At 48.3% G+C, this 143,790-nt stretch overlaps 3 protein-coding genes and 1 non-coding gene across 5 annotated transcripts; 2 read left to right on the top strand and 2 right to left on the bottom strand.

Annotated features, from left to right (window-relative positions):
- Positions 1-4,662: 4,662 nt before the first annotated feature.
- Trnak-cuu lies at positions 4,663-4,735 on the top strand. The gene has a single exon. It is a non-coding gene; the product is annotated as a tRNA-Lys (tRNA).
- A 36,309-nt stretch (positions 4,736-41,044) lies between these two features.
- Positions 41,045-65,370, bottom strand: LOC115308191 (myosin regulatory light chain sqh). 2 transcript variants are annotated; one of them, XM_040207192.3, is made up of 4 exons: positions 65,250-65,370; positions 64,076-64,290; positions 56,589-56,818; positions 41,045-41,277 (listed from the first exon to the last, which is right to left on the bottom strand). In XM_040207192.3, the coding sequence occupies exons 1-4, from the start codon at positions 65,270-65,272 to the stop codon at positions 41,170-41,172; spliced, it is 576 nt and encodes a 191-aa protein (XP_040063126.1). In that variant the 5' UTR covers positions 65,273-65,370; the 3' UTR covers positions 41,045-41,169. The 2 variants fall into 2 exon arrangements, with proteins under 2 accessions (XP_040063126.1, XP_040063127.1); XM_040207193.3 differs by lacking the exon at positions 65,250-65,370 and adding an exon at positions 65,110-65,233.
- Positions 48,278-49,028, bottom strand: LOC115311040 (piggyBac transposable element-derived protein 4-like). Its single transcript, XM_029969609.4, has one exon. It carries the CDS (start codon positions 49,013-49,015, stop codon positions 48,548-48,550), a length of 468 nt encoding a protein of 155 aa, XP_029825469.2. The 5' UTR covers positions 49,016-49,028; the 3' UTR covers positions 48,278-48,547.
- A 4,084-nt stretch (positions 65,371-69,454) lies between the features above and the next one.
- On the top strand, positions 69,455-112,931 carry LOC115314892 (ubiquitin thioesterase OTU1). The gene is made up of 4 exons (XM_029974000.4): positions 69,455-69,564; positions 80,877-81,146; positions 90,774-90,983; positions 111,649-112,931. Exons 2-4 carry the CDS (start codon positions 80,901-80,903, stop codon positions 112,141-112,143), a joined length of 951 nt encoding a protein of 316 aa, XP_029829860.1. The 5' UTR covers positions 69,455-69,564; positions 80,877-80,900; the 3' UTR covers positions 112,144-112,931.
- Positions 112,932-143,790: the final 30,859 nt, after the last annotated feature.

The raw sequence follows: 143,790 nt of genomic DNA, 5'->3' as shown, positions 1-143,790 counted from the left end.
GAGCGCCCACCCGCAGTGCAGGTGGCTTGCAGACGGGGTCCAGGCATCGGGACGGGAATCCGCAGGTTGGGGGCAGCAGCAGGATCGCCGTGATGACGAAGTGTGTCGGGGAATGACACTCAAAGCCCATGAATGGCAGCGAAGCCCCGGCTCCAGGTTCCCAGGGTTGGAGACGGAACCAGGCAGCAGGAGGACACGTGACGCCATCTTGATCACAGCGGAAGTGACCAAGTCTTTCGGGCCGGCAGGGGGACAGGCAGCCCCGGCGATGATGACGCCGCCCCGGCAATGATGACGCTGCTCCGGCATTGTTGTCCTCCTTGTGGGCCGCGCCATGACTCACACCCGCCTGGTACTGGAATGCAACCTGCGCATGGGCGTACCAACCGGGGGGGCAAGGGGGGCACTTGCCCCCCCAGTTCTCAGAGTGGGGGGGCAAGGCATGCGTTTTGCCCCCCCCCCCCCCCCCCTGAAACGGCCGCCACTGGGCAGAGCAGACACAGGCCGGCGGCGCCCAAGGAATACCAAGGGCACTGCCCCCCGACCCGCGCGGGCATATTTTTAACGCGCAGGCGATACAAACCCTAGCAACGGTGCTCACGCACGCCGGATTGGCTGGTTTGTGGAGCCTTGCCCCACGAACAAGGCTACACGGTAACCTAACGGAATCCATCCGCGAGACATGGGCCGGACGGGCCGTCCAGACCAGGACGTAGGCCCTTACACAAAATAAAGTTTTGCTTGCTTGCTTGGAGATAGGCGCTGCCGCCGTCAACATAGGCAGCGGATGCAATGCGAGTTTCCGAAGAGGTAGCGTAACTTAGTGGTGAGATGTCTGCCTCATACGTGTCAGACCCGGGTTCTATTTATGGTGTGGGCCGGCTTACTTCTTTTTATTTTTTTTCTCGAACATTTTGTTTTGTCGAGGCATTTGGCGATATTTACATTTCTTTTTTACCATTAACACTAAAAAAACGAATGTTGTTGACGAAACATCGCTAAACTAAATCGTATCGACTCTATTTACGGAAGTGCATGGGGGGCAGCGGGGCTTGGGTTGCCGACCGGACGCCGCAAAGCGGCGTGTACGGGGTGTGGGGGGGCTAGGTGGGTTAATAGATTTGTAATTAGCAGCCGCACACCGTCACCGCGAAGCGGCGTGAACGCAGGCGCGGGGGTGGGTTAACGCGCTTCGAGTGATACACGAGCAGCCCATCCGGCGTGAGCGTCGTTGTTGGGGGTTCTATCGCCTGCACCGTAAAAGGAGCAGTGTGTGCACCTCCTGTAGTGGGCAAGAATTCCTACATTGGAGAGAAGCGGGGACAAGCCCTTTCTTCAAATGAGTCAAGTCTCCTTGAGCTTCGGAATACAAAGAAACGCCACTATTCGGAGCTAATCCCACAGTTACTCGACCTCTCTTGCGTCGTGTCTGTTCGCTCCCCGCGCCTCGTAGCAGTGTTGTTGCAGTGGGGGGGGCTCGTTAAAATTTTGGGGTTTTTTGGACTATCTAAATCACTTTCTTCCTTCCCATCCCCCCCTTTTCTACTCCGCATGCTTCCCCCTCTGCAAATATCAGCTGACCTTCCGACATCTTTTCTGTGTTGATAGGCAAAACAACCAACCAAATTAGAAAGTAATTTGTAATTTGAGTGGAAGTCACTCGGAAAAGTAGTTAAAGTAAACTACGAATTACTAGAATATAAATGTAATTAAAAGTTACTAAACTACCCAGAGAAGTAGTTAAACTACAGTAACTTGAGTAAGGTAGTTGAACTACGTACAAGTCTGGCCCGGCAGGCGCTCTGCGTAAGGGTTTTCACCTATCTGCCTAGCCCCGCACACCATCACATGGGCCAAGAAAGGTGTAGTTTTACTGCAGAGGAGAAATCAGCAGGGTCCAAGATGGTGACAATGGAGGATGGGGGACTGTTCCAGTGGCTGATGGCTTGAGAAAGGAATGACCAATTGAAAGCGTTAGTAGAGTCAGAAATGTGCTTGATGGTGCAGACGTTGTTGAGGCGAGAAGATGTTCGGTCGGGGGGTAATAACAAAGTAGTTTTGAGGTCGGGAATGTGGTAGTAGATTTTGTGAATAAAGCACAGCTGAGAGACATTTCTGCGAAGCTGCAAAGAGGACATGGTTAGTTCAGTTTTTACGCTGAGACACTGAAAAAAAAAGTCATAAGTGGATGAAATGAAGCGAGCAGCTCTGTTCTGAACTGCCTCTACAGGGTATTGATGAGGTACAGTCGATGGGTACTCCAGATGGTTGAAGCATATTCTATTTTTGGTCTGACGTACGTGTCCAAGGTTAGCTTACGAACAAAGGGTGGAGCCCTTTTTAAGTTACGTCTGCTTAGTCCAAGAGTTCCAGATGAATCGGCAGTAATGACTTCAATGTGGTTATTTTAGGGAAGGTCAGATGTTAGTCTTACACCAAGGTATTTATACACAGTAGCGGTCTCAATCAGATCGGAGTACAAGAAGTAATTAAATGACAGTGTTTTTTTTTTCTTGGTGAAGTGGATTAGTTTGCGTTTATACTTGTTTAATGACATAATCCACTCTTTGCACCAATTGTTAATTTTCTCTAGATCTTCCTGAAGCTGGTTATTATGTTGCACACAAGTTACTTTGTTATGGATGACGCAGTCGTCGGCGAAAAAGCGGTTTTTTGAAGAAATCCCAATGGGGATGTCATTAATAAATATTAAAAAGAGTAAGGGCCCAAGTACGAACCCCAGGGGAACACCAGGAGATACATTTATTAGGAAGATTCATGATCATCATGGACGTGACCTGTACACGGGAAAAAAGAAAGTCACGAATCTATGCAAACGGTTATTTGGTCTAGGCAAAAAGATGATAGCTTAGAAAGAAGGCGTTGATAAAAAACACGGCCGAACGCTTTGGAAAAAAAAAAAAAAACTGCGTCAGTTTTTTCATTTTATGGTTCAAGGTTCAAGGTTAGTGTGCAAGTCATCGATAAAGTCGCAGAGTTGTGTTTCGCAGGAAAGTACAGTCTCCGGCGATATGAAAGACCCACTGGGAGCGCGTGGCCGAGGCGGTGGCTGGTGGAGGCGCTGCGAGCGCTCCGGGCAGTTCCATTCTGCTTCGAGGGGAGGACGCTCATTCGGCACTCGGCACAAACTGATAAGCGCGTTTCGCTTTATCTGAGCCCGAGTGAGCGTCCTCCCCTCGAAGCAGAATGGAATTGCCCGGAGGGCTCGCAGCGCCCCCGCCAGCCACCGCCTCGGCCACGCGCTCCCAGTGGGTCTTTCATATTGCCGGAGAGTGTACCTTTTTGAAAACCGTGCTGCTGTTTAAAGAAAAGAAATGGGATGATAGGTGCCTCATGATATTGGAGTAGAGGATATGCTCAAGTAGTTTGCAAGAAATTGAAGTCAATGAATTAGGGCGATAATTAGATGCGGAAGAGCGGCTGCCCTGTTTAAAGACTGGGAATTACCCTTCCCACCTTTTGGTCAGATGGAAGGCACCTTTGAGATAAGGACTGAATAAAGATAAGTTTTAAATACTCACTCGAAATAACACTGGTGTTTCTTTTAAATTTTAGAGTTGATGTTATCGGTTCCAGCGGACTAAGTAAGTTTTAGTTTATCAATCAATGTTATAATACCGGCGGAGTTAACGTTAATAGGATGCATGCGCTCGTAAAGCTCTTCAGGGAGAGTGGGGACGGAGTCCAAGCACTCGTTAGTAAACACTGATGAAAAATATTCGTTAAACACAGAACTATCATGGTCGACGTTGCACATCCGACCATTCCTAACTCTCCCCATCTTCCTAAACGTCCGTGTGTGTCCGAACACCAGAAACCGGAATTTTAAAGGTTAAAAACGGCACGTTGCGAATATGGAACGCGCACTTTCATGCAAAGCTGACGTCAAGTGACTCAAATCGAAAAACATGCATATTTACAATATTGTTATCTCTTCTGGTGAAGGCTCAGCAACCGTTGCATCCGTTTTCGCGCACGAAACGGCGACTACCAGAGAAAGTAAGAACGCAGTGATTGCCTTTATTTTAACAATGTAAACACACTTGCAGGCGTGCGCTGATGAAGCCTCAAAATCAAAGCTCTTGTAGTGTGATTCGTGACTGTGCCGGCTACTACCCAACCTCGTTGTCACGCCACTTTCTGGAAGCATACACCAAAATTACAAGTAAACACACAAAAGCGACATCGATACAATTATCTTCTGGAATATCACCTTATTTAGTCATAACTCTTTCAATAGGCACTACAAGTTGTATTTATTTTAAGAAGAAGAAGCAAAATTTTTTTCGTGAGAAAAAACAAAATATCAATGTTAAGTCTGGTAACGTTGTAATTTTGCCGAATCATTGCCAAATCTTTAGAAAAGTTGGACAAAAGTTGCGCCGAATTTTCGATTTGGGGGGGGGGGAGAGGGTCTGGATTGCCCCCCCACTCAAAAACAATTTGGTACGCCACTGAACCTGCGCTCTGCCCCCTCTCCCGTTTCTTTCCTCAAGAAACCTCGGAAATTCCGAGCAAGGTCGAGCCGTCCAACTGAGGACACTCGACCAATCCCTGGGTGCTCAAGGACCCAGAGATAAAAAAAAGAAAAAGGCAGAGACAAAGGTGTCTTTTCTGCCGTGAGTCACGTGCATCGCACTGGCCCGGCTAGCTCAGTCGGTAGAGCACGAGACTCTTAATCTCGGGGTCGTGGGTTCGAGCCCCACGTTGGGCGCCAAATGTGGGATTCGACTTGCCTTACTGCACCGCGAGGTCGATCCCACTCCGTAGCTCGATGTTGAGGACTGCTACGGCCGGGTCCGTCCGGAGGCTGCCGTGGACTCCGAGGAGAGGAATCACTCCAAAACACAACGATACTGAAGAAGCGGGTTTATTTGGCTGCTGTGCCACCACGCTGTACCCGTCGGCAAAACTAATAAAAGAAAAGAACGGAAAAAGGGTCGGCGCTGTCGCATTAGACAGATTCACCTGGAGGGGGCCCACGCTGCCGCATAAGGCAGATTCGTGGAAAGGGGAAGCTCCAAAAAGAACGAGGCTCCGTGGCCCAGAGCCTTCCCCGGACGAGAGACCGGGCCGCCGTTCGCGGCCGCTTATCTAGCCAGCGGAAAGTGGACGCGCCCGGGGTAGGTAGTGTGGCTTATCCCGCAGATGGGCCGCGTCCACAATCATTTCCGAAGGGTGCGCCGGAGGCACTTTCACCCAAAAGGGCGAGGGAAGACACGCCCTCTTCGAGGAATGCGGCCTTACCCCCGTATCCGGGATGACGTCGCCATAACGCTCCCACGGCCTGCTTGTGCTAGGCCTAGATAGGGAGACGGGGAACACGTGGCTCCCACAAGCTCGGCAGTAAAAATACTGGCAAGAGTGTTCAGACGAGTGACTTTGGAAAAACGAGAAGAGTACACAGCTGCACCAGCAAACGTTGACGACTTTGCACCATCAGTGTAAAAATTATAATTTTTGTATTTTTCCTCCAGTGCAAAGAATTCCTGCTGTAAAATTAAAGGAGAGACTCTTTGCTTCCTGAATTTTGTGAAGCACCATTCACAAAAAATGGGTTTGACATTCCATGGGGCAGTATGGTGTGAACTATCCAAAAGGTTAAAATCACGAGTCAGATTGAGGGAGGAGCGAAGACTCTCGACACGAAGACTCAAAGGCCGCACAACAGTTGGTTTATTGTTAAAGAGGCGAGAAAACCTAGAGTTTTGAATACAACTATAAGTGGGAGAGCTGGGGTCCGATAAAATTTTGTAAGCATAGGTGAGGCTAAGCAGCTGTCGCCTTTTTTCAAGTGACATTTCATGACAGTCAACATACAAGCTAACCACAGGGGAGGTGCGAAAAGCACCAGATGCCAAACGCAGCCCAAGGTGATGTACCGGATCGAGCATTTTTAAAGCAGACGGTCTCGCAGAGGAGTAGACAATTGAGCCATAATCAAGGCGGGATCGAATAAGAGAAGAATATAAACGAAGGAGACATTTTCTATCCGAGCCCCACGACTTGTGCGAAAGAACTTTGAGTATGTTCGATGCCTGCAGAGTTTTTTGCTTGAGCTGTTTGAGATGCGAAACAAAGGTAAGTTTACGGTCGAAAGTAACTCCTAGAAACTTGTGCTCCGTTTTGACAGCAATGTTGTTTCCATTTAAAAGAAGTGTAGGATCTAAACAGAGGCCACGCCTTAAAGAAAAAGGAACACAAACAGTTTTCTCCGGACAGAACCTAAAACCATTCTCATCAGCCCATGTAGACATTTTATTTATGGCCAGTTGTAGCTGCTGCTCACAGCTAGACATATTACATGACGCTACAGCTATCTGAATGTCATCGACATATAGCGAGTAAGATACTGAAGGAGGAATGACTTTAATAAGAGAGTTAATCTTTATTGCAAAGAGTGTGACGCTTAGGACTCCACCCTGAGGAACACCGTTCTCTTGAACAAACCAGTCTGATAAAGTTGTTCCCAACCGAACTCGAAAAGTGCGTTTACATAAAAAAGCTCTTTATACACTGAAGCATTCTACCGCGTATTCCGTACATAGAAAGGTCGTGCAAGATGCCATACTTCCAAGTGGTGTCATAGGCCTTATCCAAATCAAAGAAAACAGATACAAAATACTGCCTGTTGACGAATGCCTCGCGCACAAAGGTCTCCAGCCGCACCAACTGGTCTGTTGTAGAGCGTTCAGGCCGACAGCCACACTGATTAATATCCAAGATATTATGTTGCTCAAGAAAATAAATAAGACGTCTGTTAATTAATCTTTCAAAGGTTTTCCCCAGACAACTTGACAATGCTATTGGTCTGTAACTTGCAGGAAGGCAAGGGTCCTTGCCAGGTTTCAACAGCGGTATAACTTCAGCCCGCTTCCATTCAACAGGGAAGTAGGCATCACACCACAGACCATTGAAGTACGTGAGAAGAGCACTGAGTGACTCTCTAGATAAGTGTCGGATCATGTCGTAGTGAATTCCATCGGGACCGGGGGCAGAATTCTTGCGGGAGTTGAGACCCACTTCGAGCTCAACCATTGTAAATGGCTGATTGTAAGATGCAGACGCTCCCCCTGTGAAGCAGAGCCTCGTCTTTTCCATGCCTGCCTTACGCTTCAGGAATGCTGGAGAGTAATGTGCGGAGCTTGAAACAGCAGCGAAGTGAGAGCCCAACACGTTAGCCTGGTCCGACAATGAGGCTCCAGAAGAAGGAAAAAGGGGGATCGTAAAACAACGGTATTTCCCCTCGACCTTGTGAAGTCGGTCCCACACTTCCTTTGCTGGAACATAGCTGCTGATGGAGGACAAGTAACCTCTCCAAGACTTTCCTTTAGCCTGCTTCCGAGTCCAACGGGCACAAGCTCTGCGCCTCTTGAATTCAATCAAGTTCACAGATGTCGGGTATCTACGAAACGAAAGACGCCCCAAGCCTTATCTTGGTTATTCTTTGTGGTGGAACAATCCTCATTCCACCATGGCTTACATTTCTTGGGGATGTTCGAAGAAGTTTGAGGGATGGAGCAAAGAGCAGCACCAATTATATGCTCTGTGATGTAGGCTGTGGCATCGTCATGAGTTAATGAAGAGAACATAGAGGGAACAAGCTTGGATTTTTGGCTAAAAAGAGCCCAGTCTGCTTTTTCTAGCTTCCAACGCGGAGTCCGTTTCATGAGACTGGGAATAGATTTCACGCTCTCCAGAGCAACCGGAAAGTGGTCGCTTACAAACGGATTATTTAAAACGCTCCATGTGAAACAAGACACCAAGGATGGAGATGAAATAGAAAGATCAATAGATGTAAATGAGTTGTGAGCTGCGCTAAAAAAAGTAGGCTCTCTGCTGTTCAAAAGACAGAGACTTGATGACAGTAAAAACCGTTCAATGACCCCACCATGCGAGTCCATGGCGTGTGCCACCCCACAAGGGGTGGTGGGCATTAAAATCTCCTAAAAGTAAAAATGGGTGAGGGAGCTGAGCAACTAAATCATGGAGATCATGAATATGCAGTGGAGCATTTGGTGGAATATAGATGGAGACAATGGTGATGAAGCGGTCCAAGAGGAGATGTACAGCTACAGCCTCAAGGGGAGTAGAAAGAGGAATCTGAGAACAAGCAACTCCACTTTGGACGATTACTGCTACTCCACCAGATGAGTTTGATGTGGAACGATCTTTTCTAAAAACTTGGTGACGACGTAAAATAGACACATGATGATCATTGAGGTGCGTCTCTTGTAAAGAGAGAGCTATAGGACGGAGGTCGTCCATAAAAAAGTTAACATCGTCAATATTCCGTAAAAGGCCGCGGCAATTCCACTGCATAAAAGTAAATTTAGCCATTATTCTAAAACTAAGTTAAAAATTAGTAAATCAGTAAAAGTAGTAAGGTACAGGTAAAAGTAAAAACGTCAACTCTGCCGCGAAGGGCAATAAAGGATGTACAACATCACGATGGTGGGGTCACCAGTTTTTTGCTTTTGTGCTTACTCTTAGTAGTCTGCCACTCCATGTCGTCTTGGTCAGACGCAGGAGTGGAGACTTCACACTCATTCATGGCCTCAGTTTCCTGAGGCGAGGCTTTTCTGCAGGTTTCTTTGGGTCTGAAGAACGGGGCGCCATGCGCCGTCCGCGACCAGACCCAGCCAAAGGGGCAGAGGAGGTGCTGGGCGAAGCGTCGCCCAAGTCCACCCGTTCCTGTCCCCCAGGCGCTGCAGGTGCAGCACGAGAGCCGTGCCGCTCCTTCAATGATGTTCTCTCCAGGGAGTGTGGGCGAGAGTGTCGACCCTTCTCCCTGGAAGGAGATCGCGGAGGAGGGACGGCTGCGGCAGCCACCGGTCCCTCCTGGGTTTGGGAAACAGCCTGAGAAGACCCGGGCTGTTGCCCTGTTGGAGCGCGAGGATTCGCACTCTGGCTTGGAGGGTCCGTAGACCGCCCAGCCGAGATAGCATGCCCCGGGAGCTGAATCTTCAGCTGGGGCGTTAGGGACTGCCGTGGCTTCCCATAGTCCAGAAAGGACGTTTGGGTCGCCACTGCTACCATCAGTGGTGCAGGTCCCCGCTGCACCACCTGCGAATAGCTGCCCTTGCGCAAGAATGCGAAGCGACGGCGTGCCTCAGGGTACGAGAGATTTTCTTTCACTTTAAGACTAAGTACTTCCTTTTCTTCTTTCCACGTTCTGCAGGATCGAGAGTATGCAGGGTGGGGATCACCGCAGTTTACACAGTGTGGGTCGTTGGTACAGGACTCTGCGGGGTGGTCAGATTTGGCACATTTCGCACACGTGGCTTTTCCACGGCAATGCTGGGAGCCATGGCCAAACCTCTGGCATTTGAAACATCTTCGAGGATTAGGCACATAGGGCCTAACCCTGCAGTGAAGATAGCCAGCCCTAACAGCATCGGGGAGTGTGGTGGAGTCAAAAGTTAGAACTATGTGTTTCGTTTTCCGCTCTTGACCATCCCGACGCAGGGAGATGCGCCTTGCAGCTACAACTCCTTGGTCAGAGAGCCCTTCAAGTATTTTAGTGTCGGAACTATCGATCAGGTCATCCTCAGAAATAACGCCCTGAATCGTATTAAGTGTGCGATGGGATGAAACGGTCACTTTGTGATCAGACACGGAGTTCAACGCCAGGAGTGCTGTACTCTGCTGTCTGGATTCAATTTCCACTAGTAGGTCACCTGAGGGCATCTTTTTGGCTTTAAAGTTCTTACCAACCGCACTTTCTAGCACTTTCGCAACAAGAAAGGGGGACATCTTGGAGAGTGGAGTGTCATCTTCGGAGTGTACAACCAAAAATTTGGGGAACGCAGGAGGAGATGGGGTCGTGTCTTTTCTAGGAACTTCGGTGCGAACCCTTTTCAGGGCCCGATCGGAGAGAGGTTTAGCTTGAGAACCCATAAAGATGGGAGAAAGATTCAGTGCCCGGGTGCACCGCCCACCACGGAGCCCAACAAGGGGGTAGGTAATGTGCCATAGCAAGAAGGGCTTGGCTGACACAATTACGCTACCAGTGCTGCCCGGGCACTATACCCTAGTGTGGTTGCAGGGACAGGACCCGTTTCCACTCAAGGTTGGCCCTTGCCGCCTAAGAAGGTGAAAAAGGAAGAAAGTGAGTGTAGAAGAAAAGGGAAAGAGGTAGGAGGAAAAGTAAAATAAGGAAGAATAGGGTAGAAGAGGCGACTGACTGAATCATCCTGGTCGGGCCAAGCCAGGACACCCGTCTACGAGAAGCAGGGGTCGAAGTGGTGTATTGCCTCGCCCGGGGGGCCCTGAAGGGTCCAAACATACCCCGGGCTTAGCTCAACCACCAGGGTCCCCTTTTCCCAGGACACGGGTTAAGCCACGCACAGCCAGACGTGGGTGGGCGAACCCACATGGCTCGGGGTTCGTAGTGACGCCACTCACCAAGCACCTACTAAAGTAGGTGCCCCCTGCGTGCGGGTATGGTGGCCCACGCGGCTGGGGTCCGTGGTGACGCTACTCACCAAGCGCCTAGCACACTAGAGTGCCTTCATACACACGCGCGCTTTTGCTTGAGTGGTGACATCTCAGCCATTTTTCCGCCCGATCGTTTTTTTATGCATTTGGAAGTGCGCCCAATCCGGTGTCACTCTGCTCGAGCGCCTAGCTTTGGCTAATGCATAGACGCCATTTTACCGCTCAACTCATGCACCGAGTGCGCGAGAGCGTCACGCGCTGGCACATTCAGGGCAACAATAGATGTCTTCACCCTGGGACAGACAGACATGTAGGCACCCTATAGCACACAAGGTGCAGGCGCCCCTGCGGGGCTCGGGGTCCGTGGAGACGCCACTCTCCAAACACCTGCTTTCACAGTTGCCCCCTGCGGGGGCTAGAAAACGTTGAATGCTAAACCGCAAAAACGAAAAGAACTGTGAAGACCCGCGCTGAGCGTGTCTTCACAGTTCAAGAGGGTGGCAGAAGATTTCTAGCTGATAGAGGACGCAACACTCGCACCAGCCGCATCAGCATCAGCAACATGGCGACGGCCTAGGAGCATTTTTGGAGAGGTGCATACCATTTGCTATACCACCCTAAACTAAGAAGTAAATTGTTATAGCACCTAAAACCGAAACCAATGGTGGCCAGCTTTCTTGTGACTTTCTTCACCAAAGCGCTTTGGTACATAGGTTCAGGCCTAAGTACCCTCTGTTAGTGAGTGCACTGCCCGTTGTAGCACAGCTCTTACTAACACGTTGTCGGGACATCCCATCGAAACAAACATCCACAAGCTAATTATTGGTTCAATGAGGTAGAGGGGCTTAGAGCGATAAACCGGGGTTCCGGTCTGCACTCGAAAGTGACTCCCATAAGGCGGCTGCCATTGTACGCAAATTTGACCACTCGTCACATGACCGAACCAAATGCGTGACGTCACAGGAAAGATGGCAGCCCCCACGCAGCGGCTGGCCCCAGCTGGGCCGGAGCTTGTCGGATGCTTTGTTGGTTGTCGTTCGTCTCGGCGAGTTGATTTCAGGCGCAGAAGCCGTCATATGAGGCCGGTCGACAACGACTTCAGAGTTCACGTGGTATCTGACGTAGGTACAAGGTGAAAATACGGAGGAACGGTGTGCATTTCGCTGGTGACCGACGGGGATATTGCCACGGAAGAGACAATCTGCCCTACGTTGCTCGCACCTCGGATTGATTCGGATACCGCTAGGATAAAATTTAAGGCGACGTTTCTGTGCTCTAGTTGACCGTCGGAACCTTCGAGATCTGCAGTAAAGCGTGTGCAATGTATGGATACACTACAGTTTAGCGACGGAAATTGTGCGAGTCGTGCTTGGCAGTGTGCAATCGTGGTGCCGCTTGGTTCAAGTGCCCGAAGGCTCACTTTGGTTGTGCGGTGCACCGCAGAGCTGCCTTGCCGCTTGTAGTTTCCGTGCCGTGCTAAGTGATACTGTGCTGCTTCCCAAATTGTTTCGGCGTAGACGTGCTCTTTTACGGAGCACAGGTGTGCGGCGCGCCGAAGAGCTGCCTTCAAGCTGGTAGTTCCTGTGCCGTGCTTTAGGTGATGCTGTGCTGCCTACTAAATTGTTCTGGCGTAGACGTGCACCTTGCACAGGTGTTGCAGTTGGTATTGAGTCCGCTGGTCTGTCGCACGTTTCGTCGACACCAAAGTTTCAACACTCGTTACGCGAATTGCAAGCTGTGTGGACATTTCATCGCGCGCGTTACCTACCCAGTCCACCCATTCACGCCGCTTTGCGACGGCAGTCTGCAGCGGCTCATTACCAGAAAAGTGGTCTCACATCGATTTCAGTTCAGCTCGTCTACGGCAGTCGCCCGACCCCGAAGGAGAGGATTTATTCGGACAGAATGCCACTAAAGCAGTGCAGCTTTTCTGTCTGTTTTGTTATATTGTCTCGGATGCTTGCTCCAGTCCTATTTTCTATCAATATTTACTATTCTGGAAAGTTCCAGGCCATGCTCAGCTGTCATTGTATGTTCTCGTGCAGGTGCTGCGCACTTTACCCATAGCCCTTCACTCTGTGTCTACCCTGGCGGCTTCTCAGCCGAGTTGCCCGATAACAAGACACGGGTGGCACATTATCCCGAGTCTTAAACCCGCTGAGCCGTAAACCAAGTCCTATCCCGAGCCCGGCAGCAAAATTGCAAGACAAGCGAGTACCACAAGGGCGAAACTCGGAAATACACCACGAAGAACTTGAAATCCAAGCCAGGCGCTGCTACCAGCAAGAACCAACGGAATTAGGTCTTTTGCCAGAAAAACCGAAGCTGACTAAGCCAACAATGACAACCCTGTCGCAGCAAACCACGTTCGCTCCCACCATCGTTTGAATGCCCGTCGCACCTCGCACTCCGATGCCCTTTCACGAAAGGTGCACAAGACGTTGAGGGCTGGATTGAACAATATGACAGTGTCGCCCGCCACAGTGGGTAGATGGACAACCAGCTCCTGCAGAACCTATACTTCTCGTGGAAGAAACTGTGAGGCACTGGTTTGAGAACCACGAATCCTCCTTAACGTCGTGGGAAGTTTGCAAGACCGAGCTGAAGCGCATGTTCATCAGCCAACATTGACAAGAGAGAGCTGAATTCCCGATTCTGTCCAGGACACGGCCCCAACGAGAGCGTCACCACCTTCGTGGAGGATGTTCTGCTTCTGATCGAGCACCCACGCCAACCCTGATGCTACAGAAGACAAGAAGCTAAGAATCCCATGTTCCTCATGTGAGGGACACCTTCAGCAGCCTTGTCCGCAACCCCACGACAACAGTCGAAGGGTTCATATCAATGCAGCTTCCAACATCGAATGCACACTGCAGGCCCGAGCACGTCACTATTAAAAAAACCCAGCGTCGCGACACTCAAGTCGTCCAGCTGCAACTTCGACGCCAGCCCCCCAGGCATCCGTGACATCATCCAGAACGGTGTCCGGGAAGAGATAAGGAAGCTAGTTCCTGCCATCAGTTGCCTGGCTTTAATTTTGATCGCCGAGATTTTTTCAGAAGTTTGACAGGCATTTCAACTGGAGACTTCTTCGAGCGAAGCGGCATCTGACAAAACGAGGGCGACTTATGCCACAAAGTCACAACGACCGCCACCGGCTACCTGTTACTATTCAATGCCAATTCAACGAAATACCCCAATGCCGAAGCGTTCCCGATTTCGAGAAGAACCAGTGTAGGTCCGCGCTGAACAAAGTACACCGAGGAAGACGGAGGTACTGCGAATGGCCAACCGAAAACCACTATGCTACCACTGCATGAGGCCGACGTTGTCTACTGGAGGTTCCCGTACCAATGAATTGGCTTGCAAGGGTTCGTGCCGAACGACCCTCGACCACGTCTTGACGAGCGTCCGGGGAAGATTGAGGATTATCTTCGGCGGTCTTTGTCCGTGGTGGCGAATACCCCGAAGCTCGTGATCTACTTCATCTGGACGGGAGGTAAGCACGACAAAGCAGGTGAGCGGCAATGCAAGGAGAGTTGATCTGGTGCCGGTTGTCGCCCAAGGACAATACCTAATAATTTGCTGACACTAATTATCTGTGTCCACGCCATGAAGCACACAATTTCCAACTTTGAGGGAGAATGCCGCTCAGTGACCTTAAGAAATAGTATGGTTGGTTTCTCTCAAAAGTGGACTACAAGCATCACGAGACTTCACTTTGCCACACAAGGCTTGCACAAGTTGCAGTGGTCGTGGGATGCACAATAAATCTCCATTACGAAATGGAAGTGAAATGGCTTGGATAGCAAACATTGTTGCCAGCTATCAAGTCAACGGTACAGCAAAAGGCACAGCCATATAACCAATACATGCCCGAGCTTGCTGCATTGATGCAGAAAACTACCAGGAAATTTTTGCGGATTAGAAGCCAGTCCTGCAGCTTCAGTGCATCAGATGTCAGTAGGCGCACATGACGTATGATTACAAGACAGCATCAGTCGGTTAAAGTTGCTACTCGACCAAACTGAACACCGACGTGCCAGGAGCGTCATCCCACAACAAGGTCCACAGGTATTACGATTGAACGCCTGACAGAAGACTGTCGCAGAAAGAACTCGTTATAGAACCATTAACTAAGAATCAATAATTATGTAATGCAGTGGAAATAAACATTTGATACACTAACCAGATAAACCTATTTCCGCTTGCCTTTATGCCTTGAGAGTTTATACACCAAGAATTGTGTTCACCACACGCGCAGGTCCTTTTGAGGACACTCGCATCTCTGACCCTTCAATATTAATTGATGGGACATACCAGACTGGCAGACTTGTTGCATTGGGCTGCACTCATTCCACTTTTCCTGAACACACCTCTGAGCATACACTTTAATCGTATCTGTTGATGGATTGTTATATAGCAGGACACTTCCTATACGTAGACCCTTTGCAGAAACCCATCAAGCAACATAACTGTTGCCATTTTTTTTTCGGCGTAAAGCACAGAAATGGGCCCCAGTTCACGTCAAATGCAAATGCAGCATTCGAGTCCAATGGGCGCTGAGCCGAGTTCACAGTGATGGCGGACGTAACATTCTTGTCGAACAAATGACCAAAGTATGAAAGCCTGGGGTAATTAGAGTAGTAGCTACTGTAATTCGTTTCATCCCAATTTGGCAAACAGCAAAGGCTACAGTCTCGGTGAGCCAATATGCACGTCGGAGAGAGGCACATGACAACATGTCATTCAGAGTGCTCGTCTGCACAGATTTGTCACACACCTTCGCTCTGTCTCTCTGATTGGCTCGAGAGGGCTGTGGCGGTTGTCCTTTTGCAGGTTACAATGATACGAAGTATAGACAACCCACACTTTTCAAAAAAAAGGCTATTGAAGAGACCGAAAGGAATGGTCAACATTTTTCAACAAGGCTGCTCTTCAGGCAAGGGATGAACACAAATATGAATCATCTTATCCAGGTAATTAGACCAAGTAAATAATTGACTGACTAATACAATGCAGTTTTGATGAAAAAAAGTATTTCTGCAATAAATCCTACGAAAAAGAAAAAGGTGCAGTTAATATATGCATACACAAAAACAGTTGTTATTGCAAGTCGAATAGCTTTGAAGCAGGTGCCTGCAACGATTTATTCATCCCTACACTCAATAAAACGTCATCCTCGTAGCTGAAAATAAGTGTGCACTTCGCACTCACGAAAAAAGGAAGAAAGGCGATCGAATGTAGAATCGCCGATTAGCACAAAGGGCGCAGGAGCTTCCTCGCTAAAAGTTGCTATGGTTATTCGGTGACGCAGGCCTGAAACAACTTCTCCTGGGCCCTAACGCGACGTATACCTTTCGCGTCGATTCATAGCCATTTCAATGTTCAAACAAAGCTAAGAGAACGCGAAAATTTCATGCTAAAAGCACTCAAAGTTCTATCGATCCTCGAACACATCCCGGAATCCGAGCACCGCTACGGCGATACGGCCGATGCTGTCTCACAGGTTCTTGCGCAAAAAGGGTACAAAGTCTCATTCCTTCATATTTTCACAATATACCTGCGTCAGCGAGCACGAAAAAGCCCGAAATCGTCGGAAAGCCGCTGCACATCACGGCTGCCGCGCACCGAACAAACTCGCATCCGCCAGCTCTGGGCGCTGCCATCTTACCTGCGACGTCACGGCTCTTGTGAGGTCACGTGACGAGTGGTCACATTTGCGTAAAACATGGCGGCAACCGGGGGGGGTGCCACTTCGGAACTTCCGGTTTATCACTCTCAGCCTCTGCTCTAAGCCCCTCTATCTCGTTGTATTGGTTATCGTTTCATCAACGAGGTAGAGGGGCTTAGAGTGATAAACCGGAAGTTCGGAAGTGGCACCCCCCCGGTTGCCGCCATATTTTACGCAAATGTGACCACTCGTCACGTGACCTCCCAAGAGCCGTGACGTCACAGGTAAGATGGCAGCGCCCAGAGCTGGCGGATGCGAGTTTGTTTGGTTCGCGGTAGCCGTGATGCGCAGCTACTTCCCGACGACGTCGGGCTTCTTCGTGCCCGCTGACGCAGGTATTATGTGAAAATATGAAGGAATGAGACTTTATACTCTTTTTGCGCAAGATCGCTCTGCATCATCTGGATATTAACACCTGTGAGACAGCATCAGCCGTATCGCCGTCCCGGTGCTTGTATTCCCGGATGTGTTCGAGGATCTATTTATCTTTGAGTGCTTTTAGCAGGAAATTTTCGCATTCTCTTAGCTTTGTTTGAACTTTGGAATGTCTGGGAATCGACGCGAAATGTATACGTCGCGTTAGGGCCTAAGGGAAGGTGTTTCAGCCCTCCGTCACCGAACAACCATAGCAACTTTTAGCGAGGAAGCTCCTGCGATTTTAACCTTTTGTGCTAATCCACGATTCTACATTCGATCGCTTTTCTTCCTTTTTTTTGTGTGTGTGTGTGTGAGTGCGAAGTGCACCCTTATTTTCAGCTACGAGGTTGGCGTTTTATTGAGTATGGGGAAGAATAAATCGTTGCAGGCACCTGCTTCGAAGCTATTCGACTTGCTATAAGAACAACTGTTTTGGTGCATGCAGAGATTAACTGCGCATTTTTCCTGTTTTATAGGATTTATTGCAGCTATACTCTTTTCCATCAAGAGTGCATTGTATTAGTCGGTCAATTATTTAATTGTTCTAATTACCTGGATAAGATGATTCATATTTGTGTTCATCCCTTGCCTGGAGAGCAGTCTTGTTGAAAAATGTTGACTACCATTCCTTTCGGTCTCTTCAATAGACTCTTCTTAAAAGTGTGGGCTGTCTATACTTCGCATCACCGTAACTTGGAAAAGGCCAACCGCCACAGCCCCCTCGAGCCAATCAGAGAGACGGAGCGAAGGTGTGTGACAAATCTGTGCAGACGAGCACTCTGGTGATATGCTGTCATGTATGCCTCTCTCCAATGTGTGTATTGACTCACCGAGACCGTAGCCTTTGCCGTCTGCCAAATTCTGATGAAACAAATTACAGTAGCTACTACTGTAATTACCCCAGGCTTTCATACTTTGGGTATTTGTTCGACAAGAATGTTATGTCCGCCATCCCTGTGAATTCGGCTCAGCACCTATTGGACTCGAGTGCTGCATTGGCGTTCGACGTGAACTGGGGCCCATTCGTGTGCTTTGCGCCCAAAAAAATGGTGACGGTTGTGTTGCTTGATAAGGTTCTGCAAAGGGTCTATTGTGTCATACATATAGGAAGTGTCATGCTATATAACAATGCATCCACACATACTATTAAACTATATGCTCAGAGATGTGTTTGTTTTTCCAATTAACAAGTTACAGCAGCGTGCTTTAATGCTATTATCATGTGCGTAGTTTTAAGTATCCTCTCTGCAATGCCTACGAAGGCCCCTGGAAGGAATAAATTAATAAATAACATTTTCACATCACTGGAGTTGGTTTTCGGATGCACCACATGTTCAGGAAAGGTTGAACGAGTGCAGCCCCTTGCAAGAAGTCTGCCAGTCTGGTATGACCCCTTAATTAATATTGAAGGGTCAGAGAAGCGAGTGTCCTCGTAAGGTTCAGAGCGTGCAATGGACACAATTCTTGGTGTGTAGACTCTCAAGGCATGAAGGCAAGCGGAAATATGTTTATCTGGTTAGTGTATCAAATATGTTTATTTCCACTTGATTACATAATTATTGATTCTTAGTAAATGGTTCCATAACGAGTTCTTTCTGCGACAGTCTCGTGTCAGGCGTTCAGTCGTAGTACCTGTGGACCTTGTTGTCGGATGACGCTCCTGGCACGTCGGTGTTCAGTTTGGTCGAGTGGCAACTTTGACCGACTGATGCTGTCTTGTAATCATACGTCATGTGCACTGAAGCTGCAGGGCTGGCTTCTAATCCGAAAATTTTCCTGGTAGTTTTCGGCATCAATGTAGCAAGCTCGGGCATGTATTGCTTATGTGGCTGTGCCTTTTGCTGTACCGTTGACTTTAAAGCTGGCAACAATTTTTGTTTGCTATCCAAGTCTGGTGATGCTTGCAGTTCACTTTTGAGAGCAACCAACCATTCTATTCCTTCAAGTCACTCAGGGGCATTCTCCCTCAAAGTTGGAAATTGTGTGCTTCGTGGAGTGGACACAGAAAATTGGTGTCAGCAAATTTTTAGGTATTGTCCTTGGACGACAACCGACACCAAATCCACTGTCACTGCATCGCCGCTCACCTGCTTTGTCGTGCTTACCTCTTGTTGGGGTGATGGACATGAGGAGCTTTGGGGTAATCAGGGATTCAGAATCTTCGATTCAGCACCTTCGGCATCAGGGACAAAGGTCGCCGAAGGTAATCCTTAATCTCCCGTGGTCGCTCCTCGAGACGTAATCGAGGGTCGTTTGGCACGAACCCTCGCCGACCAATTCATTGGGGCTGCTTTGGTAGACATGGTCGGCTTCATGCAGTGGTAGCAAAGTGGTTTTCGGTCGCACATTCGCATCACCTACGTTTTCCTCGGTGTACTTTGTTGAGCACAGTCCTACACACAATGTCGGGAATGCTTCGGCGTTAGAGTGTCTCATTGAATTGGCATTGAATACTAAGGGGCAGCCGGTGGCGGTCGTCGTGCCATTGTGGCATAAGTTGCCCTTGGTTTGTCAGATGCCGCTTCGCTCGCAGAAGTCTCGGTTGAAATACCTGTCAAACTTGTTCCGAAACAATCTCGGCAATCAAAATAAAAGCCGGGCAACTGATGGCAGGAAGTAGCTTCCTGATCTCCTCCCAGACAACGTCACGGGTGATGTCGTGGATGCCTGGGAGGCTGGCGTCGAAGTAGTAGCTGGACAACTCGAGTGTCGAGACGCCGGGAAGTTGTTCATAGTGGCAGGCTCGGGCATGCAGTGCACATTCCATGTTGGAAGCCTCAGTGATATGAACACTTCGACTGTTGTTGGGGGGTTGCGGACAAGGCTGCCGAAGGTGTTGTCCCTCACGTGAGGCGCATGGGATTCTTAGGTTCTTGTCTTCTGTAGCATCAAGGTCGGCGTGGGCGTGGGCGTGGGCGCTCGATCAAGCGCAAAACATCCTCCACGAGTGCGGTGGCGCTCTCATTGGGGCAGTGTCCTGGACAGAATCAAGAATGCGGCTCTCTTTCGTTGATGTTGGCTGACGGATGCGCGCTTCAGCTTGATCTTGCAAACTTCCCATGACGTTAAGGAGGATCCATGGTTCTCAGACCAACGCCGGCAGTTGCTTCCACGAGAAGTATAGGTTCTGCAGGAGCTGGTTGTCTGTCCACCCAATGTGGCGGGCGACACTGTCATATTGTTCAATCCAGTCCTTGACGTCTTCATACAGCTTGCGTGAAAAAGCGTCGGAGTGCGATTTGCGACGGGCATGCAAACAATGGTGGGAGGGGACACGGTTTGCTGCTACAGGTTTGTCATTGTTGGCTTAGTCAGCTTCGGATTTTCTGACAGGAGACCGAATTCCGGTAATTTTTCCTGGTAGCAGCAACTGGCTCGGATTTCAGGTGCTTCGTGGTGTATTTCCGAGGTTACTCCTTGTGGTACTCGGTCGTCTTGCGGTTGTTCTGCCAGGCTCGGGTCAGGACTTTGCCTACGGCTCGACAGGGGTATAAGACGCAGAATAGTCCGCCAGCCGTGTCCCATTATCGGGTAACTCGGCTGAAGAGCCGCCGGGTTCACACAGAGTGAAGGGCTATGGGTGCCCAGCACCTCCACCAGAACATATGATTACAGCTGAGCATGACCTGCAGTGTCCCAGAATAGTGAATATTGATAGAAGATAGGACTGGAACAAGGATCCGTGACAGTATAACAAAACTAGCAGAAGAGAATCTATCCTGACCACTGAAGAAGCTGCATTGCTTTAGTGGCATTCTGTCCGAATAAATCCTCTCCTTCGGGGTTTGGCGACTGCCGTGGACGAACTGAACTGAAATGGATGTGGGACCACTTTTCTGGTAATGAGCCACTGCAGACTGTTGCCACAAAGCGGCGTGAGCTGGGTACGTAACACGCTCGGTGAAATGTCCGGACAGCGCGTAACGAGTGTGGATGAAACGTTTGTGTTGACGAAACGTGCGACAGACCAGCGGGATCAATGCCAACTGCAATACCTGTGCTCCGCGAAAGTGCACGTCTACGCCGGAACAATTTCGGAAGCAGCACAGCATCACCTAAAGCATGGCACAGGAACTACCAGCTTGAAGGCAGCTCTTCGGTGCGCCGCACACCTGTGCTCCGTGAAAGTGCACTTCTACGCCGGTACAATTTGTAAGCAGCACAGCATCATTCAGCACGGCACGGGAACTACCAGCTTCAAGGCAGCCTTCCGGTGCGCCGCACAACCGAAGTGAGCCCTCGGTCATTTGATCGAAGCTGCACCACGATTGCACACCGCCAAGCACGACTCACGCAATTTCCGTCGCTAAACTGTCTATCCAAATATATTGCACACGCTTCACTGCAAACCTCGAAGATTCCGATGGTCAACGAGAGCACAGAAACGTCGCCTTAAATTTTATCCTACCGGTATCCGAATCAATCCGAGGTCCGAGCAACGTAGGTCAGATTGTCTCTTCCGTGGCAATATCCCGGTCGGTCACCAGCGAAATGCACACCGTTTCTCCGCATTAGGGAGTTTTCGTAGATCGTTTCCGCTGTCCCGCAACACTCTCCGCAACCAGCTACGCTAGCCGGAACTCTACAGCCCAGGCTATCGGCGCGCAGGCGCAGTAGCGGCTACTTCGTTGCGGAGGGTCTAGCGGAGGGGGAAACGCGGTCTACGAAAACTCCCTATTTTCACGTTATACCTACGTCAAACACAACGCTGAACTCTGAACTCGCTTTCGACCGGCCTCATATGACGGCTTCCGCGTCTGAAATCAATAGACCGATGTCACCAGGCGAACTGCGCAGGCGCGCGCATTCCGGAAGTGGTGCCGCCGCCATGCTACTTGTAGTCATCCCTTCCTGGCTTCCCGGCTACATACTGCTACGCGTACGTACATTATCATAGATTATCATTTGGCACGCCCCGGTATCACCTTGATTCTCTTGCATGTTTTTACTTCATAGGATTGTGTTGTTTGTGCTGCCTTCCTTTCCTCTGCAAGTGCAGAAAAGCAGTTTCAGTCGTCTTATCGCTTTAGAATCGCTTTGTTGTCTGCTTCGTCGTCGTCTGCTTCTTCGTCTTCGTGAACGCGTAAGCCCACTGCCGTTCACGGGGTAATCCCACTGCGGCCGCGAAAAAAAACAAAACAAAAAACCAACGGCGCCACTACTCGAGCATTCCGACTTCTCAGACGTCTCAATTACCTTGCAAACAAGTGAACATCTAGTGCAATGGCAAAGAACAAGAAAATTCGAGGGACCATCGGCTCGGTGTAGCACCACGGAACAGCATCAAATGTGATGAAAAACTGAGCTTGGTGGTGCTCAGTCTTGTGCATAACGTTTAATCAGCCATCAAGTAAGAGGAGCTAAATATACTTTTTCGGTCAGCGATAGTTTTCTAGAAGTTGTTTCATTCTGGTTGACAGCCTGTGCGACAGAGTACAGATGAACAGCGGCAGAAGCCTGCACACAAAGAACTCATCTACAGAAAGGCCATGCCTGACGCGCCGTAATAATTGGCATCTATCAAAAAGAAGCAACCATGCCAGATACCTGAAAGCTAGGGGTGGAGATGATTTTTCGTGCACAGTTTCTATTCAGTTTTATTTTGTTTGCGCAAGATCCGAACGCTAACAGTCGCCCGACGGGGGAAGCTTTTTTCTGCGGTCTCGACTGGCGCTAATGCAGAATGGATCAGTAACACCAGCCTAATAGACCACCACAAAATGGATGAGGTTCGTTTGTTACATTTTTGGCGGTAAGTACGTGTTGCACTTCTAAATTGCATTATATAATCTTTTCGCGTAGGTATGAAAAAAAAAAAAAACTGAAGGCTGCTTCCGAAAAAAAAAAAAAGTTGTGCATATCAAGTTGTGCATATCAAGTGTGCATATGCACAACATATGCACAGCATATGTTGTGCATATCAATAAAAGTTGTGCATATCAAGTGGTGCATATCGGGAATCGCTGCTCTTTTTTAGTGATTGTCCTTATCTTTTGAAGCACAGTTGTGCTTGAAACATATCGTCGCAATACCAGTTATAACCACCAAAATACACCGAGTAAGAAGTGTATTAAAAACGGCCTCCGCAAAGCAGTGCGGAGGTCCTAGTTGAGGTACAGACCAACGAATAGGCCGCTACGGAGCAAATGGTCAGAGAGATTCCAGCTTACGGAACACTTCGGCACGCAGCACGCTGTATGTCTCGTGCCCTGTAATCTTACATATTTTAGCTGACGTGCAATAATTGGATATAAATTAGGAAGCAATTCGAGAAACAAATCGTAAAACGCTATTTTTCCTGCCGCTCTGTCCGGTTCTGTCGACCTTTCTTTGCCATGCTTCTTTCTTGCGGGAAGACATAATAACCGAGAGCTTTTTGCCTGGTGCTTTTATTATAGCTCCGTGGCATACAACATGTGAAGCCACCGATTGAAAACCATGAGTCAACACCTAGCTAAGAGTCTCGTGCTAACCCGAAAATTTCCAAACGCCGGGCCAATGCGCGCCGACGCGGCCGGAAAGCTCGGGAGAACTACAGGTACCAGAATGCACCGCGGCAGCGGTGGCGTCGCGCAACTCCTCGTGAGATCGGTCTATTCGCCGAGACGAACGACAACCAACAAAGCATCCGACAAGCTCCGGCCCAGCTGGGGCCAGCCGCTGCATGGGCGCTGCCATCTTTCCTGTGACGTCACGTATTTGGTTTGGTCATGTGACGTGTGGTCAAATTTGCGTACAATGGCAGCCTCCTTATGGGGGTCACTTTCGAGTGCAGACCGGAACCCCGGTTTATCGCTCTAAGCCCCTCTACCTCGTTGCGTTTCATCTAGAGCACTATATGCTCCTTCGGAGCAGAGTAGCGCATGGAGTAGCGCAATCGAGAACGCCCTCTCTCGGCGACTAGCGACGAACGCCCGGGGGTTCCAACTCCGATTAGAAATGCATGGGGAACGTGAGAAAATCATTGTTTCTTCAATATTGGGGGGATTTACGGAACGTCAATAGTTTTTGACATAATGAAGGAACATTTTAGAATAGTTTGTGCTAAGTTGCGAGCCATGTAAGGACGTAATTTTTTTTTTTTTTTTAAGTTGCCTGAACGGCATCATGCAGCAGACGACGCGGCGACGTCACAGCGACGTCGCACCGTCCACGTGACCCTCTCCGGCCAACCAAGAAAGCTCCTCTCCGCCGCGCACAAAAATCGTCTGCTTCAAACGCCATTGCCTTGGAAATTGCCTTCTCGCAAGTTTCACACGCTTCCAACATTATTAAAACTTTTATAAAGTGTTTAGGGCTTCACCAACTTCACGATAGACTAGTTTCAAAACGTGTGATCTCGGCGTTTATTTTTTAATCAGCCGTGTTGTGTCGATCTCCATGTATTCTCCCTTAGAGCGGGCCGCCTCTTGGAACCCTGAGTACCACGTGACCCGCGCCGAGGTGCTCTGTCGGCTATGTTGTCGGCGAAACACGCGGATCAAAGGATTGCGCTATTCTGCTCCGTAGGAGCTATATAGTGCTCTAGTTTCATCCAGTTTGAAATATGTTTTCTTAAAGAAACCATGAAGGCAATTTAATTTTTTTTTTTTTTTTTAAAGAAGGTGTTATCGGAAGCATTGGGGTCCTGGCATGCCACACAATTTTTTCTAGAACGTTGTGACTTATTTCTGTACCTGCAAATAAATTCGCGAAACCGAAACAAACATTCAGATTTCTTCCCTTTTTCGCCTCTGGAAAGAGAAGTGACGTCAGAGAGCACTGTCGGCATTAGTAGGATTTAGTGCACACTCAGTGTGGTTCCCGTGGTTCGCTCTAGTGCACGGCGGTCTGTGAAGAAAACCTGGAAGAAATGGACGACAACGCCGCGCTCGCAAACGAGTTTGAGCTCCCGTTCAGCGACCTCACGCCGACTGAATGGGAGATGCTGCTAAGGACGCAGAGCTCTGGATTGGCGCTTTACGAGGGCGCCCCAGACCTACCAACAACTCCTCGGTCGCCGCCTCAGAGCAACTCCCCGCCCAACTTTTACCCAGACTCCGGCTGACGTGAAGGTGCTGCTCAAAGTCTTCTGGTCGGAAATGCAACGAACAAATCCTGACACCGCTGTCCCCAGCTCTACGCAAGACGACGGCGCGCAACCAAATGCTGCGCATTGCTGCATCGGTCGGCAGTTTATGCAAACTAACGTCGCCCGATCGACCGCACGTCTTTAGCCGACCTTTCGAGGAACCTACTACTGCACATAAACGCGGCATGATTGGTGAGACACCAGTTTGCAAAGCGAACACGAAACGACGCACGAAACCAAAACCAAGAGCCCGTTGCCCCCGGCGCTCGTACCTCTTTTTCTTTTTTGTGTCCATGGTTGCTCGATGCTTGTTACGCGCCCGAGATAGCAGTGCGGGATGCGTTCAACCAGTGACAAACGGAGGGATCGCTTCAGATTAGGCTTTTATACACGGTATGAAACCTATTCATTTTCAACTACAACTTCCAAAGATTATCCAACGTTCAAATAAAAATTTTTCAGCACATCTCACCACCAAAATCGAAACCAAGAGCGCGTCTATCGTTTGAACCAATTACCAGAGGAGGAGACCGTTGTCGTCACGCTTCGACGGCGCACTTTAGTTCACCTTTCTGCCGCCGCCTCGGTGGGGTCTCAGGCATCGTTCCCGGCGCTATTATTACCGCGCCTGTTTGCTCGATTGGTGCGGCACCCAAACTTCTGTTCGGGCTAGAACTTGGTCAACAGTATCTGAGACGTGCCTGACATCCATTTCAATCGTCGAATAAAACTTCGAAACTCCCTTCATGGTCCCTTTAAAGCAAGTAGGCTACAGGCGAGCTGGTTAAGGATAGACATAGCAACCCCGAGTTAGGGGACAAAAAGGGACAGAGTTTCGTGTCTGTCCGTCCCCTTTTTGTCCCCTAGCTCCAGGGTAACTATGTCTAAGTTTTCTCGCATTTTGTTTGAAATATTGCTGTTGGTGTAGTGTTGTCCTGCCTTAACCCGCTTCATGTTGATGCAAAAGAGACGAGCTCCATTTGTTGGTTTCTGTAAGCTTTTATAAAGGTTAGTGTTTCCAGCCAATTTCCAATATCAGGCTACTTGTAGCATACATAATATTATTCAGTAGCTTATGTGTTTATTATATCGATGGCAGCACCGCTTCCTTACGTTACACATAGGTCAACAAAATATTTGAATCTCGTATGTTCTGTGCCAGGTTATATCTTTCAACTGGATAATAATTCAAGACTTGTTCGATATTTCGGACCTAAGGGCTGGACCTTGACTTACCCCATAGAAACAGTGTATATTCACGACCAATGTTTCGGACAGCTTGAAGTACGAAAGTTTGATTATTCGGACAAAATCTTCGCGAGCGATCGCGGAAAACACCGTCGAGAAGCGGCCATTCTGATTTCTACGTTGGCTGCAAATGGATTGGCTTGGTTTGGCAGCGCTACTTAAGTACTCCTGAGTCCTACCGCGAGGTGACGTTATGCTAGCCCTTTTTTGCCATTTAGCAGCACGTCATCATCATTATCATTTTGCTTTGTTTTCCCGTTCCTTCGCGTCGCCAGTCGCCATTTTGCGCTCGTGGATTTGCGCTTCTGATCTCGTTCGGACGGCGCTGGCTTGGACGTCATGGCCCCCTTTGTTCTACTGCCACTGCGATGTGTCGTTAAGAAGCACAGAAAGTACTCGACCATAACGCTAGAAAAGTAGGCAGTGATTTTCAAGCTAACAGAAAGTTGCCGAACGGAAACGGAGGCGTGCCTTGTTTGTGGGCAACGCTGCGCAAAGTCGTAGCACGATAGGTTAAGAAATCGAATTTTGCGGTCGATTTAGAGAGCCTGGTGTCTCCTTGTATCACCCTGTATTATTCGGACGTTTCTTTCGGTCCCTGCAAAGTCCGAATAATCGGTCGGCGTTATTTATGCTATTATCTTACAACCTCCATTTCAATTCGCAAGACTGAAAATGAATATGAACACCAAACATTCTCGGCTTGCTGCAGGTTGACGAGATGTTCGAAGAAGCGCCGATGAAGCAAGAATGGCATGTTCAGTTACCTGGAGTTCCAACGCATCCTCATATGTGGGGTTGAAGAAAACTATACGACCAGGGATTAGAATTCCGTCTAGAGCCAGAGCTTGGAACACATTTTTGTACTCTTTAATTATAAAATAAATCTATGTCACTAGGGGATCTAGTGATCCCGAGAACTATTACTGTATTCTTCTGAATCTCAATTTTATGTGATCAACCAGTCATATCATTGCTGCAATCACGAATCAACTTGAATCTCGTCACTCTTGGTGGTGCAAACCGTGCCTTGAGTGGCGTTCAGGAGTATCATGTCACCTGCATGTAGCAACAAAAGATTTGTCCTTTTTTTAGCAATAAACTTCAGCACCCCTCCTGTGAACAGGAAATAACCTTATCCAAAAGAGTGGGTAAAACATAACTACAAGAACTCTAATTGATAAGGTTTTTTTGTCTGTGTGTAAAATGAATATTCAGCTCCGTTTGAAACCTTTTGTTTGCTCTTTAAATACCCTGTAGCAAGTGTAAGCTTGGGATTCACTTGGAATACCTTACACTAGCTCGTTTGCACATTTACTTTTTGGGTCAGACATGATATAGTTTGTCTTATTCATATTCAACGTAAGAGGCCATTTAGTACTGCTTCCTAGGTTATGTCAAGCTTGTGATGCTCATACTGGGATAGTCCAAACAGCATACATACAAAGTGACTTTTTAGGCTTTGCAAAATAAAAAAAAAGCTATGAACACTGAACTAAGGCAACCTGTGCATGTGAGTCATATGGTCAAGGAGGGTGACATAATATGGAGAAATAATTGTCACAATGAGTCAAATAATTAATAGTCTTATTAATAAACTTTTTCAATTGGTGAAAACGAACATATGGTTCTAATAAGAAATATGCTCAGCGTCATCGAAAATCACTAAATCGGTCAGCTGTAAAGATTTGGTGCACATGCTTCATTTTTCTAGGTTCCAAAAATTCACCTAATCTATGCACTCACTCCATCTTAATGTGAAAGCATTGTCTCACAGAGCGAGCCGACGTCATCAGCCGCGCCAAACGGCAGATAAATTTCCGAAGCCCTGATCTGAGGCATTCTGACTTTGAAACAATGCAGAAAGCCAAACAAAACGGCAATGATATGAAGCCACCACGCGTCAGTTTCAATTAGAACCTCCTCCTAGAGCTGTGCGTCCACGAGGCAGCGGGTCCACCGTTTCACGCCCAAAGTCGGTGTAGCGAAGAGCGCGCGCGCGCTCGACCGTGCATGTTTTCTGATTCACAACTCATAAGAAGTGCTTAGCTGTACCTCGAGCCTTTTCTGCTCGTCTTCTGCCTTTCCTAACTATAGACCATAAACTTGTTGAATGAGGCCAATCTAGAGCACCCCCATTTCACACATGCTTCAAGTATTTCTCGAATCGACAGCTTTAGCACTTTTCGATGATGCTTAGCAAGCTGCTAATGAGAACCACATGTTTATTTTCAGTTAACAAGGTTTGGTTACTTGCCACTCTTATTATGACAATTAGTGCCCTATAGTTTGTTCCCCCTGGCCGTTTAACTTGCCTGCACAAAATTTATAGTAAAAGTACTTGTTGTTGGGCTAGTTGATGATGAACGTTTTGAACCATGATTAAAAGTGCTGAAAAGACAAACACAAGAGAGAAGAAAAACACGGACGCTACTCACAACTGTATTTAAAAAAAAGAAGATAGAAGTACATATACACATATACTGAAACACCTCTTGTCACCTAGGCCATGCATGCTTCGAGATACACGCCCTTCAGCTCGTTTACATAAACTTATAACAAAAAACTTATCTCGGCATAATACAATGCAATCGACGCGTCGCTGACGCATTGGGGCCCCCACTTCCAGATAAGGTATGCCTTTTGCAGTTTGTGTGCTGTTTGGTTCGTACTTTTACCTAGAATGTTGGTGTAGGCAAAGCGTGGCTCGCATTTGCAGGCCCTATAGAGTGCGTGGGCAAATGTGCCCCATCATTTGTCTTTAAATTTTATGCATTTTATCAAACAATCATTGGTGCACCTTCCCGTTTTCCCAGCGCAAGATTTTCCACACATTAGGGGGATTTGATACAAGACACCCGTGACGCATTCAATATACGACCGGCGAGCTTCGTTCCTTATGCTCACTCGTTTCTGCTTTCATTAGCCATTCCAGGGCAAAGTTCACCGGGTATCTTTGGTGCTGAAACTACGAGAGGCACTCCATATCTGTTCGCAACCTTCTTGAGGTTATGCAACCTCAGGCCTCATGTTGCTCAGTGCTGACTGCGTCACTTTCCTTTTCATGTGGCCTTTTACTATCCATAGGATGGCCTCTGCCACATTCGTCAAGACCGTATGAGAGGAGGCCGCCAACAATAGTCTAGACAATTTGTTGGTAAAGCTGGCCTGCAAGCAGTGAGCACACGACTTTCTGAGAACTGACTCTAGGCAGAGCGTTGTGATTGCTCTTTTAAGCTAGCACTTTAGAATGCGCAGAGTCATATAGTAGGAGGTCTTCTAAGGCCCATTCACACACTTGTGACCTCTTAGAACCGGGTGCCTTGGAACCTCTTAATAGACCCTTTCCGAAATTCAGTGCCATCTGGAGGCTGAAATGGCGGTTTAACTTTTGCCATACGAATGGCGGCAATGAACCCGTAGCCTGCAGTATTTTATCGGGCACCGTCACTTTTGCATGTCAACGGCAGACGAGAATAAACTTTTTGCTATACAGGTTTTTCTGGATCATCTCTTCCAGTGTCGATTTACACCACGATGCAACCAGTCAGAACGAAGCGCCAAGTCAAGGGGTTTCGAAGTCGATTTTGTGCCACTAACAGGTTCACTGGGCTCGAATTAGAGAAATGAACACTTACGCAGCGCTTGCATTCGACTCCGGTTTCGCAACGTGCTAACGTCTAGAATGTATAGGCCTCGAATCCTCAGCTTAGAAGTATCTTCAACATGTTCCTTCATCAGTAATTAGAAAGCCGCCATTCGTATGGCACATATACCATTTTTCAGATGGTGATGATAGTGATCAAAGTGGCCAGACTGAATTTCGGAAAGGGTCTATAGCTCTTGCAACGAAAGGACACACTGGCACCATCTATAGGGTAGCAGTGTGAACTTAGTGGTCCGGCATATTTTCTATTTCTCTCGTGCATTATCCTTTCTTCCTTGGCTCGAAAAACTTTTGTTAACGTTATAAATGAGCCTTTCTCATAGGTATTACGCACATTTGACCTCGGAAATCCTGCAAAACCTTCGCTCTCATGCAACGCAGTTCCAGGGTCACCGCATATATGGCGCCAGAGTGCCACAGCGTGTTCTCTTTTAAGAGGCTTCAACAGGTCTCGTCTCTCTCGGTCGTACTTGGTTGCAAGAGTGTGACTAGGCCTTTAAAGACCGTGGGGTATACATCCAACATATGTGTCCCTCCATTAACTTCGGATTCAAGTCTAAAAAAAGTAGGTGACCTTAGTTAGGCAGTTTGTGTGTAAAATTCAGGCCTTTACCATGTCGTCCAAAAACATCTAAAACTGAGTTCATGTATCATGATACGTCAAAGGAGGTTGTTTCTTAAAAACAATAAAAAAATTGTCTACATATCTAAAAACTTTAAAAACGTTAAAAGCATTGAGTGTCTGTTCAAGCGTTGTTGCAAAGTATGGGTGCGACTACGACCCACTACAAATACCCCTTTTCTGCAAAAACAAAGCTGATTTTTAAAAGCAATAAACATGCAGTCAAGATACGCTTAAGCAAGTTTAAAAAAAAAATTATCAACAGAAACTCCTGCCACATTCTGGAAAGGTATAAAGCCATTTTTGTATATGCACACCTTTACAGACTCAAACAATTAACGATGCAGAACTGAATAAAACAAATCTTCAATATCAACAGGTTTTTGTAGCTTTCATTACTTTTCATTAAAAAAAATCTGTATACCTAAAACAATCCCCATATATTTCTCCCGTAAATTGGCTTGGGTACTAATGCAATACGCCTCGAAAGTGGGCTCATTTTCGTCTTCTGCGCATGAGAAAGGAAGTAGCGGTGACGTCAGAACGCCGAGCCCTGATTGGCTGATCGCGACCCCCTATCTGAGCGTTGTCTGCTCCTTTGCAATGTCGTCTGCTCGCAACGTCGTCTGCGTCTGTCTAGTGTCCGCAAGTTCCCTCCCAAATACATTTTCCTTCCTTTCGTGTGCGCCGAGACCCCTCATTCTTTAACGGCGTCGGCGGGTTGGTGCAGTTAACGTCGTCTGCTTTACGTCTGCTAGTCAAAGCGATGGCTGCTTTACCTTTCCTGCGTCTGTCGGTGATTCACCGCTTTTTCATCGGCAAGAGTCACCGTTGCCTCGGGAAACAAGGAGATAACAAGAGGAACAAATTGACCTCTTAATCTAAAATTGAGGTCAGCGATCAAAGTATAATACGGGAAGGGTTCACAAGGGTCGCGCGGGCATATTCCATTCAGCACGCCAGCCGGTCGTGGGCAGATGGTCGTCGAGTCGCGGAGTGCCTGCTAGGCCTAACTGCCGTGCTCGCTTGGTCGCGTTCGGTGGAATCGCGGCCGTTGGAGCTTTTCCCGGGTGTTTGTAGATCCATTGTTCTTGTTCGTCGTGGTCTGTTTCAAGTACTTTTTACTTTTTTCTTGCTGCTTGAAGTCGGGACGCGTGAGAAGCGCACGTAGAAAAATAAATGTCCGTGCGTCGTCGCGACCGCGACGCTGTCGGCCATGCTGATTTGATCGTAAGAAGTGCGTAAGACAGCTTCGGAGCTGTCGTAGGATTTCATCGTAACCTGCGGAAAACTTATGAAAATTTCGTTTCGTGAATACGAATTTGTTCTTAAGTTTTGTCTTACGCACATTTTTGGCGTAAGATCGTTTCGTGAACCTGGCCTCCGCACCTCCGAAAGTCGCAGGAAAGGTAAGGCAGACGCAGACGACGTTGCGAGCAGACGACGTTGCAAAGGAGCAGACGACGCCCAGATAGGGGGTCGCGATCAGCCAATCAGGGCTCGGCGTTCTGACGTCACCGCTACCCCCTGCGCAAGAAGCAGACGAACTTGCCCTCCGCATACCACATTTTGTTGCCAGTTATAATTTAAATGAGCAGTCAGCTTGCATGATATCTGCTCATATTGAGTCACAAGGTGTGATCGCATTGCCTTTGATAGGACCCTTTTAAAAGTGGGGTAGAAATTCTGATCCACTGCTCGGTGCTGGAACAACCTACACAACGAAACGGGCAAGTAGTGCGATCGGATAGCCTTGCCCCGTGCACGGATTCCGCAGCTTCCAACAGAGGGCGCATTTTCAAAAGGGGTTCATTCCAGATTCGAAGTTATGGTCATTCCGATCAGAGGGGTAAACGCACAATCCAAAGGCTATGCAATGACCGTGCACATTGATGTGCCCCGCACCATGTCGTCGCAGTGGGATTGGAGTTTGGAAAGACCCACCTGAGGCAAAGATGTCGGTGGCATTCTCGACGCCAATGATGCAGGGCAGGCCGTACTCCCTCGCAATCACCGCACCTTGAAACGTGCAAGCACATCAAATACTGATTTCATATCGCTCAGAAAAAGGGCATGTCGCAAACCAACCGAGGTTCGGGATCAACTTTTTTTTAAGCGCGTTAGCATTTATTGCCCTGGTGCATGCAGCCGTCTTTCGTTTAGACGGTCGTGGTTTGGACTGGACTGGAATGAAATGGTCTGGTTTCGTATAGCAGTGCAGCGGTTCCCACTCGGCTCTTTCCCTTTATTCGTCCACTTTTCCTCTTACGCATAGCAATTGTTTTCTTTTTTGGTGCAAGTTTTTTTATTCCAGTCCAGTCAGCCCGAATGGCATCTGGTGTTTCAGCTGTAGAATAGAGATTTGGCCAGTGCAGTACAACTGTTAGCCTGGGGTCTAAGACGTGCACTTCACAGTAGTGATATATACGAGTGTACGCCGGTGTCATGTGCATAGGCATGTGTAGACTTTTGCATTAGATTAGAGGGGCAAAATGTTGTAACAGCCCCTCCCCCCCACCCTATCCTTATACCAGAAAAATGGTTTTCACTTTATTGACATACACGAGGATTAATAAAAAAGTTAGGCAACAAGAGCTCCAATGGAGAAACTTCATTTCCACTGAGAGGTGTACTGATACACAGTAGTATGTCACTGGTTCAAATTACTTCTCGATAATGTCCCTACGCCTGTCCAAACACTTGGTCTAAAGGTATACTGATGCATCGATGCCGGCATAGAAAGAATCTACGTCCCCAAAGCCTCGTCGTGACGGCTTGCTGAACTTCTATATCGGTTGTGAATCGCCTACCGCCCAGGTACTTCTTTAATGGTCCAAAGAAATGGAAATCATGGGGTGGCAGGTCGGCGTTGTAGGGGGATGATCCAGTACCCCCCACCGGATGCGCCGTAACAGTGCATACGTGCAGTTGGCCAGGCGTAGTCAGCCAACTGCGCATAAAGCAACACGACGCGTGTTCAGAAAAGTTTGGGTCGTTTTCTGCGAATTCTCACCCGCAACTGCCCCACTGTGTCAGAGTAACTGGCAGCATTCAATGTTGCTCCTCTCGTAAGGACCTCAAGCCGAAGCATGCCCTCGTGGTCCTAAGATCATTGCCATAACTTTCTTGGCAGGTGGAGTTGTTCTGAATTTCTTAAAATGTGGGGTTGATCTGTGTTTCCAAGCCACAGCTGCTTGATTCGTCTCTGTTGTCACATAACATACCCACGTTTCATTCCCTGTAATGATACCGTACCGCTAAAGCCTGGGAGCGGGAAAGGAGGAGACTGGGTGGCCACATAAAACAGCATCAGGTGCATGAGAGACAATTCCGTCCTTTGTGGCCTTGTTGAGTTACTTTAGCACCTAGCATGACAACGCTTTTCGGTAGTCCAGTTGCTCATAAACGAATTGTCTACACTGCCCATTGAAATGTTGAGTTTCTTAGCAACATTGCTTAGTCGAGTACGACGATCGTCCCGAATAAGACCTTCAATACGGCACACATTGTAATTTGTGGTGGACATGCTTGGCCGACCAGATTGCTGCTAATCTTGCTCATCTATGCCGCCACTATACAACACAGTGTGTCAAACGCACACCTGTTTCTGTGACATGACGTTAGCACGGTATACCTTGTCAAGATGACAATGAATTTCTGCTGATGAGACGCCCTTTTAACGAGAAAACCTGATTAGATTAAGCACCTCTACATTTGACTTTGATTCCGTGACGCAACTCTCTTGTAACTGACAATGCAAGGGTCTGACGCAATATGTGCGCCGTTTAATGACTGTTTGATAAAGGTGTGGTTTTAGGCTGCGGCCCTGGCGGGAAGTTCAAACAAGAGAAGGAATATGACAACCGTGAGAACTCTTGCTCCCTTACTTTTAGAGCGCAGCTCTTAGGGGCCCGTTTCCGGCTTGAGCGGCGTCGCCGTCGCCGTCGGCGTAACCGCGCGGTGCATCATGGGAAATGTCCCATAATGCACCGCGCGAGCCCCCCACCAAGGTCACGTGACCTCGTGGGGGGTCACGTGACCCCCCGAAGTCACGTGACTCCCCTGAGGTCACGTGGCCCCCTCCTCGAGGTCACGTGACCCCCGCCGATGTCGCGTGACCCCCCGATGACGTCATCGTCACTGATGACGTCACCGGCATCCACATCGTCATCGTCATCATCACTGATGACGTCACCGGCATCCACATCGTCATCATCACTGATGACGTCACCGGCATCCACATCGTCATCGTCATCACTGATGACGTCACCGGCATCCGCATCGTCATCGCCATCACTGATGACGTCACCGGCATCCACATCGTCATCATCACTGATGACGTCACCGGCATCCACACCGTCATCGCCATCATCACTGATGACGTCACCGGCATCCGCATCGTCATCGTCATCATCACTGATGACGTCACCGGCATTCACATCGTCATCGTCATCATCACTGATGACGTCACCGGCATCCACATCGTCATCGTCATCATCACTGATGACGTCACCGGCATCCACATCGTCATCGTCATCATCACTGATGACGTCACCGACATCCGCATTGTCATCGTCATCATCACTGATGACATCATCAGTGACGTCACTGATGTCGTCACCGGCATCCACATCGTTATCGTCATCATCACTGATGACGTCATCAGCGACGTCACTGATGACGTCACCGACATTCGCATCGTCATCGTCATCATCACTGGTGAAGTCATCAGTGACGTCACTAATGACGTCATCGGTACCCGCATCGTCATCGTCACTGATGACGTCATCAGTGACGTCAGTGATGACATCATCGGCATTGGGGGTCACGTGACCCCCAAGGTAACGTGACCCCCCTTGGTTAGTTTAACCCCCCCCCCCAGTGCCGTTCCCTCCTCCTCCTCAAGAGCTGCGCTCTAATTCGGCGTTACAGGGAGTTGTAAGCGGCTTTCATTATTTTACTAACTCTCGTATCTGTCTCATGAAGTGTGTTAGCATTTATTACACCTTATGCATGCAGCTGTTCTTCGTTTGGATGGTTACGGCTTGGAGTGGACTGGACTGGACAGGTTTTGTGATGCTGAGGCACGGTTCCTGCCTTGCTCTTTCATCCTGGTTAACCCCCCCCCCCCCCCCCCTGCTCTTTCGCTCCCCCCTCTCTCACTCCCCGAGATCATAACCAGTAAATTTTTACTCCCCGAGATTGCAAACAGTAAAGTGTGGGGAGGGGGCTTGGCCATCACCGACTTGTTATGCCCGATTCACTTGGTTAGATTCTGCTTGCGATTTTCAGTATCGACGTCGACATCTCAGCTACGGTTCACGCTTTTGCAGTCCGAGCGACGTCGCTACTGAAAAATACGAGCGAAATCACATCACGTGAATCAGGCTTTAGCGTACATTCTGCGGCGTCCACGCGGAATGAATCGCCGCATGTCAGATGATTCACGCGAAGTTTTGCGGCGTAACGAGCTCAGTAATTTCGCTGACGCCGCTCAAGTAGTCAGACATTGTTAGGAGGACGTAGAATCAACAATTCCAACGCAAAAAAGAGCGCGGGGACTCACACCGACGCCGACAACATCGCATTTCAATGGTTTGTTTATGGGCAACGGCGAGCTTTTTGCCCACCCCCCCATCGCGCATGCGCAGCGCCGGTGGCGTCCGCTAGAGGCGCTCCAGGCGCTCCGGTTTGTTTGTGTCGTGAATTTAGTACCGCAAACAAACCTTAGGGGATTGCGGACGCCTAGTAACAACGATGGACGTGACAAAATGCTCCAAAACGGAGTTTTCGACGCAGCAACGGTAACCCCCAACAGCACCCCTAGTCTACAGGTTTTCCCGCTCATTTTAATCCAAGCGACGACCAATTTAATCCCGGGGTCACTCAATTTAATCCAAGCGCCATACAATTTAATCCAAGCGCTGCACAATTTAATTCCGGGGTCAGTCAATTTAATCCACAATATATATATATGCAATTATTGTGTTCAGTGGTCGTGTTTCGCTTACACATTTGGTAACTTAGAACAATTGTTTATACCAGGGTGTCGAACCGGAACCGAACCGAACCGGTATTTTTTTCCGGAACTGAACCCGAACCCGAACCGTTATATTGTTATCGCGATGAACCCGAACCGGAACTGAACCGGAAAAAAATAACGGTTACCGGCTCATGTCAAGACGGTTCGGCCACGCGCTGTTGACAATGGATGTGCTATCAATGCCATTTGTTTTTGAAGTGCCGTCAACTGACACACACCTCGCTTACATATTTTTCTTCTCCACTCAGTCTTAGGAATATAAACGCTGCATCCATGAATCTTGACAAACGCTGCAGTCATGAATCTTGACATAGGAACCAGTATTGCGCTGGTCGCGGCTTGCACGGAAAAAAAAAATGGAAGGCTGTGCAAAAAAAAAAAAAAAATCGCGTCCTGGGATTTCATTTTTTTACAATCTCGTAAATCCTAAATGCTGCTGTGTGCTCATTTCGTACGTTTCTAGAACGCGCGAGTTTTTGAAGCTTGCTTCCATCGGAATGAGAAAAGAAAAGGCTGTGGAGTTTGATAATAATGCATCCGGTTTCGTATAGGCACTTAGAAGATAACATATTTCTGAGACAGCGAACCCTTCTATATTAATATTTATCCTATTACGTCCTTCTGGCGTTGCGTTCGGTGAAGTGTTTTTCATATTCCGTAGGTTGTTTAATGAAAGCTTCTTTAAGGGTCTAATTTGAGTTACCGAAGGCTAGTTCAAATAAAAAAAGCTGTATTTTCTCCCCACTGTTCCTTCAATTGCTTACACGCCGAGGTGGCGGGATAGTTCGCGAGTTCTACTTGTAAGTGGGTTTGTAAGGAGGTCGCGGATTTTACAGCTACTGCGTCGGACCCAATTAGATGCCGAATGCGTAAACGTCGGTGAGGTAACCTTTGAGTGCACATAAAGAAACCATTCCTGGTAGAAATCCCTGAGCCTTACACTACGATGTATCGCGTTTCGTATGTGCTGATTTCAGATGTTTTATCTGTAATTTATTTTGATGTTACAATTTGTCATTTATAATTTCCGAACCGGTTCGCGAACCGGTTCGCGGATCGAATTAATCGAACCGGAACTGAACCGGAACAAAATAAATTTACCTGAACCTGAACCGTAACCGAACCCGTATTTTTTTTTTCGGTTCGACACACTGGTTTATACAATGTGAAATTTTGGGGGGCAATCGAGAATTTGATCACTAATGTGATTACTTTGAGTTACTAGTCCCACTATTGACGAGGCTTAATTAATATGTTGGTTACTCTTTTTAGAGCGCAGCTCTTAGGCACCCGTTTCCGGCTCAAGCGGCGTCGGCGTCGTCGTCGCCGTCGGCGTATCCACACCGGTGAATGATGGGTGAATTCCCCCACTAAATTTAGCGGAAAAATTTCCCAGCTAAATTTAGCGGAAAACTTTCCCTGCTAAATCTAGCGAAAAATTTTCCCAGCTAAATTTAGCGAAAAATTTGCCCCGCAGAGTCTAGCGGGAAATTTTCCCCGCTCATTTTAGTGTAAAAGTTTCCTGCTATATTTAGCGGAATTTTTTTACCGCTAAACCTAGCGGAAAGGTTTCCCCGCTAAATCTAGCGGAATATTTTCCCAGCTAAATTTAGCGAAAAATTTGCCCCGCAAAGCCTAGCGGAAGTTTCCCCGCTATATCTAGTGGAAAATTTTTCCCGCTAAATCCTGCGGAAAATTTTCCCCGCTGAATCTAGCAGAACAAGTTACCAGCTAGATTTAGCGGAAAAGATTCCCCGCTAAGTCTTGCGGAAAATTTTCCCCGCTAAATCTAGCGTAAAATTTTCCCCACTAAATTTAGCGCAAAATTTTTCTCGCTAAATCTAGCGTAAAGTTTTCCCCGCTAAATCTAGCGGAAAATTTTCCCAGCTAGATTTAGCGAAAACTTTGCCCCGCAAAGTCTAGCGGAAAAGTTTCCCGCTAAATCTAGTGGAAAATTTTTCCCGCTACGCCTAGCAGAAAATTTTCCCGCTAAATCTAGCGGAAGAATTTCCCAGCTAGATTTAACGGACAATTTTTCCCGCTAAGTCTAGCGGAAAATTTTCCCCGCTAAATCTAGTGTAAAATTTTTCCACTACATTTAGCGGAAAACTTTTTCCCGGTCTATCTAGCGGAAAGTTTTCCCCGCTAAATCTAGCGGAAAATTTTCCTCGCTAAATCTAGCGGAAAATTTTCCCAGCTAGATTTAGCGAAAATGCCCCGCAAAGTCTAGCGGAAAAGTTTCCCCGCTAAATCTAGCGAAAAATATTCCCCGCTAAATCTAGCGGAAAAATTTCCCAGCTAGATTTAGGAGAAAATTTGCCCCGCAAAGTCTAGCGGAAAAGTTTTCCCGCTTAATCTAGTGGAAAATTTTCTCCGCTAAATTTAGCGGAAAATTTTCCCGCTAAATTCCCCTTCTATTTAGCGGAATATTTTCCCTGTTAAATCTAGCGAAATGTTTTTCTGCCAAGTCTAGTGGAACATTTTCCCCGCTAAATATAGCAGAAAATTTTCCCCGCTAAATTTAGCGGAAATTTTTGTCCCGCTAAATCTAGCGGAAAATTTTCCCTGTTAAATTTAGCGGAAAATTTTCCTCGCTAAATTTAGCGAAAAAATTTCCCGGCTAAATCTAGTGGAAAATTTTTCACGCTAAATCTACCGGAAAAGTTTCCCCGCTAAATTTAGCGGAAAAGTTTTCCCGCTAAATCTAGCGGAAAATTTTCCCCGCTAAATTTAGCGGAAAATTTTTCCTACTAAATTTAGCTTAAAATTTTCCCCACTAAATCTAGAGGAATATTTTCCCCGCTAAATTTAGTGGAAAAATTGTGGGGTTCAGGAAAGACGTCCGTCGATGCAAATTAATAAACTAATCTTTACAACCGCAATAAAACTGAAAAAGATCATCAAAAGGGGGCTCCTCCGAGACCGCCCTGCTGCACCGTCGAACGCTGCCAGTCTCGTGCCGTTCCGTTCGAGCCCGGAGCTCGGTCCCATCGGTGCTGCTCGTGCCGCACGCTTAAAACGTCAATAGGGAGTTTTCGTAGGCCGCGTTTCCCCCTCCGCTAAGCCCTCCAGAACGGAGAAGCCGCTACTACGCCGGCGCGCCGATGGCCTTGACTGTACAGTTCCGGCTAGCGTAGCTGGTTGGGGAGAGCGTTGTGGGACAGCAGAAACGATCTACGAAAGTACCCTATTAGCTCCAGACGTTGCGTGAGCCTCCACAATAAGTGTCGCGCTTGGCACTACAAATTTTCTCCACTAAATCTAGCGTGAACTTTTTCCGCTAAATTTAGCGGGGAAAGTTTTACGCTAGATATAGCGGGGGAAAATTTCCACTAAGCTTAGCGGGGTAAATTTTCCGCTAAATCTAGCTGGGAGGATTTTCCGCTAGATTTAGCGGAGAAAATTTTCCGCTAAATTTAGCGGGACAAATGTTCTGCTAGATTTAGCAGGGAAAACATTCCGCTAGATTTAGCGGGGAAAATTTTCCGCTGAATATAGCGGTGAACATTTTCCGCTATATTTAGGGGGAAAATTTTCCGCTAGGCTTAGCGGGACAAATTTTCCGCTAAATCTAGCTGGGAAGATTTTCCACTAAATTTAGCGGGGGAATTTTCCGCTAAATTTACCGAAGAAAATTTTCCGCTAAATTTAGCGGGGAAAATGTTCCGCTAGATTTAGCAGTAAAAATGTTCCACTAGATTTAGCAGAGAAAATTTTCTGCTAGATTTAGCGGGGAAATTTTCCGCTAGATTTAGCGGGGGAATTTGCCCATCATGCACCGCGTGGTTACGCCGACGGCGTCGGCAACGCTGCTTAAGCCGGAAATGGGTGCCTAAGAGCTGCGCTGTAAAAAGAGTAACCAAGATATCAATTAAGCCTCGTCAATAGTGGCACTAGTAACTCAAAGTAATTACATTAGTGAACAAATTATCAATTGCTCCCCCAAAATTTCAAATTGTATAAACAATTGTAAGTTACCAAATGTGTAAGCAAAACACGACCACTGAACACAATAAGTGCATAAATATATTGTGGATTAAATTGACTGACCCCGGGATTAAATTGAGTGGCGCTTAGATTAAATTGAGTGACCCCGGGATTAAATTGGTCGTCGCTTGGATTAAAATGAGCGGGAAAACCTGTAGTTTCCCTCAGCTGGTTGCTCCAGAATTTTCCTCTTGCTTTTCGCCTTTCCCGCTATTCTTGCACCCACTATCTTCTTTCCCCCGCATACTTGCCTTGGCTGTTTCAGCTTTCAGCCCACAGTGGTTCTTGCAACACGGTGACCTGACCGAACTGACTCTACCACACACCACTGTGTTGCGTTCATGATAACTTGGCTATATATATATATATATATTTATTTATTTATTTATTTGTATACAGAAATAATAGTTTTGTATAAAAAAAACAAAAAAAATGAATATGAGGAGCAATTTCAATCTTCCGAGTAGGCATGGAAACCTTCTGAAATTCTAACAAATAGTGCGAGGCACACGGCTCTCAAAAACAAAGAAAAATACACAGGCAGAAAATTATGCAACATCTACACATTTACTCGACTAAATACAAGAAAAGCATCTTGACAAAAGAGATCAGGTGGAGGTATTCCAAATTGAAATTCTCTAAAAAGTAATTGCTGAACATTCGGGGATACCTTACAAATATTGCAAAATGATCTTTAGTATTTGGACCATTCGTAGACATGCTTTGGATATTCGTGGCTGTCAGGGCTTGTGATTGTGGAAGTAATCCAATTGGCCGATCACATGATGACCAGATTCAAAAGAATGCCGTGATTTCTTTTTGGGATGAACGCATCCCTCGAGTGGCACGGTACGTTTATTTCATAACAAAAGGAAGTACAAAAATCTGTTTCAAGCTCTGGTCCCAAACCGATTTTGTTTCACTGGTCGTCGTTCTCTTTAGCCCCATGCTTGAGGATGCGCGTGAACTCCAGGTAGTTGAACATGCCGTTCTTGTCAATCGGCGCCTCCCGGAACATCTCGTCAACCTGCAGCAAGACAAAAAGGTTTTGAAGTTGATAAAATCAAAATGGAAGGTGCAAAGTCAAATCGTGATGCAACTCAAATAAAGATGGTGTGCACAAAAGGCTGAGAAAAAATGGCATGTGGGGCCATCCCTACACTGAACGCTGCAACGAGGCACACATACTCACTATGCAATTGGTTTAGATGGTAATAGCAAAAGCAAAAAGATAAGGACCATGGCGTCGGCTGAGGACCGACTTAAGGTGGGACTAGGGTACTTAAATATGTTTTTTTTATTTATCGAGATACCTTGCTGAAAGTTGGCATGCATATGTATCACTGGATGTTGATTTCAAATCTGCAGTTGAATTTCAGATATCTCTTTTAGAACAAAAGATATGCAAAATATAAAATTCCAATAAGGTAATTTCTTACGGGTCGTTATGGTAATTTCACATCAAAAAATTTATACTTTAACAATATGCAGTGATTTCCAAGTGTTCACCATATATCCTAAAGCTAATTGAATGCTTATAAAGCCATTTTGTCTACCAAAAATAAATCGTGGAATTTCAAAGCAAAAACTTGTCACTAGATAATCCACGTTTTAGCTAATTACTTTTGATCTATTGATTCTAGACGAAAAAGAAAAGCTTTAGGATACACCTCAGTTGTTACTGCAAACAATGATACCAAGCTTACTGAAATCCGCCCATGCAAACATTATGAAAACTTCCGTAAGGCAACGGCTCTAGACAAAAAAAGACAAAGCTGAGAAAATCACACTCAAGTTTCTCCGATGTTGGCACTTTTATATATCAAGTCTAGAGAAAAAAGAAAAGCTTTAGGGTGCAGTTCAGTTGTTGCTGAAAACAACACCAAATTTATTGCAATCGGCTTACGGAAACATAATCAAAACCTCCGTAGAAAAATGGTACCTGACAAAAAAAACAACATGAAACCACGAAATCAGTTCAGTAGTATCCGATGTGCACACATGGTCATAGCAGACCTGGGCTGTAGTCCTGGGTCCTGGCAGGCTTGTGTCTCTTGGCCATCCTCTTCACCTTTTCACTCTCAGAGTGAGCCTTGCTGGCCTTGCGAAGCCTCCGCCTGTCCTTCTCGAGACTCCTGCGAATCAGGCAGCTACCTGTGCTCTAGCCAAGCTGTGCTGCTACAGCCTTGCTCATCTTGGCCATTCCCTGGTTGAAGCGTGACACGGCTTCAGCGACAGCCCTCTCCACTGACAGCAGAGAGTCATGTGTGTTCTTAGAGTTCTGGCCCCAGATCACAGAGTGTAGGCACTCTATGGCGTTCTGCGTCATGTCATCACTGCAGCGCTTCAGGAGTGCCCGGTCGCCCAGCCTCTCAAAGACTGGCTCCAGCGCAGTGCGAATGAAGCCTGGCAGTGGGTTCTTGTGTTGTGGTGACTCCTCGTGGTTGGCCAGTGCCCGGTTGTAGGAGCACCAGGAACTGTCCCCCTCGGGACAGTGACTGTGGTCCGGGGCTTCATCTGTCGACGTCATGTGCAACAAAGTTGCTTGCACTGCCCTTTCCATCCCTGGCACATCATGCTTGTGGCTTCTCAAGGCGTACCCATAGTAGTTTGTTATTTTTTTTTTTATCTTGTCCTGGGTCAGCTTTCCCTTTCCTCCGAGCGACTCTCCCTGTGCCTTCTTCTCCACCAGGGTACGAAGAGCTGCTCCCATCTGCTTGTGTACATGGTTCAGGCAGTCTTTTTTTCTCAATGTCGAGGTATACATAGACGCTGTCTTGTGTCAGGGCATGGAAGGTGCGGCTGTCACCATCAGAAAGGATGGTGGTGTAGCGCAGTCCATTCTTCGCCAGGGACCGCCTGAACAGAATGAGGGCTGCCTCAGTTTCCATACGTCCTGCGTTGCAGTCAATGTTCTTCATGCACTTGTGGTTAATCACCCAGTCCCCATAGCTGTCATCATCTGGGTCAGGTGCACCCTCGAAGCCACGGCAGTACCTTGAGAGGACAACGTGGTCCAGCACCAGGCCAGTGTACAGCTCGAGGATGCACCCCACTGCGATGTTGGAGTTGTGTCCGCGCGTCTTCCATGTGCCGTCAAAAATTATATCTACGTTTCCGGGAGGATTGAGGAAGCTCTCGTAGACGTCCTTCACCACCTCAACACTCGCTGCTTCTGTGGCTGTTGCTGCTGCCTGGCAAGCCTGCACCATGGTGTCCATGTGTCCCCTGAACGTCTTATGATGAAGCCCTCGGTGAGAGAGGTTCAAGGTTGCACAGAAGTCTGCAAGCGCAGTCGCCCCCTTTCCTATGCTCTGTATTCCCTTCATCGCCCTCAAGTTGATCTCGAAGGGCGTAATCTTGGCTTCCCCGACGACTCGTGGAGAAGAAAATCAACTCTCAGCGAAATCGCAGCTCGAACACGTAAGGACCAACTTCACTGCCAGGCCGTATTGCCTCTTTGCACTTCGAAAGTCCTACGGTAGCCATTCCGCATGCCGTGGACGCAAAAAGTTCTTGTAGCACTGTCATGTCCACGATGACGTACTCCGTGCCGCGGTTGCTGTCGTCACTCTCCACGCAGACGTCGAGGAGCTCAAACTTCCGTGAAGTCGCCGACTGATCTGCCAACGAAGCCTTTCTGTCGTCCGCACGTTGTTCGCGCTCCACGCACTCCTCCTCCGTGTAGAACACAGTGTCGATTCGATCCCTAGACGAACTTGGTCCAGCCACGCCCACGAGCGGAAAAGCGGCTTGAGGCATTGGCGAAGCTGTCGAACACAAACTTGGTCCAGTCGCGTCCACCAACGGTAGAGCGGCTTGCGGCATGGCTTGCGGCATCGGCGAAGTCGAAGGTGTCGTTTTCCTCAATGCCAAGGTCTTCTTGTTCCAGGCACGTTTCCTCTTTGTGTTTAGTCTCTGTGCGCTGGCCTTCAAACGGGCGTCCCCAGCTATCAGAACTCGAAGCGAACTCAAAGCACGCAGGCAGAACGAAACAAAGAACTACCACGCAGGAGGGCAAAAATATACCAAAAAGGGAAAGCTAAACAAAGTGGAGGTATCAAAATATTTACATGAACGATGCGAAGAAGACAGGGAACATACAAGAACACTAGGAAGCACAAGAAAAACACTGAAAATATTGATATAGAAAGTGGAGAAATGCGAAGGACAGCGTGCGCCTCGAACAGCGGAGCGAGCGAAAGCAGACGACGCGGGGGCTTGCGGAGCGACCGGGACGACGCGCCGGGGGAGCCAGGAGAGGAGGCGCGCGTTTCGGCCAATGAGAGAGCTGCGCCTCGGAGAAGTGCGCGCTTTGCCCAATCAGCGTCTTTCCTAGCACTGGTGACGGCCTTTTGTGCGGCATCGATGACGTCGTGGCCTTGAGGGGTACACCGCCTTGGAGCGCGGGAAAAATAAGCGCGGGAAACCAGCTTTCGAACAAGACCAAGATGACTCCAATCGGATGAGCCGTTGCGGAGCTCCGACGGCTTGAAGTTTTAGAGTTTAGGCTTGAAGTCAGGTCTGTCAACGCTTACAAATTGTCATTAGTTTCATATTTAGAGATCGAATTGAGCATTTATATTTTGTGAGGACATACTCTGGACTATGTAGACCTCAAAATCGTGAGTTTTGAAAAAAGGAATTTTTCGCGATTTTTTTACATTTTAAGACCCGCGTCCCACCTTAAAGCAAAACGGACCATGACTGAATGAAAGTTAGAAACTGCCGGGTGCGAGAGAGTGTGCGTTTCCTTCGGAATACAGTGGGTAATGATGATGCCCGCAAAATTCCACAACACGGCCACCATCACCTTCGCACTGGCGGCAATGCAAAGTTGTAGCGGTTCCACTGCTGCAACTAACGTTTTGCTTCGAGACCAAAAAACATTTATGTTGCATCCACGTCACAACTGATGAAATGAAAGCACCATTTACGCCTAGGAAAAAAACACTCAATCCCACGAAGCTTGAGAAAACAAATATTCACAAATATCTGAAGGTAAATGGCGCCGTTTTAGTGTCCAAAACATTGCGAGACAAAGCGGCTCCATGAACATTTGATGACCTAGACGAAGTTGCTGAGTCTTGCACTCAAACCCAATATATCTAATCCCACATAATTTAAGACGTTTCCAGCGATTCCACCTCCTCGAAGTGTGCTCCACATCCATTGACGCTGCCAAGCAGGATAACCAGCCCATGCTTCATTTAACTTTGTTAGTTGATTATAGATACCCCCCCCACCCCCCCCAGTTTACAAGACAATTGAATTATCGCTTTTATTGCTACGCTTGCTAGACAAATGAGGTGCGTGGAAGCGGTCTCAGAAAAAAGCAAACGCCCTAAATGCGCAAAAAAATATTTCAAATGCTCGTTTAATTTTGTAGACTAGCTACCCCCATATACCAGTGCTTCGGAGGCACTGGTATATGGAGAACATAAATCAACACAACTTTTATTGCGTGTTGTTCATATTCGTCCAAATACGGTACATTTCTGAACAATAAAACCATTAGTTTTTCCTCGCGTTTAAGGGGGGATATGGCCTGGGAGGGTCAACTTTTGAACCCTTCACCCAATTTGGTTCAAATTTTGAGGGTTATTTCAGCACTATGAGGAAGGATAGTCTGCAAAGTTTCAGCATTATTGGTCAACTTTACAGTATGCTACGTCTCCCGCACTTCAGAAAAAAGACACTTCATTAGGAAGTCTATCGTAGAAAAATAAAATTAGCTGGTGGCAAACTTTTTGCTTTAATGTGAAGAACAATACCCACAGTGCAACCTAGATAAAAAATAAATCACAAAATATTCAATTATAACAAAAATAAGAACATCCCAAAATTTAAAAAGAAAATGTAAAATTTTTGTTTCAAACATTTTTTTTTTTTTTTTATGAAGGAGTAGATTTTTTGAACTGTGAAGTAGTCTATCTTGTTCCCCAGAAAATTTCAGTCCCAGAAAACCTTGAATAATGTCCCTCTGTATTCAGAATGTCAAACGATAGCTTTCCTAAAACAAGAATTCCTGCCAAAAAGTGAAACTGAGAAAAATGCGTTTCAAGTTTCAACTTGTTTTTTTTATTATTTTCGGACGATGCCAGAAACTCGAAATTTACCCGAGTCATTGGTGGCACCTTCAACTACATGAGCATGAGGAGGGCAGTGCGTTGAGGCCCCCCAAAGAGATTCGTGAGCTTTGTGAAACTGATGCCACAGTCTCTTCCAACGACGCCTAGACGTACCGCGAGTTCGTTATCTCGAAACTTGCCGACCGATGGTGAGCGTGGTGTCGCGACGATGTCTCCGCAAGTCGAGCAGCTAACAACAAACTGAAGGTTGATGCCAATTTCTTCTTGCAAGCTCTGTAGTTTTCCGTGGCACTTGAGGCAGAGTAAAATCGCAACAAGAGTCTGCATGGCGGACACATTGAGGAGCCGTTCGGGGGCTTTTCAACGGGAGCGTCTGTCAGCTCCGGGTCGTCCGTAATCCCCGCGTCGAAATTGTGCAGGCTGAGCTTCCTCTCGAACGTGGTCAGCACATCCGATTCGGAGATGAAGCTGTAGGCTCCGATGTCCGCCAAGCACCAGTTGAGCTTGGAGATCGTGACGACGGCGGCGGAGACGGCGACGATGGTGCCGGCGGAGACGGGTCTCCGTCTCCGCCGGCCCTTTGTTTCCGCCGTTGAGAACGCCGGCCAAAGCTACTGCGAGTGCTAACTTTGGAAGCAGGCATTTCTCGGTAGAAAAACTACCAGGAACAAAGAGGGAAAACGAATCTAAACAGCGGCGAACTAGCGATACGATCAGAAGCGAAAGAAGCTGCCGATAGCGCACGCAGGCGGCCAATCGTGAGCCCTGTTTCGGGTCACAACCAATGGGATTGCTGGTATCATAGTTCCCACGTTTTTTCTGCTTGTATGTACGGGGTTCTCCCGGGACACAGATAGCCTCAAACGTAGCAGGCTTCTATGGGCAGAAACTAGAAGAAACAGCGCTTCCAACGAGGGTAAGATATCTCGGCTGCGTCGAACGAGCGCGGAGTAGGCCTAATTTGAAAATGCCGAACTTCGCCGTCTGCTCGCTCGGCGGGTCGCCGCGCGCGACCGCGAGCTTGCCGAAAATAATTTTTTTCGAAATAAATACTGCGCATTTATAAATAAAACTTTCTGAAACTATGCTTCAGAACATAGTGAACCCAAATATAATATTTTTTTGAAAATGCATTTTTTCGGAAAGAAATGAAATTTCGGGGCCGTATTCCCCGTTAAAGGGGCCCTGCAAGCACTTTTTTACTTGTTTTTAATTTGCACCAAACCTGAGCGCACTGACCGTAGTAACTTAATGTAACTTTTCTTTCCTTGAATTTCGCTTTATTTTAAAAGTTATAGGCAAATTAAAATTACAAAAACAAGCAAAAAAGAACCTCCCTCATGACATCCTTGGTTGCTTGAGTGGCCGTGAACTAGAGGAGAGATAGTGAGCTCAGCGAGCGCTCACGGCTGCCGCACTCCGTGTCGACGGCGCAAGAGGGCGCCACTAAAGCGTGTTCTGGATAAGCTGTATACAGCGAGCAGCCAGAGCGGCTCTCATTGCATTTGCTGCGCTATTAAACACTAATTCGGCATGACACTTCACTGGCCAAAACGCTGCCGTACCGCGAAATGGCCAAAACGCAAGACAAAACTACTCGCTGAAGGCCTTCGAAACGCTGAAGGCCTTCGGAACGCCCACTACTCCTTTCTAGTATGCGCCGCCTTTTTCACCGCTTGGTGGCGGGTATGTCGACGGGTTTTTGCTTGTTTCCGTACTTTATAAACTGCATTTGTTCTTTTTTTATGGTCTAAAATACTGAACAAAAACTACTTTTATGAATAATTGAAACGGTTCGCGCCTCTTATATTTTGTATTTCGACTAAAAAGAAGCTTTTAGCGGCTCTGACCAGTAGTAAGCCTAGGACCAAAGACGTCACATTTCGCGCTTTCGGTAACGTAGGTCGCCCCCGTCGGTGGAGGTTTCCGCGTCGTCCGGTTAACCCTTTAAGGGCTCAATAAAAAAAAAGAAAATGCACCAAAATGGCTCAATTTTTTTATGGCGTGAAATGCTTCAATAACATGTCTAAAAGACGAAAACACCTTTGCAAACGTTTTTCAGCAGATAATAATGTTTATTGGCCGTTATGTATTGTCCATTGCTTGACCTCCGGAAAGAAAGGGTTGCTTGACCTCCGGAAAGAAAGGGTTGGTTATGTATACCAATACACAAAATGCACACTTCCTCCGTTGATCCCCTCCCAACTATTGGAGACTACCAACGGTGTGGTAGCGCTCAAAACACGGCACTGCGCACAAGGCCTTCTCGCACCACCTACACCAGATCCTAGTTTCCTTGTGGACGTTCTTGCCCTTGCTGTCTCTCTTCATGTAGCAGACGATGCAGCGGCGTGTCACTTCTCGCTTCTTCTCTGTCGGCGGGATGTGCGACGGGAAGTGGTGCTCAGTAAGCCGCTTCATGTTCAGAGGACATCCTGGCCGCCCTTTCTTGGCACTGCCATTCCCTGAATACTTGGTGATGATCTCGTCAACAAGTTGCAGCCGGTAATCCATGTGGGATGCTCGGCCTCCTTCTTTCTGATAGAGGACAAATGAATTGTATGTCGCTTCATCCAACAAGTGCTGGAAGATCTTCTTGTACGAGATCTTCTTTCGCTTCCGTGGCACTGAGTAGCTAGACAGCATCTGGTCTGCCCTGTCCACTCCACCCATTGTGTGGTTGTAATCCAAGATAACTTCAGGCTTCATGAGCTGGTTGCCCCTTTTGTCAATGAATGGTACCATTTCAGCACTATGCACAGTGGATAAAACCGTTACCAGCTTTTTGTCCTTCCACTGTATCAGCAAACACTTGCCCCTTTGAAAGGCCAGCATATCGCCTTTCTTGAGCTTTGTGGTGGCTAGGCCAGGAGGAAGAATCTTGCGTGTCACTCGTGTTGTGCCATAAACATTGGTTGATCTTTTGAGCAGGAAATCAACAAGTTCTGGGGACGTGTAAAAGTTATCTGTAGTGATGCAGTAGCCCTCGTCCAAGAGAGGCTCCACAAGCTTCACTACAACTTTTGTTGCCATTCCGAAGCTTTCTGTTGCTACTGACAAGGTCTCCAGGTCGGTGCCTTTTCCCGTATATATTATAGAGTTCCATATATAGCCGCTTTCCGACTCGCACAGCAGGAATGACTTGATGCCGAACCTTGCTCTTTTTAGAGGCATGTACTGTTTCCAACTGAGCCGTCCCTTGAAAAGCAACAAGCTTTCGTCGACACTTATGTTGCGCTCAGGCACGTACAATGTACGGTACTTCTTCACAAGCTCCTGATACAGTGGCCAGATTTTTCGGAGCAGAGGTTGAGGGTGTCCTTCCAAGTTCTGGATGGTCGTGTTGTCAACGAAGTGCAGCATTCTCATGACGAGCTGGAAGCGGTTCCCAGGCATTATCTCACCAAAGGCAGGGGTCTCAATCAGGCAGCTTTTCGACCAGTACAGCCTTTCGTTCGGTTTCTTTACAATGCCCTGCAGCATCAAGAGGCCAAAACAAACACGCAACTCTTCACGCGTAACAGGGAACCATTTTCGGAAGCGAGAATGCTTGCCCAGGTTCCTTGAATTCAGCAACTGAGATGCGTACCTGTTTGTCTCAACTACAATAACATCAAGCAGTTCATCATCGAAGTAAGCCTCATAAAGCTCTAGTGGCTGTGGGGGTGAGCTTACTGTGAACGTCAGTCCCAATGAACCCTTGAATTGAAACCGTGGAGGTCTCGCTGGAATATTGTTGAGGTCTATGTGACACCACGCACGGGAGCTGGCGATCATCTCATCAATACTTTCTTCGTCATCTGACTCGCTGTCGTTGAGACTGTCGTCACTATCTTCTTCACTTGAAGAATCAAAATCTAAGTCAACATCCTCATCACTTTCGCTATCATCTGACGGATGACAATCAACCGCACTCGAACGACGCACGGATGATGCCATGTTTGTTTGAAAGCGCGGGAAAATCTCATGCGAACAGGGCGAGACGCAAAAAACAAGGAGAGCATACAAGGAACGTCTGCTGCCATCTAGTGTGAAAACTGTCATTCAAGAAAAGCGTGGATGAAAAAAGGTGCTGCCATCTATGTTTTTAAACAGAAAACGCTACTTGACGAGCTGTGCTCGTCAACAGCCATTTAGAAAGTAGCAAAGTACCCATGATGTGGTGAGCTCGTCATAAGCAAAAAAGTGGCAATCACTCATGACGAGTTGAGGTCGTCATAAACCCTTAAAGGGTTAAAATATGATGCACTGATATTTAGTTACTCCCTCCGTGCCCGCTGGCTTGCCCGAACCCTAAGAGACGTGGAAACCACAAAAAAGGAAAACGCTTAAATATGATTGCAGGGCCCCTTTAAGGGGACATGTGGGTTCTTGAGTCATTTTTTTTTTATTTATGCTAGGATCTTCATCATATTCACCATGTAAGCATGGTTTTTCTTGCTGATTTCAAATATGTAATTAGATTTCGGATAGCTCTAGTGGAACTTGAATTATAACAAATTTGTCAAATGTAATTAGGCCCTTTGTTACGGGTCATTAGTGCAAAAGTTTTCATAAAGTTTCAGAAATTTTTATAGAAATGTGTTCACCAAGGTGTGCTTTGTGCAGTGATGCTATTTTAGACCAACATTAGTGGTGACATATGCATAAAAACATGTATGTTCAGAAGCTGCAAAATGGGCCTGCTATTAATTTCAAGGAATAATTAATTGTGTTCATTACATAACATATAATAAATGGAAAATAGCATCACCGCACAGCTCTATCCATCCTGAATCAAATGATACCAAAATTGTTTTGACCGCCCAAGGCAAACCTGAGAAAAAGCCCGTAAGGTGGTGGTTATATTCAAGAAAACACGAACAGAGATACAGGCACCCGAAGTTCACGAACACCTTATGAGATCTCAAAGCAGTTCAGGGCTGTAGTCCTGGTCTTTGTCCCTTGTGTGCCTCTTGGCCAGTCTCCTCACAGTCTTCTCACTCTCTGAGTGGACCTTGTTGGCCCTGTGAAGCCGATGTTGGTCCTTCTCGTGACTCCTGCGGGTAAGGCAATGTCCAGGAGCGAAGCCGACACACTCTGTGACAATCTTGTTCGTCTTCATCACGCCTTGATTGTACCGGGAAACTGCCTCTGCCACTGCCCTCCGCACGCTGAACAGGGAAGCATGCTGAGTCTTCGGTGAAAGGCTCCAAATCACAGAATGTAAAGACTCGCTTGCATTCTGAGTCTTTCCGTCACTGCAGCGCTGCAGTAAGGATTCGTCACTCAGCCGGGCAAATATTGGCTCCAAAGCCACACGGACGTCAGTCGGCAGGCTGTTCCTGTGCGCAGGTGGCTTTTTGCCCTCGGAGAGGGCGCGGCTGAAGCCACACCAGGACTCTGCACCCTGTGGGCACAGGCTGTTGTCAGGTGCAGAATCTGTTGAGGTCATGTGCAGAAGCGTAGCCTGCACCGCCCTCTTCATTCCTGGCACGTCGTGTTCGTGACCTCTGAGGGCATAGCCATAATAGTTGGTTATTTTTTTCATTTTGTCTTGTGTTAGCCGACCTCTTCCTCCAAGGGGATTCCCTTAGGCCTTCTTTTTCTCCACAAGAGTGCGCAGAGCTGTCCCCATCCTTTTTTGTACATGATTTAGGCAGTCTTTCTTCTGCACGGTCACATAGCCATACACTTCCTCCTCAGTCAGGGCATGAAAGGTACGGCTGTCACTGTCTGACAGGATGGTCGTGTACCTCAGCTCATGCTTGGCGAGGGACCGACGAAACATGGCTAGGGCTTCTTCAACTTCCATCCGGCCTGCCTTACAGTCGCTGTTCTTCTGGCACTTGTGCCTCTCTTGCCACTCCTCAAAGTTCTCCTTGTCAGGCTTTGGCCCCACCGTGCACCCCAAGCAAAAGTTCGATACCACCTCGTGGTCAATCACGAGGCCGGTGTAGAGTTCAATTATGCATCCCACACCGATGTGCGAGTCATGGCCCCGAGTTTCCCAGGTCCCGTCGAAGATAACATCAATGTTACCTGGAGGGTTCAGGAAGTCTTTGTAAAGACTCCTGATTACTGCAGCACTTTCATTTTCACTGGCTGCAGCAGCTGCCTCAGCAGCTTGCAACATTTTGTCCATATGGCCATTGAAAGTTTTGTGATGGAGGCCCCGGTGAGACACATTCATGCACGCCCAAAAGTCGGTGAGGGCAGCCGACCCCTTCCCGATGCTTTGCATTGCCTGCATCGCCCTAATGTTCACCTCGAAAGGTGTGATCTTGTTGGCGCCGGCCACCCTTGGCGATGAAAAGCGCTGCTCACGCACCTCACACGTTGAGCACACTAGTACCAGTCTGTGCACCAAGCAGTAGTCGGACCCATATTTCTCAAGGGTCACAGTGTTTGCACCACACTCCTTGCAGTTCGTACGCGAAAAAAAATTGTTCAGTACTTGCATGCTCACAATGATGAACTCCGTTCCGCCGTCAATTTCAGTTCTCTCCGAATCGACGTTGAGCAGGTCGAACTTCCGCCGACTCGCAGACTGCGACGCCAAATGGCGCTTTTTTTCTTCAGCTTCTTTCAAAGCTTCGGACTCCTCTTCCGCAGTCTAGTAAATGGTGTCAATCCGGTTTCCATCGAAGCCCGACGTACTTGGCGTAGCTTCGAGATCGACTGTGACGGGGTTGGTGTCGACGGGGTCATCGACGGGGTCATCCCCACGCAGCTCCGACGAATGCAGCGCACTGTCGATCGGCTCCTTCACTCCCTTGTTCCAAGCACGTTTGCGCTTCTTGCCGTACGCTTGACGGGTCCGCAACTTCAAGCGATGATCTCCGCGCATGCTGCTTGCGAGGCTCTCAAACAAAGCACAGCTCCTCGCAGTAACCACGTTTCGCGACGTGCAGCGTGACAGAAATGCGGAAAGAAAGTTTGCAGAAAACGTGTACACTAGTGCGTGAACAACAACGACAGAAAAACTTACTCCGACGAGAAAGACATCTACAAAAACAAAGCTTGACGATCTTGAAGAACGCTCCGATAGCAGAAAAACAAAACCATGCGGAGACACAAGAGCAGACGACAGAGCTCGCGACGGAGACCGGCGCGTGCGGGTGGAAAGCGCCAGGAGAAAGAAACGGAGGTAGAGTAGCCAATAGCCGCGACGCATTCCCGGGAGCGTGCGCTTCAGCCAATGAGCGACTCGAGATCGTGCCGCGGCAAAACGGCAACAGCATCGGCTGCGCCGCGCTGACGTCATCTTCAGTGGTGGCAAAAGAAAGGGCGCGAAACAAGCTTTCAAATGATATCAAAATGGCGGCAATTCGTGGAGCAGTTTCGGAATCGCGATTGCGCAAAGTGCAGCCTCATTTCGACGCTCGTGCATCGCTCCGGAGTAGCGCGGCTCATGATAAAGTCGTTTTTATCGTGCTTTGAGATAGTTTTCAGCATAGATCTTTTGCATAGAGGCAGTTTAGAGTATGAAGGCTTCAAAAAACCAATTTTCTCAAAAACGTTTTTTTCGCGATTTTTTACTGTTTTAAAACTTGCGTCCCCCCTTAAAACAAACTACTTAAACCTCCAACATGCATGGATCTCAGACTTCTGCTGGCACTTGATGGCTTATCAAAATGAGACCATCAAACGAAACACTATCTATTTACCGGGTCCAGAATAAATTATGGTCATTCTTGTAAGATGAAAACAGACGCTTGGCACCTGTTTTCATCAAACGAGTCACCTGCTTTGACGGCGACACAACCACATCGATATGGTAGCTCCATAACATGGTTCAGAATTATCTAAACGAGCACAACACGGTAAACCACTGTGGAAAGCAGGAAAGAGTACTCAAATAAAATTTAACATAAAAAAAAATCTTTTTGCTAATTTTGATGCAGCATTTGCACGTCGGCACTGGATGGCACAGCAAAAGTGGATTGGCCCACAATGGCGCAGTGATTCCACCCCTGCATAAACAAATATGTAGTTGTCCTACTAAAGGCACGCCACCTTGTAAAACTCGCTTAGGGGCAGGGAGGATAAAAAAAAACGGGGGATCTAAGTGCCACAAGGGCGCCCAGTAAACTCCTCCATTCTTGGGAACTCCCGGAGCAGTTTGCCTATCAATGCGGATATCCCTCCCAGCGGCTGGAAAGGTCCCAAGAGAGATTTCCTGGCCACGTGACCGGCTCCAAGGACAAGAGGCCAGATTCATAAAAAACCTCTTACCTACGACAACTTAGCTACGAAGTTCGTAAAGTTACGATCATCGTAAGATGAGGCGAGAACGGTATTCACAAACGCGATCTTAAGTGAGAGGAGGAAAGTTACGACCTCTTACGGAGAAACGATGACTTCCGGTGCTGTTGCTATGGCAACGGCGTCTTCGGCAAAACGAACAACCAATTAGAGAGCTAGGCATAGTTCGGAGCACGTGGATTTTTAATAACAAACACAGGCTAACCACTCGTTGATAGACAGCCCCGTGTATGTCCTGTCCTGTCTGTGTGTAAATGTGTAGTGTTCAAGCTGATTCTCATAAACGCGGGCGACCTTTCCACCACCGCTTGTCTGGGGTTCGTGTCCGTGCAGTGGTATATCGACGCTAACAGGATTTAAACGCTTCGTTGACCGCTACAAACTCGACCGCTACGAAGTCAACACAACTGTCATCATTGGTAAAAGCCCCGTGCCAGTCGTTTGCAAAGCGACGTAGAAGGAAACAAACCGCCGGGGCGTTTCTCGCGTGCTCGGAAATGCAGGAGTGAGCCGACGTTATAAAATATACGTTTGAACTGCGAGAGTGTCAGCAAGAGTCATGCAAATACCTGTTCACACTCGGAGCGGACGCGTGCGTTTGACCGAAGTGCTGGATTCAGACTGCGTTTCGGTAAGCGCTTCGGGACCGATCTTCTACGATTGCAACTCGATACTGACGTGACACTCGGCAAAGAAAGGTTGGACCGGCATCGCGTAGCTCCCACAAACTGATACAGCTCGACAGTTAAAAATGGCATACTAATAATAAAGTGTACATACCGTGTTGCGAAGATAATCCATACGGCGTTTATTTGAGCTCTATATCACACAAAACAAGGAGATGGAATCGAGGAGTCCCTTTTCGACGACAGCTTTCGTCACCGCTGTCTCGGAAAACAAGGTGATCGAGATGATAAGGGGAATCGGTTGACCTCTGAAATTTAGTTCAGCTATCAAACTATTCATACGGGGAGGGTCCACAAGGGTCGCGCGGGCATATTCCATTCAGCAAGCCAGCCGGTCGTGGGCAGAAGGTCTTGGCCAAGGACCGTCCGAGCAATGCTGCGCCGCAACGGGTCGGAGTGCCTGCTAGGCCTATATATTCTGCCGAGCTCGCTTGGTCGGTGGGATCGTCGCCTTTGTTGCCTTTTCCGGGTGGCTGGATCCAGCGTTCATGTTCGTCGTGGTCGGTTTCAAGTACTTCTTCATTTTTTTCTTGCTGCTTGAAGTCGGGACGCGCAAGAAGAGCAGGTAGAAAAATAAATGTCCGTTGGGTCGTCGCGACCGAGCAAATGAGCGACGTTGTCGGCCATGTTAATTTGATCGTAGAAAGTGCGTAAGACAGCTTCGGAGCTGTCGTAGGATTTTGTCGTAACCTGCGCAAAAGTTACGACAATTTCGTTTCGAGAATACGGATTTTCTCTCAAATTTGTCGTACGCATTTTTTTCGTCGTAAGTTCGCTTTGAGAATCTGGCCTAAGAACTACCTGGCGTTCTGGCCAATTCCGCTCGTCAACGAAAGCCTCACCCGTCGTTTTCTTAGATTCTCGCTTAACACCACATTCCCCAGATATGAACTTACATTTCAAGGGAGGATATAAATTCCCTCTAAGAGAGGAGGGAATTAAGGCAGCAATTCGCTATCTCGGCATAGACCATTTTGTGCCGCGTAGAAAAGGCTGGCACACATTCCACAGTGCTCCAACGGTCTCGAAGCTACTTTCTTAGGCGGGCATCTCGCTCTGTTTGGCGTCTTCTTCGCACGAGAACGAGCGAGACGCAAGACAGTGCAGAGTTGTGGCACTGTGGACGCTGTGCTAGCCTTGACAATGCACCGGAAAATGGTAGCCGCGGAGCGTTCTTGTAGGTGTATGTCTTCCCCACAAAACCAGTCACGGCGCCAGAAAATCCTTCCAGCTACTTCAGTTGCAGGGAGAGATGCTTGCATTCAGCAGCATGCGCAGCCTGAGAGGCGAGGGCAGAGTGGGAAGTCTCTCACGTCCTCGTCGGTGAAGCGATCTCCCATGCTGGTGAGCAGCTCCCGCAGGCGCTCCTCGTGGATGCGGCCCACATTGTCCTCGTCGAAGCAGGCAAAGGCGTTCTTGATGACGTCCTCTGGGTCGGTGCCCTGCAGCCGGTCCCCAAACAGCGTCAGGAACATGGTGAAGTTGATGGGGCCGGGAGCCTCGTTCATCATGCCCTCCAGGTACGGGTCCTCGGGGTTCTTGCCTGCACGCAGTGCACACAATTGGGAGGAGATTCAATGGTTGTGCCCCTAGCAACTTCAGAACTACACCCATAGGGACAACAACGACACAGTGCACGGCCGACAAAGTCAAATGCCACGTTTGTTCAGCTGGGGCTCGCATTTCTCCATCACCTTCCGTCCTGCGTGAAAAATGCAGAATGCACCAACCGTGTGTCCAGCACTTGCTCGGCACAAAGGCCAAAGCGGATCAAACTCGCATTTTCCTCAGATAGCTTTTGGAAGAGATCCGAATTTTCACGTCCCACCAATGTAACCGTTTATTGTCGACACATTTTACGTTACATCGTGCTCCCCTCCTTCAGAAAGATGACTTGTTTGTTTGTATAAGTTTATTTGAGAAAGAACTTACAGAATGTCTCGGGGGACATGGCTAAAGGCACTTTGAAGTGCCTGACGAGGCCACGCCGCCCTTTTTGGCAACAGCGGTAGCAAAACAAAACAAGAGTGACATGCTTTCACTGCTATACAATAAAAAACAAACACAAAAGAAGACAAATAACAAACAACCAGGGGTGTGCGAACACAGGTGGGCCAATTATCTATAATATTACATTTTGCTACAACAGGTCAAAAAAAAAAAAAAAAAACATTTTTGTGCTATTACATGCATTTATCATTCAAGAAGTTTAGGACATATTTTTCGTTGTTTTATTCATCCGTAAATAAAATTTCTTTCACACTTTTCTTATAACTAAGGGGTGACCTGGCGCTATTTAGAAAGTCTAAAATAGTTGAAAATAAAGGACTATTGAGTTCACGGGCCTTGTGTTCAGTAAACGTCAAGCTCTGGGAAAAACAAACTGGCTAGAACATCCCATATCGTTCTGTCTCCTGGCCAGTGACGTTGGAGCACCGCAGCTCCAAGCACGTGTAGCAAAAGCTTACGCCGCATAGCACAGGAATCGTGGCTCGGTGCCCATGCCTGCCAACTTCTATTCCAACAATTTCAATGAGCATCGGACCAGTGCCCTCTGCCTGGTCCAATGCAGGAATGCAGGATTTTCTTTTCTTTTTTTTTTGGGGGGGGGGGGGGAGTTTGAAGCTTCATAAGCCGTCTTTCAGGCTAAGCCACTGAACTAACCTGCGAGAGAAAAAGGTCTAACATTTTCCCATGCCTTTCGGTCATCTTGGAGAGCAAAGCGTCTGTGGTCCTAGTGGGAATGGATTGCTAGCACGCCTTCGATAAATGCCAAGAAACAGCAAAACGTCACTCGCAAGGTATCCATACCATTTTGTTCTTAGCCCGAGACTGGGGCAGGAAAGGAGGAAAGTTTCAAAGTAGAAGAAAAATGAACAGTCGAGGATTAAGTCTCGGGCTAAGAACAAATGCTCCAGTCTTGGGCTAAGAACAAAATGGTTAACATCCACCAGCTCGCCTGCGCAATCGCTACATTATCATTGGTATCCATAGTTGCCGATGGGACAAGAATGGCAAAGAGGCCCCTTTCAGTTGTCTCCTCTTTAGTGCGAGCTTTCCGCCTTTGATGCCACTTCGGCATCTCAAGAGCATAGTGCGTGCCCGCGCAGCGGAAGCACTCTGGAAGGCAATGAGCGCATGCTGAAGGCTAGGCATCCAAAACAGTGCCTTATCATTCAACCTCACAGCAACTAGTATAATTTTTTTTCCATAGTCATTGAGAGGAACATCGAGCACGCCAGAAGCCGTCAAGCTAGTGAGGAAAACTAAAGTTGACGAGCAACCAAACAACGTTAATGCTTCATGACGAAACAAACACGCCCGACCTTTAATGCTTCATGCCGAAACAAACATGCGGGACCTTTAATCATCTTTCCTTTTCCCGATCTTTCATCGTTCCTTCCCTCAAGTCCGCCGGCGTCGGAATTTATGATTTGCCACGCTCTGCTTGTGCCTCTGCATCCTTGCCCACGCACCACAAAACATTGCACAAGGATGAGACGCCAAAACCCGAAGCTCAGCCCGCTCTGCCACATGTGCGCACCATTCCGTAGCCACATTTAAAACTAAAAAAGTCAATGCACGTAAGAAAAAACGTTGCGAAAAGCATGCAAGAAAAAAAAAATGGGTGTCTCCGAGTAAGGTTCACAGTGTCCATTGTACAGCAAAAACTCGGGCTCTGCCCAAATATAGCTGTTGGGATCAGATGCCAAAAAGCTTTACAACTTACCGTCATCCAATTATAATTGTGAAAAAACAGCGTAAAAGAGACGAGGACAAAAAGGGAGGACTGCGCAGGACGAGCGCTGACCAGCAACTTACATTTTATTGGAATGTATAAGGTGACACTGATCGCACAGGCACAGGGCACACCGTAAATTTTGCATTTCTTTCTTCCTTTTTTTTCTTTTTTTCACTTCACATGTTAAGATTCAGAAATTGAATCTCACTGTTTGTTAAAGTCAATGAATGTTGGCTCATACACAAAGGTCTGGCTTCGCTATGTCGTATGCTTCTTTTATTTCTCTAGACATTTGGTCTTGGTGTTCAAACAGTACGGTGGTCTCTGAGAACCATGGTTCGCAAGCGCAATCTAGACAATGCATCGCTAAGTGCGAGTATGCAGTCTCAGGGAAAGAGGTGAAGAAGGAAAAGATTTCAGTCGTCTCATCTACTCACCACATTTCACATAGACTTAAAAATGTAGCATCTGGGTACGGAGCGAGCATGGTTTTTTTTTTCCTGCAACAAACTAAGCCGGTTATACCCCGTGGTGAAAGTACACAAAGGCAAAGGGTTAAGCGAGTGGATTGTCGTAACAGCTGCAACGTCAAGCACTACATCAAGTTCGTCACCTGCGTAAAAGGCACGGTCCACTTTATCCCTTTCTCCTAAGCGTGCTCCTATAGTGGACAGACGGGGCGATGATTGAACATCCAACTCGGAGGACACCACAGGTCCTTGAAAGGAACCGCATAATCGTATTAAGTGATGCACTGTCGAGATTGCGGGTGCAAACCGCGGTTGTCCAACACTACCGTACTGTCAGAACACCAAGACCAAACGTGTAGGGAAATGAAAAAAGCGCACTACATAACAAACAATACTCTCGTGCGTGAGCCAAACTTGTGAGATTCAACTTCTGGATCTTGGTTAGCCCGTAGAGTGAAAAAACAAACCACAGTGGGATACGTGCCTGCACCATCACAGCACCATCTATACATTGCAATAAAAAAACAGTTATTAGTCAGTGCTTGTCCCGTGTAGTCTCCTCTATTTGACTTTGTCTCTTTCACACTGTCTTTTCACAATGAACTCATACCAATTTTTCATATTCTCCATTCTACTAAGTCTAACTATAAAATTAAAAATGATTTTCAGAAATTTCTAGTGAGAAAATGGCACACACTCCCAGCGTTCGTGGGCTTCGGCCACCAGTTTCTTTACAGAAATTTCCGAAAATTGCTTCTAACTTTTTAGTTAGGTAAGGTCAGTCTGCCTTGGAGGTATGGTAACTCAGGTTTATGTGGTGGATGAGAAATATAAGCAATGCAGTCCGACTGCAGCCCTGGGGTCTCAAACGCACATCATGCAAAAGTGACACATGACCAGATGCCAGTACGATGCTCATCCAGATCAAAATGGGCAGGGGTGGCTATTCAAGCCAGAATACCTAGGTTCCTGCAGCTCAAGCCCCCATTGTCATCTACTGCAGTGCATTAACGCACTCTCAGTTCTCTACGGAAGAGCGTTGTTCAAAAACAGTCCTTCTGTTGCCCACACGTGAACAGGTACAGGTTGATAGCAATCCTAGCATCACCAGTGGCACGTCTCCCATGGCAACAGGGAAGGACCTTTTTCAATCGACACTTCATGTGGAAACTTTACGTTCGCCATAAAAACCACAATAGAACTGCTTTCGACCGTGGGCAATGTCCATCCAATGTTCTGCCACATGTGTCCATAGGGCGGGCTGATGGTGTAGTGAGCACCAGGCATTCTAGGAAAAATGTCAACTGACTTTGACCCGGTGAAGTTAATGCAAACTGCGGCACAGAGGCTCGAAACATTGGAAAACGTGCATTGCTTGATGGCGATGACAATGTTGCAGAGTGTTTCTCGAGAGCTCCAAAGCCTCTTAATTCTCGGCACAAAGTCTGTTTTGAGTCTGACCTGGGCCAAGCCAAATCTGCACGAGATGGCGTGTTGACAGTGTGCAGCGTGTGGATGATGGACGGTACCAGCCGGCACGCGATTTTGCACAACAATTTGGCGTGGTTAATGACAGAAACAGATTGTTCTCACCAGCAAACATAAGGAGTTCTCTTTCTCTTGACGACAAAAATGTGTATTATCACCAAAACGGCAAATAAAAAAAAGGGCAGCTGACACGGGCGGTTTCGACACGTCTCTGTCGGCTTCTTTGCCAAAAAAGATGAGATCGCTCAGGAAGAGATGATTGACAAACAAATTATTGAAAGCGTTTGCGATTCCTTAAATTTTTAACACGATGCTGCACAGGACTCTAAATACCCCGGCTCTCCTGTCCCAGGTAATAGACGCTTTGCAAATTATTTTGTCACTGCCCATGACCACATCACAGTGCAATTGCTGTTTGACAGTAAAAATCACATCATGCCGCGGTTTTTTAAAATAAGTGCAAGCAGTCCAGACCAAGTTAGCCCTGTCATTAAAGCATGTTCATGTGTCACCACAACTAATATATTATTATTACCAATATATTATTGTTTTTGGCCAAATTCACGATAATGAAGTTCTTTTTCGCGTGCCCAGTCAACTTCGTTCTAGTGGGATTCCACTGTATTCAATGTGCAGCACAATATTATTTGAGATTGGAAAACAAAAGCCTACGCTAATGTGCATAACATGACTACGGTGCTCAAGAAGTTCTCCTATGCTTTTTTACCTACAGGGCCAGAGGACAGCAGACTTAAAACACAAAATTGAGACCTTGGAGGCTGTTTACATACCAAACCAGTCAAGGAGATCAGAAGCAAGCCAGCAAAATCCCTGGGTCTAATATAGGCTTCTTTAGAACCCTTAAAAGGGCACTGAGACCATCCTGGTGCAAACACAGCCTGTGCACCCTAAGCATCCCAGAAAACCCGAAATTACAAACCAAGCATGGCTTTCATCCCCATACAAAAACACGACCACACAGCATAACGTGACTCTTTTTACTGGTAGAGAGTTTGTTTCACATGGCACTGGCAACGTACAAGTTTTGCCCCAGAATGCGTCTGAGGGCCACACAAAGAACCAATCTCAAACAAACTTGCCAAGTGCAGCCTGATGCTAATGCCACCAAAGCTGTCATGAGAGCACCAGCCACAAATCAAACCAAACGATCTGCTGCGTGACACGACAGGCGGAAACACGACAGTGCAGTTGCTGCAGTGCATAGTTTACATTTGCAACGACCACAAAGAACTTGACTGTGATCGAGATATTTACAGAGGGCATAAGTTCCCGCCACAAGCTGGCAACAGCAGCTTCCAATCCTGGTAACTATTTACACTGGAGAAAACTGTTGATATTATTTGCACAGAAGCTTGATCAATTTTAAGCGTGAACCACTGAAACAATATGGCTCAAAATTAATCTGCTGGTATCGGTGCTTTCGATTCGAATCGTCGGCTGCATACGCCTGAGTTCGATTTTGGCCCCTGGTGAGATTGAGAGCTTTCTCGGCGGATGACTGAATTACAGAACCATGATGAGACATAGTGCCACAGCTTTTTGCTGGACCACCTTTGTGGACAAATGAGGCATGTTTTGTCTGCTCACAAGTCCGCAATCAAACAGTTGATTGGTGTGACCTTTTCACCCCCTAAACAGATGGTGAGAGAAGTCTTGTGGTCACCGATGCGTTTTCCTGAGCCTACTCAGCAGTAGATTTCAGCACCCGTATGGCAACAAAACGACTCAAAATTTGCAAAGGAAGAACAAGCCATTGATTGCTTCCTTCGTGAAATAGGACATGCCCAAAATCTAAGCCCTCAATCAATTCTCTTGCATGCGAGACAGAATTCCTAGCAGACCAAGCTAGGTACTTTCTCACTTCTTGTCTGCAAATGACAGCTCATAGCAGACAAACACCCATTCTTCACTTGCAAGGTGTCCGCTCACGTTCCTTGCTTTAGCAATGCACAACTGGGTTGCATTATGGCGCACATCCAATTCTCTCGGCGTGGAATGCTGGCACCAAAACAAACTTGAAATGCAGCTACTAGAAAAAAGCCATGCATGATCATAGTTTTGGAACTTCTAGGATGCATACGAAGACTGTGCCATAAAAAAAATTCTACACAAATCTCGAAAATTGAGCATAGAAACTTTTAGGCCCACTTCAGACGGGCAACTTTCCCAGAAATTTCGGTGTTGCTGGTGAGTTGTTCTTTAGCTTTCCCTAGTACGACACGAATTGGTCGTATGGCGTCCAGCTCAAAACAGACGAGCAACTTGGACAACTCTGAGACGTTTGAAGTGGCAGCAGCCACTCAGGAACGCAATATTTTCACGTGACACACCGTGCCAGTGATGATGATAACTAAAGGCTTGCTTCTGGTTTGAAATGGAACGTTTTTGGAAATTAACCGTTTCAGAATGATGAGTTAGTACTCTTAACGCCATTCAAAAGTATAAGAACACGTTTAGAGCGTGTAACTGTGTTGAAATAGTGAAAGAAAAAGAAAATTTAATGATGAAGGCAAATCACAGCAATTGGTTGCTGCGTGTGAACGCGGGTGGCCCGTGTTGCTGGTGTTGTGATGTCAAGTTGCTGGGAGAAATCGTCCCGTCTGAAGCAGGCCTTAGATAATTGCTTTTGTGGTCACAATATTGGCATGAAAAGTCTCGTAACAGCTACAATCAGCGGTAGCTATCATCGTTTCTGTGGCAACAATTCAGCAATGGCATGGCTGTAACAATTTAACTGCTACTTCACCGACTTTGGGAAGAGGGTGTACCCCCAAAGCAATAAATATTTTCTGTCCAAAGTAAGTCGCTAGAGTATCCAAAGGAGAACACGCCGCGATCGACACTCACTGACGTCATCCTTAGCCCCTGACGTCACCCCGATCAAGAGGGGAGAAAGAGAAAAGCTTTGGCGACTTGGCATTTGTCCCATTTTTTTTTTTATCGCCTTATTTCGGACGAAATCGTCGGGACATGTGTCACCCGCAGTCTCCCGCGAAACGCGCGTGAGCTCTACACAAATCTAACCGAAAGACGGCTCCGAAAGAAATGGCGCCGAGCATGACAAGGCGGTATCGCTCACCCAGAGAGGCGAGCATGTCGTGGAGGTCCTCTTTGCTGATGAATCCGTCCCGGTCCTGATCAATCATGTTGAAAGCCTCCTTGAACTCCTGGATCTGCGCCTGGTCGAACATGGCGAAGACATTGGACGTCGCGCGCTGGGCGCGCTTCTTGGTCGGGCCCCGCCCTTTGGTCTTGCGGCTAGACATGCTGTGTTGGCTGCTGGTGCCTCGGCCTCTGAAGAGACCAAAAAAGAAAACAGCGCAAGTCGGAAGGAGGACGCTGCATTAGGCCTCGACTGTGACACATCGCCGGTCCGTCCGCGAACGAAAGCACGAGAAACTTCCAAGCGGAGCGATCGGCCGGGCTTTTAGGGCAAACCAGAAACTGTATACACATCGCACGAAAGAAGAATAACTCGCGGACACTTCGGCACGCAGAAAGGCAATAGAGCATTTTGGGATATCGTGCTGTGCGGATTGCAGGCCCGTACTCAGTAATTACGTGATCGAAGTGAGCTATGGCATACGAACTGCCAAGTGTCCCTACTGGCCCGACAAAGTTGGGGACAATCCTAGCCCTCCCTTTGCAAATTTTGAGTTGATCTGCTGCCATACGGGTGCCGTCTGGTCGGAAAGGTAATCTACCTACACCGACGAGGAAGAAAGATTAAATAAAAAAATTTCAGCTACAGGCCTGCGGTACTCAATATGGGCTCGACAGCTTGAGCGACTGAAGCGTTCCGTCCTTGATAAGTTGCTAGGTAGGCTACAAAGAGTCGACTGAAGCCTCGGCCCTTCTGTGGTAGCTGCCACTCCCATGAGCAAAAAATGTCGCCATTCATTACAAGCGCGACATTAGCAACAAAAAGTGCGTTAAACTTAGTGAGAAAGTTGTCGTTACACAGGGAACGCTTGCGGAAGAAGTGCTGCTAACTGGTCAAGTTTCCCGTCTTCGAGCTTCGAAGCTACCAAGCGTGGAATGCTACCTCGGGGCAATGGGCGGCGGTGATGACAGCAATGAGGAACGATGTCGGAGACAACGACAACCGCTTACGGGCAAGGGCTGCGGGTAAAAGCTGATTACGTTGAACGCTCGAACGCTGCTGGAATGCCTTCCGAAAGCGGAACTTATTTCGTGAACGAGGCGGAGTCGGTACCGCGGGAGAGAAAAGCACGGCCAAACCCCACACTCACACAGATTCACCGGATGAAGTCATTCACTTCATCCGCAGGAAATGCACGCAACACCAGCGACGCAAAGAACGAGCTCTTGCCAGCTCTTCACCGCACTCACGGAAAAAACTAAACATTAAAATTAAAGAAAAAAAAAAAAAAAAAGAAGAACGTCGACCGCCAGAGGCGCTGTCTGTGAGTTTTTGTTTTTGTTTTTTTATGGGGCAAACGGCTGGTAATTTGACGTCATTATGGTAAGTTTGTGGAATTAATGTAATATATTCTTAATGATTATACGCTAATGTACTAATTATGACCATAACGTTCACTGCAGCGACTCCTTTTAATTTGCGTGACGTCACGAATTTACTGATGCATAGGACCGAAGCGCTCAAGTTTCGCCGCTGACTACAGCGCCATTCCAGCCCCTGGCGGGACGCCCGAATCCGAGTGGCTCGTTGTTTTTCGCCTCGCTTCTCCGTCGTAGGCAGTCGGATATAACATTCATTGCGATAGAGACGATATAAAAGCCCGGCTAGCACAAATATTTCGTTGTTGATCGCAGCAACAACCTCCGATATCGTTGTAGTCAATCCTTAAAATTCTACCGCTCCCCTGAAAAGCCGTGCGAGACTCGAACGGCGCCAAGCCTGGACCACGTCGGTGCTCCGACAAAAGTAAGTTTCTCGTTCGTTGGAAGATCAGTTTTGCTAAATACGCGGGAAAAACTAAATGGAATTGGTGTCAGAATAGAAACAGAATGACTACCGAAAGCGGGAAAGTCAGTTGGCAGTGCCTGCGTGACGGAATATTTGATTTTCGTGCGCGTCTGTCGCTTCCCTCTAGGTGTTTGACGGGGCTTCGGTCGCGATGTTGGACCCCTTTGGCACGAATATTTCAACTACAATCACTGGCAGGGTGAGAACGGCAGGGAGAAGCTTCAGTTCCTCCAGCACTAGCTTCCAACCTTCGACAGGGTTTCTATCTCGCGAGCGTTTACGTGCAGCCACATCGCAGCGAAGGGCAACGGAGACGTGCTGGAGCTCGGCCGTTCACTAGGGGCGCCCTGCCTGCCTTTTCACTTTGTCAGCATACTTCTAGCTAGGGGAGGGGCTTTTGGGGGTTGCGAGTGCAGCTTTCTTCTGCCGTGTGTGTTTCTTAATCGCTGTTCACGTTTTTTTAGCTGTTTATAGCCATCATGTACGACGCTATAATATATAGACATGCATCCCCCCCCTCCCAAACAACACACACAAGGAATGCACTTCCAAACCGCCTCAACCAGCCAGCCAGCCAGCCAATACCCCCCCCCCCCCCCCCCCCCCCCCCAAATAAAAAGAAAGCCTGATTACGTTTGTACTTGCTAGAGGCAATAATAGTTTCTATTCGTGTCGATTTTCCGCTGATCACACCAAAGATCTTATATTATTGATTTATTTTTCAGTGGGGGCGGTTCAGTTGTGATTCCGCCAACGTCAGCGAGGATCTGCAGCGTGCACTTCGTGAACACCTGCAAGGACAACGCTGAGGCTCATCCTGCAACAAGTTACTAGACGAGATGCCAGCTGAGGTGTTTAATAAAGACTAAATGCAGGGAACCTACCAACCCTGTAATTGCTCGTGAAAGATTCTTAGTTAATTTAAATTAATTTTCACTCCCTCGCTCGAAGATACAGGTGACCTTTGTTCATCTATTTTGCATTCTCTATATGTGCCTGGTTCTTAGCCTGTTAAAAGTATCGTTAGTTGATTGGCAACTTCTGTAGTCTCTTTCGTCTTCGAGTTGCACGTTTTGGTTTAGTCTGTACCCCAAGATTCAATATAGCTTGGCTAAAGATGGATAAGCTTAGGTGACGACTGCTTTCTCACGAACTGGGAGACATCTTTCTCACAAAATCCGTCTCGTCTCATCATAATCAACGATATTGAAAAACAAATTTCGCATAGTCTGCACAGCCTAAAATTTCAGCTTTTAAAAGTATTGCCCGGATAATACGGTACATTCCTGGAAACGCTCGAAAACATGCCAACATGCCACGAAAGAAACTTTATTCAGTGAAGCAGCAATTAAACACTTGCAGGCATGGATTATTTTTCCAGAAAATAAAAATTGATCTACTAATGACAACCTATCATGTGTCACTGGTGTTTTCTTTGCTACACAACATTTTCCTCCTAAAATGTCCCACACAGTAAAGTATGAATCAAGCCCCCACCCAATATTTGAAAATCTTGCATGTGGACTGGACAACTTGCACCTGAAAGAGAAATGAAGTTTTTTTTTATAAATCCATCCAACTGAACATTGTAACGAAAATTCGACTAAAATTATGTGCAGTCACATGCATAGCAGACATTTATGCTGGAGATTTAGTCTAGGCTAGCCTCGTTTCGTTTTCAACTGCTTTGCCGCTCTTTCTGACAGAATCTCGCTGCACATTATTGCTCAAACTCGCAGAAAAAGTACCATTAATCAGCAGGAGCAGGTCCCCAGTAACTGCAACCTATGCCTCAGTGAAGTGGGACAAAAAAACCTGGTAATAAATCTACAAGGCCTTTGTTCAGGTCGTGCCCTGTCGTTTTAGTTCCCTACTGCTGAGGCAGGCTGATGAGGACGCGTGTTCAACAATACTAATAAAATTACGAGCGTCGGCACAATGCTCGCACCGGTCCGCGACTCCAGCCCAGCGAGGACCTGCAGTCTCAACTGTAGGCGGGGGACTTATCTCTTCCCGGAATTATCACCCTATGCCCGCACGATCCCCGACACGTTAATATTTCTTCGACGTGGGTGAGCCCGAAAAGCTATCCCACTCGTAGCCTCTAGTGCGAGAACGTAGTCTGCCGGTGGTTCAGCGACCGAAAAATAGTATCCCGACGTCGTCTAACAGGACTCACGAGAACAGTGGTTCATTGTGATTAGTAATCTTAAAGGCACAATGTTATTACAGCGCAAAATTTAAACAAGGGACGCTCACCTGTAAAGTTATCTCGTAGACGCCGCACGGCCGGCACGGCCGTACTTGCGAGGCGGACCCGACTCGTTGGCGGGGAAATCAACCGCTTTCTCGGTGGAAGATGCGTGTTATTGAAGCTTCTCTATCGTTTCTTGATTCATCATGAGAAATAATTCTCGCACGCTTTCTATCCCTCTCTAAATCCTCACTGTACGCTCGAAACACCTGCGACGCTAATGCAACGCTACGAACACGACCGACGCTACACGACCATGTGTTGTACTGCGGTGGCGCTACCATCGCAATTTCGAAGCGCCCCCTGGTTGGGCGAATCGATTCTATTGGTCTGATTTTATAACTTCACTTTAAATTATGCGACCTTTTTTGTTGAGTGATAAATGAAAACTGATACTCTTGTGTTATACTTGTTTAGCGTGGTTAATAACGATTGGTATCACGTGACCCAAACACTGCAGAGTAACTCTACTTAGAGCACTATATAGCTCCTACGGAGCAGAGTAGCGCAATCCTTTGAACTCCGTGTTTTGCCGACAACATGGCCGACAGAGCGGCTCGGCGCGAGTCACGTGGTACTCAGGGTTCCAGGAGGCGGCCCGCCCTATGGGAGAATACATGGAGATCGATACAACACGGCTGACTAAAAAATGAACGGCGAGTTCACACTTTTCAAAACTAGCCTGTCGTGAAGTTAGTAAAGCACTCAACACTTTATCAAAGTTTTAATAATATCGGATGCGTGTGCAAATTTTGAGAAGGCAATTTCCGAGGCAATGGCGTTTGAAGCAGACGATTTTTGCTCGCAGCGGAGATGGGCTTTTCGGGTTGGCCAGAGCGGGTCACGTGACTGGTGTGACGTCGCCGTGTCGTCTGCTGCATGATGCCGCTCAAGCAATTTTTAAAAAAAAGTCAGGTCCTTTCGGGGCACAAAACTTAGCGCAAATTATTCTAAAATGTTCCATTATTATGTCAAAAACGATTGCCATTCCGTACATTCCCACATTACTGAAGAAACAACGATTTTCTCACGTTCTCCATGCATTTCTGACCGCAGTTGGAACCTCCGGGCGTTCGCCGCTAGTCGCCGAGAGGCGGCGTTCTAGATTGCGCTACTCTGCTCCGAAGGAGCTATATAGTGCTCTAACTCTACTAACCCTAAGCCTAAGCACTGCAGACACGGCAGACACCGCAGGCACTGGGGTCATGACACCCGAGTAAACAAACGCACTCACCTAATCCTCGCTCTCGTATCCCGCGGCCAAAGATGGCTGTAATTTCGAGCTGTCACAGGCTGGCCTCTATGAGCGCTCTCCGTTGAAATACTCGGCCGAGAGCTGCACCGGATTCTTGCATTCGATCAGGTGAGAAACTATCTTTGTTGTGCATGATTTATTGCGTTCATATTCTCGCCCTCGGTTCGACGACTGGAGCAATCTCAACATCGATCTATCGGTTCGCTTTGCTCCAATGGTGCCCGCATCTTTCCCAATACAAAACATTCCCGCTGCTTGATATGCTTCGGTAGTATCGAAAACGAAGCGAACGGCCTCCCAGCTTTTTATAAGATGACTGGAGCGTGCCGAGCGGCCGTTTCAGCTTTGTGTTCTGGTTTTCGTTGTCTAGTTGGGTGTGTTTAATGACTAAAAAGAAAGAGCGCACTTTTATTACTGTTTTCCCGCTCCTCAGCCCAACGCTCCGTTGATGCAAACAGCTGTTTGTGTAAGAGTTCTCGTGGACGTCATACAAAACCATACTGCAGAGTCCTGCCGTAAACATACGCTCTCCCAACTCCCTCCTCCCCAACCTAAAAAAGAAAGAAAATACATTACATAGCTCGTCGCTCCAAGTTTCAGCAAACTGTGTCTCAAGTAAAGGAAATTAACGAATTGATTTCACGTTTAACCGTAACTATATTGAGGTTGAATTCTAAATTAGTCGGCCCGCCTTTTTTGGCCCCAGAAACTGCTTAGTCACCTGTGTACGAGAGAGGCTAGGTTGGACATTTACATGCACATTTTAGAAGGTCACGAAAGCGAACTGATGGCGTCTGATTGTTGGAACCAATTGCCTCCACCAATCAGACGCCATTACGTCATTTCCGTGACTTTTTAAAACCTACATGTAAATGTTCAAAGTAGTCCCCAGAGTTCCGTTTAAAGAAATACTACAACGAAATTTCGGCGCTTATTTTTTGGTCTATATGTCCAAAAGAGCAGTATTACATCGAACACACCAATCTCTTGTTAAAAAAGTCACAAATGGAATTTTAAGACGAATTAAATGATTAGCAAAGGACACCTGGTGGGTGTCGCTAACGCCTCGTTTGTAACACCCGTCTAGGAACCTTGAGAGGTAATGACGGTAACTGTCTCGCCTTTGGCCATGACGAGAGAAGAAGGGAAGGAGGAACTCCCCTGTTCCCGAGAATCCCTTTTGTGTGACCCAGAAGTCGTTATTGTCCCTCTACAAGATTATAGAAGATTAATTCGTCACTCAAAATTCATACAAAAGCAGTCACCTCGGTAGCTGGAACGACTAGGCCATCCTCTCGACGTCAGTCTCTCCGTAGCTTTGCTCGTCCCGAGACGAACTACGTCACGATTGCGTTGGATATCGCATGGTCTCCGCTGGCTGTTCTCCGAATGCTTGCCAGAGGGCCGTTTAGAACGAAAAATACAGCCACCAGGCTCAAGAAACAAACGTGCGATTGTCGTGTGCGGATATTCAACCTATTTTTGAACACGACGGGTATATTTCAAATTTTGTTAAAGTATCCCCTTAGGGGCCCCACAGGGAATTTTTTTACTGGTTTTTAATTTGCACCGAACCTGAGCGCACTGAACGTAGTAATTTAATGAAACCTCTCTTTTCTCGAATTTTCCTGTATTTTAAAAGGTATAGGCAAATTAAAATTACAAAAACAAGAAAAAAAAAACCTGCTTCATGACGTCCTTGGTTGCTTGAGTTGCCGTGAACTAGAAGAGGGGTAGTGAGCTCAGCGAGCGGTCACAGCTGCCGAACTCTGTCGACGGCTCGAGAGGGCGCCACTAAAGCATGTTCTGGCTAGGCTGTATGAAGCGGGCAGACGGGGCGGCTCGCATTGCATTTGCTGCGCGATTAAACACTAATTCGGCATGACCTTCATTGGCCACAAATGACAGCAAACACGGGGTCAAGATCAGTTCAGAACGGGAGCCACTTCGACATGCCATACCACCAAAGGGCCAAACCGCAAGCCAAAGCTGCTCGCCGAAGGCCTTGAAAACGCTCTGAACCGGTCGAATCCTCCAGTTCGTACGACTGCAGCGCCACCGCGTACATCTGGGACCTTTCTACGCTGGCCGCTCGTTTATGCCTAATCCCACTACACCTTTCTAGTATGCGCCGCCTTTTCCACCGCTTGGCGGCGGGTGTGTTGACGGGTTTTTTTTGTTACTGTACTTTCTAAACTGCATTTGCTTCTTTTCTGATCTAAAATAGTGAGCAAAAATTACTTTTATAAATAATTGAGATGGTTTGCGTCACTTATATTTTGTATTTCAACAAAAAAGAAGCTTTTAGCGGCTTTGACTAGTAGTAAGCCCAGGACCTAAGACGTCGCATATCGTGCGCTTTCCACACCGCAGGTCGCCCATATAGGTGGAGGAGGTTTCCGCGTCATCCGGTTAAAATATGACGCACTGATATTTAGTTACTCTCTCTGTGCCTGCTGGCTTGCCCAAACCCTGAGGGACGTGGAAACCGCAGAAAAGGTAGACGCTTAGATATGATTGCAGGGCTTTTTTAAGTGAGCAAAACATAGCCTCGGAAAAAAATTGTTATTTTCTTGTTAAACGTGCCTTAGCTGGACTTATTTGACTCGTAACGGTGTGTCCTCCCAAAATCATGCTCGTGGGTGATCAGCTAAAAATATTCATGAAACAGGTTGGTTACCGACCAAAAATCAAAATTTTCAGTCTCAAGCGTTCTCTCACGAAGATACTATGACCAGACGAAACAGCTAATTGCACCATCATCAGTTATGAAAGTTACAAAACTTGAGAAAACTTTATTTTTGACTGCAGAGTGGTCGAGTGAAGGCCTGTCCATACAGGATACTGGAAAAACCGTAAGGCAATGTGACTTTGTCAGAAATCGTGGAAGTTGAAGCATCCGACAGTCCGATGTCTGTTAGAACAGCACCGAGCAAGCGTCACGATTTTCCTCCTCGCTTCCGCCGCCTTTCGGTGGCCTCCATGCTCGTCAGGCTTGACGTCGCGAGCCAACTGCCAATGCTGTCTGTCCGTTCCGCCGGGCCCTCGTATCTTTGGTCATGTTCCAAAATTTACTACATCTTACTCCAGGGTAACGGTTTTGTACTTTTGTGTTCGAAAGCCTCCCCGTGTCCAGCGTCACTCTATCCACGTTACTATGCGGCACGACCCGCTGCAGAGTAGCTCAGACCTATTTGGGCCAGATTTCGGACACAGCCCTTCCCCATTTGGACACGCCTTTACTGTTCAGAATGAGAATTTCTTTCCGATTCCTGTCCCCCTGCACACTCTCCTTGCTTTCCGCCTTGCTTTGGCTGCTCATGCATGCTCCAAGCTCACGAGACACTCAAGCACCGTCGAAGGTCGGAAGGTGGCGCTGGAGGCAACTGAAGTGCCACCCTGCCGATCTTGTCAGTAAATATGGAGCATGGTGTCCGTCGAGGAACCGCTTGGTTACCGACCATATTTTCTAGACTAAGTTCGGCAGACCATACGGGCTATACAGAAATTGGTTCTTTCAAGATTTTTCATTCTGATGAGGTGCGACGGAATTTGAGAATGGCAGATTTTGTTGATGGTGATTTTCTGTACGATACTAGCTTCTTTGCAAGCTTATAAAGCGAACGTTTTTCGAGATGGGCCGTCTCGGACCAACTTTTACATACGCAGTGCACGCCGGGTACGGGCAACTTACGGAAAAACTCGTTATTTCGAGCAGAAATTGGTTTGTGCGGACTACAGCCCGGAAGATACAGTATATCTTCTGCCACGGAGTTGTGTCTTTGCGGAGAGGAGTGAAGAAAGCCAAATCGAAATCACTGGATTGGTGCGGGAGAATAGGACGCCTCAAGCTTCGGTTCTCGGTGCTGATTGTTAAAGAGGGACCAGCAGAAATATTCTTCCGCCTGGCGGAAAGTCCTCCTCGCCCTCTTTTTTGCCCTTTCCCTTTTGTCTAACTGCTTGGCGAGGCAGGGAGGAAGGTTGGAAGGTTCCCTGTTGTACCGGCTTCTTCTAAGAGGATAAGCCTAGGATAAGCAGGATTTTTGGCCCCTCGCAAATCCTAGCCTTCCGGGGTAATGCATTACGAAGCTGGAAGGCTGCACCCTGGCAGTCACCTATTTGAGTTGTCAAAATTGTTTGGCTGTAGCCTGTGGCAAAGTAAATGCTTACTGGAATGCTGTGATGCATCCCCACACCAATTGAACATACTTTTCATGCTTATTCTCGCTTTCTCAAATAAGGAGTGCAGAATGCAGGGGCAAGATGTGGTGGTTTTACTATCTAACAATGATTTATATGTTTCCAAAACATTTAGCATCCTCAAAACGCCAGCCTATCACGCTCAAACCTGCCTCAAATGGTGATATGATGGAAAAGATAAATGTGTACCAGGTGCGGGCATCTTAGCGGATCTCTGTTTTCGTAGGGCGCGCACAAATTATTCTGTGCCTAACGGCTGTTTCACATGCTGCGATTCTCGTCCGAAATCAGTGCGATTTCCAGTAAATATACTACCGGAGTCGCGCTGTCGCAGCAGCTCTGTGGCTTGTTTCCACAAAGTTGGTGTTTTGTCACAGAGTCCGTGCTATCGCTTGCTCGTCAACCAGCCGTTAATTAGCCAGCTTTCATCTGTGATTGCTACGTATTCAAAATAAATTTAGACACCTGAAAGCTTTTGGTTGGATGCTTAATTATTATAAATTTCTAGTTACGCATTGTATTCGTAAAACATCTGTGTTTATTAAGACGTTTTTGTTGTATTTTAGGCAAAGTCAAATGCGACGCAACCGTGTCCAAAGAGCCGTCCGCGTCGACAAGAATTGCGCGGTTGTTGGAGCATGTGAAACCAAACATTGTGATCGCACTCGCTGCGTTGCCTGTCGCACCGATTTTTTTCACAATCGCTGCATGTGAAACAGGCTTTACTCACAGGATGTGATGGCCAACGAAATGTGGATGAAATGTATATCTATACATCCCAACAACCACATGAGTTGAAAGGGCAACAAGGGTGGGTGTCGATGTTAGGAAGTTTTAGTGGATCGTTTGCAGCTCTTTGATAATGGCCGATTCACATGACAGACTAATCCGCGGACGGATTGATCGCGTGACGACAAGTCCGCGGTTTGTCCGTCTCCCAAGCGCGTCCACATGAGGGAGACGACGAGCAGACGCCAGCGAGTACGGACCAAACCTGTTTGCCACCCTACAGTGACACGAAACTTCAACATTGCACAGCGGCACCGTTGTCCAAGAGAGAAATCAATGTTTGCTACCGCGATAATGAATTGTACGCCACTGTTACGTACAGATCGAGACAAAACACCGTGATAGGCTTCGCGAGAAGCGCCACTAGCTTGACTAACCCGAGGCATGACTGTGACACAGTCATAGTCCTGCTCGAGAAGGGTTCGGCGTAAAAGCGACGAAGTTCTGGGCTAGCGGAGGGGCGTTTGGAGATGCCTTCATGCACTCCGCGCTCGTGCACAACAATCAAGTACACCACAGCCACAAGAAAGGTCTTGCTCGGTGAAAGGTCGATTGGACGTGCAAGAATTATAGAGCATGCTAGACGAGTTTTGACGGGAACTTCTTGAGATGAACCCGGAGAAGTACCGGAACCAGCGTCGCTCAGCCGGACAAAATTTCTCCAGTTTCTTTCATGCGTGGAACCAAGAATTGCACGACAAAATGAACCAGCAAACATACAAAACACAACGGTGCGCCAGTTTTGTTTTAACCGCCCTCCCCCCTCTCTCCACCCCCCCCCCCCCCAAGAAAAAACAAAACAGCTACAAGAAATTATTGTACCATTGCCATACTAAATGCTTTTCAAGTTAATCTCCCACCAAAAATCTTTAAGTGAAAAGGTGCTCAACTTTATCAGTCCGCGGGCGAGGCGCGGATCGCAGGAATCGGCTATGGTCACGTGGAACATGGTCCGCGAAGAAAATTAGAAATTTGGTTCGTCCTATGATTCGGCTCTAACCATACCCCACAACGATATATAAGCTAGCCTTGCTGTGAGCATTCATTATGGAGTACGGATATTGGAGCGGAAAACACAATAGGGAGTTTTCATAGATTGCTTTCGCGGCCCCGCTACGCTTTCCGCAACCCGCTACGATACCCGGAACTCGGTCAAGGCTATCGGCTGCGCGCAGACGCAGCAGCGGCTACTTCGTTGCTTAGAGGAGGGGGAAGTGCAGTCTACGAAAACTCCCTAATAGTATTCAGTTTTCGTATATCGTTTCCGCTGTCCCGCAGCATTTTCCACAACCTGCTATGAGATCGGAGACTCTGCAGGCAAGGCTAGCGCCGCACATGCACAGTAGTGCCGTCTTCGTTCCACAGAGCGTAACGGAGGCGGAAAGACTGCCTGGGAGGACTCCCTATTAAAGCCCCTATTGGGGAGTTCAGGGTGTCGTGTTATTGTTCAACCTTCCTTGTTTCGGTACTATAGCACGGGCTGCCACTTCAAAGTATTCTTCGGAGTCTTCAAAAAACTACAGCAAATGCAACATTTTTTTTTTATCATGTCACGGGACCATAGTTTGACATTGTAAAAGCATTATAGGTACACTCCTCCACGCAGTTTGCACGAACAAACTACTGCCGGTTTTTAACGTTTTTTATTTCTCTTTAGAAGTTAATTACGTTTAGAAAACGGTGTTATGTGAGTATATATTAGTGATGCAAAACTATCGATAAATTGACAATCGATACTATCGATAGTTCTTTTCCAAAACTATCGATAGTGTCTCAGAACTATCGTTAGTCGACTATCGATAGTACTATTGATAGTTTTTCTATGGTCGAATATCGGTCGTACTATCGATAGCTTTTCGATAGTGGACTATCGATAGTCAGAACTCTGGCGACTATCGATACTATCGATAGTGCTATCAATAGCTTTGCACCGCTCTAGTCCGTTTCAACTCAAGAAGGTAGAGCGAGGGTAAGACGGGCCGGGGAGGAGGAAGCAGACGGAACGCTAAAGGGAGAAGGAGGTTTCCCCCTCTCTTCTCCAGCATTCCGTCTGCTTCCTCCTCCACGGCCCATCTTACCCTCGCCCTACCTCAGCTCCCTTTCTCCTCTCCTTGCCCAAACTCCCGTCCTCACCCTCACTGAAAGCTGAACCAAAGTTAGGATGATAATTGCCTGGGCTAGTTGGTGTCGCATTTAAAAAAAAATAATAAAGCATCAAAAAAAAAAAAAAAAGAGGGAGCGACATAAACTACTAGTGTCGCAAAACTATCGATAGTAAATCGTCGACAATACCATTGATAGCTTTCCGATAGTCGATTAATGATAGTTTTTGGATAGTCGACTATCGATAGTACTGTCCAAAGCTTTTGGACAGTCGACAATCAATAGTACTATCCACAGCTTTTCGATAGTCGACTATCGATAGTACTATTGATAGTTTTTCGATAGTTGACTATTGATAGTTGACTATCGATAGTCGACTATCAATAGTGCTATCGATAGTTTTTTTACTATCGATAGTCAGATTTCTGGCGGCTATCGATACTATCCATAGTACTACTATTCATAGGTTTGCACCACCAGTATATATACAACCTAAGTGGTAGATCTTAGTGCTAGACAGTACATTGCTGCGGAAAAATAGCAAAAAGTGCCGACGTTGTGTTCGCACTAACATTGTCGTGTAATGTACGCATACCTCTACAAGATCAAAGCAAATAAATAAATTTATCTTACAAAAAAATATTTTTTTTATAGCTGGAATGTTATTTTTATATAAGCAATTCTGCAAACAGTGTCAAATCGCTTGACGTAGATACTAACCCTAAACAAGCAGTGAAAGAGCGTTCCCGCAAAATGTCTATTTGGCGTAATGGAGGTTTTGTTCAAATGTTTGAGAAATAGACTTGTCTCTTACTTTGCGTGACACAGCTAGCCCGAACATAAAATTGCAATTTAAATGCAAGGGTCATGCAAATTTTAGTGTACAGGAACCAACTGATGCAACGTAATTTGATGACCAACAGCAGCATTCTTTGCCGAATCGCTTGTTTAGAAATGACAAATATGAGCTATAAAAAAAAACTTTTTTTTGTGTGTGTGCTAATTTTACTGACTTACTCTGCCTGCACTGATAGTGTAACGGTATGCGTACATTACGCCACACTGGTAGCGCCTACGACATATCTGCGCTTTTTGCTTTTTTCCCCAGCTATGTGTTGCCTAGTTCGAAGGTCTACCGCTTAGGTTGGATACTCGCATTAACAGTTTTCTAAACATCATATACTTCTCACAAGAAAAGGCGGAGGAGAAAAATTTCGAATAGTTTGTTCGTGCAAACTTCGTGGCACAGTGTACGTATATTTTTAAAATGTCAAATTACTATCTTGTTTCATGTTACAACAAAAATGAGCCCCAAAGAATTATTGGAAGTGGTAGCCCACCTATAGCACCGATACAAGCAACATTGAATGATAACAGGACACGCTAAGCTTCCCAATAGGAGTTTAATATTGTGTTTCCTTTTCCGATAGCTGTGCTCAATCAAGAATGGTCATAGCAAACATTGCTTATATATTGTTGTGACGTACGGTTTTTGAAAGCTAAGAACGAACCCCTAAAACTTCCCTAATATTGACACTCACCCTTGCTGCTCTTTCAGCTCATGTGGTTGTTAGGATGTGTAAATATAAATTACATCCACATTTCGTTGGCGATCATATCCTGCAAGCTAGGCACACAATAATTTATGCGCACTGTACGAAAACAAAGATTCGCTAAGGTGCCAGCGCCTGGTAGACATTCATTTTTCCCATTGTTTCCCATTTCAGGAAGGTTTGAGCGTGATAGGCTGGCTTTTTGAGAATGCTGGATGTTTTGTGAACTTTTAAATCATGCTCACATATTGAAACCACCACATCCCGCACATCATTTGAGAAACCGAGAATAAGCATGAAAAGTATGTTCAATTGGTGTGGGGATGCATCGCAGCTTTCCTTTAAGCGTTTACTTTGCCACAGGCTGCAGCCAAACAACTTTGACAGCTCAAATGGGTGACTGCCAGGGCGAAGCCTTCCAGCTTCAAAATGCATTCTCCCGGAGGGCTAGGCTTTGCGAGGGTTCAAAAATCCTTCTTACCCTAGGCTTATCCTCTCAGAAGAAGCCGATACAAAAGGGGACCTTTCCCCTGCCTCGCCATACAGTTAGACAAGAGGAAAAGAGAAAAAAAAGAGGGCGAGGAGGACTTTCCGCCAGGTGGAAGAATATTTTTGCAGGTTCCTCTTTAAGCAAGTTGGTGCTGAATTTGAGAAGGCATGTTAGCACTTGAAAACAGGGACTAAAAGAGCAGAACTGGACACCACTGTACGCTAACTTTGGACTCTTTATTCACGGTAAAAGAGGAAACTGTACATTGTGCCACCACACCACTCCAATCCGGTGCCACCTGGCGCTTTCAAGATTGCAATCTTAGTTCCTTGGCCATTTCATGCCAAAGGAGACGCTGCAATTTTTTAGAACGCAGCTCTTAGGCGCCCGTTTCCGGGTTGAGCGGCGTCGGCATATTTGTGCGTTGCATTATGGATGTTTCCCATAATGGCATTGCACATGCCGTCACAAGGGTAACATTTTCCAGATAAATTTGTCTGGAAAATTTTCCCACTAAATTTCACACCAAATCTAGCGGGAAAATTTTTTCCTCGTGACATCACGTGACACGCATGCTAAATTTAGCAGAAACTTTTCCGCTAAATGTAGCAAGGAAATTAATGTCACGTCACCTCAACACCAATTCAGTTTCTGCGCTAAATTTAGCGGGAAAATTTTTGCTATATTTTTCTGCTAAATTTAGCGGGGAAATATTTCCCTGCTTAATTAAGCAGGGAAATTTTTGCTTGATTTAGCGGGAAATTTGCGAAAATTTCCCACTAAATGGGAGTGGAAGGGCAGGAGGGGCATACCCTCCCCTCTGTACCCTCCCTTCCTCCTCTTCAAGAGCTGCACTCTAATTTGGCATTACAGAAAATTGTAAACGTCTTTCATATTTTTAAAGCAGTGGCTGTTAGTGCTCCTTCTCGGCAAAAGATGCTCATGTATGAATGCAAAACCCTACTCTGCAACACACGCACTGCTTCACTTTCTCCGTCATTCCTTACATATGCACGCCAACTGTGACAAGGCTCTCTCTCACTAACCGCCCCCCTCTCTCCCCTCTAGGCCGTCGCTGTTTCGAAAAACCCACGTGATCACGGGAAGAGCGCTCTTCACTTCCCCATCATTCCCCCTACATCCACGTACCCTCTGGTGACACCCTCCCTTCTTCCCCCGCCCCCAGACCTCCGGCAGCCGCCGTTGCGAAATACCCACGTAGTCATGCCGTGCGGGCACACCCCCTAGCCTCCCCATTGCCGCCGCCCAGGTTCCATTTTCGTGTGCTCCCCGTGCCTCTGCAGAAGAGCTCACGTACATACTTTTGCTTCTTCCATTGCAGTTGCGGCAAAAAGAAAAAGCACATCTCGTGTCCTTCTTTAACACATGCAACATCTCACACATTTGTTCCACCTAAGCAAACATCTCCTCACACACATCTCCTACACCAATTCCACTGGAAGCAAAGAACCCATTGTAAACATTGTACAGCACACTGGCTGAAGGAAAATCTCCTTCAACATGCCTTTCCTTAGGGCAGAAGCTACCGCTGTCAATCACAGTACACTTTCGGCAGTCGTTTTACTTTTTTATTTCCTGCTCCGCGTTCCTTGCTGTGCACTATAGGCTTGCAGCTTTCTTTTTTTCTTGATCGCCGCTATCAAATTTGATGAAAATAAATTCAATGATTATTATTATTAATATTGTTATGATAACCTCCGCTTGTTAATATCTCGCAACTTCTTCCTTCATCAGCCTCAAGAAGGCCACCTTTAGTTTTGCACAGATGCCATACACTCAAGGATGGGTAGATGTTAATGGCTGTACCTTTTATAACGGGCGATACCTTGCACCACCTAGCCTAAAAACTAATATGAAATACAGTTTTTTTCTTTTCACATTTTTAAACCAATTTTCTTTTCTGCATTTTATTTTTTTAACTATCATCAGGCAGCGTGGGATATCTCCAGGGTGACCTTTAAGAAATTGGGTGAAGAGAAAACAAAAAAATCACCCACCTCTTTTTTCCCCTGGCAAGGGAGTCGCCAGTTTCCCTCTGGTCAAGCCTGGTCAGCGTTACCCCAACACCAAACTTGCTAGAAGTTAGGATTGAAACTTCGGGATGAAGCCACGTGGGAGATAGTCCCGGTTTTTCTCTGTCCCTCCCATCCCCCAGCTGTGCTAGTTAAAAAATGACGATCGTGGTCAAAGTGGCCAGACCGAATTTTGAAAGGGTCTATTTCGCGACAAATGAGCGACCGCCAAACTCTGACCGGTGCCCTCAGGACGGGCGGGGAGCGAGCGGCGGCATGGCGGCCAAGCCCCTGGTGCTGCGGGTGAAGAGCCAGCAGGGTCACTTCCGTCTGGACACCCTGACCGGAGAGAGCACGGTGGAAGAGCTCAAGGCCTGCCTGTTCAGCCTGACGGGCATCCCACCCCCGGCCCTGCGCGTGCTGGCCGACTTCCCGCCCCGGCCCCTGGACTGCTCCGACGAGCTCCGCCAGCTGGGTTCTTTCCCGGTCCGCTCCGGGGACACCCTTATCGTCGAGGAGCAGGTGACGCCCGCCTTGCACTCTTGCGGGGAAAGGCCCTTGGAGTGCCCACAGTCTTCACTGTTGGGGGAAATAGGGAATGTTAGGGAAGTCCCTGAATTCTCTCTAATCCTTAAAGGGGCACTCAAGTGCTTTTTGTGGAAGCTTGTTTTTGATGACATATTGTTTGTTGGGCTTTTGTCAGTATTAATTACCAGTTCTAAATGAATGGGGGGAAAGGCGCTCACCCTTTTGTTTCCACCACCACTATAAAATTTGACCATTGAAAATAGTTAACTACGCAGAGATTCTGAATGTTACTATGATGCGCGTTGTGCATTTTATTTTGAAAAAAACGTCTAGTCTTTGGGTGTAGGAGACGTAATACAGCAATTATTGTTTGAAAATGCCATCCAACGGCTCCTGGTGTCATTCCAAAAGGCAGAAAAATGGGCGTGTCATGATCTTGATGAAATTTTTAATGGGAAAATTGGCTGGCCCATGAGCGTAATTTCAGGTTTTAATGCGAAAGCATTGAGTGTCCCTTTGAGTGAGCTGTTGCATCTGTTTGAAGCATGCCAAACGGCATTTTCAATCCTATCTCCAGGTGAAGCCAACTCCCAGCTATGAAACCACACGAAGAGCCTAGTTTCCCCGATCCCAAAGGAGTGGAGTAAAGCTGATGGATTTCGCCTTTAATTCCATTGGCTGGCGCGCACCGACTAGGCTTCCATTGGCCGCTGCACGCGTCAGTTTCAATGACTGCCGCCCCATGGCACTGCGTGTCCGTGCCGTGATTGCGCCCGTAACACGAAGCGTCCAACTTCAAGGCCAGAGCTGTGAGGAGAGCTGGGAGAGCGCGCGCACGGCCGACACAGATGCGGCGCAAGCGAAACACGGGAGCGGAAGAACAACACGCGTGCGGTCACATTCACAACCTGTAAGAAGTGCTTAGGCGTACCTCGAGCCTTTTTTTAGGATGCTTAGAGCCCGTAGATTGAGTTGGAGTCATAAATAGACGCTGTCCAGTTCGGCTTGAGTGCTCCTTTAATATTGCTGAGATATCCGCATATTCAACTGTCTCTTGACGACCTGTTTGCAGATGAATGCGGCTAGGAGAATGCGACTCCCGTCTTACACTCGTGCTGGTAAAGCTGGTTTGAGGGCTTGGGAATGTCACGGCTTTTGGGGACAAATGAGGAATGTCAACAAAGACCCCGAATTCCCTCCGTGCCCTCGAATCCCTGGTCTATTTACAAAAACGATTGTATAGGCCCGGACCAGTTTGCTAGGGAATGCAGGCTAGGGAACGCGGCTACTCCTCTTGGTGGGTATGAAAGGTCCTGAGGTTGCATGATCAGGTTCAGGGGGAAGAAGTACCGTAAAAAGTATTTTATGGTAATGCCGCCCGCAACTGTTTTGCAAATGGCGTCGGCAAGGACGTAGCCGTCGATCCACGATAGTAGGCATAATCAATGACTCCCATTGGTTGCGATTTGGGAACGGATGCAACTACAAGCTCGTTAAAGAAAGCAAGGGGATGGAGATGGTCTCGGAATGCACATGCTGCCCCATCAGTATCACGTCGTACTGCGGAAACATGCAGTCTCGCCGTAGCCTCCCAATGGATGTAATCTCGACGAAGTCGGAACTTCTCGCACTCTTAAAGATAGACGAGCTCAACGAGCTGAGCAGTGCGTAGAGCTACTCGCCGCAAATGCCGGCCGCCATGTTTGTTGTCGCTTGAAAAAAGTAGAAAGGGCAGTTTTGGGATATTTTTGAAAATAGTGACCATACCTAGATAATTTGTTTGTGAATTATAAAAGTGTGCTGAACAAAAAACTGTTGCAGCACGGAGAAACAAGTTTACGACCAACATTCCCCGTGGCAATCGTCTCTCCAGCCAGTGAGAGATATAAGCACTAGGCAGGGCTTAAAGCGAGCTGCAACGTCCACGTTCTCCACTAAATTACGTCTGACAATGTAAATGTTGGGCAAGAGTTCTTTTTGTGGTTAATGTTTGTCAATTATGTGTTCCAACCAGGGCCTTTAAAGGGCAACTCCGCTCAATCCCGAAAAATGTAGGCTTACTTGTGATTCCATTTCACAAAGCACTACTAAACAGCTCTACGGCTTCGGATTTGGGAAATGTGGAATATTATTTGTGTAATCCTAATTTAAGCATCAGCTGATACCGAAACCGAAACTTCGGTTGCTGCAAGCAACATTGGTCTCGCATCGTCAGAGTCATGGCCAGGTCATGTCGAACCACGTGGTCTTGTGACGTCCGGGAGGCGAGGGGCAGGATACGCGATGCGGGCAGATCGCTTCACATGGCGTAGACGGTGATGACCCGGGGGAGAGGGGGAAAGGGAGAAGACAAGAGAGGACAAGGGGAGTGGAGAAACAGACCGATAAGCGCGCAGGGCAGCGCAAACTAGCGCATCCGCGTTACGGTGGTCACGTGAACGCCGTTCAGCCAACACCGGGAGGAGAAACTCATGACGTCATAGTTCAATTTCGCTCTGAGAAGTAAAAACAAATGAAACGTGAGAAGGACGTAGTCATGTCTCTGACGTAGTGGCTCAACGTTGGCCGCTCCAACTCCATCACATTGACTGCGCTGACGATTGTGCCTCACGTCGCACGCTAGAGTTGGCAGATTTCGGTGACTTGGCTGATTTGAAAGTTTGCTGGCCAGTTTATTAAATATATAGACGGAATTGGATCATAATATTTGACATGGGGTCTTCCTATATGATACTGAAAAGGGCTACATAGTTTTCTAAATGTCACAAATGAAGCAGAATTGCCCTTTAAAACAAAAAATTATTTTTTAATTTCAGTGTTTTTTAAAAATGAAGTTTGAGGAAGTGCATCCCCAAAATTCACTATGAGATGATAAATTTGCCAGTCTTAGTACACGTGCATTTTGAATGCAGCAACCATGAAAATCTGCATTCTTGCAAGACCCTTAGCAACTACACACAATGGTTGTGCAGCACGAGCTTGTGTTCCGCTAGGTACTTTGATGGGTACCTCCCTGCACCCCCGAAACCTGTCACGTGGTATAGAAATCACTCGCACCCGCCGGGAGGAATAGCCACATTCACCAGCAAATTGCCGCAGAGTCCATTTGTCAGTGTGGCCATCTCTCTCTATGGCTGAAATGGCCGCAAAAGAAATTTTCTGGTCACATGACCGGCTTGAAGGGCCAAAAAGTACATAGCCTTCCAGCCAATTCTGCTCAAACAACTAAGGGAGAGACACTACCAGAAAGAAACATTTTTTTTCAGCAAGGAAAGTTTATTTTGTAAAATGCCTCATATACATCTGCCAACATCTAGAGAGTATCCTAGAAAGTTTCATTTGTTTACAGTGTATAGTTACTTTTTTATAAATTATTTTCAGTGCACCAATGCTAAAGAAAAGGTAGAGGTCACCTTCCTGTTTATTGCAATTCCTGCTCGTGTGCTCCAATTCTTAAAGGCACAACAATAATTGGACACTATCGAGACAAGACGACTCGCGAAATCTTGGAAGCACATTGCATCAACAGCCTGGGGGACTGCTGTGTTAGCCACCCATCAGTGACACTATTACAAGCTGAAACCTTGTTTTTAGATTGGACTTTGGGGCAAAGACATTATAGTTAAATGGTGTTATGTCACGTGTGACACGCACTGCATGCCCTGCGTGTCTTTCAGATCGTCCTTTTCTTCTTCCTTTGTGTATAAATTCAGTTGCGAGTCAGCGCTTGTGTGTTGTGCATGTTCCTTTTCTCTGTCCTTGCCTTTGTGTGCGCTGTTCTGTTCATCATGTTGATTCCAGCGTAGTTTGTCCCGTGAATCTGAATATCATGTTCATTTTCCCCGAAGATGTAACTAAATGCGAGAAAACACGAAAAGCCTCCGACCAGTCGTTATGTCGCAAGAGGATTTTTTGACCGCCAAGCACGTGTTGCTCAAGGGCCGCGCGTGCAATCGCAAGCATGCCAGGTGTATATTCCCCTGCAGTGGCACCAGTCGTGACGTGTTCTTTTGCCCTTTTTAAAGATAGCAAGAGTGGTCGTGCATAGCTTTGATAGGTGCTGAAGATGCGCGAGAGCGGAGGTTCCTAAAACTGTTTTTGTGCCGCCATGCTCTGGGAAGGAGGGCCTTCAGCGGTACTTCGAAAATGATTTTCTGCAGCCTCCATGCACCAAATTAAAAGATATTTTCGATATTCGAGATCCTGGAGATCGAATGAAGAGGATTTAAGTGTGTTTCCTCAAATATAATACTGCTTCATCCTCCTTTTAAGCACTGTTTTAGTGGGTATGGGCCGCTCGATCCCCAGGGCCGGTTTGCTCATCTTGCAGCCGCGGACGCGGCTGCGGCCAGGAGGGATTTTTACATCATGTGACCAGCTCCATGGGGACAAGGAAGCACCTAGCGTGCCTGCCTAATGGCGGAGAGATCCGCATCGCTTCAAGCACAGAAGCCTGATTTCGCTCGCAGAAACTAATTGCAGAGACTTTCAACTGGAGTCTAATTGACCGCCCCTTTATACTGTAGGAGCGGCAGGTAAAATTACGGCCAGGGAGGGCAAATAGGAGCCAGAATAAAGAAAAAACCACATGAGATAAAAGCGGTAGCAGTATTTTTATATATCTCCGCCGGCGCCGCGCCTCGCGCCTTCTGTTGTGGTCGAGAGGTTGAAGCGCCGGTACTTGTCGTCGAGGCGTGAAGGTTCCGGGTTCAAATCGCGCTAGGGACTTCTTTTTTTTTTTTTGGATTTTGCGCGTGTCTTATTTTTAACTGTGATCCTTTTTTGGAAGTCATCCACTAGCACTACTGCGCCTTACACGCTTTTACTGTTAGTCCCACCTGCTCAATCGAAACACCGGGAAGAAGAAAAAAAAAGATCAACGCAAGTTAATGCGCTAATACAATCATTTCATTATGTTCATTAAAAGGAAGCTAAGGTAACAGCCTCGGTATGGCTTTCACACAAACGGAGGCGAAACAAGCATCCTTCCCCCAGCATTTACAATTTTATCTTTTTTCAAATAACACTCTTGCTACGATTCCTTTCAATAACAAGAGACGCCTATTTAGGACTAATAAAAACTGCAGTTGTAGCAATTTAAAAAAATCCAAAAAACAAGCAAAAAAAAAAAAAGACTAGCAGTTGTGGATACATTGATTGAGCGAAATCCTACAGGCAAGGCAGCAGGTCAAACGTCTGAGAAAGTAGTAGAACCGAAATAAAAGAGATCATACTTTTACTTGCATGGAATGAGATAAAAAGTATATTTATACTCTTTACATTTTGTTGTGGCAATCGTTTTGTAATATTAACACGTTACTTGTTGAATTTTAGTTGGAATAGCAGACGATCACGATCAAATGCAAAAATGAATCAGGCGTCGACCATCGCAAACCCTCTCTCTCATGCAAACACCTAAAATGACTTTGTATCAACAAATGGAATTAATTATAATTAACTCATTGGTGCCTGTCCATAAGCTAAACAGTATGTGCATTATTGTTTAGAAGACCCGTGAGCTTTCGAACAACTTTATTGAATCAATACTTAGGCAGGGAGGGGTTCCTTAGCCTCCATTTGAGGCAGATAGGGGCTCCTTCAAATAGAAGAGTTTGAAGACACCTGGCTTAGAGTATCGACGCTTAATTCTTTGCTTTTCTTGAGGTGCCACCATTTTGGTGCAGAGTAAGAACGGCTGCAGTTGGCGGTTTAGTTGCTCTATGCAGTGTACGTGTCACCTTGACAGAAAATTGGCGGCTCTCTATTTCGACCTACCAGTCAAACCTTCGTGTGCAGAACTTCAATGAGCGGTGGGTTTCGCAATGTTTCCTTATTGGCACACTCTGATTAATCCCAACATCCCGTGGCGTGGTCACACTACGTCATGGCGTCGGGTAGTGACGTTAGCTAATGTAGTGTAACACCGTGGCTCGACACCCAACGTAGTCGCTGACACAAGGAGAAGGAGGTCTTTCGGTTTTCCCGTCTCTAGAGCAAGCTTTCTGCCTTGGATAACGATTTGGAGTCTCGTAAGAACACTGTAGCATGCTCTGCGAAGAATACAGTGATGGAAGTGCTGCACCATTTGCTCCATGAACGCAAGTGTGCTACATTTTGTGCCAAAATGCAATTTTTGCTCAAAAATTGCGCCGCATCTGCACCAAGATGAGCTTAAACGAAGCAGAGAGATAACTTAATATCGGTCGACACTAACATTGAAAGTAGAAGAGAAAGAAAGTGATAAAAATCTGTATTTCATGGTGTCTCTACTCACCCTAGCTAAATTAGCCCGTCCACCGCGCTGGCCCCGTCATCCTCTGAACTTCCAGACGACGATGTTGGCAATGTCACGGAGCTGGAAGTCAACCACTCCACGTGCCTTCATGCCCTGGCACCTCACACAGGCGTGCGTGCACCAAGCTTCACCGCATTGCGTCGATGCATTGGGAGAAGTGACTTACACGGAAGCATACCCGTGGGAACAGCCGTGGGTTAGCACGATGGGCTTGAAAATTGTACTCAGTAAGAATGGGAAAATAACGGTTCAAATTGAATAGTGCTGCATCATTCATAGCCTCCAGAGTGCTGGAGAAATCAACGACCTATGGGCTTTTTTTTGCAGTGATGAAGCCAAGAATGATGCAACGCTATTCGGTTTGAACCGCTATTCGCCCACACTTAATACTCAGCACTATTACAGGACAACCTATTTTGGTCTTGATCGGAGGTCGACCTCTAATGTTAAAGAGTGGTGCCGTGAACGAACAACGAAACAAGAAATATGAGCCTGTATTTGAATAAGTAGTCAAGGAAGGGGGGGTGTCTTTGCGCAGCAGTCGTTCGAAAGGGCCCCAAACTCTGACTGAACTCTGGTTTCGATGCCGCTGACCCTTGCAGAATTAGGAGTGTCACTTTTAACCGTTTTTAGTTTTGGGAAATTTCTGACCTTCTACAGCTTAATTGTTGTCTTTAGAATTATATTTGTTGCCTTCAAAATCAAGTTTCTAGTCACGAAAAAAACACTCAAACTGTCTATCCAGAAAGTCCCTTTTGCATTTGGCGTCTGCTCCATTAAAGTTGTCCAAATTAGCACCATGGTACCTGCGTCTTTTACAGCGGAGCTTTTAAGGGCTAGGTTCCCCAGGATCAAGTCCGGTATGTTGACACAAACCTACCTGGACAGCTACCGCCATCTATAAGCGACCGCGGCAAGCACACAACCAGCCTAATTTCCGCCTTCGCTCGTAGATAGCGGCAACCTTTCCAGCTATCATAGAAGAATTGATAGTTGGGGGCGTCGGTGGGGAATTCATTGTAGGAAACAGACGACAACGACGAAGAAGAAGCACACGCAACGAGCGCAGCGCTTGTCACGTTTGTTTCTTCGTCCTCGTCTGTCTTGCGCAACTGTTTCCTACATTCCTACACTCTTATCAGTTTTGGTCTGGACTCGCGATGGGTCGGTCGCGTGCCCTTTCGGGGAAAGGAGACAGGCTGCGGAAGGAGCGCGACGTACGCAGCAGCGCGAATGGGTCCACAACCGCCGCAAAGCCGCTGTTGCCTTGACTTCCACTGCGTCCAGCACTTCAGACTCCCTTGCCAAAGAGCACTTCGCTCGCCTGGAAAGCCGCCGCCAAGAACCGTATCAGCCATGTAAAGCCGCTAGCGGGCCAACTCTACAGACAACGATCGTGTCACGGAGGCCAAGTGCAAGCACGAGGCCCGGCGACGACTGCACTTTACGCCGGCTGAACAGTTCCCGGGTGCGACGGCGAGGTTCCGGAGGGAGCTCGTGGAGAACCCGTTTGGCATCACGTGCGCCGTGTGCGACCGACTTGGGTTCGCCGGAGACGTATCCACGATCGGCGGCTTGTCGGACAAGAAAAAGCGGGAATCGGGTGCGTGCGCGTTGTGGCAGTGTAGCGAGTACAGCTCCGCTAGTCTTCCTTCTTCACGAGAGTGGAAAGGCTGAACGTTTTTTAATGCGTTTTCTGCCCCGCAACGTTTGTTGTCTTGTCTGGTTTGCCACATGCGCTTGGCATTTTGTGTATGATCTTCATCGATGGTGTTTGCTACCCGCCGCCGCCGCTGACAATGTTATTGCCGTTCCTGCCGTTGGTCTTCGTAGGCACATTGCTCCTCAGGAGTCCGGATTATACACGGCCTCCCAATCACGACAAGAGAAGATAAGTGAAAGTAAAAATGGAGAATGGCAACTTGTCTTTTTGGTTTTTTATATACATTCGCGTGGATGACTATCGCCGACCCAAGGAGCCGGACGAAATGACATGCGCGACGAGACTGCCACCCGGTGGAAGGAAAGGAAACTAGGCACGCAAGCGCTTGGAACGACGACAAAGAGAGGGCGGTGGGAGCCCTTTCTGAGTTTTTGTTGACGTACACAAAAATCCACGAAACCCTAGCCATAAGCAGCTTCGCTGTGAGAAGAATTTGTGCTGCCATCTGTTGGTAGAGCCTCAAACTAAGCCATGAGCGAGCCTGGGCCGTCCAAAACAGTAGAGTGCGTTAACTGGGGAAGTCGGACGACCTATAGTAGCCCTGAATACTTTGGGGACGGCTTCACGTTGGCAAGCTAGGCTCGTCCAAAACGGTTAGGGGGATAAAAGGTCAACTTTAATTTTTTTAATAGTTATTGCAGGGAAGAGGGATTTGGAGTTTATCATATTAGATACTTGGGTTTTGTACGTTAATAACTCTTGGTGGAACACGGACATTTTAGTGGATGTACTTGTTTTTTTTCCGTAACTTTACATAAATGATATTGACTGGCTACATTAACTATGAGCGTAAAAGAGGGAATGGGAGAGACACTTTATCTCAGCTGAAGTATCTTGCTGTGAATCATTTGTCAGCCATTTTTTTTAATCCCCGTTGTAAACAGAATTTAATTTAACTTGAGCCTTATTTGTAAAAAGACATCTTTGTGCCATGTTGTACTTTTATGATTATTTATATGTATTATAATTACAAAAGGTAGTAATATGTTTTAATATCAAAGATGAACCCTCAACTATAATCAAAGATTGACTCATTTAGTTATGCAATCTTTGTGTAATTTTCAAGTGATTATTATTATTATTATTGTTATTATTTAACGGTACTATTATTCCTTACAAGGAGTAGGATGGGAGTGGCATAATAAAAGCACTTAAACAAAAGAACTTCAGTGAGGTTGTGGGCACACTTTACCAGGGTCTTGAACCAATGCTGAACAAACATTTTTTTCAGTAGCACACTGGGAATATTATATTTCAAAAGGATGCTGTATGTACAAAATGGAAAACAAAAACATTAGTTCAAACAAAACAGCAAAAGCACTTTTTTTTAATTATTTGTAGCAAGCAAGTTATACAAATGATCAGAGTTGGTCAGGAAATGACAAAACATGTTCACAATCAACATTGTGCCTAGGTGTGTGTTTTAATAGGATGCTGCTTGTGGAAAGCCAACATGTTGGCATTATTAACCCTTCGAGTGCCTCAAAGGGTTAAAAAACATGCCTTTTTAGGGATATATCTCGCTATATCTTTGGCAAAACAAGTTGATGATGCGAGTCGATTTCTTACTGATTTCCGCGTTGTGGCATTACCCTCCCCGCAGCGGCCTCGCACGCCACAGGGCGTCGTCCGCAACCCGCAAGCGGCGGCCCGTAACCCCTCGAGCGGCGCCCGCTCCCCCGCCCAAGTGTCCGAGCCGGGGGTGCTACTCCGACGCTCCGTGCCCGCCGACAACTCCTGCCTCTTCACGAGCGTCTACTTGGCACTCTCCGGGGGTGACTACGACGCCGCTGCGGGTGCTGCCCTGCGCCAGGTGAGAGATCTTCCTCATTTGAACGGTATTAGCGCACACGTATGTGCGCTAATACCGTTCAAATGTCTAACTACGAACTAGCCCAGTTATCAACCCTTTTGCAGTTTATATCTTCCTCATCACTTGTTGAGTGTCCTTGCCGCTTCAGTCAATCTCCTTAAATCTGCAAGTTTTTATTTATTTATTTATTTCATTTTCCCTCAAGGCCAGAGGTATTACAGAGGGGGAGAGCTAAGAAAAATACAGAAAATAAAAACACGCCTAGAAATAGGTTAAACACACTCAACAAATAATAGATTAGTAATTGGAGTTTTGAAAAGGTCAGAGGTCCGTGATGGTGGCAATTGTCCCGGGAAGGTGTTTCTATTCTCGTGATGTACGAGGGACGAACGATGAATGAAATGTTGTTGTGTTAGAAATTGGAATACCAATCTTGTGATTGTGATCGTTGTGAGAAGAAACGTAAAAAGGACGGGATATTAATTTGTCGCGCAGGATAAAATTATGATAATAAGTCTTATGGAATAAAGAAAGGCGCGAGATGCTTCGGCGCAAGGCTAGAGGCGGCAATGATAGTGAAGCTTTCATGGCGGTCACGCTAGCCGTGTTGTGATAGTCAGTGATGGAAGTGCTGCTCCAATTGCGCCAAGGACGCAATCCTGCTACATGTAGCGCCAAATTGTCATTTTACCGGAGAATTGCGCCATGCCTGGCGCCGAGATGAGATGTAGCAATAAAAAATAAAAATTGAAGTCTTGTCAGAGCGCGTGGCGGTACCGCGGTATTTTCCGCGCCGCAACTGTTACGCAAACCGAAACTGCGAGGACGCATTATCATCATCATCATTGAAAGGAACAACGTTAGCAACATCTGAGACCAAAGCCGCAGAGGCAAAGCGAAGAACCATCCCACTGAGCAGCCTATTTAAAAAAAAAAAAAAAAAGGTTGAGCTTGTGAATGTTTTCAATGTTGGCCCGCCCTGTTCCCGTGCGCTAGCTACCAGCGAAGTCAAAGCTAGCGCAAGCCCAGTGCTTTGTGCATTCCTGACTCGCGCGTGAGCTCGTGCAGTGTTGGCACCGTTACGGGCTCCATGCTCGCGCTTGTAGTTTCGGCTGCGCCCGCACCGAAGCTGAAACGAAGTATAGATGAGTTGCACCAAACTCTGGATGTAGTGCCGGTAAAGCCTCACCGTCCTTTTCGGAGCACAAAGCACTGCGCGACTCGCGGGTCTGCGGTGTCTGCTTTGCAGGTGTCGCTTCTCTGCAGCACCTCGGTGCATGCCAAGGAGCGCACTCAACGGGTTAACTTGCTGTGATGCGATCGTGACTTGCCAGCACATCGAAAATGAATCGGAATTTTTGAAGCGAATATCAGATACCGCAATATTTGAAGCAGCATACCGCAATATTTGAAGCTGCTGCCCGAAAGACAACTCTAATCTGAACTAAAACATTCCACAACAGTGAGGGTTGTTAGATGCTGCTGCAGATACCTTAAAAGAAGTGCATGCTGATAAAACTTAATATCCTGTACCATCAGAACTCAGTGTGACATATTGTCACGGATGACAAGTGATGAGACGACGAAAACTGAAGTAAACTAAATGTTTAATGGGGGCGAACTGCGGCGAAACCGCAGATCGAGCGCTGGAGCGAGACTGAGTCTGGTTCGCCACGCGGCGTCCCTTATGTACATGCGTGAGCTTCTGGAATAATCGGCGTAAAATGTTCGACGCGTAGAACATTTGGACCTCGAACACGCAACATGATTCTCGAATCTGCCAGAAAACTAAATTGCAGGAATAACAAAAGGTGCGTCGCTCCCAGGAATCGAACCCTGGCTTTTTGCGTGGGAGCCAGGTACGATAACTGTTAGGCCACGCGCGCGCTGCCTACTTGGCCAGCTGCGCGCGCGGCAATATTTAATTGTATTTTTTTTTTATCTGACAAACAAATAAACTTTATATAAAATTTTTTTTTTTTTCGCGTTTATTTTGTTGAATTTTATATATCCTGTCTTAAAAAGGCGACAGGCGCTGTGTTCTAATAATAGAGATGGGCTTTATATAGCAATGCAGCATTATTTCATTTTCAAGTAATGTGCCAACATATGCCAGACCCTGCTCTAAAAGGGCCACTACCTGCTCCAAAACAACATTTTGCCTGCTACAAGGCCTGCTCCAAAAGGTCAAATGGCACTTCCATCACTGGGTAGTTAGAAACAATGAAACGAGCTGATCTGTTTTGAATCGCTTCCAACGCAGTGATGAGGGTGACTTGTCCGGGATCCCAGACAGAGGCTGCATATTCCAACCTGGGACGAATTAATGTTTTATAAAGAGTCAACTTCCGTGCAACTGGAGCTAATGAAAAATTTTGTTTACTACGCTAACCTAACTTGCGGTTAGTGTTAGAGGAAACATACTGAATATGATTCTTCCATGAAAGGTCAGATGTTATATGCACGCCTAGGTATTTATAAGACAACACCGGCTCCATATAAACCTGATCAAGGAAATAGTTAGGATTGTCAGAAGATTGTCGAGATACACGCATAGACTTACATTTGTTAGCGTTAAGGCTCATTGACCATAAATCACACCACTCGATGGTAGTGTTTGCCTGCATGTCCTAGTTTTCATTTTAAAAATGGACAAAGATTGAGGTTTTCGGCACCTCTCAACTCCTTCACCATCTTCCGAGTATATGCGCTGTGACGGGAATGGGGGACGTGCTGGGTTCCAGTGAAGCTCTCTCCAGAGCCATCAGTAAGCAGCGAGAACTCAGCTGCTCGCGACCACGTGACCACGTGATTGCGCAGCGCGATCAACATGGCGAAAGGAGGAAAGTGCCAACCTGCTCGTCCAGGTCCGGCCATCCCCGTCCGGCTCTGCCCCCGTCCCCCTCCGGCTTCTGGCGGCTGTTCGCGGCAGCAGATAGAGCCGTCAGTTTTGTTGACCTAGGATAGATGGCGCCACTAAAACTCCGTATAATAAAAGTTTTGTCAATGATACCAGGTTTTTGACGCATTTATATTTATGTTTGAACAACAAGATTGATAGAAACATTACCTTTTATTGAGTGCACAACTTCCTATCTGTTCGCAAGTCTCCAATTGACGTCATGCCGCGTGGTTCTCATGGTCGCCGCTCGCGGCTGCAGGTCGGGAACTATTCTAATTTTTGCCTCATGATTATGCGGCGGAATCACAACATTTCGAAGGAAGGAGATGCATTTTCTGTCTTTTGTGACAAGATAAACTATGTCAAAAGTAGGAGATGCAAATTTTTTCAACGTTAAAATTGTTGCACAGCTCTTTTAAAGGGGCACTGACAGGTCAAAATTGTATTTTTTTTTTAATATCATCCGAAACGATGGAAAAAGATGCCTGGACACTACCCTCAAAGTTTGAAACTTTGGAACCCGGTATATGTGAAGTAAAAAAAACAATTTCCCAAAGCCGAATTTGAAGTTCCAGCGCAATCCGTGCCAGGTGCAATGATGTCAGAAATTGAGTTGTCCTGCAACTCGAGTTTCTTTGACGCCTCCGAACCGTCCCAACCCAAAGTGCTGTGTGTGCTGGCCGCTCTCCTCTGTGTGTGCCGCCACATATCACTGCGAGCAGCCAACGCTTCACTTTCACGTTTGAAGTTCTTTTAGGGCTCTTTTAGCAACGTCAAATTCTTTGAAATGGTGTGAGGTTGAAGTGAACGCGCAGTGGTGGACTTTTGTGTGTGATGTGAGGGGCCACGTTGCGCCGGTTCTGCGTGAAAAGCTGCCCCGGCAGAGTCACAAGCAAAGCTACAATACACGGACACCAAATCCAGTTGTTTTGATCGTTTGGCAATTTCCTTTTCGAAGTCTGAGAGGTTGTCGCACCTAAAAAAGTGAGCGTCCGATTCCCCGACTCACCGATCATCCTTGGTGCCAGATCTGTCGAGCGCTGCCATGTTTTTTGAGGGAGGATAAAAAGCCGGGAGGCAACATAACACCGGTCTCAGATCTTCGGTATTTCTACAAGAAGGGCCGTAGTGTGTTCGCAATTGCGTTAAAAAACGTGTTTTACGAATGCCGTTATTAAATATTATAGAAATGTCGCTTACAAAGAAGCTTCTAAATCTCATAATCGATTACGTCACAAATAAAACGAAGCTAGAAGTCGAGATGCGGGAGAGAAAAATGCTTGGAAGGGGGGGGGGATAAAGAGGCGCGCACGCGCTTGGGGAAAGTTTCTTTTGCATTGTGGTATTTTTTTTGCTTGTCCGTGACTACAACTTGCATCGTTCTAACCCTTTGCCTACCGCAAGAATTTTTTAAAGAAACAATTTGAAAAAACAGAATTTTTTATGTGCCCTATAAATTTAATATGCAATACAAAGGCCAAAAGCAAATGCCAAATATTTATTATATGAGAAATCTTTGAACACAGTGCAAAAGAAAAATGACTAAAATTCTGCTTCACTGCATTACCACAGACAGTTCACATCACCTTGCACATGGACGTTCAGGCCGGGCATAGAAGTACTGCAAACAGTTCACATCACATTGCACACAAAGTGAACTCAAAAAGTGGAAGGGCTGGAGGGGGATTTTCTACATTGATTATAGTTAGGGCTCCGTGTTTTCGGAGTTTATTTTTCGTGAAATTCGGAGGGTGTTTTTCGGAGTTTATTTTTTACCGAAAATTCGGTGTTCGTCGGAGTTTATTTTTCATAAATCCCCTATTCTTCGAAATTCGGAGATAAATTTCGCAGTGTTTCCTATTAAAAATAATAAATAATAACCGGATGCAAATGTCTGCCAGAAAAAATAAAACTCGCTTGTATCAATTAAGATTTCTTCAGTTGAATTTGGCGTTGGTGTCATTGGCAATACTAATTTGTCCCACGGCAAAAGTCGCACACAAGTGTGGCTTTGATAAACGTCAATACCTTAAAATCAATAAACTGCCGGAGATAGCCGCAAGGAAGCTCGTAGTCATCCCATCAATCTATCCCCGCTGTCGCGCGAGGTGGATGTGATAGAGAGGTTTCGACTGTTCCTCTTCCCTGTTTTATACAATCTCTATGGTCCATAGCTTTCACTGTTACTCCCAGAAACATACCCTCTCCTTTCTCTAAATCCCAAATCCCATGGCCCAAACTGGAAACCAAAAGAGAGGATTTGGTCGTGACACTGATAGTACGGTGACCTTTTTCCCTGAACCAACTTTGACAAGACGAGAGTTCCTCAATATGCTCCCCCGAAGGGGGAGCAGAGTTGCGCATTTGTTTTCCCCACGCCGCTATTTGCCGAGATACATCACGTGAGGAGCAAAGCATCCGGCGCCGTGCAAGGAAGCCACCTTTACGGTCGCTCCGCCGCCTTCGCTTGCGCCCCGGCGTATGTTCCCCAGCTTCCGCCCTCCTTCTCCTCCTCGCGCGTTTTCCAAGCGCGGCGGCACGCGCGGCGCCGCTATTCGCCAAATTTAGTCACGTGAGGAGCAAAGCGTCCAGGGTGTGCAGGAAAGCCGGCTCTACGGCCACCTGCCGAGGCTGAATGTGCAACTCTGCTATCGTAGGTAGCTATATACAGGAACTCTAGACGAGACAAGTCGTAAGACCCCCTTTTGACAGCGGTGCGAGGCTTGAAGGATAATTATGGTGTCATTTTCCCAGAACCATTGAGCCTGTACTGCCAAAAATGTAAAAAAAAAAAAAATACACTTTTTTTTTTTTTGGGGGGGGGGGGGGGGGGGGTGGCATGGGCACATCACAATTCGGAGTTTATCGGATAAATCCGAATTGCCAAAACTTTTACCGGCGGGTGTTTTTCAGAGTTTTTCGGATTTATCCAAAAACACGGAGCCCTAATTATAGTCCATGCCGACACGATGTCCTCATCGAAATCGTAGTTGTCCGAGCTCAAATCCAATAACTCAGCTGCATTCCTCTCGCTGTTCGATGAAAGATTCATTTCCTCGTCTTCTGAATCTGAAGAGACGTCACAATATCTTCGTTTTCGCCCCAATTTGAGGCAAGATCGTCACTACGAACGCAGCGACCAGAAATTGGCGTCGCCATTTTTAAATCCCCTGTTGCCTGCGTCGGAACAATTTTCTGCCAAATTCAGAAATTTGCCAGGTTTTTTATTTTCCGCGAAGCACCATCTATCCACGGCAAAGCTCACTAGAAACACGTGGACTGGCCCGGTTCGTCCATGGTAGTGTATTGGAGCCCAAATCAACGTGGACGAGCCCAGCTCGTCTTCGGGGGGAGGGGTACAAACAGTGTGGACGAACTCAGGTCGTCCATGGTAGTGAAAGGGTTAAACAAGTATGGTTCACCAACTCGCCCAAGCTTCCATCCTATCAAGTTACATTTCTAGTACATCGGGTCCTTTCACTTCTTCACCGCTGAATCCCTGCTTCATCGTCACCCTCATCGCTGTCACAGTCTGTCAAGCAAGGTCATTTGGTTACTGCATTTGTGTTAATCTGCTCCCCCCAGAAGTCATTGCCTTGTTTGCTGGTTTCACTCCCTCAGCTGGGCAAGGGAAGAGAGTCTGTAAGATTTCGCGACCCGAGTGCCATCGCCAGGCTCGTCTGTACCGTGAGTGTCTTTATGCCCAGCTATGCGATAACGTCAGTCAATCCGTTGGAAGGAGGAGATGTCGAGAGTTTGCAGAGACTACAAAAAGACATACTGACTTCCTATGGCAACTCACCTTGGCGCAGCTGCGCAGCATAACACCAAGAAAGACTTCAGTTCCAAATAACCCAGTCCACATCATAGGGGATCTGTCGTTACCTGAAGCGGTTTATAAGGTGCTCAGCCTTGGTCTCAAGTTTGCCATGGAGCCCAAGACAACCGCGCCTGAGCTACTCTCATTTGTGAGGCAAGTGTCGAGATGGGCTCCTGAAGCAGAGATGGCTCGATGCACTTTTGAGGGAGTAGATTTGTTATATCGGCACACCCTTCAAAAAACTATGCTACCAGTTAAGAAGATTGAATCATATTTGGTGCGTCAATCTCTATCTTTGGTACCAGCGGACAAAGAGGGTGGATTTGTGATCATGCCACGAGACGTTTTTGGAACCAAGGCCGTGTTAGCCATTGACTCGGGTTTTCAGCGTAACACTAGTATCTCATTAACCAAGGTCAAAAGTGAAGCAAAAAAATTATGTAGTGAGCTAGAGCTAAAACAATTGTGCTCCTCTATTGAACGCAGTAGGCACCTTAGCTTAGAGCTGTTTTTCTGCGCAAAAACTCATAAAGTAGATTGCCCATTAAGGGTGATTGTATCTGACAAAGGGTCGTGGCAGAAGTCTGTTGCCATATTTTTGCCGGAGAAATTAAATCTCTTGCCAGTTGAGGATCCTTCTATGCTAAAAGACTTTAGCGAAGTGATAAAGTTTCTAACAAACTCTAATGATTGGCATCTCAAGGCCTTTTCAGTGGACATAAAGGACCTCTACTACTCTCTGCCGCAGGATGAGCTGTTGAAGTGCTTGGAGGACTGCATTGACTCTTTTGGTGTTATTGCTTTTCAGACCGCGTCAGGAATTTCCCAAGGTGGTTTCCTTGAATTGCTCACCGTATATTTAAAATCTATGTTTGCGTGTTGGGAGGGTAACACCTTTCTCCAAAAAGCAGGGGTATGCTTTGGTTCATGCATAGCACCAGTTTTGAGTAACCTTTACCTCGCGCATCGGGACCGGATCCTTTCACGTAGCTTAGATGCTTCTTCTGTTGTGAAGGTGTTTCGCTTTGTAGATGATTTTTTGATTGTGCTAGATTGTGCAGCTAATGACTTTCAAATATTGGTCTCTAACGTTCTTTCCTGTTTTAAATCCTGTATAGATTCACTAGAAATCACTCATGAGCTCCCCACAGAAGGTTCCTTGCGGTTCTTGGACCTCAGATTAATTTTTTCGGAGCATCATGTACCGTATTTGCACGAATATAACGCAAGCTTTTTTTTCGAAATTACGTGCTCCAAAACGCACCTCGCATTATATTTGGAATCGAGTTCAGCCACGAGGCGCGCGAGTCTGGAGAAAGCCAGAGGAGAAAGCCATCCTTCCGGCTCAATGCAAAATATCCGGTGGGAAAAGAAGGGGGGGTGTGGAAGGGAATTTATTAGCTATTGGGCCACGTGAAGGGGCGAAGAGAAAACATAAAAAGGCATTTTTATCGCTTTTGTGTTTGTACAATGCGCACGCCGCAGAAACTCAGCGCACGCGCGCCGTGCGGGAATGCGGGCACTGGCCAATTCAAGCCAAGCCAAGCCGGGCCAAGTCAAGCCAAGCCAACACAAGCCAAGCCAAGACCACCAACCGCGTTTATGCAATCGTGCAACACGAGGCATTTGTTTATACAGAGGGACCAGAACAAGAAGTGTGATCGTGTATCGGATTCAGCAGTCTTTTTTCTGCCTGCGCATTGTTTAGTTTCTGCTCCAGAGTGATCTGGTGTTTGTGTGTTGGAGCTTCTGCTTCGTGCCTTGTTTCGATTGTGGGCTGCCGAGGAGCTCCCACGGAAGAAAAAGGAACTACCAGACAAGCAGGTGCGGTGCTGCTGCTTATCTGCGTAGTCGCCAAGTGGCTTGTAAACGGAAGGACCTGAGCAGTGAGGATGAGTGCGGTCAAAACATAAACAAATGTTTCTTCTATTTCCATTGACTTTTCACATCTGCTATGCCCCTGAGTGCGAGAAATTGACGCGGCCTCGGTTCGCGTTATAATAGTAATACAGTCGAACCTCGATATAACGAACTTCAATGTAACGAAATCCTCGATTTAACGAAGTATTTTATTTTTCATAATTTCTTGCCCATAGACCCCATGTATTTTTAGTCCCTATATAACGAAGTCTATTTTGCTGCTATTTCAATATAACGAAGCGCCATTGCCATAGAAGGCAATAAATAAATCAACTCTAAAAAACAACTTCGCAAAAAAATTGTGGTTAAAAAAAAAAATTATGCGCAAACGCGAGCGCTTGATAGGTTACTTCACGGGGACAGGCCTTCCAACGTTCCTAGGCTGCCCGAGGATGCGGCGCCGGTAGCACCGGCGAGGCATGCGGCAAAGCGGATTCCGCGAGGCTGGCCAGAAAATGCCGAGCAAAAAGTTAACACGGCATAACAGCATCACCACTGACATTCACTGATCATCATAGTCAACTGTACCGCGGGTAGCGCAGGAGCCAACTGTCACGATCTTTCTGGAACGTGGACGAAGGGGGGCCGAAGCACCCGCCGAGAAGAGACGACACGCAGCCTGGTTGTGAGGGTGGACGATGACTGACCGGAGCAGCGTGTGCTCAACGGTGTTTATTGGTGAGGTGAACAATGTTGCCCGCCGAGCCAGGCGGCCGCAGACGGGCGGACTGGAGGGGGGCGCTACCAACTTGTCACACTCCTCCCCCCCAGTTTGTTTGTTCTAAAACAAAATACATGAAAAAAACACACACGGCCGACACCAACTCGGCGTCTGCTCATGCAAAGTCCCGGCCTGTCGACGATGAAGGTCACCCCGGCGAGTAGCAGTCAGGTGGCCTCCGCTGTCGTGCACTCCGCCTGGGTACAGGTGTCGACGGGCCAGGTGTGGCAACGCCGGGCGCTGCCTGAACCGGTCGCGCTCCACCCGGTGGAGCTGCAGGGACCGGATTTGGGAGTGGCACTGGTGCCACGGGAGTGGCGATGCTTGTCGCCTCCGGGGTGGGTGGCACTCCGCTGGCCACGACTGGTGCTGTTGGGCCCCCTGCACGCTGGTCCTCTGAAGCGACGACCGAGGGTGGAAGCCAGGTCCCGAGGCGAGGCCTGACATGGTCGGCGTGCCGGTGCCAGGTGGTCCCGTCGGGCATGCGGACGAGCAGCGATGAGGCACTCGCTGGTGAAACCACACGCCCGGCAGACCAGGGTGGGCCAGGGCGGAAGTTCCTGGCGTACACCGACGCTCCCGGCTCCGGCAAAGGCCCGGGACGGCACCCTCGGTCAGCAGCCAGCTTCTGCTTCAGCAGCTTCAGGAGCGCCGTGGACCGGAGGTCTGGATGCAAGACATCCAGGGGGGTCTTGACCATCCGGCCCAGCAGAAGCTCGCAGGGGGCACGGCCAGTGACCTCATGGGGTGTGGTCCGGTACTGAAACAGTACCCGGGCCACCTGCGTCCGGAAATCCCCGGGCTGGCTCTTCTTCAGCTTGTTCTTGAGGGTCTGGACCACCCGCTCAGCTGCGCCATTGGAAGCGGGGTGGTACGGCGGAACCAGCATCCGGCGGATCCCATTCCTCTGCAGCCAGTCGAGGTACTCGGCGCTAGCGAAAGCGGGACCATTGTCGGACGCAATGATGTCCGGCAATCCCTGCGCCGCGAAGACCTGCCGCAGAGCCGCAATGGTCGCGCTTGCCGAGGGACTGGTGACTGGCAGTGCCTCCACCCACTTGGAGAAGGCGTCCACTACCACCAGGAAGTAGTGGCCCTTGAAGGGTCCCGCATAGTCCACGTGCAGGCGGGACCACGGCCTCTGTGGGAACGGCCAGGGGGTGATTTCCACATGGCGCGAGGCTCGCTGGTTCTCCTGGCAGACCTGGCAGCCTTGCACCTGGTGCACGATGTCCTGGTCCAGGCCAGGCCACCAAACGTGCGACCGTGCCACCATCTTGGTCTTTTCAATGCCAGGGTGCCCCGCGTGCAGCAACTGCAGCACCTTGGCCCGCAGACTTTGTGGAATCACCACCCTGGAACCCCACAGGAGGCAGCCTTGCTCCAAGCTCAGCTCGGCGGTCTTGTGGCTGAACGCCTGGTGACGCAGCTCCTCCCCTCGGGCAACCGCCTTGACCACCTGAGACAGGACCGGGTCCCGGCTGGTCGCCTGCGCCACCGCAGTCCTGGTGAGCACCCCCGGGTAGGCCCGCTCCAGCAGGAACACATCAGCTGGCTCTGGAACGGCAGCAGGCACCTCCGGCAGGGGCAGGCGGCTCAGGGCGTCGGCAGGTCCCAGGTCCTTCCCAGGGCGGTAGACCAGCTTGTACCTGTAGGCTGCCAGCGTCAAGGCCCAGCGTACCACACGAGGCGAGGCTTCCACTGGGACCGCCTTGTCAGGTCCCAGCAGCCCCAGCAGCGGTTTGTGGTCCGTGACTGCCTCGAACTGCCGGCCCCACAGGTACTGATGGAAGCGCTGGACCCCGAAGATGAGGGCCAAGCCTTCCTTGTCCAGCTGGCTGTAGCGTTGCTCCGCCGCATGGAGACGACGAGAAGCAAACGCCACAGGGCGTTCCTGACCACCCTGACCCCGGTGCGACAGGACGGCTCCTACCCCGTACGGCGACGCATCCACGGTGAGGACCACAGGCTTGGCCGGGTCGAAGTGTACCAGCACTGGAGCCTTAACGACAAGCTCCTTGCTGCGCTGGAAGGCCAAGTCCTGCTCCTTCTTCCAGGCCCACTGCTGCCCATCACGAAGCAGGCGATGCAGCGGCTCTAGATGCGTCGACAGGTTGGGCAGGAACCTCCTGTAGAAGTTGATGAGGCCGAGGTAGCTCTGAAGCTCCTTCTTGCTCTTGGGCTTCGGCGCCTTGAGCACGGCCTCAATCTTGCGGGGAGCCGGGGCCAGGCCAGCCTGGGAGATGATGTGTCCCAGGTACTCCACGCTGGGGGTCAGGAACACGCTCTTGTCCAGCCTCAGCTTGAGACCGGCGTCCTGTAGTCGTCTCGGGACTTTGCGCAGGTTCTGCAGGTGGTCCCCGTCGTCGGTACCGGTAACCAGGATGTCGTCCAAGTACACCGCCACGTGCCTCATGCCCCTGAAGAGGTTGTCCATCTCTCTCTGGAAGATGGCTGGGGCTGAGGCCACGCCGAACGGTAGGCGCGTGTACTGGAAGAGTCCCATGGTAGTCGAAATGGTGACATACTTCCGGGCGGCATCCTGGAGCACCAGCTGCTGGTAGGCATCTCGAAGGTCGAGCTTGGTAAACTTCTGTCCCCCGGACAGAGCCGACCAGAGATCTTCTACCCGAGGCAGCGGGTACTTTTCGACGGTAGCGACGGGGTTGATGGTGACCTTGAAGTCCCCGCAGATCCTGACGCGGCCGTCTCGCTTGAGGACTGGAACAATCGGTGCAGCCCACTCGGAAGACTTGACGGGCACCAGGATTCCCTCTCGCTGCAGCCGTTGCAGCTCCTGGGTGACCCCGTCCTTCAGGGCGAACGGCAGCGGACGCGGCTTGAAGAACCGAGGCCGGGCTCCCTCGGGTACGTGGATGCCAACCGTCGTGCCGGTGAAGGTGCCCACCCCTGGCTGGAACAGGGACTGGAAGTCGGTCAGGAGGCTCGGGACATCCTTCACCACGTGCAGCGCAGCTTCTTGGTACTCCGGCAGCCGAACACCCAGCGAGTGAATCCAGTTCCGACCCAGCAGCGTCGGCGACGACCCCTTGGTTAAGTAAAGGGGAAGGATTGCCTCCCTGTCGCCAAGGCGAACGCTGACTTGGGCCCGACCCTGGACCTGGGAAAGCTGCCCGGAGTAGCTGCGCAGCATGACGTCAGACGCCTCGATAGACTCGCCGGGGAAGGTCCGCTTGAACAGCTTCCCGGGCATGACCGACACGCTGGCCCCTGTGTCCAGCTCCATGGTGATGGGGTGGCCGCAGATCTCAACAGACACCAAGTAAGGTGGCACAGACGAAAGTTTATTCAAATGCCACACGTCGAAGATCTGCGGCTCGTCGGCCACGACGTGGACCCTAGCTGACGACGAACCCGGGCCTGGTACCGCTCGTCCCCGCCGCGTTTTCTTGCGACGACCACCCTGGCCGCGGGCTTGGCTGGAACCCGGGCTTGAACCAGGCTGCTGCTGCTGGCCGCCGCTCGTCCTCCCCCCTCGGCAGACACGTGCGAGGTGCCCAGTTCTCCCGCACGTGAAACATTGTGCGTGGACGAACTGGCACTGTGAGGGGGAGTGGGCAGCACCGCAGCGGCTGCAGGCACCGCTCCTTGTCGCCATCTTGTTCACCGCCGCTTCCGTCGACGGTGAGCCGGCCGCACGCGCAATCTCGCTGGCGTCCTTTGCTGCGGCTTCCATCGCCTGCGCTGCCTTCACCGCGTCGTCCAGCGAGGGGTCGGGAAGCTCCAGGAGTCTCGTCTGCATGGCGGAGTTGTTGATGCCGCAGACGAACCGGTCCCGGAGTAGCGAGTCCAACTGGTCGCCGAAGGCGCAGGTGCTCGCTAACCCTCGTAGCGCAGCGACGAACTGCCCGAGGGTCTCCCCGTCCTGGCGGCTCCGGTTGTTGAAGCGGAACCGCTCCATCAGCGTGGACGGCGCCGGGCTGAAGTGCGAGCGCAGCGTGGCGAGCAGCTCACCCAGCGTTTTGACGTGCGGCGTGGCCGGCTTGGAGAAGGAGGCTGAAGACTCGGGTCCCGCAGCTGGCCAGGAAGATGTCCCGTTGTTTCCCCTCGGGCGTGTCGTTCGCCCGGAAGAACACGTGGACTTGTTCTTCGTAGACCGGCCAGGCGGACCCATCTCCGTCGAACGGCTCGAGCCTCCCGTACAGCGGCATGGCGACAGGAGCGGGCGGCGGTGTTGCGACTCTCTCGGCGGCGTGGGCCGAACCGTGCACGTTGGTGGCCTCCAGTGCCACGGTTCCTCGTCGCCAGTGTCACGATCTTTCTCGAACGTGGACGAAGAGGCCGAAGCACCCGCCGAGGAGAGACGACACGCAGCCTGGTTGTGAGGGTGGACGATGACTGACCGGAGCAGCGTGTGCTCAACGGTGTTTATTGGTGAGGTGAACAATGTTGCCCGCCGAGCCAGGCGGCCGCAGACGGGCGGACTGGAGGGGGGCGCTACCAACTTGTCACACGCGGGTGAGCGACGTGATGGCGCGACCCTGGCACGACCGCACGGGCAGTGCCATCTAGGAGAAGACCGATTATCGTCTTGCGAGCGTGATGTAAAGCCAAGGCGCAAGCACACTGTGGGCGCAAGGGGGCAAGTAAACTGTGCGGTCAAGAGTGCTGTGTAGGTTGGAAACATTGGCACCGCCTAAACTAAACAGCTTTATTTTTTAACCGGGCGGTTCACTTACGTGCTTGCTGCCATAAGGAAACGTAAAGTTCTTTCTTTGGATGAGAAAGCAAACGTTTTGAACGCCATCCTGAAGAAACTGCCGAGATCACGAGCACTCGGGAAGTGCTCGACGCAATGGACGTACTGAGGAGGTACACGGCGTCGCATGGGCAGCAAGATGCCGTGCAAGCGCTCTGGGCGCTCGAACGTCGTATGACGCCGCCGACGCCGCTGCTACTGTCGGACAAGGCGCAAGCAAAACTCGCGGACTACTTTGCCCCTAAATAAATGTCATTTTCGGTGAGTTTTCATACCCGTAAAATGTTTCGGAATTTTTTTTTTTTCGCATGCTAAAGTTAAATTTCGATTTAGCGAAATTTCAATGTAACGAAGTAAATTGCGAATTTTACCGACTTCGTTACATCGAGGTTCAACTGTAATATTTATTTTTCTTTTTGAGGGCATCTAAACCTGCCCTCGCGTTATATTCATGGTCGCGTTATATTCGTGCAAATACGGTATGTTGGTCATACGAACTGAGAGGGAACAAACCTTTTCTTAATTTTTAGTCAGCGCACTCCAAGCTTGTTAAGCAAGGCATCGTTAAATTATGTCTCACCAATGCGCTTAATAAGTCTTGTGTTCATTCACTTAAGGTTAGCTTTGATGCTTAAATTGCCAGGTTAAAGTCAACAGGATATCCTAGTACATTACTTACAGCCGTGGCAGAGGATTTATTAAAGAGAATAAGATGGGGTGAACGACCTAAATGCAATACAGAAAAGAAAAGGACGGCCGTTGTTCCCTATATACATAAATTTTCGCACGGTCTAAAAAAGATAGGTAACCGCATTAACATTAATGTTGCTTTTTCAGCACCAAATAAGCTTCTAAGCCTGTGCAGGAAGGTAAACAGATCGGCACACCGGGAAGTTGGTTGTTCGAAAAATAACCAAAAGAGCTTCGTAAATTGTACTGAAGGAGCTTCGTAATTTGTACTGTCCCACTCTCATGTGGTAGAGAGTATATAGGCCAGACTGGCGGGGGGGAAGGTGTCTGAATGATCGTTTAAGAGAGCATTTTTATAACACCCACCGAGTCGTAGCTGGACACTTGGGAATCCATTGTTGCGATTGTGGCTGTGTAGCACATTTTGAAAATTGTTCTGTAATAGGTAGGAGTAGAAACGCATTGACTAGAGAAATAATAGAAGCGGAAATGATGGCACAGCTGAAGGACAAGTGTGTAAGTAGTCCTTCTATAGCGCTGTCGACCAAAGAGCTCCAATTTCTATCTAAATGATAGCGATGAGGGATAGGGACGATTTGTAAAGTGTTTCGTTTAGATATGTTTTCCGTTTCTTCATTTTTCTTCTCTTTTACTGTTCTTTTGCCTTCCCTTTAATATTTTCCTTTGTATTTCGTGCTACTTCTTCTACTTATCACGTTCTGAAAAGTCAACCCAGACATTGAAGAGAAAAATGAAGTAGTCCAATACACAAGAGTTGTAAGTGCAGCGCGTGTGCTTGTCTTCCTGAGTGTCTGGTGTGAGATTGATTTTTTCTGCGCTGTCACCGTCAAGTAAGAAAAAGCAATACGACCTTTGGGGTGTCAGTGCCCGTTTGAGGACCTCTTGAGAAAAGCATTGCAAAGGAAGGGTTTGTCAAGTTTGATTCTCTATAATTAAAAAACATAAACCCTGCAGAAAAGGAAAAAACAAAGGTGAGGAGGCATCATTATATATAAACATTATTCAAGCATTTTAGAAATCTCATGCAAAAAAAATTGCAGTGGCTTAGCTCGGCTATGCCAGGATATACGTAGCGTGAGCTTAGGTTCAGCTGGTTATTCTTAGCTTTCCTGGTTGTCTAGGATTAGCTTGATTATCATGCTTACTGCTGCTTCAATGACACACACACGGTATACGCATTATATGAGTCAGTCAATCGGCGAGCCTTGACGTCATCGATGGCGTCTTGTTGCTACTGCTGAAATGGTCGGGCACGTCGCTCAGCCTCCTGGCGACGCCGCTTTGCTAGACGTTCCTCCCTTTGCTCTGGTGTCTCTGCAGCGCGTTTAGCCTTCTTCTGTTCGTTCTTCCTACGCTCAACCGCTAATTGCTGGGCAACTACTTTGGGATCCGACGAGCTAAGCTTCTGCGCTCTTCTGCGCCGCTGAGCAGCAATTTCGCTCTCCTTCTCCATGCCTATACCTCACTGGCAAACGCCCGCTATATGTATGCCCCGACTGATACCTCTGCGAATGCGCACAAAATGAGAGGCGCTATCTAGCGGATCCAGTGCAGCGTCAGACTTGGCTACTGCGCAACGGAGGCGCACAGCTGGGCACGCGGCGCGTCACTCCTCTGGAATGCGCAGACCGGCGAGGCGCACGCGGCGGCAGCGGCTCCGGCGCACCAGCTGTGCGCCGTGTGACGTCACTGCTTCTCGCACATGCGCAGCACGACTCTCCAGGAGCTACACGAAACTGCTCAACCTCGGCCAGTGTAGCTCACGCTACAAAACATTTTTATTTACTACTAGTTACCAAGATCGAGGGTAGGCTAGTCCAATCTGGTGTGCATAATGGAACGGGTGAGCATTGAAATGTGTTGGTTTTGCAAAAAATGGGTTCCACTTTTTAGGGGTTATCGAGGAGAGGAAATATAGTGGGCCGGAGAAGTGAAGGTTCAGGGAGACCACGGGTTATAGTACAGCCTGTGCATGAAGGAGAGCTGGTCTATTCTTCTTCGTGTGTCGAGAGTTTTTGTAGTTACTCGACCTAGGGGCATTCACACACATAGCATGTTTCTCAGCTGGCACGCCTAAATTTACACAGCTGTGCGTTACGTCGACCTTGTTTCATCCGTGCTTTGTATCTCGCGTTCCGAGCTAATCCTTAAATTATTTACCGGGCCGCCGTTTGAAGCATGGATAAAAGTCAATTTACATAGTGGTGTTTAAAGGGGAGATGCAGCGATTTTTTTACTTTGCGCAAATAGCACTTTGAACAAATGCCTGCCTTTAATGACGTCTGAAACATACGTTGTTGCGAAGTTGCAGAAAAAACTAAGAGAAACGAGCAGCGTTCACCCCCTCAACTTGCAGCCAGAACAAGCGGCCACGCGATCTGGAGCCGATTATATGCTGCCATTGCTGATCATAGCTACTCGCTGGGGTTGGCAAGGCACAGGACACACACCGAGTTCCAGACATGGTTATGTTTCGGCTATTGTCGTTATTGCAACGGCCACTACCCGAATGTCGAGCCAGCACCCGAGCCACTACCCGAATGCCTGCCGAGCCATTGATCATCCCGGGTCCAAATCAAGTGCTCACGCAATGCTTGGGTTCAATCTACGAGCTGCATTCAAGTATCGTCATTGGGGGATACTGCAATTTCCAGCTATATGTCATCAAGTTTTGTGAAGGAGACATTGAAAGAATGCACTCGTTTTTGTCCTTGAAATTACACCGCAACAGAGGAGTTTCTTGGTCAGTGGCATTGCGTGCGAGTATACTTGGGTCCCACTAGTGCCAGTAAGCTTGTGTAAAGTGAAAAAAACATTCCAAACGAATATCGTTGCATGGTTCCTTTAACTACGTTCTGAGAACTTAGCTCATGTCAAGTTGAGACCACGGGTCACCGGGCATCCTTGCTCAGTACGAAGCTTGGCAGTTAAATCATTGAGTGGCCTTCAACGCGACATACAAACCGTGCATGCCTTGGCAACTCGCAGCCATAACTTGTGGTACCAGGGTCAAGCCAACTCTGTGAATCGGTCTTTACTATCAGTCGTATCTCGACTTAACTCTCCACAACTTGCTACATTGTCTCAGGTCTGCACTTGCGGGCACACGCGTCACTTTTCTATAAATATTCCTCAATTTGTTGGGTCGAACGGGCCAAACAGATCAACGAGTGTCAACGCATTAATGTTTACTCATAGTGAACTCGATTATTCTTGGATAATCTCCATTAAATTTGCTCATCATTGCACGAGCCTTTTAGAAAACATGTAAGACACCCGGAAACCGGAAACTGATATGGCAGCAGGAAGCTGCTATGTTGTTTTTTGTTGTTTACCTTAAAAATGGGTGTACAGTGTAGACCACTTACAACGTAACCGCTTATAGTGCAGGACCGGGTATAACACGGCTTTTTTAAACCACCGGTTCGCCTCCCATAGAACTCCATGTAATTACATACCGCTTAAAATGCAGGCGCGCGCAGGGAAATACCGGTTATAGTGCGGTTTCTGGAACAGCCCGCCGACCACGCCGACCGGCGCAGCGAGCACGCTTCCCTGTGCGACACTAGGTAACGGCGCAAGCCGCAAGCGGCACTCACGGGGCAAGGAGGTTGCTCAAAGAAGCGAAGAGGGAGGCTTCAGTTGCCATAGCGACAGAGGGACGCACACATGTGTCATTCACGTGCGTGCGTCTTTCCGTTGAGTTGGAAACAACCGCAATGACAGACCAATCGCAGGTCGAAGAGAAGTGTTCGTGCGCGTTGCATGCCGGTCACGGGCCAGCTTCTTCTATAGGCAAACATGGCGTCGGTTGTGATCGTCGGCGTAGACGGCGTCGTGGAAGCTCATCGTTCCGCGTAAAAGCGCTATCCTTGGCTGTGAATTTTCGTCGTGTGTCACTATGATAACCCAGCCCGTACTAGGAGGGAAGATCCACCTACTCGTGCGGCGATGTCATGGCGGCACTCTCAAGACGGCAGAAACGCCCGTGTCGTCGTGTTTGTTTACTTCGACTACAGTGGTGCTTTCTAAGCATTTGTGTTTTCGAACATCGCCCGGACTTTTTATTTGGATCATTTCATGCCTGTGCTCAAGTTGTAGGTATTACTGGCGAGTGCCGTATAAAGGATGCGAATTTTCCCGCGTTTTCATCATCGGAGAAAAGTGATTAGGGTTAGCAATCCTGAACGCTCGCAATGTCCGTCCGCAACCCGCGACGCCGTAAAAGGCTGCGCCAGGCGAAAGTCGCTCATTTCTTTCCAAATGTGTGACACACTCGAGAGAGAAGTGTACTAGTGTGGTGAAATAAAGACTTTCCTTAAACTAAGCTTTATTTTTCATCTAACATAAAATAAATTATTTTACAAAGGTAAGTTGTCTCATGGCATGTATTTTGGCCTGAAAAATTGATGTTTTGGTTATAACGCGGTACCGCTTATAGTGCGCATTTTCGCGACTCCCGTGACATGCGTTGTATGCGGTCTACACTGTATACACCAGACACAATATTTCTGACTACCTGGGCTACTGTGCATAGCCATAGCCACAGGGTGTCTTTTAAGCGGGAAAACCAGGAATTCTCAGGGATTTTTAATAGTCTGGAAAATCTCGGGGAAAACTCAGGGAATTTGTGCTTCTATCAGGGAATTTTTTTTTATTTATTTATTTATTAATTTTTATTTTTAGAAGTGTTACAGATAGACTCTCACAGTCCAAAATTCTTCAGATATCAATGAAATGGGCCAAACGTACAGTCAAGCCCGGTTATATCGCACCCGTGTATTTCGAAATATTGTTTAAGTATATGAAACAATCCAAACATCCCCTAGAAAATCACATTGTTTTTTTGTATCGAACGTCCATAACTCCCATGGCGGGGATACGTGGGGATACGCAGAGAAAAAGCAATTGTATAAAAAAAACATAAAAAACAGTAAAAACCAAAAAGGTGGAAGATGGCAAACGAAAGGGGAAGGGCACCCGCACGCTTAGGGAGGGCAGAGAGTGCCCGCTGTTGAAACGGTCGCGTGCGGTCTTTTCCCCGAACACTGCTGCAACCCCAAATAAAATGAGCAAAAAAAAAAAAAAAGGATTTTGTTAAGTGGTGTGTGTTGACAACAAAAATTGAGCAATCGCGCTTTGAACGCCTTATCTTTGTTCACCTTTTTCTTTCCTCGTTATCGCTTCCGTTTTTCTTTTAGAGAGCTCTTGGGTGCCTGTTTCCGGCTTGAGCGGCTTTGCCGTCGGCCTAACCTTGAAGTCACATGACCCCCCCCCCGAGGTCACATGACTCCCCCTCCTCCCCGAGGTCACATGACCTCACGGGGGAGTTGAGGAGGGAGGGAGGGAGGGAGAGAGAGAGAGAGAGAGAGAGAGAGAAAGAAAGAAAGAAAGAAAGAAAGAAAGAAAGAAAGAAAGAAAGGGAGGGGGCGGGTCACGTAAACTTCAGTTTACTTTTTTTATATTTTATTTGCTATGAATTTTACTAACCACTCCGTTCCGTTTTCTTTTTGAATCTAATAAAAGTTACTCGTTACCATTAAAACTGTATTATGTCGTTTATTTTATTTTATAACATTCTCTTTAGAGAGTGACAGCATCTGGCGACTTGGTGTCAGCCCATCTTGAGCTAAAACGAAGTTCTGTGTCACTCAGGGAATTTCACAAAAGTACTCAGGGAAAACCTGGAAAACTCGGGGAATTTGAAAATGTCAACTTGGTAGACACCCTGTAGCCATCACCAACCCAATGGCCATTGCCCAACAGTCATAACAAAAGTATTGCAGTAAGCCAACAGCCATAGCCACAGCCATAACCATTACCCAACAGCCATAGCCATAGCCATCCCAACACCGAGACCCCTCATTGCAGGTGATAGCAGATGCCGTGGCCGCCGACCGCGAGACATACACAGAAGCTTTCCTGGGACGCCCCAACCGAGAATACTGCACCTGGATCCTCAACGAGGACCACTGGGGTGGGGCCATCGAGCTGGCCGTGCTCAGCCGCCACTACGACCTCGAGATGGTCGCCGTGGACGCGCAGAGCGCCCGCCTTCACCGCTTTGGCGAAGACCGAGGCTATGACCAGCGCATCTTGCTCCTCTACGACGGCATCCACTACGACCCTTTGGTCCTCGAGCCCCTGGAGCCCGGAAGGCCGCCGCAGACGCTCTTCTCGGCTCACGACGACACGGTCTTGGCCCTGGCTCTTGAGCTGGCCAGGGAAGCCAAGGCCAGCCGTCAGTACACAGATGTGCGCAACTTCACACTGCGATGCCTCGCATGCGACATGGGGCTCGTCGGGCAGGACCAGGCGAGGAAGCACGCTGCCGAGACGGGCCACCTGGGCTTCGGCGAAGTCTGAGTGCATCACTCGCGCTGTTTCCACCTCATCGTTGGCTCATGGCACCTTGCCGGACAATCTCGTAAGGGCTTCTGTCCTGGCTTCTCGCTGTCTGCTTTCCCGATCCTCTTTCTTTTCGGTCGTGTAGCGTGGGAAGTGGACATGACTGTTGGCAGACGACTTCGGAAGGTGATTTTGGCGGATGATTTCTCAGCCATCTGGGAAGTGAGCCAGCGACCCTGTGCGCATAGCCCGAATCTCTCGTCATTTGCGGTTTAGGACGAAATACCCACGGACTACACTGGCGTAAGGACAGCGTTTTGGCTACAGAGGATGGATTACTCACTTCTGTGCGGAGCGGCTGCTAGTGTTCCTTAGTATTTGCAGATTTTTTTCTGAGCTAGCGGCAACATAATTTTTTTGTTGTGTATAAAGATCTATAGTCAGTGAGAGGTTAAGAGTTCAGGGGGACTCCTCCCATCACTTTTCACTTGAGCAGACCAAACGCTGGAGAGGAATTTGCCTCTTTTCCAGCATTCGTTCTGCTAAAGTATGTGGAAAGTGGCGGCAGGAGTTCCCTTTAATTCTTAACCTGTGACCGAATATAATTAGTTTAAAAAATATACAAGACTGCTCGTATTGCTTTGTGTCCAAAGGCCCTTTGTATGAGGCATCAAAAACACTCTAACAATATATTTGGTAAAATAAAATAATGTTGAAACATGTTGTGGGGCGGAATCAACAGTTGCAGAAAGCACCCGAAATAGCAAAGTGAATTATACTAATAATAAGAAACTATGCATACAGAATGATATTGCATATTGTCTTTCTTTCTAAATGTGTCTAAATTAATTAATGAAAGAACTTTATTGAAATGAGCATTGCATGATGGCCTAATAGACTACTTCCATAAATCTCTGCATGCAACACTGGGCGCGTTGCACTCTGGGAATTAGTTGGCGAGGAAGAAGAGTGGCATGGCTTTGTTTTCGATCAGTGCGTCGACAAGAAATCATACACAGAGCGTGAACTATTAACAGCCGTTATCTGATGTTTCCTGGTCCCGAGCGCTTCGTTTTTGGTCTCTAAACTAACCTAAGTGGTCAGGCCTCGAAGCTTTAGCACAAGCCCGAACCATAAGTAATGTTTGTCTTGACACATGCCTGTTGTAATTTTGTACTTCAGCCTTTCTGTTCGTGTTTTAAGGTATGTGGGCAATCCAGTGCTGGGAATCTCGATGCTGCAAAGCTGCTTGTGTATGAGTCAACACGCTGTAACAACCATTAAGTATGCATACACCAAGCTTCACACCTTTACATTAGTGTTGCTGGTCAGGAAGTTTTTACTTGTTTTGTGCATTCATTGACGAAATATACCTTTTTACAATTACTGCTTTTCTTAATATGCACGAGGTAAAATTCAGACGCCATTGAAACACTAAAATTGAACACACATCTTATCTCTTATCAGTACTGACTGGAGCACTGCACGAAGTCCCCCACCCGCTTGCATTCTACAAATTCATTATCACGTATGCCCATGAAGTTATCCCGCTCATATAAGGCACATTCACACATACAAACCGTTTTTAAGAAAGCAGCAGTCAAACACATGCGTGAAGAATTCGCACCATTCGTTGGATAAAATGTATATCGGCGTGAACCCCTGTGCAGTAGTGAGATAGAATTAAGTATGTTTCCTTAAAGGGATACTTCAACGAAATTTGAAATATACTTGTCGTGTTCACAAATAGGCTGAAAATGATCAACAATATCCGTAAATGACAATCGCACGTTTGTATTTTGAGCCTAACGGCTGTATTTTTCGTTAGAAACGGCCCACTCTGGCAAACGCTCGGAGAGCAGCCAGCGGAGAGCACGTCACATCCACCGCAATCGTGACGTAGTTTGTCTCGGGACCTTGTGTCCGGACACAGCGGACACTGCGAGCTATCCCAGCCAATCCCGCTCTGTAGACAAAGCCTGCGATACGCTTTATGCGCGTCGCTGTGCCCCCTCTCCAAGGTCACGTGACATTTACACGGCCTTGGATAGGCCCTGTTGGCTCATAGCATCTGCTGAAAGCAGCCGAAGCACACCAGCTATCGGCCACCGCAAATAACCCCAAATCTGCCCTTGTACGAATTTTGAGTGACGGGTTAATCTATAATCTGGTAGAGGGACAATAGTAACTTCTGGGACACACAAAAGAGTGTCTTGGCAAGAGGGGAGTTCCTCTTTCAGCTCTTCTCTTGTCGTGGCCAGAGGCGAGACAGTTATCGTCACTATCTGTCAAGGTTCCTAGACGGGCATTGCAAACGAGGCGTTAGCGACATCCACCAGGTGCTCTTTGCTAATCGTTTAATTCGTTTTAAAATTCCTTTTCGTGTCTTTTTCGACAAGAGATTGGTGTGTCTGATGTGATAATGCTCCCTTGAACACAAATAGACCAAGAAATAAGCGTTAAAATTTTGTTGTAGTGTCCCTTTAAAAGCTTATGCGCTAACTTGGGACTTCTGTGAAGGTGGAGCTTGTTTTTCGCACAATGAAGTAACAAGAAGTTGACATTTGGCAAACAAAATATGTGTAGGGCTCGAAGTGCCCAAAATTCAGTTATTGTTCACCGGTACTAGTCAGTATTGAAATTGAGCTTAAAGATACAATCGCACGGTGCAGTGACTTAGCTACCAGGTCTTACTGCATTTGCGTACACATGCACAATATCTGGCATGTCGGGAACGAAGAAAAGTGCCCCGGTCTTCCTTCTTCATCTCTTTCGAATGACAGTATTGTAAATTCTTGGGAAGTCGGAATCGAAAATGCAAGAAGTGCATTTGGTCACGGTGTGATAGTACGAACTGAGGCTACACAATCGAAACCGAAACTGAGTGGCCAACTAGTTCCCAAAGTGCACTGCGTGACATTTCGCCGCGATGGGGCGCTTCAAATTTTGGAAGTAGATTTGTGGGGAGGGGATTATTGATGATTTCTCACAAGTCCAAAATGATTTTTCAAGGAAATTGACAAGGAAGAGCTAGCAGGAATGTTCAGATACATTTCGATAAAAACAACACAAAAGATAGGAATGGATATGTGATGCCTTTTTTCATTGAAATCACACTTCTTTTGAATCTACCGCATGATATTGCACCAGACTGCATATCCACTATCACCTCTGAGGGCAGGCGACTTGATTGTTGTCTACTACGTATTTCCCGGAATTATGCCCGAGCCAGCATTGCTTTGCAATATCTAACCATTTTTTTTTTTATGGAGTAGTGGTTTTCAATCACTGATGTTTCTGAACCCCTTGAGGATCGGCGGAGATGACGGAGGACCCCGTTTGTGGTGAATGGAAGGGTAAGGTATAGATTAATCATGATAATGGTTTAATAAATGAATATAACTAAGGGCTAGTGCTAATTAGACTTCTCTCATTGACAAACACATGAGAAAACGAACCCCGAAATCAAAACATCAATTTAAAAAAAGACAAATTTTACTGCCCGATTTATATGATGAGAGAGGGCTTCGTAGACGCTTAGGTTGCCTTCGCGGGCCCTAAAGGGTCCGGGGACCCTCATTTGAGTACCGCTGCAAGACGAATTGCCGATGAGACTAATACCACAACATGGTATTCCAATTAAAACTACAAAACTGCCTCGGGTGTTCTTTCTACAACCGAAAATCTTTCATACATTTATCAATAATGAAAAAAAAGTTCTTGCTCCAATTTTTCCATCTATGCCGACAATCGGATGCGTTAGTGCGGCCTTTTGCTGCTCAGCAACAGGCTATTAGACACCATCGATGAGCGTCAACGGATTGTTTTTTTTTTTGCTTCCTTGAAGAGCTGATTCGCTTGGCGCGCTAGCGTAAGTATTCCAGCCTCTGTACATGAACTTCTATTGATTGGTAGCTTGCAAGTGATTTCAAGTTATGTAACCTGTTTTGTCATGGCAAGAAATCCAACTGAGCGGCCACTGGCACATTTCAGCTTCAACTTGGATAGTCCTGACCTTTCTTTGGCCTCCCCTCCCCGCAAGACCATGAATGTGCACCCTACATGGGCAACATCTCGTAGGAAGCGATTCCGTAGTGCTGGGGCACGGTTTAACAGCAGTGCTGTGTAGACATTCAGCTGGGACTCGTTCAATTTGAGGACAAGTCCCAGCCAAAGTGATGCTGACCAGCTGCATGGCCGGTGGCATGTTGCGATTGCCGCGAATGCTCTACCACCAGCGCGAACTTTCTGCCTTTGGAAATAAGCAGCGCATTTCTGCTGCATTGTAAAGGGCTGTTCAAACGGGACACACAACAAAAATTGTGCTCTTTTGGAAAGCTTGAAAGTTCCGGCGCTCGTACGTTTTCAGTGAGGACATCAACCACACGTAAAGCACGACTTTCTTCCTCGCTGTCGTCGTTTCCCTTGTCTTCGGGAGATTAGGGACCGCCAGCTGAGCGTGTGAGTGGCTGTCTGCACTCGTGTGATGAGCGCACACCAAGCCCCTGCCAAGGATGCAAGCGGAAAGTAGCTTTCCTTCCGGTAATAAGAAAAAAAAACATATTACAACGAAAAGGAACCGAAGGGAAGCCTCCGCTTCCGGTGCTGTGTCCCGTTTGGACAGCCCTTTCAGGGGCGGAATTAGAGGGGGGGTGGGGGGGGGGGTTGGATGTCCTGACCCCCCTCTTGATTTCTGCACGGGTAAAATTTAGGGCGTAAAATGAAGGAGGGGGGTTTCTAAACATATAGTCTCCTGACCAACACCTGACCCCACTCAGGAAATTCTTGCATCCGCCCCTGAGCCCTTTAGTCCGTCACCGAACGTTGTTGTCGTAGAAAGCCCAGCGCTACAACCTTGGTATCTATCAAGTTTGACCATGGATGAGTAGCCATGCATCTTCCATCCCCGTTTCCACTTTATTTCATAATGTAGTTGATACACGCGGTTATGGGGGTGTGAGGGACGGTGTTGCTAATTGACGGTTTGTTCATTTTGAGTTAGCTCGCTCATCGTGCATCCATTGTACATAAGTGCTGTCGGAGCTGTCTCGGGCTGTGCTTTGCGTGTAGCAGACCGCCAGCTAAATCGAGAATTCGCCGTCTGCAGTCTCCACGCGGGTTCCCCCGAGAGTCTGGGTTGTGACAGACTTGTAGGACATCTTTAAATAAAACAGCATTGATTCCATGCTTTTTTTGTACGCTTTCCTGTTTCATAAACGCTGGGTATTTTAAAACCGCACGCCATGGAAGGGGAAATAGGGAGAAAGCGCGATGACGAAGCAGCCAGGCGCTCGCCATCATTGCTGGAGGTCCGGGGAGGGGGGGGGGGGGGGGGGGGGGGGGGGGACAAGCATGTGGGCGCATCTGGCTGATGAGCAAACACGATGTGCGCAAGGAGCAGACGAACTTGCACGCCGTATGGTCTTCTCTTTGATGCACCAACAACAAAAGAATTAAAAGAATACTTAAAAATACAAAAAGACTTAAGGGGGGACGCGGGTCCTAAAAATGCAAAAAATCGCGAAAAAGTTCATTTTTCAGAAATCCTGTATTTGGGTGCCTTACATATCCAAGCACCTCTCTTCAAAATATTATAGCGTAATTCAAACTCAAAGTATAAAAAAAACGATAATTAGGTCGCGCGGAACGCGCTAAAAATCTTCCCGAAAGAGGAAACTGATGTCAAAACGCGCGCCCTCCGCGCGCCGCCGGTGCGCGCCCGTTCGCGGCCATTTTGGTCTCGTTCGAAAGCTTGCTTCTTTATCTACATTTTTGGCGCCATTAAAAATGGCGTCCGCCCGGGGAAAGCACAGAATACCGCGTTTCCCCAGAGAAAGAAACCGAGCTACCGATTGGCTAAGAAGCACGGGCCGCAGCGAGCGCTGTCGCTATTGGCCGATGCGCATGCCCCCTCTCCTGAAATATGTCATTCTCCTCCCTCCTCTCCTTCCTCGCGGCGCGGAAGCAGTCGAGAGCAGCCGATATCGTTGTTTGTCGTCTGCTAGCGGTTGCGTTTTGAAACTTGAAGCACGTTATTTTTCGGCGTTCGCCTGCTTTGTTTAGCTCGACGTCTTTAGGAGACATCGGTAGTGATCGCGATGCCTAGCGTGAAGCTTTCAACGCAGCGTGCGTACGGCAAGCGGAAGCGTCGGGCGTAGAACAAGGACTTCGCTCGCATCGCCAGTTGTGCGTTGCTTGCGGCGGACATGCGGCAAGGTGTCAGCAGCTGCATCGTCTTCCGAGGTGTCCGCCCCTGATGTGAGCAACGAAGAAGACGACGGCTTTGACCCTGGTGCGTCACGACTCGACTCGCATTTCTACACGGCAAGCGAAACTGCTCAACGTGCGGCGCGGGCTGACGAGATGGAGCAGGATTTGACCGCGAAGAAGTCTGCCACACAACGGAAGTTTGACCTCCTCAATGTCGCTGTCGAGGATAAAGAGACAGATTTCTGCACGCAATTCGTGATCGTGGATTTGAACGGGCTGAACGTGTTCTTCGCGACCGCCAAATGTGAGCAGTGCGGAATGGCCGCGCCAGTTCACAAGCCGGTGCTTTGAAAACGTCCCCACGTCCCCTAAAAAAGCCCTTCTGAGGGCTAACCAATTGTTGCATATGGGTCTGCTTTCCCTACCCGTGTCTCTCCCTTAGTATGAAGTTCAAACCAAAGGCATTCCACCCATCTAAAGCTTCAATGTTGTTAGTTATGCATACCCAAATTTCAAAGTCGATTTTCTCAGCTTCGATTTTTTCAGCCTCTTCTCCGGCCAGGAAGGCTTTTTCATTCACTTGCGCTCAACCGATTTTCATAAACTTGGTACCATATTCTTTGGAATGAACTAGACTGCAAGCTAAAGCTATTTTTATTATGATATTTTGTGGTATATAAAACTGGCATTTCATTATTAGACATTGTTATAGCCCCTATTCTATGTCTTCTATTCACTTTAATTTTTTTACATGTTTATATGGTGCTAAAGAAATAAAAATAGCTTTAGCTTGTATGGCATTTCTTTAGGAAGCAATTGATACCTTTTTTTCATTAAAATTTTAATAAGAAGGTTTTTTAAAACTTTTCCTGAAATTAGCTAATTAATATTTTATTTTGTTGATAACTTTTGACAAAGAAGAGATATCTGAAATCTGATTGCAGTTATGAAATCAGCACAATAAACTACATGCCTGCACAAAAAATCATTGAGATAGACCAATAAACAAAAAATAGTTTTTAAGAACCCACTTCCTCCCTTAATGTAAGATAAGCACAAGATTGTCGACGGACTAACTGGTGTCAAGGTGAGGGAAATCCGAGAAAGTGGAAGGATTAGAATGCAGTTTATATATACCCAGACCGGAAGTTTGCCAGGGGTACCCAATAGACGGTGTCACTGGGTTTGTTGCCAAACAAAAAAGGGGCGAATACTACACAAGTTACCCTGTTTGGCTTTCACCCCAACCAGCACCTGTGACTTCCACGAAAAAAAAAAAAATCGCTAACAAGAAAAAAGATGCCTATGAATGCGTTAAAAAGCTAGGCATTATTAAAGGACCCACGAAATGAATTCTGGGCTCGGATAAATAATTTAAGATTAAAATCTTACTAGTCGCATACCGTTTAGAGGGCCAAAATATAGAGGGTAGAAAGTCAAAGCCTTTATTTCTGTACGGAAATTCGAGAAATATAGCGGACTATTTCGTACCTCCTTTCCTTCGAAAGCTTTCCACCTTTTTATACAGTAAAAAGGCGAAAAGCCCCCCCCCCCCCTCCCAAATCCTGGCTGCACCACTGGCTGTACCCTTTTGTTATCACACTCCCCAGATCTGTCTCTCGTTTCTGCCTGATATGAATCACAAGTTCAGTGCAGGATCCAAGTCAAAACTAATCATACTCTCTGGATCCCACAGGGTTTCCACCCAAAAGCGCTATAGAATTTGCGAAAAGAGAGTAACTGTACGCACCTTTCCGAAAACAATTGTCTAGATCATTCTGATAAACCCTGGTAGCGTAGAATGTCGGGCGGTCGTCGTGCGTGCATTATAATTTGCTATGCTTGGTTACGAGCAGCTTTAAGTGGTTTCGAATGTGCTGCAGACGCGACACTGTCTTGCGTTCTTCGGATTAAAAAATAGGGTTCGAGCAAGCTTAAATTTATTCAGGAGTGGATTCATGGGTGCGTGTAGAACCTTGAATTCGTAGTGCTTTTGGGTTGGAAGGAACCCCTTGTGGTCACTGAAGCACTCGCTACGGGAGGAAGCTCATCGCGCCCTTTACGCTATATATTGACCGGTGTCTCAAGTTGTGACGTCATACGCCCACTGTGCTATTCCTTGCTGCGATATGGTCCACTTACACTCCGTGTCAATAGTTGCGTGCAGTACAGGCGAAGGCAACGCCAGGAGAGGGGAGAAAGGGCAAGCACTAGGAAGGCTGGGGACGTGGAGAGAAACCGTTCCTATTGCTCTCCTTTCTCCCCCGCCCTCCGTTGCCCTCCTCTCCCGTCCCGCCTTCCTAGTGTTCGCCCTTTCTCTCCTTCAAAAGTTGAAACAACGCAAAAAATTTTCAAAGGACGAGTAAAAGTGCACAAACAAAGCACCAAAGCACTGACTTATCAACTGAAAGGCTAAATTTCAAGCGAACTAGAAAATAAACACCGGAAGCAGAGAGGGAAGAACCAAACAAGACAAAATACAACCCGATAACAAGACTACTGCTAGGTCATATCTCTTTCACACGTGCTTGCCACTGTTCTTGATAAAAAGGACCTCGTCAGCCCCCAAGTGGACCGACGGTGCGCTAACACATTCCCTTTACCCTTTTAATAAAATAAAAAGGCCTCTTCAATCTCTCTGGCGGTCTTATTTTTTTTACACGCCAGGATCGCCAAGTCATTGAACAAAGGCACGCAGCCGCACATACTGCAATGTACCGCTAAGTAGCCAGCGGGGGAGGAACGAAGAGCAAGGAAATGCTTCCTTGCTCTCACGTTCACGCATCTTTCTGTTTGTCCAGTGTATACCATACCACATGTGAATGGGATCTGGTACACAACCCCTATTGCGCATGGGACAAAAGGAGTGCGGTGGTTAACATCACAATGGAGATCACTGGTCCTCCCTCGGTTAACAGCAGAGCACAGTTGTGACAACTTCTGGGGTGTTGAAAAAAAACCACTGGCACGCTATACTTCTAAGCCAATCGGTTGACCTGAAGGGAGAGGGCGTAGACATAAGGCACCACCACCGGTCTGGTTGCCGGCCTTTGTCTAACCTTAGAATTGAATCAACCCTTAAACATCTTTATCAGGAACTCTGCTACACCCAGAATCAATGTCATGTGGTATCCCGCCGATGTCAGCCAAGTCAGCTGTAACGATAGACTGTCCTCACACCTATGGTGGCATGACTTCTACAGAGAAGCCCGCATGCACGTCGTAGTAACCGCCCGCTTCACAAGCTTAGAGTGCGCTCAAGAAAAGAGATATGAGGTGGTAGAAGTCTTGTTATCGGGTTGTATTTTTTGTGTCTTATTTTGTTCTTTCCTCTCTGCTTCCAGGGTTTATTTTCTGGTTCGCTTGAAAATTAGACTTTTAGTTGATAGTCAGCGCTTTGTCTGTGCACTTCTTTTACTCGTCCTTTGTAATTTTTTTGCGCTGTTTCCACTTTTGAAGATGAACAATCCACTCGCCCTACTTGCCGCCTTGTTAAACTTTCTCTCTTCGCCTGGCGTTGCCTTCGCATGCACTGCACACAACTATTCTCCGTCTCACTGAAACCGTGCAGTACAGCCAAAACTACAGGGGAGAGAGCCTATCCCAACCTGTTCAAGAAGAGGTCAAGAGGAACCGGAAAGGGAGGCTAGGATTCCCAGCCTTTCTCTCCTGTTCTTTCTTTCTCTCCTCTTGGACAGGTTGGGATAAGCTCTCTCCCCTGTAGCTTTGGCTGTACTGCACGGTTTCAGTGAGACGGAATATAGTGATATGGGAGTATGGGGTCACTAAATTAGGGCACACGAAACTCAAGTCATGGAGTATCCGTCACGAAGAAGAGGAAGCGAGAGAACAACACAAAAAGTACAAATAGCCGCTTTTATTCTACGCTTGGGCGTTAGCATCGTGGCCAAAACAAAATGTATCGCGCGCAGTAAACACAAAAATAAAAAAAAATAAATGTCGTTGGCGTTGCTAAAGTTGTCGAAGTGTGGAAGTCGTCGATATCGTCGTGCTGTAATCTGAGTGCGAGTTGAGAAGGGCGGCACTAAAATAGTTATTAAGGTGCTACCAATAACTTCCATGGAGCGAACCGACGTTATCAGCCTTTGAAGCCGCGCCAAACGTTGTCCGATGGCGCGAAGCGTGTAGTCTGTAGACCCATTGGCTAGCGCGCGTCATAGTTTCAAGGAACGCCACCCCACAGAAAGCCCTCTCGATGGCGCTGCGGCCCCCGCGCCGGTAAAAGGAACAGGGTGGCGCGCGCTCGCCGGAAACCTCGAGGGGGGGGGGGGGGGTGCAGCGTGTGTCTCTCGGCGCCGATGAACATGGCGCCGCCTCAATATTTGCACCGCAAAACTCGGAAGGACCCCTCAGCGGTGTTGAAGTCGACATTTCATGCTTTTTCATATTCACAACTCATAAGAAGTGCTTAAATGTCCCCGGAATTTTTTGTTTATCATCTCGTTAGCGGTGACAACCGCATGGAACAACGGTTCGAGGAAAGCAGCGAAAAATTTGAGAAACTAGAGTACGTCGTGGGGCTCAGTTTTCCAGTACTAAGTTTGGATTCCGTTCATTTTCGATGCAATAATAAAGCCACGTATCGAAGGCGCCGATGGCCTTCCACAGTTGGCTAACTCCTGGTTGTCACCGGCAATACTTGCGTCTTTTCCAAGCTTCACACCAGTGTGTCGAAATGCGTCCCCTCGTTATTTCTTCTTTTTTACAGCGAAGCTGTATATGACTCATTTGTTGAGTTTTTTCGTACGTCCGTCGACAGAACAGTAGTTGGCATAATAGTCGACACAATACCCATGGCCAGCTTTCTGAGACACGCTCTTTTAGTTCCCGATTCTCACGACACGTGGCGTATCAACCTTGAGCTAGATAGAGTGCCTTCACAGACACGCCCGCTTTTGCTTGAGTGGTGACATCTCAGCCATTTTTCCGCCCAATCGTTTTTTCATGCATTTTGAAGCGCGCGCAATCTGGTGTCACTCAGCTCGAGCGCGTAGCTTTGGCGAATGCATAGGCGCCATTTTTCCGCCCAATCGTTTTTTTATGCATTTTGAAGCGCGCGCAATCTGGTGTCACTCAGCTCGAGCGCGTAGCTTTGGCGAATGCATAGGCGCCATTTTTCCGCCCAATCGTTGTTTTATGCATTTTGAAGCGCGCGCAATCTGGTGTCACTCACTCGAGCGCGTAGCTTTGGCGAATGCATAGGCGCCATTTTTCCGCCCAATCGTTTTTTTATGCATTTTGAAGCGCGCGCAATCTGGTGTCACTCAGCTCGAGCGCGTAGCTTTGGCGAATGCATAGGCGCCATTTTTCCGCCCAATCGTTTTTTTATGCATTTTGAAGCGCGCGCAATCTGGTGTCACTCAGCTCGAGCGCGTAGCTTTGGCGAATGCATAGGCGCCATTTTTCCGCCCAATCGTTTTTTCATGCATTTTGAAGCGCGCGCAATCTGGTGTCACTCAGCTCGAGCGCGTAGCTTTGGCGAATGCATAGGCGCCATTTTTCCGCCCAATCGTTTTTTCATGCATTTTGAAGCGCGCGCAATCTGGTGTCACTCAGCTCGAGCGCGTAGCTTTGGCGAATGCATAGGCGCCATTTTTCCGCCCAATCGTTTTTTTATGCATTTTGAAGCGCGCGCAATCTGGTGTCACTCAGCTCGAGCGCGTAGCTTTGGCGAATGCATAGGCGCCATTTTTCCGCCCAATCGTTTTTTTATGCATTTTGAAGCGCGCGCAATCTGGTGTCACTCAGCTCGAGCGCGTAGCTTTGGCGAATGCATAGGCGCCATTTTTCCGCCCAATCGTTTTTTCATGCATTTTGAAGCGCGCGCAATCTGGTGTCACTCAGCTCGAGCGCGTAGCTTTGGCGAATGCATAGGCGCCATTTTTCCGCCCAATCGTTTTTTTATGCATTTTGAAGCGCGCGCAATCTGGTGTCACTCAGCTCGAGCGCGTAGCTTTGGCGAATGCATAGGCGCCATTTTTCCGCCCAATCGTTGTTTTATGCATTTTGAAGCGCGCGCAATCTGGTGTCACTCACTCGAGCGCGTAGCTTTGGCGAATGCATAGGCGCCATTTTTCCGCCCAATCGTTTTTTTATGCATTTTGAAGCGCGCGCAATCTGGTGTCACTCAGCTCGAGCGCGTAGCTTTGGCGAATGCATAGGCGCCATTTTTCCGCCCAATCGTTTTTTTATGCATTTTGAAGCGCGCGCAATCTGGTGTCACTCAGCTCGAGCGCGTAGCTTTGGCGAATGCATAGGCGCCATTTTTCCGCCCAATCGTTTTTTTATGCATTTTGAAGCACGCGCAATCTGGTGTCACTCAGCTCGAGCGCGTAGCTTTGGCGAATGCATAGGCGCCATTTTTCCGCCCAATCGTTTTTTTATGCATTTTGAAGCGCGCGCAATCTGGTGTCACTCAGCTCGAGCGCGTAGCTTTGGCGAATGCATAGGCGCCATTTTTCCGCCCAATCGTTTTTTTATGCATTTTGAAGCGCGCGCAATCTGGTGTCACTCAGCTCGAGCGCGTAGCTTTGGCGAATGCATAGGCGCCATTTTTCCGCCCAATCGTTTTTTCATGCATTTTGAAGCGCGCGCAATCTGGTGTCACTCAGCTCGAGCGCGTAGCTTTGGCGAATGCATAGGCGCCATTTTTCCGCCCAATCGTTTTTTTATGCATTTTGAAGCGCGCGCAATCTGGTGTCACTCAGCTCGAGCGCGTAGCTTTGGCGAATGCATAGGCGCCATTTTTCCGCCCAATCGTTGTTTTATGCATTTTGAAGCGCGCGCAATCTGGTGTCACTCACTCGAGCGCGTAGCTTTGGCGAATGCATAGGCGCCATTTTTCCGCCCAATCGTTTTTTTATGCATTTTGAAGCGCGCGCAATCTGGTGTCACTCAGCTCGAGCGCGTAGCTTTGGCGAATGCATAGGCGCCATTTTTCCGCCCAATCGTTTTTTTATGCATTTTGAAGCGCGCGCAATCTGGTGTCACTCAGCTCGAGCGCGTAGCTTTGGCGAATGCATAGGCGCCATTTTTCCGCCCAATCGTTTTTTCATGCATTTTGAAGCGCGCGCAATCTGGTGTCACTCAGCTCGAGCGCGTAGCTTTGGCGAATGCATAGGCGCCATTTTTCCGCCCAATCGTTTTTTTATGCATTTTGAAGCGCGCGCAATCTGGTGTCACTCAGCTCGAGCGCGTAGCTTTGGCGAATGCATAGGCGCCATTTTTCCGCCCAATCGTTTTTTTATGCATTTTGAAGCGCGCGCAATCTGGTGTCACTCAGCTCGAGCGCGTAGCTTTGGCGAATGCATAGGCGCCATTTTTCCGCCCAATCGTTTTTTCATGCATTTTGAAGCGCGCGCAATCTGGTGTCACTCAGCTCGAGCGCGTAGCTTTGGCGAATGCATAGGCGCCATTTTTCCGCCCAATCGTTTTTTTATGCATTTTGAAGCGCGCGCAATCTGGTGTCACTCAGCTCGAGCGCGTAGCTTTGGCGAATGCATAGGCGCCATTTTTCCGCCCAATCGTTTTTTTATGCATTTTGAAGCGCGCGCAATCTGGTGTCACTCAGCTCGAGCGCGTAGCTTTGGCGAATGCATAGGCGCCATTTTTCCGCCCAATCGTTTTTTTATGCATTTTGAAGCGCGCGCAATCTGGTGTCACTCAGCTCGAGCGCGAAGCTTTGGCGAATGCATAGGCGCCATTTTTCCGCCCAATCGTTTTTTTATGCATTTTGAAGCGCGCGCAATCTGGTGTCACTCAGCTCGAGCGCGTAGCTTTGGCGAATGCATAGGCGCCATTTTTCCGCCCAATCGTTTTTTTATGCATTTTGAAGCGCGCGCAATCTGGTGTCACTCAGCTCGAGCGCGTAGCTTTGGCGAATGCATAGGCGCCATTTTTCCGCCCAATCGTTTTTTCATGCATTTTGAAGCGCGCGCAATCTGGTGTCACTCAGCTCGAGCGCGTAGCTTTGGCGAATGCATAGGCGCCATTTTTCCGCCCAATCGTTTTTTCATGCATTTTGAAGCGCGCGCAATCTGCTGTCACTCAGCTCGAGCGCGTAGCTTTGGCGAATGCATAGGCGCCATTTTTCCGCCCAATCGTTTTTTCATGCATTTTGAAGCGCGCGCAATCTGGTGTCACTCAGCTCGAGCGCGTAGCTTTGGCGAATGCATAGGCGCCATTTTTCCGCCCAATCGTTTTTTCATGCATTTTGAAGCGCGCGCAATCTGGTGTCACTCAGCTCGAGCGCGTAGCTTTGGCGAATGCATAGGCGCCATTTTTCCGCCCAATCGTTTTTTCATGCATTTTGAAGCGCGCGCAATCTGGTGTCACTCAGCTCGAGCGCGTAGCTTTGGCGAATGCATAGGCGCCATTTTTCCGCCCAATCGTTTTTTCATGCATTTTGAAGCGCGCGCAATCTGGTGTCACTCAGCTCGAGCGCGTAGCTTTGGCGAATGCATAGGCGCCATTTTTCCGCCCAATCGTTTTTTCATGCATTTTGAAGCGCGCGCAATCTGGTGTCACTCAGCTCGAGCGCGTAGCTTTGGCGAATGCATAGGCGCCATTTTTCCGCCCAATCGTTTTTTCATGCATTTTGAAGCGCGCGCAATCTGGTGTCACTCAGCTCGAGCGCGTAGCTTTGGCGAATGCATAGGCGCCATTTTTCCGCCCAATCGTTTTTTTATGCATTTTGAAGCGCGCGCAATCTGGTGTCACTCAGCTCGAGCGCGTAGCTTTGGCGAATGCATAGGCGCCATTTTTCCGCCCAATCGTTTTTTTATGCATTTTGAAGCGCGCGCAATCTGGTGTCACTCAGCTCGAGCGCGTAGCTTTGGCGAATGCATAGGCGCCATTTTTCCGCCCAATCGTTTTTTTATGCATTTTGAAGCGCGCGCAATCTGGTGTCACTCAGCTCGAGCGCGTAGCTTTGGCGAATGCATAGGCGCCATTTTTCCGCCCAATCGTTTTTTCATGCATTTTGAAGCGCGCGCAATCTGGTGTCACTCAGCTCGAGCGCGTAGCTTTGGCGAATGCATAGGCGCCATTTTTCCGCCCAATCGTTTTTTCATGCATTTTGAAGCGCGCGCAATCTGGTGTCACTCAGCTCGAGCGCGTAGCTTTGGCGAATGCATAGGCGCCATTTTTCCGCCCAATCGTTTTTTTATGCATTTTGAAGCGCGCGCAATCTGGTGTCACTCAGCTCGAGCGCGTAGCTTTGGCGAATGCATAGGCGCCATTTTTCCGCCCAATCGTTTTTTTTATGCATTTTGAAGCGCGCGCAATCTGGTGTCACTCACTCGAGCGCGTAGCTTTGGCTAATGCATAGACGCCATTTTACCGCCCAAGTCACGCACCGAGTGTGTGAGAGCGTCACGCGCTGGCACATTCAGGGCAACAATGGATGTCTTCACCCTCAGACAGACGGACATGTAGGCACCCTAGAGCAAGATAAACGAAGAATTCGAAGAGCACGACCGCCTATCTGAACCTCCTCTCCTTTGCCTCTCTCCATCCTCCCACCCTTTTCACCGTTTGCGTCTGGCCAAATACTTTAACAGTATTAATACATTCCACTCCGCTCATTTGCATTAGACAGAATGCCTACAGCGCCGAATCCAGCCCTGAGGGTAGGTAGGTCCGCGCCGAGTCTTCTTTTCTTTTTTTGGCAAATACCAGAGTTGTGAGTGCGCGCCTGTCTGTGTTCTGTGTTCCTTCCTCGTTTGTCCTCGTCTCTTTGTGCGCGAATTTTAACCATGTTCGCAGACATTCGCAGACATTTCACGACTACGCGCTATGCTACGCCGGCGGTCGGTGCGTCAGTGCAAGCCAGTGTCTTGAGGTGTGAAACAACGTCAAATATGTGTTGCGTGGTGTTTTCGTTTGATACTTTTTTCCAAACGATGCACACGATATACCCCGAGTTTCAGCAAACATTAATTTAGGTTTCTGAATTTGGCTTTTAGAAACAAAAAATCTCCCCAATTACGTGTATTTTGCCGTTTTGCGTTCAAGAGACAGTCTGTTATTTTCTGTATTGCGTATGTTATTTCAGTGATGTGCGCCACTAGTGTGGTGTTGTTTTGGAATTTGTATCCTCTAAACGAGAAAACACTATTGTTCTTCCTTTAAGGCGCTACCGGCTGTTGGTCAGCAAAGCATTTTGTCTTTAGTCTTTATTTATTTGGCTCTGGAGAGCCGCGGCACCGCGGAAAGGCAGCAGCCCGTATCATGGAGGCCTGCGGTGCCGCGTCTAGTGAACATGATAATGTCATAAGTATATATACATGCATGATGACGACGATATGGATTGTTGGTATTGGGGAGGATCTCAGTCCGATTCGTAGAAGTCCAGATTTCGTGGAGGTGGGTTGCGCGGGTCAGCAGCGAGTCATGGGGATATGGCACGCCTTTCGATCGGCGCATGAATGAGCCTCAGGAACATGAGGGTGCTGTTGCTCACTGGTGTCCACTGGGGTCGGAGCATCAGGCTCCTAGGAGGTAGCCGAGTCAAAGTAGAAACTCCCGCTTCCGAGGCACCAGGGCTCAGATTGAGGCACCGCCGTCGCCCGGTGTGTCATCTTCTCAACGTCGACGTCGTTGTGTTCTTTATTTATGCGCGTATATATGTATAACTAAAATAAGATAGATAAAAAAGACACAATCGAACGGCCAGCGGCGCGCTGTTCTAGTTATATTTCTAGGTATACCCGCCTGAAAGACTTGTTGAGTTTGTGTCTGTAACCGAGCTAAAACTTTACGTACACTGGCAAATTCAAAGCAAAATTTATACAATGCAAGTGTTTCTGACCCTACATAACAATTGCTTATATTTGAAATCCAGGGCAGAAATTTTGATTGTAAAGATCTAATCAGTATGTAGTCATATTATAATCACCACATTCTTAGTCTATTGCTGTCACAAACGCATCGTACAAATCTCTTTTTGATAAGCTTATGTAAAGCTAGCTTGGCCGCAAGCTTCTTGGTGCACGGCGGAGTGCTAACTTTACAGGGGGCAAAAAGCGGGCCGAATTTGAAAGTCGAGAAATGAAAAGTATTAATTAAAATACTGAAATTCTAACTGCGGTGTGTGCTATGAGTCAGCAGCTATTATATTCTTCGGGAATTTTACGATTCTTCATTTCAGTGAGAAGAAATTTAAAGTTTTATCAAAGTGGCCCATCGGACCCAATGCAACAATATTATATCGGGCCCAGGAATAAAAAGCATACAATCCTGAGGACAAGTAGGTATTAAATAAGACTGTATTAGTGCCCTCTATAGATATCCCGGGGAAGTTAAGATTTCTGCAGTAGTTTGGCTGAAATTATTATTTTACTGCGTTTCGCTGAGATAGCCAAGAGAGGGCGCAAGGAGACCATGTCCAGGAATGCTGGGGATGATTGCGCGCTCCTTATCGCCGTTCGCGCGCTCCTTATCTCTTATCATGTGGTTTTGACACTTGTTTCAACAAGAAAACCACAAAACGAGTGTCGAGGCAACACCTCCTAGACAGCTTTCAAGCCTGCGCGTCACGTGACATGACCTCGCGTCCCGGAGGCCTGCACGGGCGCTGATTGGATTCTAGTACCGCGTCAGCCTTCGCATGGGACTATGATAGGAAACGAGCCCCGCGCAAACGCTGACGCGGCACTCGCATCCAACCAGCGCCCGTGTAGGCCTCTGGGATGTGCACGTCATGTCACGTGACGCGCAGGCTTTGAAAGCTGCCTAGGAGGTGTTGGTCAAAGCCTCGTGATAGATGATGAGCACGTAGCGTTCCCCCCAAGCGTTTCTCAGTAAAGGTTGCGGTGGCATAAGTTGCCGTGGCAACGGCATAGTACGAAGTAGACAGTGACGTCACTGGCCCCGCTAACAATGCGAAGTGCGTAGCGCTCCCCGTATGCGTTTCGCGGTAAAGATAGCGGTTGCATAAGCTGCTGCGACAACGTCAGCGTACGAAGTCTTATTATATATAAGACAAGTTTTTGGTACAGTGCATGTACTTTTTTTTGTGCATCATTTTGGTATAGCCCTTTTGCTGTTTACAAACAAGAACTACCGCTTGCGTTCCAATGGACTTCCGGTCGCACCGTCTTTGCAAGCCTGTTGAGCTTGCTGCTAAAAAGCATAAATGCTACACGTACAACAAGGTTGGAGATTTAACGGGGGCCTGCGGCTGTGCAATATGACATCTTGGAGGAGGCAAGTTGGTTACAAGAATACTCGAAACATTTTAACAGATCTCGCACTCCCTCCTTCTTATGGCGTTCACCTGGAGAATTGGTGGTTAGACGTTTGATCCTCATTTCAAACAGCGCTGCCAAGGTGGAAGTTCTCGGGGACGTCTAAGACTACAGCACCACCTGGTGGCGTTTGCTATAAAAGGGGTATATAGTGAAGTGGGCAATCGTTGCAGGTGGTACAACAGCACAGCGTGAATTGGAGCCTTCATTTTTTTATTACAAAATAAAAGTTGCAGCATTTCAAACCATATTGCGATTACTGTGCTGAGTGAAATTTGCAAGCTTAAGGTCCGAATGTTCTACGCGTTGAACATTCTACGCCGATTATTCCAGAAGCTCACGCATGTACTACATAAGGGACTCCGCGTGCTGATCTGCAGTCAGTTTTCGCCTCAGCGTTCGATCCTGCTGCTTCACCGCTTTCGACGCCCGCGACGCTCTGTTGTTATTTTCTTTTGCCTTTTATTCCTGGGCACAAGTTCGCCCCATTAAACGTTTCAGTTTTCTAAGTTATTTCGTTGTTTTGTCACCTTGTCATTCGTGACATTTTGGTGGAGGTGCGGGGTAGCGCATGCCCCTGCCGCGTACCCCTCCGAGGGCCCGCAGTGCAAGTCCGACGCCTAGCCCACGAAGAACCAACGAAAGCACTTCCGAGATCCGGTTCAGTCGTCGCACCCAAGGCCTACACCCGGAATTCTGTCCTGCCGACCAAGACTAAGCAGCCAACGAGGCCAACGATGGACAGCCAGTCGCCTTTCCACGGAGACGCCCACGAGGACGTCGAGGACTGGCTGCAACATTATGAGCGTGTGGCCCGACATAACGGGTGGTCAGCTTAGCACTGCTTGCAGAACCTTTACTTTTCGCTGGAAGGAACTGCGAGGCACTGGCTGGAAAACCACGAGGCTTCTTTGACGTCGTGGGAACTGTGCAAGCAAGAACTGAAGAAGACGTTTGCCTGCACACACCGACGTGAGAGGGCCGAAGATCTGCGAACAAGAACCCAAGGCCCAAATGAGAATATCACCAGCTTCGTCGAGGATGTTCTCCGCCTGAGCGCCCGCGCCGATCCTCAGGCTACCGAGGAGAAGAAGCTGCACCACCTGATGAGGGGTGTGAAAAGCGAGATTTTCGGCGGTCTCATCCGGAATCCCCCGACAACAGTCGACGAGTTCGTCACGGAGGCGACAAATATGGAACGGGCCCTGTTAGCCCGCGCCAGGCACTACCAACGACACCCTGGCGTAACTACTCTGGCGACATCTGGATCCGACCTGGGCACCACCCTCCCCGGCATCCGTGACCTTATCCGTGAAGTCGTCCAGGAGGAATTGAAGAAGTTGCTACCTGCTGCCACAAGCCCGGCTACGCCCTCAGTCGCCGAGATTGTCTGGGAAGAACTTCAGCAGGCGCTGCAGCCAGAGGTTCTCGCCAGCGCCGCTCCTGAGCCACCGAACCTGAGCTACGCCGCAGCTACCCGACGACCACCGCCCCCTGCTCACCCGTATACGGCGCCACCTCGACGTGAACCTCTAGCGCCGCAGTATATTCACGACGCCATGAAGATCGGGCGTACGTCCGCCCAGAACAAGCTGCTACATGAAAGACCGACGTGTGGAAAACGGCCGATCGACGCCCGTTGTGTTACCACTGCGGTGAAGCCGGCCATATTAACCGTCGATGCCCCTACCGACAACTGGGGCTGCGCGGGTTCCACCCCAACGACCCGCGCCCAAGGTACGACGAACGCCCTCGTGACATCGAGGAGTACCTCCGACGTTCGCCATCTTCAACGCTGCTCCGCCGTGAGTCCCGCTCACCGTCGCCCAGACGTTCAGCATCTCCAGCGCCACGACCCCGCCGAGAGAGCCTGTCGCCCTTGCGTCGCCGGGAAAACTAAGTGCGGCAACGCCTGGAGGTGGCGTTGCCGAAGACGACCGAAGCAAAGAGCCTCCAAGAACGCCGGAGAGCTCCCACTCTCTCGACGCTACGCATCACAACAACGTCCCTGCATCGGTGTCCAACAACCTAAACATCATTATCGACGGCCACGACGCTTCGGGACTCGTGGACACCGGAGCAGACTACTCAGTCTTGAGTGGGAGGCTCTCTCGCCGCCTGCGAAAAGTGACAACGCCGTGGGAAGGCCCTCAAATACGAACCGTCGGTGGGCACCTCAACGCACACGTCGGGCGATGCACTACTCGCGTCGAGATCCACGGTGAGACGTGCCCTGTGAAGTTCGTCGTTCTGCAGGACTGTTCGAGGGACGTTATCCTCGGAATGGACTTCCTCTGCGAGTATGGCGCCGTCATTGACCTCAGAGCAAACCGGCTAACTCTGCGAAAACCTGTTTCACCACCGGAGAAACCCAAAGCGACGTCATCCGCGGTCCGAGTCCTCGCATGTCACGTAAACTTACCGCCGCGGTCGAGTGTTTTCGCACCTGTCGGGATCACCGAAGCTTTCTGCGGCGAAGTTCTGCTCGAGGGGAGCCTCCAGTTGCTTCTAGGAAGAGGAATAATCGTCGCAAGAGGGGTAGCTGGACTTCAGGATGGCCGCACTGTGGTCCTCATGACGAACTTCCGGAACGACGCGCAACACCTCACGAAAGGGGCAGCCGTTGGCCACGTCGAGGAACTCCGAAACTCCGCGAAAATCGCCGTCATTGCTGACGAATCCTCGCCACCTCGGCAAGACAGTACGTCGCCAGCGCAGCTCGACATTGACCCTAAGCTTCCGGGCTCGAAACGACGTCAGCTGATTAACCTCCTCGCCTAATACCGCGATTGCTTTGCGACGTCGTCGAAGGTGCGCCAAACCGCCGTTGCGAAGCACCGCATCGTTACCGAGGACGACGCGCGCCCTGTGCACCGATCTCCATACAGAGTATCAGTCAAAGAAAGGCAGGTGATCCAAGAGCAAGTTCAAGAGAGGCTGAACGACGACATAATTCAACCCTCAAGCAGTCCTCGGCCCTCTCCAGTCGTACTGGTTAAGAAGAAAGACGGGACGCTTAGGTTCTGCGTGGATTACCGGCAGCTAAACGCAGTGACGAAGAAAGACGTCTATCCACTCCCCCGCATCGACGACACGTTAGACCGGCATGCGCCATTCTCGATACTTTTCATCGATGGACCTGAAGAGCGGCTACTGGCAGATCGAAGTCGACGAACGGGACCGAGAGAAGACAGCCTTCGTCGCACCGGATGGGCTGTACGATTTTAAGGTGATGCCCTTCGGACTATGCACGGCGCCACCAACTTTCCAGCGTGTCATGGACACCGTACTGGCAGGACTGAAGTGGCAGAGCTGTCTTGTCTACCTCGACGACGTCGTAGTGTTTTCCGGCGACTTGGACGAGCACTTGCGACGATTCCGAGCTGTTCTCCAAGCCATACAGTCCGCCCGACTCACCCTCAAACCATCCAAGTGTTGGTTCGCCTATGACAAGCTGAAGTTCCTAGGCCACGTGTTTAGTAACGAAGGCATTCGTCCAGACCCAGAGAAGACTCGCACCGTCGCAGCATTTCCAGTGCCAAGAGACAAGAAGGCCGTGCGAAGGTTCCTTGGGCTATGTGCCTACTATCGGCGCTTCGTTCGAGATTTCGCAAGGATTTCCGCACCGCTCACTCACGAAGGACGCCGAAAAGTTCGAATGGGCCGAGGAGCAGCAGCAGGCAATCGACGAGCTGAAGCGACGACTGCAGGCGCCTCCTGTTCTTGTACATTTCGACCAGGATGCGGAAACCGAGATTCACACGGACGCAAGTAACGCAGGACTTGGCGCGGTACTGGTTCAAGTACAAGAAGGCACCGAACGAGTCATCGCCTACGCAAGTCGGACATTGTCCAAGGCTGAGCGAAATTACTCCACGACTGAAAAAGAATGCCTTGCGGTCGTCTGGGCGATCACGAAGTTTCGTCCGTACTTATACGGAAGCCCGTTCCGTGTAGTCACGGACCACCATTCGCTCTGCTGGCTTGCGAACATCGAGGACCCGTCAGGACGCCTTGCGCGATGGAGTCTCCGACTACAAGAGTTCAACATGACCGTAGTCTACAAGTCAGGCCGCAAGCACAGTGACGCCGACTGCCTGTCCAGAGCTCCCGTCGAAACACCTTCCGACAGCAGCGACGACGATGACGACGAGTGTTTCCTCGGCGCAGTGAACACCGACCACATGGCCCGACGTCAACGAGACGATCCTGAGCTGCGCGCACTAATAGAGCACCTGGAAGGGCGTGGGAGTGCCATACCACGTGTTTTTTCACTAGCCCTGCCGACCTTCGCCATTAGACAAGGTCAAGGTGTTCTTTACAAAGAGAACTTCGGCAACAACAACTCGACGTGGCTGCTGGTAATCCCGACCGACCTTCGAGAGGAGATCTTCCAAGCCTGCCACCGCGACCCGACGTCCGGACACCTTGGTTACAGCTGGACACTGGCCCGTATTCGTGAAACGTATTACTGGCCCAAGCTCCCCAAAACCGTACACCTTTACACACGATCATGCCATGAATGCCAGCGACGAAAGAAACCTCCGACGAGGCCGGCCGGACTCTTGCAGTCAATTCCTCCGCCAACGGCACCCTTCCCGCAGATCGGAATGGATTTACTTGGCCCTTTTCCGCCGTCGACGTCGGGAAATCGCTGGATCATCGTCGCCACAGATTATCTCACGCGGTACGCCGAAACGAAAGCCCTTCCTTCCGGAACTGCTGTGGAAGTTGCCAAGTTGCCAAGTTGCCGAAGTCCTGATCTCAGACCGTGGATCCTCTTTCATGGCCCAGCTGACACAAGAAGTTCTTCGTCTCAGCCACACCAGCCATCGTCGCACCACGGCGTACCACCCTCAGACCAACGGGCTGACGGAAAGACTCAACAAGACCATCGCCGACATGATTTCCATGTACGTCGACGTGGATCACAAGACATGGGACGAATTGTTGCCGTACGTCACCTTTGCCTACAATACGGCCGTGCAAGAGACCACCGGGGTTACACTCTTTCAACTGGTTCATGGTCCCAAAGTGACGACAATACTGGACGCAATGTTACCCTACGAACCGGCTGTCGACGGAAGCTACGACGGCCAGGTGGTTGCCCAACGGGCGGAAGAAGTCCGTCAGCTCGCCAGACTCCGGATTCAAGCCCAACAACGTATCGACACTGGCCGCTACAACCTTCGTCGCCGGGGCGTCCACTTCCAGCCCGGAGACAGGGTGTGGGTGTGGACACCGATCCGCCGCCGTGGTCTCAGCGAGAAACTCCTGAAGCGCTACTTCGGACCCTACAAAGTGCTTCGTCGACTCGGAGATCTGAACTACGAGGTGATGCCTGACGGAACACGGACTTCATCACGCCGCCCTCCACGACCAGAAGTCCACGTCGTGCGCATGAAGCCGTACTACGCTCGATAGGACAGTGGACCTTATGTGTTCCAAATGACTGTTTAGTTTACCATTCCTTTTGTTTGCTTTGTCTTGTTTTGTGCTGCATCGGGGCGATGCACTTTTTAAAGGGGGGAGTAATGCCGCGCGCGCAGCTGGCCAAGTAGGTAGCGCGCGCGTGGCCTAACAGTTATCGTGCCTGCCTCCCGCGCGAAAGGCCAGGGTTCGATTCCTGCGAGCGACGTGTCTTTTGTTTGTCTCTGCAATTTAGTTTTCTAGTAATTTCGAGAATCGTGTTGGGAAGCTTGTTCGAGGTCCGAATGTTCTACGCGTCGAACATTCTACGCCGATTATACCAGAAGCTCACGCATGTACATAAGGGACTCCCCGTGCTGATCTGCAGTCAGTTTTCGCCTCAGCGTTCGATCCTGCTGCTTCGACGCTTTCGACCCCCGCGACGCTCTGTTGTTATTTTCTTTTGCCTTTTATTCCTGGGCACAAGTTCGCCCCATTAAACGTTTCAGTTTTCTCAGTTATTTCGTTGTTTTGTCACCTTGTAATTCGTGACAATATGGAGGGGCACGAATGCTCACCCTACTGCATACACTGCAAGAAACAACATCCGTCCAACGATCCCAAATGCCCGGCGAGAAAGCGTAAACCGTCTAACAAGGGCCGGCTCCAGGACCAGCAGAGGGCAGAATAGCAACAGAGCCGGAGGCAGTTCAAGGGAACCAAGGAACAGCAGAGTCAAAACAATACCAACGCTAGACAGCCGCTACAGCAATAGCAGCGGCAACTTTCACCGCCAACGATGACCTCGCAATTCCACTGGCTGGCGCTGGAAAGTAAAGGGGTCGCTACAACAAACTCTTACGCTCCTTTGGCCAACGCGGGGTCCTGAGAGCCATGCAGCGGCCCTCACACAGGCACTGGGATGGAACCCGGGGAACCAGCATTTCTACCACGGACCAACGATGGGAATACCCGTACCGAGTGAGTGAGGACCGGCACCGGGAACAACGGGAAAATAGAAAAACAAAACAGAAAGAAAACCAAACGGACGGCAGAAGATCCGCAGGACCAGGGAGAAGTCCAGGGCCCCACAGCAACAGGCAGTCCAGACCGAGGAGAGCAGGTGAGCCGAGCGGGACAGTCTCCCCAATCCTCTATCACCACACCCCATCCCCAAACACACACCACACAAACAAACACCCAAGTGCGCCGGAGATCGACAACAACAGGGGAATTAAGCCCCAAACCACCTCCGGCCAAAAGAGCCCTAATCGAACAACAGAGCAACAAAACTCAAAACGAACCAGACTTTGTAACGCGTGAGGAGTTCTACAGAGAGGTACGAGCTCTCCACGCAGAATTACAAACAGCTAAATTTGAACTAATGCAAGCATTCTATCTGGTTCTCAAAGAGACGGGTCTAATGAACAAGCTAGCGACCTCCTCCCTTAGCCAAACCGGGAACCCGATAATCTTGCAAGTTGTCGCGGCCCAAACATTCAACCCGAATGCAGTGATGTGATTGCTGCGCCAATTGCGCCAAACTGCGCCAAGGGGCTAACCCTGCTACATCCTGCTACATTTTGCCAAAATAAGGGTAAAATGCACCAAGCCTGCGCCAAAGGACCAATTTCGGTCGCCTTTGAAAACCGAAACTAAACTAAGTACCGTAATTGAGCACGCGTGAGGTAGGTGGCGCAAGGGTCCGCCCGCCGCCTGACACAAAGTACCCTGCATCAATCGTTCATCCGGTCTCCCCTCCCCCCCCCCCCCCCTTGCGTAGTTTTTCCCACCGTCTCTCCTTCCGCGCTCTCGCAACTTGTCTTGCATTTTTCCTTTTTGTTTTTTTAAGGATAGGCGCGGGCGTGTGCGGGCGCTTCGACGCTAGCGTGCTAAATACCAGCCATGCCGTCAGGCTGTGAAACGAAACCACGTTTTTGCGCGGCGGGAGTTACTTTGTGAGCTGAAGCACTCGCTCCTGAAAGCAACGGCATTGGGAAAACTGTATTTGGTCCCTGCCTTCCAGTCGCCGTGGTGGCGCGACGTCGGGTGTTGCCGTCCCCACCTCGCTGCAGATATGGCGCTTTCTAAAGTGAAACGTAAGGTCCGCCCTAATGTTCATCAACATTCCTGTTCTTGTTTAATACGCTGCTACAAAAATTCATCTATCTCAAAGGCTGCTGTGTAAAAGTATTGATTACCTAGGTTTCTCTCGGTAGGCTTTCTTTGGAGAAGGACCCCGGTGCGTGAAAAATTCTGCCGCGAAATACAGTTGGTGAAGGGAAGTGAGCTAACGCAAAAAAGGCAATGTCTGCACGCTGAACCTGCACAGCGCGCTTGTTTGTCTCGAGTTGAGTCGTTGCAGAAAGCGCTCCAAGAACTTTTTCACCCTAACTCAAGATGTCTTGCACCGGTCTGCTCCGGTTCTTTTTTTTCTCTTTGTGTTTAGTTTTTAACCTCGCTTGCCGGCCTGGCAAGCAGGTGCCGCTGGACTGTTTTTATTGTTTTTTTTTTGTTCGTATGCTGGACAGTTTTATTTTTCCTGCAATTTTGGGAGCAAGTGGGCGACGGAGCGGAATGGCATGGTTTCGATCGAACAGTCGTCTCCGCTCGCGCGACAATTTCACATTGCACTGCAGTAGTTACGTGTTTCATCAGTTGGAGACTGATTTCATTATTATATCACTAGTCAACTTAATGCTTTGCTATTTACTACTAAGCGGGTAATTTTTTAATAAATTTTATTATGTGCAGTTTGGTTCTTCTTTACCTATAGCAGATACATATGCAGGGTGTCACAAAAAAAAAAACACAGTTTTTTTTTTTACCGCAAAAATAAACTAGCCATCGCTAAACGCTCATTCTCCGCGCAAAGGTAGCGCTAGAAATCACAACCAGATGCCAAAGTTTCAGCCCGGTCCGATAAATTATTCAAAAGTTAAAAGTATTTTTGTAAAAATTTCAATGGAAAAATGGCGGCCGACGGAGTTTTCGTATACATGGGGCTCTATGGCACCAGAAACCGAAAACGGGCAAAAATGGACTCCATTTTCCCATTGAAATTTTTAGAAAATCACTTATAACTTTTGAATAAAATATCGGATCGGACCGAAACTTTGGCATCAATTTGTGACCTCTAGCGCTACATTTGGGCGGAGAATGAGTGTTCGGTGATGTCTAGTTTATTTTTGCGGTGAAAAACCCTGTAAATCTTTTTTTGTGACACCCTGTATATGTATAATTTAACTGAAGCGTTGTAAAAGCTCTCATGACATTGGTATTTCAGTTAACATGTTGAAAGACTCCCAGGTGGTCTAACTTGACTAGAATTTGTTTATTGCAGCGAGCAAAGTGTCCTTCGTTTGTCCAGCACATAAAACAAATATTTTTATTTTTCTAAAAAATATCTGCTCCAAGAGCTACTTTTGCTGCTCCAAAACACTGTTTTGGCTGCTCCAAAAGGTGCTCCAAAACGGCTTAGCCCAATCACATCACTGCGAATGTGACCGAGGCCATACAACCAAACCCGAGCGTAGCTTGCTACTCCCACGATGGAAACGGGGGGAGGCAGTAGTGACGGCCACATGCCTATGACCGGAACTAACACCGAGCGCAAGGCGGAGGAATTGGGTCTTGTGTGGCAGTGGAACTGCACAGGCTACCGCCGTAAACGTGAAGCACTAACGCAGTTCTTAGCGACGCGATACTGCAAGCCTGTCGCTATAGCCCTACAAGAAACAGGCAACTTACCTTCGCTCTCAGGTTACGTATATAGCCTTCTGCCAGGAAACAGAAGACGAAGACGAGGAGCCAAGAGTCGCCACACTGGTAGCCAAGCACGTTCCTGTAATAGAACACAAACGCGCTGGGACCGTACCTCACGTTTTTCTCGAACTCTTGACCAGGGATCGAGGAAAGTGCAGTCTCTTCCTCTTAAACGTCTATAGCTCGCCGAAAAGAACGCAAGACGTGTTCGATGAACTTTTTCGGGACGCACTCCGCATCACTTGCCCGAGAAGGAACAACCTACTCATAGTGGGAGACTTTAACGCGCCGCACGGGGTTTCCGGCTACTTACGAGACACCCCAAAGGGTAGGAAGCTGATGGTCGTCATAGAAAACCTCGGACCAACCCTCCACAACGATCCGGGGCAGCCCACACGCATGGGCAACAGCGTCTCCCGGGATACCTGCCCGGATATCTCCCTAGTCAAAGCGCGCGGAAACTGTACTTCGGCCAATCTCGAGGAAAATTTGCACTCTAAAAAAAAAGGGTATCACCTTACAACCTTTTGTCCCATATAATACACCCCAAAACTTCATTTCGACGTAGAGCGCCCTAGAGTCGAACAGACGGCACTAAATTTTACCAGGGGCTTGATAACGGTGCAATATAACTTATTAAATTGCTAAAGCACGTATCAAAGACCAAAGAAAGAAAACATGAAGCTTTTGCAGTGCGGCCAAGAAAACTCCGATAATCTTTATTGCAGTCAATAATACGTACATCAGCTATCTTAATAAGTTGTACCATACGGCTATCAAGCCCCTCGTAACCTTTGGGGCCGCCTGTTCGATTATGGGGCGCTGTACGTCGAATTCAAATTTTGGGGTGTATTATATGGGACAAGGAGTGTAATAATACACCTTTTTTTCTGAGAGTGTGGGCTCTGACCACCACATTCTGGAAATTCCAGTTCCCAACCACCTAGGAAAAAAACGAGGCAAACCACAGACACTCACAAACTGGGACTCTTTCCGTCAGCTACGCATTGCAAAGGCGGAAGGGATCCCCATCAAGCAGGACAACGGAGCCTTAGAACGCTGGGTAAAACAGGTTCAGGCAGACGTGAAAAAGGCCTCAAAAACGGTGCTCACCACCGATCAAGCTCCCGAGATAGATCGGCACCTCCTCCACCTGTGGGATGCCCGTCACGTCCTCACCAAGAGGTGGAAGAAACAAAAACGCAACCGGACACTCGGGAAGCACATTGCCGAGCTTACGCAGGAAGCCGAACAATGCGCTGAAGATCTCACTCAAGCTAACTGGCACAGGATGTGCGATCAACTCCAGGGCACGCTAGGTACGAAAAAGACATGGAGCATACTCCGCAACCTCTTGGATCCGACAAAGGCCAAAATGAAGACCAGTAAGGCCCTAGCTTAGCTTCTCCACACACTAAGTGGAGAGGAAAGAAGTCGTCTCTGGGAAACTTTGATTGAACGATACATCGCTGCAGGGCCCAGACCAAACCATCACCAGTGCCCGGAATGCGAAGACGAGAAATACGAACATCCCTTAGACGCAGACATCACGGAGCAAGAAGTTCGTAATGCTCTACTACACGTTAGCCGTAGCACAGCCCCCGGAAAGGACAGAATCACGTATAGGATCTTAAAAAACCTAGACGACGACTCGATTTCGGCCTTAACAGAATACTTTAATCGCATCTGGAGCACGGGCGAGCTTCCTCGGGCTTGGAAAAGAGAAGACATTGCGCTGATACCCAAGCCAGGCAAGCCGCTCTCGCTCCATAACTTGCGACCCATATCACTCACGTCGTGCATGGGCAAACTGATGGAGCACGTAGTGCTCCGGAGACTTCAACCGCACTTGGAATCGACGAGCTTCTTTGCAAACTCGATGTTCGGATTCAGACCCAATCTTTCCACGCAAGACGTTCTCTTGCAACTCAAGAGGGACGTCCTCGATCACCCGAGCAGAGCCCAAAATCGAGCCGTACTCGCACTAGACTTAAAGGGAGCGTTCGATAACGTGTCTCACGATGCGATACTGGAAGGTCTCGCCCGGTCTCGATGCAAAAAACGAACGTACGATTATGTGCGTTCGTTCCTCAGCGACTGAGTAGCCACCTTGGGTATCGGGGACCTGCGCTCCGGCCTCATCCAACTCACGGGAAGAGGTACACCTCAGGGGTCCAACACTATTTAACGTAGCAATGGCGGGATTACCGGCCCTGCCAGATGCTATTGCGGGCATCAGGCACGCGTTTTACGCGGATGACATCACGGTCTGGGCCGACAGAGGCTCGGACGGCGAAATTCAGGACGCGTTACAGACGGCGGCTAGAACTACTCAGGCGTACGCTAAAAAAATCTGGCTCTCATACGCGGCAGACAAATCCGAACTTCTCCTCATCCGGGGGCCAACCAGAAATAAGATACTCTAGGACATTACCGTCGAAATAGATGACGAAGCCCTACCCAAGACGGACAGACTAAGGATTTTGGAACTATGCCCAGAAAAAGACGCGAAAGCCACATTCACCGTCCAGATGATCCGAAAACAGAGCCAACAGACGGCTCACCTCATCCAAGGAGTCACCAACCGAAGAAGGGGACTCAAGGAAGTAGATTCTATCCGAATTGTGCAGGCTCTGATAGTCAGGCGAATAACTTATCGCGTTGCCTACCACAACTTGCGTCGGGGGGAGATCGATTCGCTGAACGCTACACTGCGCATCGTGGTGAAGACGGCATTCGGCCTACCTCAACACACTTCAACAGAAAGACTCTTTAAACTAGGACTACAGAATACAGTAGAGGAGCTCGTCGAGGCACAAGAGATTGGGCAGAGGACTCGGCTCGGCCGCACGCGGACGGGGCGAGCACTGCTCAGGCGACGGGGATACGACGGGCACCCAGCACGAAAGGAAGAGGAATCGGAGCGGAGACCGGCTCATCCGATGATAGCCGCGAAGATTCGAACAATGCCAATTCCCAGAAACATCCACCCGATATTACACGCAGGAAGGAGACTGGCCCGAGTCAGGTACCTTCGCAGACGCTATCAGGAAGACCCGGACGTGATATGCGAACGCGGCCTCGTACTCTATTTCCATCTCGGGCAGGTGCATCGCGGTGTGCGGCCCGAACGGTAAGAGGCGAGCAGCTGCCTCTTTGCTCGGATCACCGTCCGTCGCAGAAGCGGAGGAGGCGGCAGTAGCCTTAGCTATAGCTAGCACCCAGCACACAAAGAGATGCGATCCAAACGAAGCGGTTACCACAATCACCGCCTCTCAGGCTGCTTGCAGGGCCTGGGCAGGAGGACTCTTTTCAAAATGGAGTAGAAGAATCCTAGCCCAGCCAACCCACGAAGAACTACCTTTGATTCGCATACTGTGGACACCCGGCCACACTCTTATCAGGGTAATGAAAGTGCAAACTCTCTCGCTCGAGGACTGACCTTCCGAGCAGCCCGGCATGGGGAAGAGGAGTTGGTCGAAGGCAACTCGACGAGACCCGTCTGCAACCGTCAACAGTCAGACGACGAAACTGAAGAACGCCCCACACAAAGTCCGCAACTCGAAACCTTTAATCAGGTCACAGAATATTACCGATCTGGGCGAAGGATATACCCACCTCCACACAAAAACTTAAACAGACGCGAGGCTACCGAATGGAGGCGCATACAAACACAGACTTTTCCAAATCTACACCACCTTCACCTCTTCTTTCCTGGCAGCTATCGAAGCACATGCCCGGGCTGCAATTCCCCGACCCCCACACTCTATCATTGTACCTGGGCCTGTCCGACTCCACTCGGAGAAGGGATCCGACCCATACCAAATCCTTCCACATCCTCCTGGGAGACTGCCCTACTCGGCTCGGGCCCTGGGCAACAGCGTGAGCTGATCGGGCCAGAAAAATAGCGGTAGCCTGCGGGGCCCTGGACGTGGGGACCTGAACCTAGGGGGGAAACCCCACAAATCAGAAACAAATAAAAGTTTTTACCACCACCACCACCAACAAGCGG

The sequence above is a fragment of the Ixodes scapularis genome, unplaced genomic scaffold (genome assembly GCF_016920785.2).
Source record: "Ixodes scapularis isolate PalLabHiFi unplaced genomic scaffold, ASM1692078v2 ptg003032l_1__unscaffolded, whole genome shotgun sequence".
In the NCBI taxonomy this organism is placed as follows: Eukaryota; Metazoa; Arthropoda; class Arachnida; order Ixodida; family Ixodidae; genus Ixodes; species Ixodes scapularis.
Note: the sequence above shows the minus strand (reverse complement) of the source record. Positions and strands in the feature narration are given on the sequence as shown.

What these genes read in the sequence shown, in the direction of transcription:
- LOC115311040 (XM_029969609.4), bottom strand. Translation starts at nt 49,015, where the DNA reads ATGGGTGGAGTGGACAGGGCAGACCAGATGCTGTCTAGCTACTCAGTG.
- LOC115308191 (XM_040207192.3), bottom strand. Translation starts at nt 65,272, where the DNA reads ATGACTTCATCCGGTGAATCTGT. An exon ending in ACTTCATCCGGTGAATCTGT is followed by an intron (nt 64,291 to 65,249) that starts GTGAGTGTGGGG and finishes TGGTCTCTTCAG; the next exon opens with AGGCCGAGGCACCAGCAGCC. An exon ending in ATCGCTTCACCGACGAGGAC is followed by an intron (nt 41,278 to 56,588) that starts GTGAGAGACTTC and finishes GTCTTGCTGCAG; the next exon opens with GTTGACGAGATGTTCCGGGA.
- LOC115314892 (XM_029974000.4), top strand. Translation starts at nt 80,901, where the DNA reads ATGGCGGCCAAGCCCCTGGTGCTGCGGGTGAAGAGCCAGCAGGGTCAC. An exon ending in CCCTTATCGTCGAGGAGCAG is followed by an intron (nt 81,147 to 90,773) that starts GTGACGCCCGCC and finishes CCCTCCCCGCAG; the next exon opens with CGGCCTCGCACGCCACAGGG. An exon ending in CGGGTGCTGCCCTGCGCCAG is followed by an intron (nt 90,984 to 111,648) that starts GTGAGAGATCTT and finishes CCCTCATTGCAG; the next exon opens with GTGATAGCAGATGCCGTGGC.